The sequence below is a fragment of the Zingiber officinale genome, chromosome 11B (genome assembly GCF_018446385.1).
Source record: "Zingiber officinale cultivar Zhangliang chromosome 11B, Zo_v1.1, whole genome shotgun sequence".
NCBI lineage: Eukaryota > Viridiplantae > Streptophyta > Magnoliopsida > Zingiberales > Zingiberaceae > Zingiber > Zingiber officinale.
This window is the reverse complement of record NC_056007.1, coordinates 80,303,384-80,447,562: the sequence shown is the minus strand read 5'-3', so window position 1 is coordinate 80,447,562 and position 144,179 is coordinate 80,303,384. Positions and strand designations below refer to the sequence as shown.

The window sequence follows — 144,179 nt, the reverse complement described above, 5'->3', positions numbered from 1 at the left end:
CTTTTTTCTCAATCTCGGATCCCTGCATCATCTCTAAGTCTCAGCTTCCAATCGCCAACATCATCTTTGTCTCAGCCCTAGGTTCAAGCACCATCTCTCAGTCTCAGCTCCTGATCGCCGACATCATCTTTGTCTTGGCCCCAAGTCACAACACCATTTCTCAGTCTTAGGTCTCAATAGTCGATATCATCTCTGACTTAGCCCCAAATTCACTATCTATCAGTCTCAGCTCCCGATTGTCGACATCATCTCTATCTCGGCCCCAAGTCCGAACACCATCTCTCAGTCTCAGCTCCCGATTGCTAACATCATTTCTATCTCGGCCCTAATCATCGATACCTTCTCTCAGCATTGAACCCTGACATCCTCTCAGTCTCGGTTTTAGATCTTGACTTAGTCTATTCTCATAGCCTCCACATCGATATCACCTTTTTCCACCTTCAAGTCAGGCCTATGCCCTACATAGGATCACTGACAATGATTGTGAATACGCAAGGACAAGTGGCATATAAGAATGGGGGTGGCTACGAGATTGTTAGATCTGATCCCCTAGATGTCCCGTATTAACACATGACACTGGATGAGTGAGGAGACGACCAACAACTATTGGTTCCAGTCTCCTCACCGGTCCCCATAATGATGATATTTTGATCGATGTGAAGACGCTCTTTGGATAACTATATAGAGACTCACAAAAGTAACGAGGGGGTTCTGAATTCTCTTCAACTTCACCAGGTTCTACCCTTCTTCTTTATCTTTATTCTTCAGCATACCACCTCAAGAAAATCCTAACTTGAGTGTCAGAATGACCCTAGGATTCATTGCCCGACCAGTCTAACCCTCTCTTAGAGTGCATCTCAGACTAGTCTAACTCTCTCTTTGAGTGCATCTCAGATCTCTTCATTTCCTTCATCGACAATTACTAGAGCACGCCCACGCTAGCTAGTTCATTGACTAGTAGCTTGATTGATGTGGTAATTGAGGTGGGGTCTCGGAGTTGGGTCAAAGTCACGAGGATCAGATGACATAGTGGTCAAAGTTAAGGAAGGGTCAACCTTTGAAGCTAGCATAGATAATGACTTCGACTGAGAGATAGTCGACAGGGTCGTCAAGACGACTGGACAGAGGGGCAATCGGATGCTTATCTACGTGACATGTGTTAAGCTCTGAGCCTAGTTAGTAATCCGCAGAGCTAGCCTCATCCTGGGTTTAGAAATAGTACAGTGAATCAGCCCGGCAGAGTGATCTAGCCGATCGGACCATGCGTCGATTGGACTAGCTAGATACTTGTTTGTCTACTCTTTGTGACCCAATGAAGAGGCCTAGCAAAGGCCAACTCTTTGCCCGTCAAAGTGATCTAGCTGATCGGACCACACGTTCGATCGGAATAGTTGACACTCAGTTTGTCCGAACTTTTTGACTCGATAAGGAGGACGAGCGAAGGTTGACTCTCTACCTACAGTTCTCTCATCTGAGCGGGTAGCATCTTCGAGTGATAGTCGGTTGGAACACCCAAAGGGCTCGGTTTGGTTATCATCTAAATATGTTGTGGGCCCTTTAACCCAACGACCTTATGTTCTCTTTTGACATTTTGTGCCATGAAGGACAGAGAATATTTTACAAGCAAGCTGTATATTCAAAGTTTTCTCTTTGACAAACGCAAAGATTGAGAGTCCATTTTCGGAAAGGTGTCAGAGCAACTCTATGATCGATCATTTTCTAGAAATGCTTCGAGATTCGTGTATAAACAATAACATTATAAAAAGGGGTCTCCTTCTACGGGCGGACATACACGACGCTACATAATTTTACATGCCCTTGCTACTGTTCATTGGAGAGGTTACGACTTGATCATTGACTTGAGCGCCAGAGGGTCAAAGCCGAGGACCCCTTCTCTGGCATGACAATTAACGCTCTTTTTTGAGATGTAGGTGTTGGACCTCGTGGTTGTTTTGATGTGATCAACCAAGTTTAGGTTAGGTCCTATTTGTCTGATCCCTGTGTCTAAGTGTGCAGGAACTTAGGAGCGCAGGAAGTCGAGCGGAAGACGCAGCTAGCGAGAAGGACGGCACGGGAAGGGAGCCGACGGGCTCGGTGCGTCCGAAGGACGAGAGAGCTGCGGAAGAGTACACCGGTGGGCGTGAAGAATGTGCACGACGTTCGAGGGACGTAAAGCCGGGACGGAAGACTGCTCGAGGAGAAGGTTGGGAACTGGGTTCGGGTGAGCCCTATTCTGGATGACCGAAATCACCCAAGCAAGCTGAACCAGAGCAAGTCAACTGGGAAGTTGACTTGACAAGTGTTCGGTCGACCGAACCCCCTTTCATCAGCAGCCAGCCGTTAGAGACACATCAGCAGCCACGTCAGCAACCAATGGCTGATCGGTCGACCGAACCCTTTGATCGGTCGACCGAACTGGAGATAAACCAGAAGACTTAGTCGAGCGTATTGATCGGGCTAGCTCAGAGAGACCGTTGGCTGATCGATCGACCGAACACAAGGATCGGTCGACCGAACCCAAGCTCGATCCAGAGAGACTGCACCTGGACGGAAGGCTGGGCAGGTACAGCAGGTTCGGTCGACCGAACCTGGGATTGGTCGACCGATCTCTCTCGAGTCAAAACCTGATCCCGAAATTTAGGTTATCTGATAAGTCTTGGAACCCCTATATAAAGGGGTCTCGAATAGCTGTTCAAGTACAACGAAAAAAGGAATCAACTCTCTGTGTTTTATTTTCCAAGCAATAGTTATGTGCTCTCAAAGTGTAAAAGGCTTCTCCGCCTTCAGAGAAGGAGACGCTTCTAGTGCGCTTTCAAACTGCCTTGGATTAACAACCATCTTGGTTGTAGCCAAGTAAAAACATTGAGTCTGGTTTTCTCTGTTCATTCTTTTTAATTCTGTTTAATTTCATAACTATTGTTTTATTTGAGTTGAAAGTTTGAGGAGAGTATAATTTTGATTGCAGGCAATTCACCCCCCTCTTGCCAGTCCCCACTGCACCAACAAGTGGTATCAGACCCTAATAGCCTCAGAAGGACTAACCGCGGTCTGAAGCACAAAGATCTGAACAATGACCGGCGTGAACATTCATCCCCTAAAGTTCGACGGAGATTTCACCACATGGAAGCGAAAAATGGAGGTATTTTTTAAAACTAAATTTGATATATTATTAATAATGAAATATTGATATGAAGAGCCAAAAGACAAAGAAGAGTACAACTGGACGAAGAGGGAGCATGCCGATTTTGTGGCTAACAGAAAGGCGGAATTCCACCTGCTCAACGTTCTGCCGCCCCAGGAGGTAAGCTGGATCGGAAGCTATGACTCCGCAAAAGATTTCTGGGAGAAATTCCTAGAGCTCCACGAAGGTACATCGGAAGCAAAGCTAGCGAGGCGCAACATCCTTCGAACTCAACTGACAAATCTCTGGATGAACACTGGCGAGAAGGTAGCGCAACTCCAAGCGAGAATCAAGGACCTGATTATTCAACTGACGAATCTCGGCGAATCGGTAACAACCCGAGATTCCATTCGATACGCTCTCAATGCCTTCCCTAGAACCCCTGAATGGGCGTCCTTAGTAGATGCATACTGCATCTCTTAGGACTTTGAGGTAAGTAGTTTAGAAAACTTATTTTCTACTTTCGAACTTCACGAATCTCGACTTGCAGAGAAACCAGTAAAGAAGTCAAACCTCAACATTGCCCTACAAGTTGAAAAGGACGATCTTGACTCCGAAGCATCGATCGACGAAACCGAAGCAGCACTATTGGTAAGACGTTTCAGTAAATTTCTTAAAACTAATAAATTTAAATCGCAGTCGAGGAAGCATCAATACAACAGAAGGGCAGTCTGATGCTATAATTGCAATGAGGAAGGGCACATCAAGGATAACTCCCTCAAACTGAAGAAAAAGAACAAGGAGAAGTCTCAAAAATCGACGTCCTCTACACGCAAGAGCCTGAAGGCAACATGAGACGATTCTTCATCCTCCGAGTCAGAAGCCGAAGCCTTCTCAGGACTAGCACTGGTGGCCAACCATCTCTTTAAAGATGACTCGGACTCAGAGATGAGCATAGATGAAGGGGGAGGATCATCAGAAGAGGAAAGCTACGATGAAGGGGGGGCCTCACCAAGTAAGGTAAGTGAGGTACGTGCACTAAAACCTAAACAGTCATTTTAATTTATTATAGCTCTTTCTAAAGACTTAGCTAAATTAGAAAAAGAAAATACTGAATTGAAATTGAACTTAGCAAAAGCATGTCCACTAGAAATGTATGATAATTTAAAATTAGAAAATGAAAAATTAAAAGTTGAAATTGAGAAACTGAAAAATTATGATGCATGCTTAAATAAATTTCCAAAATCAAAATTAAGAATTTATGAAAAATTAAACTAGAATATTAGAAAACATTAGGGACAACTTAGGAAAGTTCCCAGAAATTATGTTCCCCCTAAATTTTTGAGTAACCCAGTAGGAAGGAATCTATACTGGATTCCAAAATCTTTACTAAATTAGAACTATATAAGTTAGAGCTTAACAGCGAGTAAATTAAACAATGAATTTCTTTATGAAGCTTTGTCTAAGGAAGTGGCTATTGCTCCAATAACCAAGAAGGCCTAGTGCCTCGCCACGACCTGGAAGCCGAAATATCGAAATAAAATGTTTAATTAACTTTCTGGTAAAAGCATTAAAATTAGAATAAAACAATGCTTTAAAAAGTTACTTAAATATTTTTTTTAATACTGCACATGAATTTTGAAAAATATTTCTGAACTTAAAAAAAAAATTCTTACAATTTTTTTAAAATTTTTTCCCCTTACTTAGTAGTGCTTTCAACTTAGAAAACATTTTGAAATTACTTTTAAAAATGAACTTAGCATTTTATTCAAAATGACTTAAAAAATTATTTTTACCCCACTTTTTGCTGTGATCAAAGGGGGAGAGTTTAGTAATAAGTTTAGGGGGAGTTAGGAAAAATTAAATTTTTAATATTTCTTTCCCTTCTAACTTATGTTGCAAATTTTATTATTGTACTTAAAATGTTAGTTTAATAATTTTCTTAAAATTACTATTTGTTTGTTTTTACCCTAACTTAAACTTGGGTTGATGCACATCAAAAAGGGGGAGATTGTTGGACCCCGTGGTTGTTTTGATGTGATCAACCAAGTTTAGGTTAGGTCCTGTTTGTCTGATCCTTGTGTCTAAGTGTGCAAGAACTTAGGAGCGCAGGAAGTCGAGCGGAAGACGCAGCTAGCGAGAAGGACGGCACGGGAAGGGAGCCGACGGGCTCGGTGTGTCCGAAGGACGAGAGAGCTGCGGAAGAGTACACCGGTGGGCGTGAAGAATGTGTGCGGCGTTCGAGGGACGTAAAGACGGGACGGAAGACTGCTCGAGAAGAAGGCCGAGAACTGGGTTCGGGTGAGCCCTATTCCGGATGGCCGAAATCACCCAAGCAAGCCGAACCAGAGCAAGTCAACCAGGAAGTTGACTTGACAAGTGTTCGGTCGACCAAACCCTCTGATCGGTCGACCTAACCTCCTTTCATCAGCAGCCAGCTGTTGGAGACACATCAGCAGCCACGCCAGCAACCAATGGCTGATCGGTCGACCGAACCCTCTGATCGGTCGACCGAACCGGAGATAAACCAGAAGACTTAGTCGAGCGTACTGATCCCGCCAGCTCAGAGAGACCGTTGGCTGATCGGTCGACCGAACACAAGGATCGGTCGATCGAACCCAAGCTCGATCCAGAGAGACTGCACCTGGATGGAAGGCTGGGCAGGTACAGCAGGTTCGGTCGACCGAACTTGGGGATCGGTCGACCGATCCCTCTCGAGTCAAAACCTAATCCCGAAAATCAGGTTATCTGATAAGTCTTGGAACCCCTATATAAACGGGTCTCGAATAGCTGTTCAAGTACAATGATAAAAGGAATCAACTCTCTGTGTTTTATTTTCCAAGCAATAGTTCTGTGCTCTCAAAGTGTAAAAGACTTCTCCGCCTTCAGAGAAGGAGACGTTTCTAGTGCGCTTTCAAACTGCCTTGGATTAGCAATTATCTTGGTTGTAACCAAGTAAAAACACTGAGTCTGGTTTTCTCTGTTCATTCATTTTAATTCTGTTTAATTTCATAACTATTGTTTTATTTGAGTTGAAAGTTTGAGGAGGGTATAATTTTGATTACAGGCAATTTACCCCCCTCTTGTCGGTCCCCGCTGCACCAACAGTAGGGACGCTTCGAAGGTAGCTAAAAAGAGCAAGGAGTCTTCATTTGGTCAACATCAGAGCCAGCTTTCCCAGTCAACCACCTTCATTACTTTTAGACAGGATCATTGACCGTTCACAATATTTGACGGGCCAACCCTAATGAAGTATTCTCTTTTATTCTACAAAATCATGTGAATGTAATATATATACACTCATGCATCAATGCCAATTTTTTACAAACATGTACAACAACCAACTCACAGTACTCCATAATCATATGAATGTAATGTGCTATCAAACTTTTTCTTTTCTTTTCGAATTGTAGTTTTTTGTTTTCAATAAGAACAAACAACTCTTATTTAAACACTACTTCATTCAACACTTGTATGATGTTACTTCCGTGTGACTTTGAATCTTACGTGAATTATTGTGATCAAGAAGTTTTTTTCTTCATTTCGCTAATAAAGAGATGAAATAGTGAAGCTGCCTTGATCATGATAGTAGGGTACACAGTTTCCTGGTAATAATAATTGACTAGCGTTTACATCGGACTCATTCTTTACTCTTCTTGCATGACTAAACTGGACGAAGCAATATTGATGAGAAGTAGAACCACAAGGAAAACTGGAAGTTGGAAGCTGAGATTGTTGGTGACTACAGGTGCAGAGTGGTGTCAACGTCTTGTTCGGTGCAAGTAGCTGAGTGCTGTGAAGTGCTCTGATTGGGCCACAAGTTCAAGTTCATTGGCAGTGAGCTCTTCAGGGCCTGCTGCAAGTCCGCCGTGTGATCACCACGATTACCAGGCCAACAAGGAGGTCCGGATCCACGGCGAGGCCTCGATGGAGGAGGCAATTCAGGATGGTTAAACCAAATGGGCTGGACACACTGAGCATCTGCGTTCGACCTCCCGCCCTGAGACCATGCTCTCTCCTGTTCTCTTTCTTCTCGCATCTCTTTAACTGTCTGCAGCTGTCTGAACCTCTCCTGCAACAGAGCGATGGACGATTGTGACACAGTCTGGTGGTTGTTTTCCCTCCTCATGAGCTCAACACTCAATGTCCAAGACAGGTTTATGGGATTGTAAAACTAAGTGGAGTTTATATAGCAGAAGTATGTTGTCCTTTTGCACTTATTCCATCTGATCTTGTGCCCTCTGATTGATCATGAATGGTACAGAGGGGGGAGCAGAGAATCCATCGGCGGGATGCAAAATCCAAGAAGGAAAGGACCTAAATGCTGTTGGAGGAGTTAGTGTGGCGTGGCGGAGGGGAGGGGAGCAGCAGCAAAGCCACTTTTCCAAGGGAGTAAAAGGCGCATGTAAGTTAGCATTTGGAAGAGAGTTTGCAGAGAATATGAGGTTAAGTGATGGATTGTCCTTTCATCCTGCTTTTGGTGAGCCTGAAAGAGAGATCTTCCACTTCGCATATGTTTTTTTTTTTTTTGCATCATCCTATCAATTCGGAACAAGCACAGCGATCTGGTCAGTAGATGCACTGAGTAAAGGACTGGCCCCTGTTGAAAAGGCAGCAAAACCTTTCTGTTGTGCATCAGTTTGTTTTTTGTTCTACATGCTTAGCTCTGGGAATCTGAAATCATCATAGCAGAATCAATGATAAAAGTTGCAGTTGATGCCATGAAAGATTGATCACTCACTGGAAGACGAACTGGGCCACCGTCGGGCGTCGACGACTACATGCGAATGGTTGCTAGTCTGTTTAATTCTGATTCGTGCCAATGCAGGGTTCTGAGTGTTCGAGCTGATGGGGCTACAAAGTGCAGAAGCAAATTCTGATGAGCTCAGCAACTTAGTTTTTAGGCGGAAGAGCTGTTGGAACGCAATGAATGCAATCGCACCGGTCGTTGTTTTTAATTCTTGGGCGTTGCTGGATCATGTACCACAGTCAATCATTAAGGGGGGACAAAATTAGAGTTTGGAATGTAATAATCATTGAGGTTGATGAGTTCTTTTTTGGGTGGGTCAGAAGGCATGCTGTGATAATAGTGTTTACTCTCTTGGGCATACCCTGCTCTCTTTTGTCCTAGAGTTGCTTGGAAGGTGGTCCGCTAGCAAATGGTCGTTGTTAGTCACTTGGTTTTTTTTTTTAAAAAAAAAAAATCTAGTTGTCTGGTTCATCCGACTAATATTAAAGTTAGTTTTAAAGAATGATTTAACACATTCAAAAGTTAACTTTCAAAATATTCATCCCATTTAAAATTCACCTTCCTCTTTGATGTGGTGATGAAGAAAAATATCATCCTGCGAATGATAGCAGCCACGGTGGAGATCAAAATTAAGACGATTAATGCTCAAATAATATCGACCGATCGGGTGAACATGCCTTGACCGGGGGGAGAAGGTCCCGATCCGGTGCCGCCATCGACACGGGGAGGTGTCAAACGACCAACACACAATATGCAAAAACCGGACTGAGCGGCTACCCCGCTCGGCCTGACAGCAGGACTTGGCACCAGTTGAGTGGAACTTCGGTCGAGCGGCTACCTCGCTCGACCTGACAGCAGGACGTGGCACAAGCAGAGCAGAACTTCAGCCGAGCGGACGTGACACAAACAAAGTAGACTACGGTTGAGCGGGCGTGGCAAAAGCACGGTCGAGTTCCGGCCGAGCGGACGAGATACAAGAGCAATGAAGTTCTGGCCGAGCGGCCAGCCCGCTTGGCCTAGCAGCATACTCTCTCTGGTATTTATCGACATCTCTTTGGGAATTAGTGCCACCAACACCAGGCATGGGCAGCCAGAAGATCGTACGGCGGAACCTTCCACTGTCACTTCAGAGATATGCTCGACCTGTTAAGGTACTGTGTCAGAGACACTTTACTGACAAGTCTTTCCAAGGAAAACTTGGGGAAGCGTGCTCGCCTTAGGAAGCGAGCATGCGCGCTACAGGAGCTCTATATAAAGGGGTGTCCAAGCATTGGAGGAGGTACGCAATACACAATAAACATTGTGCTCGCTACTGTTCATTTTGCTCTGCCTTCTACTTCATTATCGTCGATGACTGACATGACCATCGGAGGGCCAACGCCAAGGACCCCTTCCCTGGCTTGACACTGATGTAATCTGTGTTGTAGGTCGGAGCGGAGACTACAGGCGGTCAGTGGGAGTGTCACTTCCCCAGCTTTTCATCTCATTGACTTTCAGACATGATCAAATTTAGCGTCGTCTGTGGGAACTTAACCTACATCCGAGTTGAGAAGATGGAGGACGTTAGATGACTCACAACCGTAACGCTCACCAAAGAGGAGCTTGACATGCTCGGCCAAACCCGAGCGACGAAGATGTTCAAGCAGCAGCAACAACAAGCACTAGCCGATCAGCTAGTACAATAGTCGGCGACGTCGGCAGCAGGAGGACGAGCGGGACTAGAAGATCGATCGGAACTCGTTTCCATATGGGATAGAATAGAGGCCCGACTGGCACGCAAGAGGTGTTAGGATGTATACTAAAAGCCTAGCTTTTGGTATAAACATTTATCTAGAAATAAGAATCACATTGGTCAAATGTCTACATTTATGATAAATGTAGTTGTTCAATTAATTTATATTGTAGATAACATGGTGTGTGGTGTCACACACAAAGGATCATGTTATCAATACCTTATAAATTATAAACAGTAGCTCACGATCAAAATGGAATGGAACAAACCATTGGAAGATCGTAGTGTAATTAGGTATTAGTTTGTCTTAACTATATAATTACACTAGTACACTTAGAGTGTATTGAGTAGGACCATTAGAGGTCGTCTCTTTTATACTGACTTTATAAAGGGACAAATACCTCAGTTATTATAGAAGTGTGTGCTCTTAATCCTAATATAATAACAAGCACATATATTTGACATTTATTTATTTAATTTATCAATGGGTGAGATTTAGTTCGATAAATCAATAAGCCCGATAAGTTGGGAAATGATATCACTTATAGTGTGTGTTGTTGATTATAGAAGGAAACTGTGTCCTAGTAATCTAGGTTGATAATGTCCCCAAGAGGAGCTCATAAGGATTGTTATGTTAAACCCTGCAGGTGGACTTAGTCCGACATGACGATGAGGTTGGGTGGTACTACTCTTGGACTAAGATATTAATTAAGTGAGTTGTCAGTAACTCATTTAATTAGTGGACATTCGACATCTTAAACACAGGGAGACTGACACACTCATAATAAGAAGGAGCCCAAAATGTAATTTGGGATTGACGCGGTAGTTCAATAATAGTTCTTTAGTTGAATGAATTATTATTGATGAAATTAAGTTGTGTGTTCAGGGCGAACACGGGAAGCTTAATTTCATCGGGAGACCAAAACCAATTCCTCCTCTCGGTCCCTATCGTAGCCTCTTGTATATAGAGATTTATATCCACCACATACCCACCTTCTTACCTATCCAATGGGGCCGGCCAAGCTAGGGCCGGCCAAGACCAAGTGGATGAGCCAAGTTGGTGGTCAGCCAAAGCTTGGGTCCCAAGTTTAGGTGGCCGGCCACTAGAATATTAAAAAGAATTTTTATTAAAATTATTTCTTATGTGGATATCATGATTCTAAAAGAGAGTTTAAAAAATTAAAAATTTCGTTTTATAGCTTTCTACAAAAGATTAAGAGAAGAGATTAATCTCTTTCCTTATTTGTAGATTAAAAGAATGGTTTTAATTTTTGGTAAAAACTTTCCTTATTTGTAAATCATCCACATGTTTAAAAGAGAGTTTAAAATTTGAAATCTTTCCTTATTTGTTGATTAAAAGGTGGATTTTAAATTTTAAGAAAACTTTCCTTTTTAACCATGTTCATGATTTAAAAGAGAGTTTAAAAATTAAATATTCTCTTTTATAAGTTTCTACAAAAGATTAAAAAAAGATTTGATATCTTTCCTTATTTGTACATTAAAAGAGATTTTAATTTTTAGAGATAACTTTTTTTTTATCCACATGTTTAAAAGAAAGATTTTAATTTATAAAATTTCCTTTTTACTAACCATGAAGAGATTAAAATTATTGGAGAAATTTTTATAAATTTTTGGAGACAAATTAGGAAGTTTTAATTAATTAAAACTCTCCTTGTTTATAGCTTGTGGTGGCCGACCATATGAATTGAGAAAAGAAAATTGATTTTTAATTAATTAAATTTTCCTTTTCATGACAAAAGAATTAAGAAAGTTTTTATTAAAATTTCCTTATTTGCCAAGACCAAGAATTATAAAAGAGGGGGTAGAGGTGCCTTCATGGGTGAACAACTCTATTCTATTTTTCCTCTCTTTTCTCCTTGGGTGTGGCCGGCCCTTCCTTTTCCTCTCCTCTCCTTTGTGTGGTCGAAACCTTCTCTTAGTGGAGATAGCTTTGGTGGCCGGATCTAAGAAGGAGAAGAAGGAGAGAAAAGAAGTCTCTTTTCTAGCATCCCTTGGAGCATTGGTGGTGGTTGAATCTCTTCATCCTTGGAGGTGCTCTTCTTGTGGCCGATCCTTGCAAGGAGGAGAAGAATGTGCTTTGGTGGTTTCTCATCTCAGAAGATCGTTGCCCACACAACGTCCGAGGTTAGAAGAGGAATACGGTAGAAGACCTAGAGGTTTTTGCTTGCAAAAGAAAAGGTATACTAGTATTTAATTTCCGCATCATACTAGTTTTATTTCTTTGTAAAAATACCAAATATAAGAGGCATGCGATTCTAGTATTTCGAATTAGTTTTCGATGTTGTATTATTTTGTTTTTCTTTTCCTTATGATTTGATTGTTCCTTTTGGTTGACCTAAAGTTATTTAAGGAAATTAAATATTAGCTTTCCTTAAAAGGCTTTGTCTAGGCGGTGGTGGTTGTTCCCATATCCAAGAAGGTCATGTGCCTCGCCATGCAGTCCTGGAAGCCAATTTTAGAAATTAATTTTTAATGGAATTAATAACCTAGGTGATTTGGATCGAACGTGTTAAGTTCCGCAGGAGATCCAAGTCTAAACCTAAAAGAACAAATAAATTAAACTTAGGATCAAACGTGTTAAGTTCCGTAGGCGATCCGAGTTTAATTTAAAAGAACACATGGTAGCTAGGATAAGGTTCAGACCTTTGTACAAAATTTTTATACAGTGAAACCATTAGGTTTTCCGAGTAGCAACCAACAATTGGTATCAGAGCTAGGGTTTTGCCTCTGTGTATTTGGTATTAGTTTAATTATGCACATGTCATACATAATTTAGGCAGGATAATAGTAGGATATGCTAACTTTGTGGATGCAGGATCCAACTATTATGGCTTATAGATATTGTGTGTGTGATTGGACCCTTGGACATGTAAAGGGCATTTTATTGTGTGCGCATGATTGTATTATAAAATACAGCAGGAGTTGTATTTAGTTTTATTAGGATTTTATTTTTTGATCTAGATACATGTACATTCCTTCGAGGAATATAGGATCGAAAAATGTAAAATTCTATTTATGTCGCGGATCGAATCTTGCAAGGCGTGGAACCTTTTGAGGATCAGAGGCACAGCGGAACAAGGAGCAAGATGGATGCGACAACTAGACCCGATGACAGTGGCCAAAGATGGTAGCAGCTAGGGTTGGTGACACACGAAGGACAACAATAGATAAAAGCCATAATAGTTGAAAATTAGTTTTTCTATTTATTGCTTTTTATGCTGTGCTGTGTGTGCTTGTTAGTATGCATGTTAAGTAGGCTAGCATAGTCAAAATTCCTCACTTTAAATAACTAAGTGGGAGAGGGATTTATTTTTAAATAAATTCCACGGTCTCCATTGTTGGTGCAACCTTAGGTCAAGGTTGACCTGGTTGACCCGACTCGAGTTGACCTAACTCGAGTTGTATTTTGATGTTTGACGAGAACATGATGGGAGATTGTTGGTGCAACCTTAGGTCAAGGTTGACCTGGTTGACCAGACTCGAGTTGACTTGACTCAAGTTGTATTTTGATGTTTGACGAGAACAAGCTTGGGAGATTGTGGGTGCAACCCGTGGTCAAGGTTGACCTGGTTGACCCGAGGTGAGTTGACCTGACTCGGAAAAGTCCAAGCAGGGAGCTTGGCACGGGAAAAGCCCAAGCAAGGAATTTGGCATGGTGAAAAGTCCAAGCAGGGAACTTGGCACGGGAAAAGTCCAAGTATGGAGACTTGGCACGGAGAAGTCCAAGTATGGAAGCTTGGCACATGGGAAGTCGGAGAGGGCTCCGTAGCTCGTTCTCCGGACTGTGATCAGAGAGGGCTCGGGAGCTCGTTCTTTGGACCGGATGGAAGTCGGAGAGGGCTCGGTAGCTCGTTCTCCGAACTGTGGTCAGAGAGGGCTCGGTAGCTCGTTCTCTGGACCGGATGTGGAAAGTCCTGGTGAGTGAAGCCAGGCAGATGGATAAGTCCTGGTGAGTGAAGCCAGGCAGTTGGAAAGTCCTGGTGAGTGAAGCCAGGCAGTTGGAAAGTCCTGGTGAGTGAAGCCGGGCAGATTGGAAATCCTGGTGAGTGAAGCCAGGTGAAAACCCTAGTGAGTAAAGCTAGGTGAAAGTCCTGGTGAGTGAAGCCGTGCAAGGGAAAATCCAGATGAATCAAGGGTGATCGGACATCTGGTGTTGAGAAGGTCAAGTAGGTCAAGGGAGTGACCGGATACTTGACACGAAGAGAAAAGTCCAAGTGGGTCAAAGGGATTGACCGGACACTTGGTGGGGAGTCTTAGCAGGTCAAGGGAGTGACCGGATGCTAAGCATGATGTACCAACAGGTCAAGGTTGACCGGATGTTGGTGTGGGAGACTTGGGAAAAACCAAGCTCTGGATCGATTTGGGGACCGATCCAGTGATACGGCTGATCGGTCTGGTGACCGATCAGTAATCAAACAGAATGCTTCTGTGGATTATCTGATCGGTCTGAAGACCGATCAGGAAGCAAACAGAAAAGAAGAAGGAGAAAGGCTGATCGGTCCAAGGGACCGATCAGACTCCTCCTGGACCGATCAGGACATAGCCTGATCGGTCCAGGCTTAGCCTGATCGGTCACCAAGACCGATCAGGGACAGTATGGACCGATCAGGTCGGAGCCTGATCAGTCCAGGCCTAGCCGTTGTGACTCAACGGTTAGGTTATTCCGGGCTTCTGTGTTCTGGCCTTTTTGCTTGCAGGTTCGCAGGTTGGCTCAGGAGATCAGAGGTTATAAGAGGAGATCGAGGGTTGCTACGAAAAACTTCTTTCTTCTTCTTCCTCCTCGAGCTGCTGTTCTTCTGAAAGCTGTGCTTGAGCTTTGCTGAGCTCCGAAGCTTCGGGGGAGCTTCTTTGACTGAGTTGCTTGTTGGCATTCGTCCGTGAAGTTGGTGCTTCATCCGGGACTTCAGTCGACGAGAAGGCAAGCGAGTATTTGTACATTCATTGTATATTTTGTTCTTGCTCTTCTTTGTATTTCCTTCTTGCTGTTGTAAGTTTTTGTGGCGAGGTTTCTCCACCCATAAGGAGTTTACATTAGCCGGTTTTCCGGGGACTCATCCACCGACGGATTGATAGGCTTCGTCCACCTTACGGACACACCGAGAAGTAGGAGTTTCATCTCCGAACCTCGTTACATCGACGAGTTTGAGGTTTGCTATTCTCCGCTTTCGTTTCTATTTAGTTATTTCTGCTGCGCTAACCCTAATCGTAGGAAGAAACGAAGATTTGGGGTCGGCTATTCACACCCCCCCTCTCTAGCCGCGATCATCGATCCTAACAAGTGGTATCAGAGCGAGGTCGCTCTTCGCCGGATTAACACCCGAGGGAGCATAAGCTAGAGATGGATCAACTCGGAGAAGACATCACCATTCCACCCTTCTACGATCGCGACGACTTCGCGTATTGGAAGGTAAGAATGAGGTATTTTCTTATGACTAACCTTGAAAATTGGAGTTGTGTTCAATTAGGTTTCAAGACTCCAATGGATAAGAAAGGAGAAACCCTAGAGAAGAAGAAGTGGACGAAAGAGCAAATCCACCAATCAACCATCAATGATGAGGTAACGAAAATCATTGAATTTTCTTTACCTAATGATGTTTTGTGTAGGATAGGTGGATATAACGATGCCAAGGAGTTGTGGAACAACTTGGCAAAGTTCCATGAGGGGAACTTCACTTCAAGCCATGAAGAGGAGTCAAGTGAGCCAAGTAGCTCACATCATGAAGGAGAGGAATTAGAAATTGAGGGCTACTCAACATCTAAGGAAGAAGAGGAGGAGAGTTCTTCTTCAAGAATGGAGCAAGAGGAAGAAGCTTCTACCTCCGGAAGGGATGAAGAAGAAAGTCTTCATCCATCCTCAACCCTAGGTTACTCAAGCATTTCAATTTCAAATAAATTACACATAATGTGCTTTGAGTGTAGGGAGTATGGACATTACAAGAGTAAGTGTCCAAAGAGGATTAGAAAGTCTCCACCGGCGCCAAAGGTCAAGAAAGCCGGAGTCCCAATACGCAAAGGCAAAGAGCACGTGGTGTGCTTTCAATGCAAGCGAAGGGGACATTATCGGAGCCAATGTCCGAGGGGGAGGCAACCTCACAAGGACAAGAAGACGAGCACATCGATAGGGGGAGCTAAGGCAAACCCTAAGGTAATCTCTAAGGCTCATTTTTGCAATTCAAATAGAACACATGCTAGTAGCCTTATTGCTATTGTTAATAATGGTAAGCATGATAACATTAGAAATCGATACACATGCTTATGTGCCAAACATGTGAGCCTAGATAAGGATAACACTAGGAAAGCCAACCCTAGAATTAACCCATCTAAGGCTAAGGAAAACCTAGGTAGGAATCCCAAATCATCTAGACATATGCCTAGGAATACCTCAAAGAAAAATGATAAATTAAAGCATGAGGTATTAGAGAAAGAAAATCAAGTCTCGAGGTCAAGACTTGATTCTCTAGAAAAGGCTCTTGAGGATTTGACTCTAGGGTCTAGGGGTCAAAAACCCAAGTCCAAGGACAAGAAAGGTTTGGGTCACAAACCTAAGTCCCAAGTGGTCAAGCCCACTTATCACAATGTTCCATTCGATTATGGAACAAAATCTAGGGCTAGGAAGACCATCACCAAGGTCACAAGGGGAGTCACCCCTAGAGTTGATCTTGATGAGTCCCAAATGACCAAGGCTTCAAAGCCTAGAAGGGTCATTAGAAGGGTTGCTAGGGAAGTCATCCCTAGTGAATACTTAGTGAACCCAATGAGCTCCAATAGGTATTGGGTTCCTAAGAGCATGATTCCATCACGCTAGATGGATTAGAGTGTGCCAACCTTACTTGAATAGGTAGTTAACCTAATCATGGCAAAAGGTGGCACTTTAGGAATTTTCAAGGTGTAATCAAGCCTTGAAAATGAAATGGAAAATTATTCCTAAGGTGATTAGGATGTGCCAATCTCATTTGAGGAGTTTTCTAGAGTCAATCTAGTTGGCACATAGTGATCTAAAAGTCTTGAGGATATGATTTTAGGTCTATTGCACTTAGGAATATAGAATTTATGGCAAAATGATCAAAATTATCAAAAATGACAACTAAGGCTAGAATTAGGTATTTTCTATACCTTTATATGCTATTTGTCATGTATTGTTTGCCATATGCCATGTCATGACATCATATTTAATTTATGATCATTTGAAATGTCATGATAATGTTTAGGTTAGTTAAATGTCATGGTTTATTTAAGTTTCTTACTTTATGCCATGACATCATGACATTGGCACATGTTATTATGTATGATATCATTTTATGCCATGTCATCATTTCTTGCATTTATAATCAATGAAATTGATTTAAGGTTAAAAACACAATTTGATATGGAGATCAAATTGATGTTTAGAAAATGCATGAGACCTTAGCCTAAGATAACCTAAACCCATATCTCACATCAAAATTGACTTGGATGTGTTTGATACACCATAGATGTGTGTGAGATATTAGGATAATGAGTTAGGATCAAGGTGCATAGTTCTTGTGCCTAGATGAGCCTAATTCAAAATTGGGGATCATAGGGAAAGCTTATGTACAAGTCATGTACATTTAGCCCAAAGATTGTGGTCCTAAATTAAAGGGTTTAAAATCATTTCAAAATTGATTTGAAAAACCTTGATGAAGTTTTTCTAGTGATAGCATTCATCATTGAACAAGTTGATATAAAGATGAGTTAAACTTAAACTATTTCAAAGTTTTTCGAACTTTGTATCAAGTTTTGAAAATGGAACTTATTTTCATAGAAAACTATTTTTCCATGATAGTATATGTTATGAGGAATGTATCATCAAAGTTTTACAATTTTTGAAATTTTCTGGAATTTTCTAGGAGTTTCTGAATTTCGGGAGGAAAATCAGAAATTCTGATATCAGACTTGTGGACCGATCAGAGAGGATTCTGATCGGTCCAGGAAAGAGTGGATCGGTCACTAGGACCGATCCAGGGGATGCTGGATCGGTCACTGGACCGATCCAGTGAAGGCTGATCGGTCTGGTGACCGATCAGAGCGTGCCAAATGCTGAATTTTGACTGTTTGTCTGAAATTGCAGCTATGGAAGTGGTGTTTTAGAATTCTAAAGGTTTGAAACTCTCCAAGACATTGTTGGTGCAATGGTCAAGGGGGAGTTGATCTTTAGGGGGAGTTTTACCTATTAGTCAAGGGGAGTTGACTTTTAGGGGGAGTTTTTACTCCTAAAAGACTTAAGTGATATGGGATTATCACTAAGTTAATTGTTGACTCTAGTGTCAAGGGGGAAATTAAGGGTTTCAATGAAAGGTATGAGACTTTCATTAGGAAGAAACTCTTGACCTTGATTCACTCTTTTTGATGTATGTCAAAAAGGGGGAGAGTGTAGGTTTGAGGAGAATAGAGAATGTTCAGGGAAGAACATTAGAAAACCTAAGTTAGGTTATCGGGTTAACCTAACTTGATTCTGGGTTTGATTATGGGTTTTGTCAAACATCAAAAAGGGGGAGATTGTTGGTGCAACCTTAGGTCAAGGTTGACCTGGTTGACCCGACTCGAGTTGACCTGACTCGAGTTATATTTTGATGTTTGACGAGAACATGATGGGAGATTGTTGGTGCAACCTTAGGTCAAGGTTGACCTGGTTGACCAGACTCGAGTTGACTTGACTCGAGTTATATTTTGATGTTTGACGAGAACAAGCTTGGGAGATTGTGGGTGCAACCCGTGGTCAAGGTTGACCTGGTTGACCCGAGGTGAGTTGACCTGACTCGGAAAAGTCCAAGCAGGGAGCTTGGCACGGGAAAAGCCCAAGCAGGGAATTTGGCATGGTGAAAAGTCCAAGCAGGGAACTTGGCACGGGAAAAGTCCAAGTATGGAGACTTGGCACGGAGAAGTCCAAGTATGGAAGCTTGGCACATGGGAAGTCGGAGAGGGCTCCGTAGCTCGTTCTCCGGACTGTGGTCAGAGAGGGCTCGGGAGCTCGTTCTCTGGACCGGATGGAAGTCGGAGAGGGCTCGGTAGCTCGTTCTCCGAACTGTGGTCAGAGAGGGCTCGGTAGCTCATTCTCTGGACCGGATGTGGAAAGTCCTGGTGAGTGAAGCCAGGCAGACGGAAAGTCCTGGTGAGTGAAGCCAGGCAGTGGGAAAGTTCTGGTGAGTGAAGCCAGGCAGTGGGAAAGTCCTGGTGAGTGAAGCCAGGCAGTGGGAAAGTCCTGGTGAGTGAAGCCAGGAAAGTCCTGGTGAGTGAAGCTAGGCAGTTGGAAAGTCTTGGTGATTGAAGCCGGGCAGATTGGAAATCCTGGTGAGTGAAGCCAGGTGAAAACCCTAGTGAGTGAAGCTAGGTGAAAGTCCTGGTGAGTGAAGCCGGGCAAGGGAAAATCCAGATGGATCAAGGGTGATCGGACATCTGGTGTTGAGAAGGTCAAGTAGGTCAAGGGAGTGACCGGATACTTGACACGAAGAGAAAAGTCCAAGTGGGTCAAAGGGATTGACCGGACACTTGGTGGGGAGTCTTAGCAGGTCAAGGGAGTGACCGGATGCTAAGCATGATGTACCAACAGGTCAAGGTTGACCGGATGTTGGTGTGGGAGACTTGGGAAAAACCAAGCTCTGGATCGATCTGGGGACCGATCCAGTGATACGGCTGATCGGTCTGGTGACCGATCAGTAATCAAACAGAATGCTTCTGCCAAGACCGATCAGGAAGCAAACAGAAGAGAAGAAGGAGAAAGGTTGATCGGTCCAAGGGACCGATCAGACTCCTCCTGGACCGATCAGGACATAGCCTGATCGGTCCAGGCTTAGCCTGATCGGTCACCAAGACCGATCAGGGACAGTATGGACCGATCAGGTAGGAGCCTGATCGATCCAGGCCTAGCCGTTGTGACTCAACAGCTAGGTTATTCCGGGCTTCTGTGTTCTGGCCTTTTTGCTTGCAGGTTCGCAGGTTGGCTCAGGAGATCAGAGGTTATAAGAGGAGATCGAGGGTTGCTACGAAAAACTTCTTTCTTCTTCTTCCTCCTCGAGCTGCTATTCTTCTGAAAGCTGTGCTTGAGCTTTACTGAGCTCCGAAGCTTCGGAGGAGCTTCTTTGACTGAGTTACTTGTTGGCATTCGTCCGTGAAGTTGGTGCTTCATCCGGGACTTCAGTCGACGAGAAGGCAAGCGAGTATTTGTACATTCATTGTATATTTTGTTCTTGCTCTTCTTTGTATTTCCTTCTTGCTGTTGTAAGTTTTTGTGGCGAGGTTTCTCCACCCATAAGGAGTTTACATTAGCCGGTTTTCCGGGGACTCATCCACCGACGGATTGATAGGCTTCGTCCACCTTACGGACACGCCGAGGAGTAGGAGTTTCATCTCCGAACCTCGTTACATCGACGAGTTTGAGGTTTGCTATTCTCCGCTTTCGTTTCTATTTAGTTATTTCTGCTGCGCTAACCCTAATCGTAGGAAGAAACGAAGATTTGGGGTCGGCTATTCACACCCCCCCTCTCTAGCCATGATCATCGATCCTAACATCCATTACTGGTTTATAAGTGATGCAACAAGCTTGCGCGTTGGCTCTGAGTGTCTTCCTCCATATCGGATGAGCTTGTTTGCGGATCACTAGATTAAACTTCCATTTTGGATGACTATAGGAAGTTAATTAAGAGCGTGTGATCTTCCCCATCGGAAGGGGCACAATTTTATTAATGGACTTAGTGTCAAGTAATGGTATACACTTAGGCACGTCTAATAGTATCCTCCCCATCGGAGTCACTGCTATTATTTGTGTGACCGAAGAAAACCAACTATTAATTTGTCAAATAAATAGGTTGACAAGATAATAAAATTAAAAACCCCTCTTACAAATGTTTGATTTTGTATATGTCCACACTATCGTGGCATACAAAATTCACGGTGTTTGAGGTAATTTTATTTGTCATAAAGATTTATTGACAAGATAATTAATGGGTAAACCCCTACTCTTACAAATGTTTAATTTTGCATACGTCCACACTATAGTGGCATGCAAAATTCACGGTGTTTGAGGTGTTGGTGAATTTAAATAATATTGTTTGAAGAATCAATGTTATTTTAAATTCAAAAGCTTTGACCAAATATTTGATCAAAGAAAGATTAACTATTAATTTTATTCGTCATAAAGTAAAGTTGACGAGATAATAAAATTAATGGATAAAATCTCTTCTTTGATTTTGTATACGTCCACACTATCATGGCATACAAAATTCATGAGGATTTTAAGGAATTGATCTTGATCAAATATTTTTGTGATTCTTAGGATTTAAAATGTTTGTCAATTCCCTAGTTGTTATACTATAGAAAAGACTTAGTAGTCCCAATTGTACTGATTAGAAATAGGACTTGGACATTAAGGTAGTCTATCTTCTTAGAATTAAGAACAATATAGGTGTATTTAATTCATTAGTTGAAACATGTTTAGTGGTGTTATCTACCAGAACCTGGAGTGTAGATACAGATGCCATTAATCATGTCCGCAATTCATTGCAGGGTTCCAGGAAACCCGACAACTAAATGAAAATAAAAACACCGTCCACATGGACACTACTATAAAAATGGCAGTTGTTGCAGTGGGAGATGTTTATCCTTTGATAAGAATAAAATATGGATTTTAAGTAATTGTCTTTACATACCAAGTTTAGAAAGAACTAGTTTTCAGTTTCTAAACTATTCAAAGAACTTGATATTCTGCCTCTTTTAATAACAAAGTTGTTATTAAGAAAAAGAGGGAAGTTATCTGTTCTGCTACGTTGGTTGGCAATTTATAAATCCAATAACTCCCATGATGCAACAAATGGAAATTAGTAACACATCTTCTAACTTAAGAGAAAGCAACCTTCAGAAATAAACCAATTATATCTTTGGCATCTAAGGCTAGGTTATATTAACTTGAGTAGGATTCATTGGTAGCTGATGAACTTTTGGGTTCATTGGTAGTGGAAATCTTTCCAACCTCCAAGTCTTACTTGGAAGGAAAAATAACCGAGAAGCTTTTAAGTATAAGGGGTATGGAGCCAAAGATACATTGGAATAGGTTCATTCTGATTTGTGTGATCCTATGACAAGAGTTAGTATCGAATATATCGTCTATTTTATAGACAACTATTCAAGATACAAATACATTTACTTGATGTGCCGCAAGACTAAGTGTTTTGATTAGTTCAAAGAGTACAAGGCTAATGCAGAGAAATGTTAAAGTAAAAGTATCAAGTCACTATGGTAAGATCGTAGTGGCAAGTACCTCTTGGGATAATTTAGGAGTCACTTATCAGAAGTCAGGACTCAATCCCAACTAACTGCACCTAGTACACCCCAACAGAATGGTGTAGTAGAAAGAAGGTATAAGACTCTTATGAAAATAAGTAGATTGATGATGAATTAATTACCAAATTCGTTTTAAGGATATACACTAGAAACAGAAGTGAACATAATACCTTCTAAAGTCAGAACTCTCTACTCCCATAGAATTGCAGAATGGGCGTAAGCCTAGTCTGATGCATATTCGGATTTTTAAGTTGGGCACTGATAAGTTGGGCAGGAGTTCACTTGTTTGTGAGTTATCCTAAAGAAACAAAAGTATGTTTATTGTCTTAAAAAATCAGAAGGTCATTGTTAGAATCAATGACTGATTTTTAGAAAAAGACTATATAATAAACCACAAGCCCATAAGTAAATTTGTTCTTAAAGAAATTATAAAGGACATGTCTAATCTAGTACCAACTGTACAAGATGAGATACCACAAGAAAACTGCAACATATATCACAATTAATACATAATAACAGACAATGCCTCGTCGTAGTGGGAGGGTTGTGAGGCAACCTGAGAGATTCACGCTTTTGGGAGAGTTTTCGGACTTGATCCAAAGTAAACATGAACCTGATCCCCAGACATATGACGAAGCACTCCAAGATAAAGATGCAACATCTTGGCAAAAAACAATGAAGAATTAGAATATATGTATTCTAATAAAGTCTGGAAGCTTGAAAAATCACCAAATGGTGTAAAAGCCATAGAAAAGGAAGGACAGACAGGAAGGTGTATACTTTCAAAGCAAGGCTTGTTGAAAAAGGGAAACCTTTTACCGGTAGCCATGCTTAAAGTCTATCTAGATTCCTTTATCTATTGTTGCTCATATGGATTATGAGATTTGACAAGTGGATGTCAAGACAGTTTTTCTTAACGGAAGTCTTGAAGAAAACATCCATATAAAGCAACCAGAAAGGTTCATTGCAAAGAGCAAAGAGCATCTTGTGTGAAAGCTTAATCAGTCTATGGACTGAAGTAAAGCTTCAAGATCTTGGTACATCTGGTTTAATAAAGTAATCCAGACCTATGGGTTTATTTTATAACCGAATGAGTTTTGTGAAGTGTGATGGAAACGTGGTGGTATTTCTTGTACTATACGTTGATAACTTTTTTGGTAGTTGGAAACAATATCAAAATGTTGTCAGAAGTAAGGGTATGGTTGCCCAAACAATTCGATATGAAGGACTTGGGAGAATGTATATATTCTTGGGATCAAAGTAATAAGGGATCGCAAGAAAAGAATATTTTACTTATCCCAAGCTTCATATATCGAAAAAAAATCCTTGCTCGTTTTAAGCATGCAAAACTCCAAGAAAGGTTTCTTACCTTTTTAGCATGGAGTAACTTTATCTAAAGAAATGTCTCCGTAGACATCAAAAGGAGATAGAGGAAATGAAGGCAGTTCTTTATGCTTCGGCTGTCGGAAGTCTAATGTATGCTATGCACGAGATTAGAAATCTATTTTGCCAAGGGCATAGTTAGCAGATATCAAAGTAACCCTAGACAAGGACATTGGACTGCAGTAAAGCATATATTGAAGTACCTTAAAGGCACTAGAGATTATATGCTAGCTTACAAGGCATTTAATCTGGTCCCTGTGGGTTGCACGGATTTTGACTTCCAATCGGATAGGGACAATAGTAAGTCAACATCGGGGTTTTGTGTTTACTTTAGGAGGTAAAGTCATAACTATGGAAGAGTGATAAGCATAGGTGTTTTTCTGGACTCCACCATAGAAGCTGAGTATATGGCAATCCTCTGAGGTAGTCATAAAAGCTGAATGACTTAATAACCTCAAGATAGACTTAGATATGATTTCTGGTTTGTCTAAAGATTATTACAATTTATTGTAATAATAGTGGTGCAGTAGCAAACTCGAAGAAACCATAAGTCTATAAGGCAAGTAAACGCAATAGAGCGCAAGTACCACCCAATACGAGAAATCGTATAAACGAGGAGAAGTTGTTGCTGCCTATATTGCATCAAGTAATAACCTAGAAGATCCTTTCACTAAAGCCCTTAAGGCAAGAGCTTTTGATGGGTATGTTGAAGGTTTGGGAATCAGATGTATGGTAGCAGTTATGGCAGCTTAGTCTTTTAGTATAAGTGGGAGATTGTTAGGATGTATACTAAAAGCCTAGCTTTTGGTATAAACATTTATCTAGAAATAAGAATCACATTGGTCAAATGTCTACATTTATGATAAATGTAGTTGTTCAATTAATTTATATTGTAGATAACATGGTGTGTGGTGTCACACACAGAGGATCATGTTATCAGTACCTTATAGATTATAAACAGTAGCTCACGATCAAAATGGAAAGGAACAAACCATTGGAAGATCGTAGTGTAATTAGGTATTAGTTTATCTTAACTATATAATTACACTAGTACACTTAGAGTGTATTGAGTAGGACCATTAAAGGTCGTCTCTTTTATACTGACTTTATAAAGGGACAAAGACTTTAGTTATTATGGAAGTGTGTGCTCTTAATCCTAATATAATAACAAGCACATATATTTGATATTTATTTCTTTAATTTATCAATGGGTGAAATTTAGTTCGATAAATCAATAAGACCGATAAGTTGGGAAATGATATCACTTATAGTGTGTGTTATTGATTATAGAAGGAAATTGTGTCCTAGTAATCTAGGTTGATAATGCCCCCAAGAGGAGCTCATAAGGATTGTTATGTTAAACCCTGCAGGTGCACTTAGTCTGACATGACGATGAGGTTGAGTGGTACTACTCTTGGACTAAGATATTAATTAAGTGAGTTGTCGGTAACTCATTTAATTAGTGGACATTCGACATCTTAAACACAGGGAGACTGACACACTCATAATAAGAAGGAGCCCAAAATGTAATTTGGGATTGGTGTGGTAGTTCAATAATAGTTCTTTAGTGGAATGAATTATTATTGATGAAATTAAGTTGTGTGTTCGGGGCGAACACGGGAAGCTTAATTTCATCGGGAGACCAAAACCAATTCCTCCTCTCGGTCCCTATCGTAGCCTCTTGTATATAGAGATTTATACCCACCACATACCCACCTTCTTACCCATCCAATGGGGCCGGTCAAGCTAGCTTGGAACCCAAGCTAGGGCCGGCCAAGACCAAGTGGATGAGCCAAGTTGGTGGTCGGCCAAAGCTTGGGTCCCAAGCTTAGGTGGCCGGCCACTAGAATATTAAAAAGGATTTTTATTAAAATTATTTCTTATGTGGATATCATGGTTCTAAAAGAGAGTTTAAAAAATTAAAAATTTCCTTTTATTACTTTCTACAAAAGATTAAGAGAAGAGATTAATCTCTTTCCTTATTTGTAGATTAAAAGGATGGTTTTAATTTTTGGTAAAAACTTTCCTTATTTGTAAATCATCCACATGTTTAAAAGAGAGTTTAAAATTTGAAATCTTTCCTTATTTGTTGATTAAAAGGTGGATTTTAAATTTTAAGAAAACTTTTCTTTTTAACCATGTTCATGATTTAAAAGAGAGTTTAAAAATTAAATATTCTCTTTTATAAGTTTCTACAAAAGATTAAAAAAAGATTTGATATCTTTCCTTATTTGTAGATTAAAAGAGATTTTAATTTTTAGAGATAACTTTCTTTTTATCCACATGTTTAAAAGAAAGATTTTAATTTATAAAATTTCCTTTTTACTAACCATGAAGGGATTAAAATTATTGGAGAAATTTTTATAAATTTCTGGAGACAAATTAGGAAGTTTTAATTAATTAAAACTCTCCTTATTTATAGCTTGTGGTGACCGGCCATATGAATTGAGAAAAGAAAATTGATTTTTAATTAATTAAATTTTCCTTTTCATGGCAAAAGAATTAATGAAGTTTTTATTAAAATTTCCTTATTTGCCAAGACCAAGGATTATAAAAGATGGGGTAGAGGTGCCTTCATGGGTGAACGACTCTATTTTATTTTTCCTCTCTTTTCTCCTTGGGTGTGGCCGGCCCTTCCTTTTCCTCTCCTCTCCTTTGTGTGGCCGAAACCTTCTCTTGGTGGAGATAGCTTTGGTGGCCGGATCTAAGAAGGAGAAGAAGGAGAGAAAAGAAGTCTCTTTTCTAGCATCCCTTGGAGCATTGGTGGTGGTTGAATCTCTTCATCCTTGGAGGTGCTCTTCTTGTGGCCGAACCTTGCAAGGAGGAGAAGAAGGTGCTTTGGTGGTTTCTCATCTCGGAAGATCGTTGCCCACACAACGTCCGATGTTAGAAGAGGAATACGGTAGAAGACCTAGAGGTTTTTGCTTGCAAAAGGAAAGGTATACTAGTATTTAATTTCTGCATCATACTATTTTTATTTCTTTGTAAAAATACCAAATACAAGAGACATGCGATTCTAGTATTTCGAATTAGTTTTCGATATTGTATTCTTTTGTTTTTCTTTTCCTTGTGATTTGATTGTTCCTTTTGGTTGACCTAAAGTTTTTTAAGGAAATTAAATATTAACTTTCCTTAAAAGGCTTTGTCTAGGCGGTGGTGGTTGTTCCCATATCCAAGAAGGTCATGTGCCTCGCCATGTAGTCCTGGAAGCCAATTTTGGAAATTAATATTTAATGGAATTAATAACCTAAGTGATTTGGATCGAACGTGTTAAGTTCTGCAGGAGATCCAAGTCTAAACCTAAAAGAACAAATAAATTAAACTTAGGATCAAACGTGTTAAGTTCCGCAGGCGATCCGAGTTTAATTTAAAAGAACACCTAGTAGCTAGGATAAGGTTCAGACCTTTGTACAAAATTTTTGTACAGTGAAACCATTAGGTTTTCCGAGTAGCAACCAACAAGAGGAAGCGTCGCCAGAGCCCATCCCCTTTCATCGGACCCTATTACAAACCCATCAGAAATAGATCAGGCAAACCAAGAGAGGGGGTCATCCTCGGAGGACGCTCCTGTTTGGGATGCGCAAAAAGGAAAGAGGCCCAGAAGTCACGCCTCGCCCGAACGGATCAATCTGCAATTCTCTCAAGTGACCTTGAGTGACCCTCTACCCAGGCACTATACCCCACTGGCGATCAGGGAATACAACGGAACGACCGATCCAAATGATCATCTGGATAAGTTTGATAATGCGGCCACACTGCACCAGTACACGGATGGGGTGAAGGGCCAAGTCTTTCTCACAACTCTCTCCGGTTCGGCGCAACACTAGTTCTGAAGACTGTAGGACGGTTCAATACGCAACTTTAAGGACTTCCAAGCTGCGTTCCAGCACCATTTCGCCAACAACCGACGCTATCAGAAGATGAGTATCAGTCTCTTTGCCCTGAAGCAGGGGCCCAAGGAAGTGCTCCGAGCGTACATCAGGCGTTTCAATCAAGCAGCCATGGATATCCCTTCGATCTCATCCGAGACGATGATGAACGTCTTCACTCAAGGGCAGGTTGAAGGAGAGTTCTTCCGATTGCTCATCCGGAAGCCACCTAGGGACTTCGGCCACCTGCTTAGGAAAGCCAATGAATACATAAATGTGGAAGAAGCCTAGGCAGTCAAGAAGAAGGAAACGCCGGCCGAACCCGCTCCGGCTCCCGAATGGCGACTGTCGAGCAGCCATCAACCACCCAAAGGGCCAAGGGCAGAGGGAGCACAGCCACACCAGGAGGCTAGGACATATGCCGTGCAACATGTGGCCTCCAGTTGTCAGAAGACGACGAGAGGCAAGGTATGAACGCCCATGTTCTGCTCCTTTCACCAGTCGCCGATGCACAACACTCGTGATTGCTACGATCTTATATCGATCGATAGCCGACCAGCGCCGAGAGGATACCATCACCGGTCTCCAACTCCCGATCGACGATATAGACAATGATCGGCCGGGCGACGAGAGGACGAAAGAGGAGCGCCCGAAGGACACAATTGGCACCGGGGGAGGGATAACGCGAATCCTGCCCGAGCCCCGACCGAGCGAAATAGATTCTCCGCTCGGGAAGAAGAAAATAGAAGCAACGTCGCTCGAGGAGAAATAAGTATGATCGTCAGTGGGCTGACCAGTGGAGACTCCAACAGAGCCAGGAAGTCGTACGCTCGGCGACTGGAGATCCACGTCGTGGGATGTAGTAGGGAGAAAGTCGAAGGGCCAGATATCAGTTTTGTCCCCAGCGATTTGGAGGGAGTGGAGATCCCTCATAACGACGCGCTGATCATCCAGGCTGTAATTGCTAATTATACTATTCACCGAACTTTCTTTGATACAGGGAGTTCGGTGAACATCATCTTTAAGAAGGCGTTCGATCAAGAAGCTTCATGGGTTGGTCTACGAAGAAAAGAACGAAGTCCAAATTCACCTAAGCCAGACGGAGGCCACCATATTAATCACGACCGATCGGGAACCTAAGAAGAAGGCAGAGTAGTCGTGGAGCGTGAAGCATCTCCAACTCTATATGGCCGGATGAGAGGTGCGCAAGTGAATTTATGTATTTTTGTATATTTTCTGAACGCAGGGCAAAATATGAATAAAAGCGAAGAATGCCTCTTGAGATATGTTTATATCTACGGTCGAGTGATGCCCTTAAACCCTTGTAGTCATCAACGGTCGAGCGACGACCTTAAACCTTTGTCTTCATCAACGGTTGAGCGGCGACCTTAAACCCTAGTCGTCATCAACAGTCGAGCGACGACCTTAAACCTTGGTCTACATCAACGGTCAAGCGGCGACCTTAAACTCTTGTCATCATTAACGATCGAGCGACGACCTTAAACCCTTGTCTTCACCAACGGTTGAACGGCGACCTTAAACCCTAGTCGTCATCAACGGTCGAGCGGCAACCTTAAACTCTAGTTGTCATCAACGGTCAAGCAGTGACCTTAAACTCTGGTCTACATCAATGGTCGAGCGGCGACCTTAAACCCTAGTCGTCATCAACGGTCGAGAGGCGACCTTAAACCCTAGTCTACGTCAACGGTCGAGCGACGACCTTAAACCCTTGTCGTCATTACCGGTTGAGCGACGACCTTAAACCCTAGTCGTCATCAACGGTCAAGTGATGACCTTAAACCCTAGTCGACATCAACGGTTGAGCGGCGACCTTAAACCCTTGTCATCATTGTAGGATCGAAAAGAATTTAGATATCTCCACAATGACATGATATTGTCCACTTTGGGCCTAAGCCCTCATGGTTTTGCTCTTGGGCTCTACCCAAAAGGCCTCATGCCAATGGAGATATCTTTCTCTTATAAACCCATGATCTTTTCCATGTGTTTTCAATATGGGACTATGTTTGCAACCTTGCAACCCCAACAATCCCCCCCTCAAACAAAGGACCATGGGCTTCCCACGTCCGATCCTCGACCCACCAGGTCTTCCTGCCCCTCGGTCTACCCGACCTACTAGGACTTCCTGCCCCTCGGTCTACCCGACCTACTAGGACTTCCTGCCCCTCGGTCTACCCGACCTACTAGGACTACCTGCCCCTCGGTCTACCCGACCTACTAGGACTTCCTGCCTGGTGTCTGGTCCTCTTGATCCGAACATAGGAGCCCCTACTTTCTTTGTTCGAGGTCAATATTGTACTCACATGGTTCAATCAGACCATAGCTCTTGTGCACAGTCGGCGGTTAAACCTTCTGGCAGTCCGGGCTCTGATACCAATTGTAGGATCAAAAGAAATTTAGATATCTCCACAATGACATGATATTGTCCACTTTGGGCCTAAACCCTCATGGTTTTGCTTTTGGGCTCTACCCAAAAGGCCTCATGCCAATGGAGATATCTTTCTCTTATAAACCCATGATCTTTTCCATGTGTTTTCAATATGGGACTATGTTTGCAACCTTGCAACCCCAACAATCATCAATGGTTGAGCGACGACCTTAAACCCAAGTCTTCGCCTATTCTACGTCAACGGTCGGGTGGCGACCTTAAACCTAGTCTACATCAACGGTCGAGTGGCAACCTTAAACCTAAGTCTTCGCCTAGTCTACGCCAACGGTCAAGTGACGACCTTAAACCCTGGTCTACATAAACGGTCAAGCGGTGACCTTAAACCCAAGTCTTCGCCTATTCTTCATTAACGATCGAGCGGCAATCTTAAAACCTAGACTTCTCCAACGGTCGAGCGGCGACCTTAAATCCTTGGCTTGATGAGTGAGCAGGTGACAATCGTATAACTCAAGAATAACAAATGGTCGACCAGGAAACACAACGACCATTCGGGGTTATTCTTTAGAATACTTGCATCACCAATCGGATGGTCGCAGAATCATAATGAGCAGCTCGGAAAGAGAAACGACTCAATCGGCTAGACAGAATAGTCACTGCCGATCGGAGGAGTCACGAGGCCACAAGTTTATGTAATGTTTGAAAGACAAGTTTGAAAAAGAAGTACTAGCAGAAGATAAAAGACCGTCAAATGGACAATCATTCATTAATACTTGAAAGGATTACAAATATCGTGCAGGAGGGTTACAAACGCTCAATCGAGGGAGGCTCACTCTAGATAATCCAAGGCATCATCGAGCAGCGATTCGGTCAGCTTGTCCCAATTGATGACCTTACTCGATAAAGAAGTGAAGATGTAGTCGCCCGCATGGAGTTGGCCGAACATCCCTTCGATGGCCGGATCGAACAAGCGAAGGGCCTAGTCAGCGACCTTCTCGTTGAAAGCGTCCGAGCGGATGTAGTTCCTCTTCTTAGCCTCAAACCGGCTAGACTCGGCATCTTGATAGGTCTTCAGAGCCATTCGGGAGGCCTCCAGCTCGTCCTTCACAGTAGCCAGCTCATTATTTTTTGTCGCGAATTGGCCTCAAAGGGCGGTTTCTTCGACCGACCAGCTATTCCGTTCGGTGACCAAAAAATCTTCGACTTCCTTGAGCTTCTTGGCGATATCCCGGACCTCTTTGTTCTTCGAGGCAGGATCTCTTGGACCACTTTTTGTGATCCAGGGGATGTGCCACTCGCATTTACGGTCGGATCACGATCGCGATCCGGCCGCAAATGGTTACGATCCCTTCCTGAGTTCATCGTCCCCACCAGGTTATAATTTTTGTTCGAAACGGACGACCGGAGGCCACCCGGAGGACACCCTCGCTCGGCGCCCAGTAACCTGGCCACTTATATACCACTAGAGGCTTTTGGGCGGCCTCCGACCGTCCGCTCCGAACAAAAATTATAACCTGGTGGGGATGATGAATCCAGAAAGGGATCACAACCATTTACGGCCGAATCGCGACCGTGATCCGACCGCAAATGCGAGTGGCACATCTCCTGGACCACAAAAAAGTGGTCCAGGAGATCTATGCTCTTGTTCTTCAGGTCAAGGTCTTCAATGGCCCGAAGCTTCCTCGCATTGGCTGATTCAATCTTGGCGTCGAAGGTGGTGACCTACTTGTTAAGCCGAGCCAGTAGAGTGGCCTACTCTGCACTTTTTCCCCATTCGGCCTCAAGCAGCGCAGTGCTCTTCGCCAGGTTGGCCTTCAGCTTCGCCACCTCGGCATTTTTCTGCACCTGAGAGGCGGAGGATTGGTCGCTCGACGCCTTCATTTTCTTAACTTCCTCCTCCAAGAATGCGGGCCTCTAGCACATGGCTAGACCCTCTACCTAGTACTGCGAATAAGAAAAATATAAGCGCCGAGCGGAAATAGATTAAGAAGAATACAACACTTACCCTAGTCGACATCTAGGTATGGCTGTCCGCAAGCACCCCAGGTGGCATCACCACCGCACATGCTGGGGCGTTTGCCCATATCTGTGCAAGCGACCCCTGGATAATCATTTGGTGCTCGGGGGCTCGAGATGCAACGCTCGTCGACTCGTGCCATTCTTCAATCGGCAGGTGAAGAACCGTCGTTATATGGCACTGGTCGCTCGGGACTGACTGGGCAGAGGTAGCTCGTCCGGACGCCCGGGATGAAGATGCCGGATGGATGCCCGACTTTTTGACCTTGGATGGTGGTGGCATGAAGGCCACCGGCAGTGCACAAATAGTCCCTTGCGGTAGACCGGACAATGAGGACGTCCGATCAAATGACGTGGGGGTGGCAGTCTCAACGGGAGCGGGGGTTGAAGTCTCAACCCGCTCGACGAACCGTACCACCGAAGATGCAGAGCATGACAAAGGCTCTGCTTGGCGCCTCTTGCGACTGATCAGTGGCTCTCTTGAGGAGGCCGAGCCTGACGCCCCCTCAACCTGAACAACCGGTTGTTGTTCGGAGGGAGGGCGTGATCCACTAGCCGCTCCACCACTCGCCAAGTCTGGAGCCACCTCGCTCTCATCTTTGGGGCCTTCTTGAGAGTCAATCGGCTGCAGACCGTGACTCTCCAACTCTTCCACAGCTGCAACATTGATCACGGCATCCGCAAGCTTAGCCTTGTCGGCTAGACGCGTGCGTAGCATGACTTCGGCTGCAAAAGAGAAAGAAAAATCAGTTAGAATCAAAGGAAGGAGTGAATAAGTTGCATACTTAGGCTGGACGAAAGTCGGGTACAGATCGGACTCACGCCGAAGATGTAGAGGACACCCTACAATAGCAACATATGGAGGTCATATTTCTGACCGGCCAATATCGGTTCTTGTACTGTTTCAAGGGAGGCTGATTCGCCACTCCGAACTGCCAGTGGGTTGGGAAGTCTGGCCGCTCAGGAAGGCGTACAAAAAAGAAGTATTCCTTCCAATGCTTGTTGGAGGTCGGCATTTTGTCAAAGAAAACTAAGCTCACTCGGGCTTCGAAAAGAAAAGTCCCTGGCTCAGATAATTTTGGGTAATAAAAGTAATGAAAGATCTGGGGAGTGAGAGGAATGTCGTGCAGGTGGAACAGAACAACTACCCCGTACAGTAGCCGAAAGGAGTTCGACACTAGTTGATGAAGGGAGATGCGAAAGTATTTACAAACTGCGGGAAAAAAGGGATGAATGGGAAACTGCAAACCGGTGGTAAACTGATCTCTAAAGAAGGTAAGACAGCCGAGCGACGGAGAGTTTGGCCGATCGGAAGGAGAAGGAAGAACAACTTTGTAGCCACAAGGAAACTCAAAGGCGGCTGTCAGACTCTAAGCGTCGTCGGCGTCAAACCTGGACTCAGCAGATGTATACGAAACCCCAGGGACACCGACAGACGGCTGTGAGGAACTCACCATCGTAAAAAGCACAAAGGATGTGCGAGGGGAAAGAAGGCTACTGGAATATCGCCGGAATACAAAGAAACGCCGAAAAACTCAAAGACAAGTGTGATTGGAAGGGAGCTTATTGGAAAAGGGTCGCCAGAGGAGCAAGAAAAGGGAAATGTCGTCTGAGCACAGACCGAGTTATTGCTGAAAAGCTCAAAGACGAAGATGCAAAGGAGACGGTGACGCGCATGGGCTTATAAGCCTCGGGGCTAGCCGACCGGAGCTGTCCGATCTAGGTCGCGGAAACCCAAGCAGAGATTGGGTCGTTGAATTTGAACCACCAAATGTCACATCACCGACGGATATCCGCCTGTCACGTCAAGCGTGCGGCGGCAGTGAGCGTGGCACGTGCGCTTGGCCACGAGTCGACATTTAATGAGGGTATGGGGGTGCGCTCAGCCATAATGCGCAAGGATTTGCATGATTTCCCAGAAATATGAGTGACGTAAACCCAAAATGCGCTCGCCCAAGATAGCTCAAGAAAAGATTTCACAAGTGTAAATGTTCGTTGCGTCGATCGGCTTAAGGGAGTAGACCTACGGCTGAACGACAAGCTTCAACAGGCCGACCGACAGAGAGTGGTCATAGAGCTGACCACTGCGCCACGTTATCTCGATCAAAAACCAAGGAGTGTCAGAGGCCGATCGGGTGGAAAGCTTCATGGACAATTTTTGTTCAGCCAGTCGGACTTGCAGCCTCCTTCGACTAGACTTGAGGGGAAGACATGTGATGTGGTGTGATGAGGGGCCCTACCTCGCGGAGGATAGTAGCCACGGTGGAGGTCAAAGTCAAGGCTGTCAACGCTCAGATAGCACCGATCGGTCGGGCGAACATGCCCCGATCGGGGGGATAAGGTCCTGATCCAATGTCGCCTTCGACACGGGGAGGTGTCAAACGACCGACGCTCAATGGAGGAGGAGATGCTCAATGTGCAGAAGTCGGGCCGAGCGGCTACCTCGCTCGGCTTGGCAGCAAAACTTTGCACAAGCAGAGTGGAACTTCGATCGAGCGGCTACCTTGCTCGGGTTGGCAGCAAGATATGGCACGAGCAGAGCAGAACTTCGGCTGAGCGGATGCGACACAAACAAAGTGGAGTACGACTGAGCGGACGTGGCAAAAGCATGGTCGAGTTCCAGCCGAGCGGACGAGATACAGGAGCAGTGAAGTTCCGACCGAGCGGCCAGCCTGCTTGGCCTAGTAGCATACTCTCTCTAGTATTCATCGACATCCCTTTGGGAGTTAGTGTCGCCGACACCAGGCATGGACAGTCAGAAGATCGTACGGTGGAAGCTTCCACTGTCACTTCAGAGATATGCTCGGCCTATTAAAGTACTGTGTCATGGACACTTTACTGACAAGTCTTTTCTGAGAAAACTTAGGAAAGCGTACTCACCTTGGGAAGCAAGCACGTGCGCTACAGGAACTCTATATAAAGGGGGGTCCAAGCATCGGCGGAGGTACGCAATGCGCAATAAACACTGTGCTCGCTACTGTTCATTTGCTCCGCCTTCTACTTCATCGTCGGTGACTGACTTGAGCGTCGGATGACCAACGCCGGGATCCCTTCTCTGGCTTGGCACTGACGTAGTCTGTGGTGCAGGTCGGAGCGGAGACTACAGGCGGTCAGCGGGAGCACCACATCCCCAGCTTTCCATCTCATCGACTTTTGGACAGGATCACTCTTCTTTTCGAATTGGCTTTAAATGGTCCCAGTGACAATCTAGGTCCACTCTTAAGTGATGTGCTTCGCTTAACTAATAAGCTAGTTGAACAATTTTTTTAAGGGGAAAAGACGCCTAATAATAATAATAATAATAAGTATCAGGATAATGTATCCGCATAATGGAGATGATTGATTGGGTGGATCATGGTTTAACTTAATTTTCTGGTCAAATAACATGGATGGTCAAGTCTGTTAGTTAGAGCCCTAGAGCCAATCATATGATGATTGTTGTATGGACTCATTGATCATATTCCTATGTATATAAAGGCATTTGTTTTGGTTATTATACTTACTTGTATTGGTGTCAGATAACTAAGTATAATAGCGTCCTTGAGTAGAATGTTATTATCTATATCAATCGATTGGTTGAATCGATAGTGAGATGATATAGAGAACACTACTCTTAATCATTCCTAGTCAAGTATTAACATCCAGGGACAATGTTAATGCGACAAGACTAGCATGTAAGTCAACTCGATGACTTGATCTCACAAGTCATGGATATAGAGATATCAAGTTGACACATGAGTATGCATTGGAGAATGTATGCTAAATGATCCGCCATGAGAAAGTATCATGGATCGTTATATGAGTGTCATATACTTTCTCATGTGGCTATTAGTATGACTATTACCTTGGACCTGAAGTCGCCATGGATCCCTACATAAGGAGTTGCATACTTTGGCTTCGTCAAGCATCACCCGTAACTGGGTGGACTATAAAGGCGATTACTGGGTATGTAACAAATTATACGGAGGGATGTGAGTGATGTAGATGGGATCTATCCCTCCTATATAACGGGAGTAACATCATTATTCTTAATAGAGTGAGACCACTAAGTGCATGACCATGCCCAAATGAGTCAATATCAGATATTAAGCTCATTTGATTATAGTGAGTCTACTTGGAGTTCAAGATTTAGATTGATTAGAGGATGACACGGTCTATGCCTCACATTGATCAATCTAGATGTCAAGGATAGAAGGACACTTGTCATATATTGTGAAGAATTACAATTAGTAGTCATAAGGTGATGTTGGATCTCAACATTCTTGTAATTTGGGTAGTAATAATGTGTTGCTAGATACTGCTCATTACTTATGCTTCTAAATGGGTTTAGGAGCATTACTAACGTTACAAGAACCTATAGGGTCACACACAAAGGGCAATTAGATGGAGATTAGGTTCATTTGATGAACCAAGAGGATTAGGTTCATGTGATGAACCAAATTGGATTAAAAGTAATCCAAATTAAAGTAATTGAGTTGGACTCAATTTGGTTCATGTGTTAAATGAGTCTAATTTGGACTTGGATTCATTGAGTCAATTTAATTCAATGAATAAGATTCATTAAATTAAAATTGACTTGAACTAATAGTTAGATTTGATCAACCATGGGAGAGAAGAGGTCAAGTTTGACTTGACTTGAGAAGGGAAGATGAAAGGTCAAGTTTGACTTGACCAATGCCACCTTATTTGTAAGTTGGCATAGTGTTGGCCAATGATGATGTTCCACATCATCAAGGTTAGCACATGTGTATGACACCTCATGAGGGAGATCAAGAGTTGTGACTCTTGATATCTCATGGAGGTATATAACCTCTTTCTAAGGTGGCCGACCACTTAATTCCATGAGTTACAATTGTGTAAACTCATTCAAGTCATCTTCTTCCTCCTTGTTTCTTCTTCTCTCCCTCTCCTCCACCTTGGCCGAAACCTTCAAGGGTGCTAACACACTCTAAGGTTTCTTCTCCACCTTTTGTTCGTGTGGATACACATAGATGGGTGTTCACTTGACACCCTTGAGATCCGGCGAACCTTGGACGAGCGGGATAAGCGAAGGGCTTCGCTACAAAGGTTTATCTTTCTTCCATGTAGATCTAAGGTAGATCTAGGATTAGAGAAACTTGTACACGAAATTACGAAATTTTAATATTCGCACGGATCCGGTGGCATGGGATTTCGGGGTTTCTGCAATGCAAAAGCGATTTTTACGGCTCGAAAATCCCAACAGTGGTATCAGAGCCACGTGCGAAGTGTGTACGAGTTTCATTTTTATTTTTTATGAAAAACATTCAGATCTGTAAGTTTCTATATATTTATAATTTTTATAGATTTTATGGGTATTTTTCTCGTATAGGCGAAGCAACAAGTGTTTGGACACTTGTAGGCTTCGACTACCGAGAAAACCTTTCCGAAATGGCAAGGTTTCGCCCAAATCGTTTTGGGACAGCGGCTTAAGGTGCTGTAAGATCGTCGTAGGACACTCGTGATATTCATTTCACGAGAAGGGGCGCTGCCCCTAACCCCGCAAGGGGTATTGTCCCGCGTTCGCGCCTGAAAATCGCTAAACGAGACCGCCGAAAAATTTTGACTCGTAAAATTATAAAAAATAGTAGTAAAAATTACAAAAATTTATGGAAAATACATAATTTAGTATTATGTATAATTTTATGATGGTCATGGCCCAAAACCCCAATTAGATTGGAAAAATTGTGTTATAATTCATAATATGGCATGCGTGCCATTTTGTGTGTTTGTGCGTGTTGTATATGATCGTGACATGTTCGTCATGCCTTCCTTTATTTTATATTCCTGTTGTAAATAGTTTAGAATCGAATGTAACTCGAGTTTCAAATTTGTAATGTACAAAAATTGAAGCGGTAGAAGGTCCACTCGAGGAGGAGTTACGAGGAGGGTGCGAGCAACACATGGCGGTCAAAGGGAGGAGCTTGGAGAAGCTGTTGACCCTAGGTTGACCGTCCGATCTTCTCATTGGCTTGAGAAGATCGTAGTAGGCCCATGACCTAACAAAATTTAATTAATTGCTTGTGTGTGCGTATGTGATGCATGCTAGAGTAGAGTAATTAATTAGTGCTTTAACGATTAGATTAGATCTAAATTGTGTATATGATGCACCATGATTAGATTAGATCTAAATCGAGTATATGATACACATCAACGATTAGATTAGATCTAAATTGCGTCAACTCGAAATGCCTACCATGCCGTGATACCCATCACTACCTCGATCACATGTTGTTGTTGAATCTGCCAAAGCAGAGCAACGCATATTATCTTGGTAGGGTGCGAAGGGACAATCTTGGTCCCGCCTATCAACGCATGGGTGAGTACAAACTCAATTAGATTGAGTAAAACTAGTTAAACTCAATTAGATCGGGTTTAACTATAGACATTTTCCAATGGTTGGTAGAATAAATAGTTTAACTATATTAATTCTTGGGCGATTTAGCCAAAGCTAACTCAAGTTTTAATATTTATGCGGATCTTGATCCTATAAACAAGAGTTGCATAGAGATGTAATTGGTAATTAGTTACCTACCGATCACACTAAGTCTTGGGTGATTTAGTCAAAGTTAACTCAAGGCTTAGTATGATGTGGATCTTGTCCCACAAGAATTATAGCAAGTTGGTTAGAATCTAGTAGGTGTGGTTTGACCACATCCATGACTTGATTCTACAAAAGTTCTATAATTCAGTGGGAGCATCATTTAGTTAAAGGCCTAATTAAATGATTAGTGGAATATGATTATTTATTTTCTGCATTTTCTGTTGTAGATTGTCATGTCGTCAAACACGAACATCTTCTCCCTGCGTTCTGTCCTTGATAAGGACAAGCTCAATGGAGCAAATTTCTTGGACTGGTACAGGAACCTGAGAATTATTTTCACACAGGAACGAAAACTGTACGTCCTGGAACAGCCCATTCCCGAGGCACCTCCTGCCACTGCCACGCGAGCTGACCGTGATACTTATAAGAAGCATCAAGATGACGCATTAGATGTGTCCTGTCTCATGCTCGCAACCATGAACTCTGAGCTTCAGAAACAACACGAGTTGATGGGTGCTTATGATATGGTTGAACATCTTCGTCAACTATATCAAGGACAAGCTAGGCACGAGAAATTCGAGATCTCTAAGGCACTGTTTCAGTGCAAGATGCAAGACGGGACTCCCGTAGGTTCATATGTACTCAAAATGATTGGGTACATAGAAAACCTACAGAGGTTGGGATTTCCCCTTGGCCAAGAGCTGGCCACTGATTTGGTCTTGCAATCCTTACCAGAGAGCTACAGTCAATTCGTCATGAACTACAACATGAATGAAATTGACAAGTCACTGCCTGAGCTTCTGAGTATGTTGAGAACTGCTGAGATCAACCTTAAGAAGGTTAAGCCCAATTCCATTTTGATGGTGCAAAAGGGCAAAGGCAAGGGCAAGCCTAAAGGTAAGGGAAAGTCTCAAGCCAAGGGCAAAGGCAAGGCACTGAAACTCAAAGGAGGGGTCGCCAAGGATGCTACCTGCTTCCACTGCGGTCAGACCGAGTACTGGAAGAAGAACTGCAAAGTCTACCTGGAAGATCTTAAGAAGAAGAGAAGTGACACTTCTACTTCAGGTATATATGTTATAGAAGTTAATCTCTCTATTTCTTCATTATGGGTATTAGATATCGGATGTGCTTCTCACATTTGTACTAATGTGCAGGCGTTGAGAAATAGCAGGGCAATTACGAAGGGCGAGGTGGACCTACGAGTAGGCAATGGAGCACGGGTTGCTGCTGTTGCTGTAGGGACTTACTATCTATCTCTACCCTCTAGGCTTGTACTAGAACTAGATGAATGTTGTTATGTGTCTGCTCTTACTAAGAACATAATTTCAGTTTCTTGTTTGGACAAGAAAGGTTTTTCATTTATAATAAAGAACAAATGTTGTTCAGTTTATTTAAATGATATGTTCTATTGTAGTGCACCTCTGATTAACGGACTCTATATTCTAGACTTAGAGAACCTCATCTATAACATAAATACCAAAAGGTTCAAATCAAATGAACCAAACCTATCTCTGGCACTGTCACTTAGGTCATATAAATGACAAACGCTTATCCCAGCTCCATAAAGATGGTTTGCTAGACTCATTTGATTTTGAATCATATGAGACATGTGAGTCATGCCTACTGGGCAAGATGACCAAGACTCCCTTTAGTGGACACAACGAGAGAGCGACTGACTTGTTAGGACTTATACATAGTGATATATGTGGACCTTTCAATGTCGCTGCTAAAGGTGGTTATAGGTACTTCATTACATTTACTGATGACTTCAGTAGATATGGTTATGTGTATTTGATGACACATAAGTCAGAATCCTTTGAAAAGTTCAAAGAATTCAAGAATAAAGTACAAAACCAGCTTTGCAAGAGTATTAAGATACTTCGATCAGATCGAGGTGGAGAATACCTTAGCCATGAGTTTCGTGACTATCTAGCTGAGTGTGGGATTCTATCCCAGCTCACTTCTCCTGGAACACCACAGTGGAATGGTGTATCCGAAAGGAGGAATCGTACCCTATTAGATATGGTACGGTCTATGATGAGTCACACAGATCTTCCTATATCTCTTTGGGGCTATGCTCTGGACATAGCAGCCTTCATACTCAACCGTGTTCCATCCAAGGCTGTGATAAAGACACCATATAGGATATGGACTGGGAGAGATGTCCAGCTGTCTTTTATAAGGATTTGGGGTTGTGAGGTCTACGTTCGACGTCAAGTCTCAGACAAATTGGGACCCAAATCCAATAAGTGCTATTTTATAGGATATCCCAAGGAAACGAAGGGATATTACTTCTACATTCCCAGTCAACACAAAGTAGTTGTCGCTAAGACTGGGATTTTTCTAGAAAGAGACTTTGTTTCTAGAAAAACTAATGGGAGTACGTTCAATCTTGAAGAAATTCAAGATATGAACTATAGCACTGAAGCCTTGATGGAAGTTGAATTGGAACCACAAAGTGTTGTGGATGATGAGATTGTTCCACAAGGACTTGAGGAACAACAACCAGTTCAAGTAGACATACCTCTTCGCAGGTCTGATAGGGTACGTCGTCAGCCTAAGAGATACTCATTTCTCTTGTCCTACCATGATGACGCTATGCTCATTGAGAATGAGTCTACCTCTTATCAGGAAGCTGTGATGAGACCAAATTTTGAGAAATGGCTAGAGGCCATGAGATCCGAAATGGAATCCATGTACACCAACCAAGTATGGACTTTGGTTGATCCACCTGAAGGGGTAAAACCCATTGGGTGCAAGTGGGTCTTTAAGAGAAAGACTGACATGGATGGACTTATATATAAGGGTCGTCTGGTAGCTAAAGGTTTCAAGCAAATTCATGGTATTGACTATGATGAAACATTTTCTCCAGTAGCGATGTTTAAGTCCATTCGGATCATGCTTGCTATTGCAGCATACCACGATTATGAGATCTGGCAGATGGATGTCAAAACTGCGTTTCTGAATAGAAACCTGCTCGAGGATGTCTACATGACACAACTTGAGGGTTTTGTAGATCCACAGCATACTGGCAGAGTATACAAGCTGCATAAGTCCATTTATGGACTAAAGCAAGCTTCTCGGAGCTGGAATCTTTGATTCGATGATGCAATCAAATAGTTTGGTTTCATCAAGAATGAAGATGAACCTTGTGTCTACAAGAAAGTTGTAGGGAGCATAGTTATCTTCCTTGTATTGTATGTGGATGACATACTACTCATTGGGAATGACATCCCTTTGCTGTAGTCTGTAAAGACTTGGCTAGGGAATTGTTTCTCAATGAAGGACTTAGGTGAAGCAGCCCGTATTCTAAGCATACAGATCTATAGAGATAGATCTAAGAGATTGCTTGGCCTAAGTCAAAGTACATATGTTGACAAGGTATTACTACAGTTTGCCATGCAGAATTCCAAGAAAGGATTTCTGCCGATGTCACATGGTGTGAGTCTTTCGAAGACTCAAAGTCCCTCTTCTAGAGAGGAGAGAGACCGCATGGATACGATCCCTTATATCTCAGCCATAGGATCTATCATGTACGTCATGCTATGTTCTCGTCCTGACGTTTCGTATGCTTTGAGTATGACGAGCAGATACCAGTCAGATCCAGGTGAAAGTCACTGGACAGCAGTCAAGAATATTCTTAAGTACTTAAGAAGGACTAAAGAATATTTCTTGATATATGGAGGCGATGACGTGCTTGCTGTAAAGAGTTACAGTGATGTCAGCTTCCAAACTGACCAGGGTGATTATAGATTACAGTCTAGGTTCGTGTTTTGCTTGAATGATGGTGTTGTGAGCTGGAAGAGTTCGAAGCAGGACACAGTAGCTGATTCTACAACAGAGGCCGAGTATATTGCTGCATCAGAGGAAGCAAATGAGACAGTTTGGATCTGCAAGTTCATTACTGAGCTTGGGGTGGTTCCTAGCATAGCTGATCCGATAGAGCTCTATTGTGACAACAATGGAGCAATTGCGTAGGCTAATGAACCTCGCTCACACCAGCGGAGCAAACACATACTACGACGCTTCCATCTCATTCGAGAGATCATCGATAAAGGAGATGTGAAGATTTGCAGAGTATCCACAAAGGCTAACATAGCAGATCCCTTGACCAAGGCTTTGGCACAGAGAAAGCATGATGGTCACACTAGGTCATTGGGCCTTAGAGCCTACACTGATTGGCACTAGTGCTAGTGGGAGATTGTTAGTTAGAGCCCTAGAGCCAATCATATGATGATTGTTGTATGGACTTATTGTATCATATTCCTATGTATATAAAGACATTTGTTTTAGTTATTATACTTACTTGTATTGGTGTCAGATAACTAAGTATAATAGCGTCCTTGAGTAGAAGATTCTTATCTATATCAATCGATTGGTTGAATCGATAGTGAGATGATATAGAGAACACTACTCTTAATCATTCCTAGTCAAGTATTAGCATTCAGGGACAATGTTAATGCGACGAGACTAGCATGTAGGTCAACTCGATGACTTGATCTCACAAGTCATGGATATAGAGATATCAAGTTGACACATGGGTATGTATTGGAGAATGTATACTGAATGACCAGCCATGAGAAAGTATCATGGATCGTTATATGAGTGTCATATACTTTCTCATATGGCTATTAGTATGACTATTAGTCCTTGGACCTAAAGTCACCATGGATCCCTACATAAGGAGTTGCATACTTTGGCTTCGTCAAACGTCACCCTTAACTGGGTGGACTATAAAGACGATTACTGGGTATGTAACAATACTGGGTATGTAACAAATTATACGGAGGGATGTGAGTGATGTAGATGGAATCTATCCCTCCTATATAATGGGAGTAACATCGTTATTCTTGATAGAGTGAGACCACTAAGTACATGACCATGCCCAAATGAGTCAATATCAGATATTGAGCTCATTTGATTATAGTGAGTCTACTTGGAGTTCAAGATTTAGATTGATTAGAGGATGACACGGTCTATGCCTCACGTTGATCAATCTAGATGTCAAGGATAGAAGGACACTTGTCATATATTGTGAAGAATCACAATTAGTAGTCATAAGGTGATGTTGGATCTCAACATTCTTGTAACTTGGGTAATAATGATGTGTTGCTAGATACCGCTCATTACTTATGCTTCTAAATGGGTTTAGGAGCATTGCCGACGTTACAAGAACCTATAGGATCACACACAAAGGGCAATTAGATGGAAATTAAGTTCATTTGATGAACCAAGAGAATTAGGTTCATGTGATGAACCAAATTGGATTAAGAGTAATCCAAATTAAAGTAATTGAGTTGGACTCAATTTGGTTCATGTGTTAAATGAGTCTAATTTGGACTTGGATTCATTGAGTCAATTTAATTCAATGAATAAGATTCATTAAATTAAAATTGACTTGAACCAGTAGTTAGATTTGATCAACCATGGGAGAAAAGAGATCAAGTTTGACTTGACTTGAGAAGGGAAGATGAAAGGTCAAGTTTGACTTGACCAATGCCACCTTATTTGTGAGTTGGCATAGTGTTGGCCAATGATGATGTTCCACATCATCAAGGTTAGCACATGTGTATGCCACCTCATGAGAGAGATCAAGAGTTGTGACTCTTGATATCCCATGGAGGTATATAACCTCTTTCTAAGATGGTCGGCCACTTAATTCCATGAGTTACAATTGTGTAAACTCATTCAAGTCATCTTCTTCCTCCTTGCTTCTTCTTCTCTCCCTCTCCTCCACCTTGGCCGAAACCTTCAAGGGTGCTAGTACACTCTAAGGTTTCTTCTCCACCTTTTGTTCGTGTGGATACACATAGAGGGGTGTTCACTTGACACCCCTGAGATCCGGCGAACCTTGGACGAGCGAGATAAGCGAAGGGCTTCGCTACAAAGGTATATCTTTCTTCCATGTAGATCTAAGGTAAATCTAGGATTAGAGAAACTTGTACACGAAATTACGAAATTTTAATATTCGCACGGATCTGGTGGCATGGGATTTCGGGGTTTCCGCAACGTAAAAGCGATTTTTGCGACTCGAAAATCCTAACAAAGTCATCAGTCAACGAACAATCTGACTTACACACTCCACGAAAGTTATTGACAAGGATGATGAAGAGCACCTGAAATACACTCTACAAGAGGGTTAGACTAGCCGGGGATGGATCCCGGAGTCATTCTGATGCTCAAGTTAAGATTTTCTTAAGAGAAAATGCAAAATCGAGAAAAAGGAGAAGAACTTGATCTAAGGTTTCAAAAATTGGAATCCCTTGTTATTACCTTCGCCAGTATTTATATAGTTATAAGGAGAACATCTTCATGTAGAACAAAATATCGTCATAATAGGAGCGAGTGAGAGGACAAGATTTGACAGTCGTTGGTGACTTTCCCATGCATTCAGCTCCATATGTCAGTAGGGGAGGTCAGATCCTCTGGTTCGCATATTTTGCGAACCAGAGGATGATCCGCTTACATGCATTGGTGGGATTGATGGTCCCCACCTATTTTACAAGTGAGGGCCATCAATTCCCACCAATCTAGGCAAAGGGATCATCCTCTGGTCCGTAAAATACGGACCAGAGGATCTCCTTTGGTCAATAGGAGACATATAGGGGATCAGATCCGACAACCTCATAACTTCTTTTCCACTATTAAGATGCCAAATATCCTTGATTATTCATAATACTAGTTAGCGAGCACGTACAAATTATAGGTCTTGAAGGAGATAACAAGGAGGGTCAATGAGTAGTGACCTTGAGAATAGATAAAGTCAAGATCAGAAGTTATGACTAATAGTGTTGAGATTTGAGGCTAAGAGAGAATGTTGGCAACTGGAGTTGAGACAGAGATGATGTCAAGACCTGAAGCTAAACCAGGGATGATGCTGAGACCTTAGGCTAAGAGATGATGTTAACGACTGGGCGAGATAGAGATGGTGCTGAGACATGAAGCTAAACCAGAAATGATGCTGAGACCTACGACTATAAGAGAATGTTGGCGATTGGGGCCAAGACAGAGATGGTGCAAGACCTGAAGCTAAACTAGAGATGATGCTGAAACCTTAGGCTGAGAAAGGATGTTTGCGATTAGAGCCAAGCTGATCAAACATGAGTTTCCTTTGGGCTACATCTTGTTATTTTTGAGACGACTTATCTTGATTTTGACTGACAACTCGACATGACTATTGATTTACGGGACATGTGGAGGCCGAAGAAAATCATCGTAACACTATCTATTGATTTACCATGATTACACTTGTGTTTGAGATAAAAAAAAAAGGTCGTCCATTGGACTTTGATGGTGAATGAATCAAGTTGGCTTTAATATTACTAAAGTCAACCAGATCATTATCCGAGTAGGAAGGCCTAACTACTATCCTCCATCTCTATGATCTCAGGAAAAAGCTGGCCCACCGACTTTCTTTGTGACAAAAGGCGAATATGCTCATCTCCAATACCCCCGTCAACCCGTCCCAAGGTCAATACGGATGCCCACAGACTTTCTTGATGCTCAAAGTTGTTTCATTTTGCTTGAATCAGATCATATGTGCTCGAAAATCATCAAATCAACCAAAACTTGGTTGAAAATTTAATATGATTATGTTTGACACATACAATACAATGAGTACTAAATCATATTTTTTCAACAAACCTTATTAGACTACAGAGTTAGTGTATTTTTAGACTGACCAAAGATTCAGAATATCAAAAGCTAAAGGTACCACGTCATTGACCAATTAAGGTACTGTACAAGAAGATGCACATTCCAATCCATAATTTGCTATAGAACAATTCTTTTCATATACAGCATGATTGTATAAATGTACCCAAGGATAAAATCAGAAAATAAATACATCAAGTCAACTTGGAGAGTTACCGATGGATAACATCAAATATGGTTCATTTCATTAAAAACTGATCGTAACACCACTAATGGTACTAAGAATTCTAAGCTGCCAAAATCGTGCAAAAGTTGTACTTTATATTTGTGGATCTAGTCAATGAAACCAGCATATCAAAAATAGATATTCAACTATATTTATCAAGACGAGTTCAGTTTTATCTCGTGGGAAGATTATTTCACCAATACACAGGACAAAATGTGCATATCACAGACTTATATGAAACAAGGTCACAACTCACGAAGATAAGCATGCACAACTTTATAACTAAAATTCACAGGTACCCATTTTCCAGGTGCGAGGAGGGAAGCAAAACAAAGAGAAGATGAGCAGTACTCCATCTTACGACTTATGTAATGAGCAGTACTCCATCTCAAGACTTATGTTTCCAACTTCAAGGATACAACACGAGACTGTCTATTCCGCTGAGCCATGCTAACAAACACCACTGATAGACATGATCGTGCCCACCATGGCTTGCGGACTTCTTGTTCCCCTTTCAGGCAAGCCACTGCATGAGATAAGCAGTTAAGCATAGAATTAAACAAGTTTGGTAGGAACACAACTAGACAATTATTTAAGTGGGTCAAAAGCTAAAATGGTGAAATCTTAGGCATATGGATAGATATTTTTTCAAAGAAAAGTGAGTTTTATTCATTAATTATATTTTTGTTTAAACTACACATGGCATACAGGATCACTTGGATTATGCATATTGTTTCTGCTGCCAAAGGTGTAGTTTTGGCCAACGACCACGAAGCTGGATCACTTGGATTATACATATCTATTCATCCTGGTAACAGACACAGGTTGCAAACAAAAAGCCAAATGTAATGTCAGGTTAGTCAGATGTCAATTTTCAAATATTACAGTTCACAGATGACACTATTATTATTCTAAAACTCAAAAGAGATATGTTAGATTGTTAAGAATCTAGCTAGCAGTGTCTACTCACTGAAGTAGGTTAAACATTAACCGTAACAAGTCTTCTCTATCTTATCTTGGGGGATCAGGGGCAGAGGAGAACAACTTGCATAACTGTTTGGTTGCCAACAAGTAGACCTGACATTTAAGTATCTGGGGCTTTCAGCTTGGCACAAAAAGCTGAAAAGATAATATTAGGATTCACTAGTAGCAAGTGTTGAAAAAGGGGAGTCTTTGCACAACAATAAGATTGTTGTCGTGTGACCTAGAGGTCACAGGTTCAAGTCTCGAAAACAGCCTCTTGCTTTAAACTAAGGTTGCGTACAATATATCTTTCCCCGAGACCTTGTATTGATTGGAACTTTGTGCACCGGACAGCTAGCAAAGGGTCGATAAAAGATTGACACCTTCACATAAAGCTTCTTTTTCACTCGGTAGTAGAACATTAATCAAAAAAAGTAATTTGACCACATTGTCTTTCCACCTGGTGTCGGTGTATGTACTTCCAACTTGGGTTTTGGAACAGCTAGAAAAGTTAATAAGAAACTTCTTTTGAGAACATAGCACATAGAAAGCTCAAGAGTTAGACACTTGATATCTTGGAACATCATCATCTGTAGACCAGAAAGGCAAGGAGGACTTGGGTTGTTAAATCTAAAAACATTTATCCATGCCTTGCTACGCATCCAATATGGTAGTTGATATTTTTAATTGTAGCAAAAGATGATTACGCTCATCCCAGGCGCCCCTCACAATCCCTAGGTTATGTGAAAGGAGATAAATCACAGGGTCAGTTTATAGCTGACCGCTAAGTAGCTAGGGGACGGGAGGAGTTTTTTCCCGAGGGCATGTGCCCGTCAGGAATTGATCTTGCCCCATTGTAGCAAATTTGCCACCCTCTAGCCAACTGGACATCCGGTGGGGACAAGCAGTTGACATTTTCTAAGCCAGTAGTAGAAGAGGATCTGCTGGAGCTATCAAGGAGGCTGTCAGGCTGAGACAACTAACCAGGTTTTACTAGGATTTAGTATCTTGGCTATCTTGGCGTTGGAACTCTGACAGTGTGTTTTCAGTAGCATCTGCCTATTCTATTCTTGTTAACACAGAGATCTCAAGCTACTATCACAGCCTGGTGTGGCAACTCTTTGCTCCATTAAAAAATTAGGTACTAACGTAGCTGATACTGCATTAGAGGGTTGATACAAATGCCAAATTGGTTAAGAAGAGGGTTATGCTCGAGAACCTCCATTGTGTTCTTATCAAGAGGTTCAAACAGCTAGACATTTATTTAGCTGCTGCACAACAGCAAACTTGGGTTAGCCTATCATTTTGATGAGGCTGAGGTGGAGAACTAACCAATTCTCAGTCCAAATTTGGCAGCCTTGGTTCACACTGGATAACAGGAGGGTGGCTAGGGTTAGGAACACTCTAAAAGGACGGATTCACACTGTATGGCTAGCAAGATAGGAGGTGATCTTTAAGAACTGTTCGACCCAGAGTGAAGAGGACTTGCTGAGGCGCTGGGATGAACTCATCAGACTTTGGAGCTACTGAACTTTTCAGGAGAGTCTCCTAAAATTTTTTGACAGATAACTGTAACGGAGTAGTATTCCTGACGGTTGGTTCTGTTGGAGGACTTCTAGAGGAGGGTATACATATATTTTTTCTCAAAACTTTACTTTGTATCTGTTTTAACAACTTTCTATTTACTAGTGCAGTTAGAAGAATGGTCTATATTTTTGTGAACCACAACTCAGTGAACTGATCTCTTTTTGGGCTACTGTAACTGAATTACTGTAACTGAATTTTGAAAGTCTCACTGGTACTTCAATGGAATCTCAAGTGAATTCCATGTTCACTCTCATCATTTTCAAAAAAATAAAATAAATGCATCTGCATTCATCAATCATGAAAAACACATACTATAGCTAGCTCGTATAATTACGAATACAATCATTTTGAGTTTGTTAACATATCTTACACTACTGCTAAAACTTGAACACAAATTTACAATATTGATAGATTTTCTGACACCATAGAAAGTTAATTAATAATAGAGTTCTCTGCTTGTTTGTTTTGGTAAAAGGTTGCAGTACAAGACACTTTGGTGCAAACTTTTACAAAGTTAGAGACCACATTGAAAATGATCCCATTTGAAGATAAAAAACAATCATTTTTCTAAGATAAAATATCACTTTAAAATTAAACAACTTATCAAGACAAGCAAAACTTAATGCTTTTCTAATGTCTTCTCTTGCTTTACATATATTTCAAGGGAAAACTAATACTAATTCATACTTTCCATCACAAATGTTTGGTTAGAAAAAGTGATAGACTTATCAGTTTTAGCCCAACTGAAAGCCAATAGGCATACAAAATAAGTTGAATTAGTTTTGCAAACCATTTAAGCAAGAGTTTTATTTCTATCTGACGCAGAAAGTAATTTGATAATTGAAAATTTAGACCAAGATAATTAAAGTAAGAAATTTCTTAGTTAGAACTCACCAAATATGTTTCAGCCAAATCAACTTCACAACAATCAAACAATCAATTATGTTCCAAGAAATAAGAGAGAATAATAGAAACCTTTTATGCGTCTTAATTCCTTGCAAAGGGTAATGAAGTCGCCCCATTTCATGTGGCACCGCCTTATGAAGTGCAGTATTTGTTCAGTGGTGAACATTGAAAGACTTTCTAGATATTCACCATTGACACCATTTTCCTCAAAAGCCTGGCGGTAACTCCCAAGATTTATCTCTTCAAGCCATAAACAGACATCCTGAGATCATGAAATAAAATATATTTAAATAACAGTTCACTATCTCTTTGTAAAATATTTCTAACTGTCTTTGTGGTTATTATAAATGTTCAGCAAATGGCGTGTGTGAATGCTAAAGATACAAAATTGCAGGATTTTACACAGGGTTTAAAGGCACTTTCTCGATAATGCAAATCCAGGATGTTAATTTGAAGGGAGAATTTGGCAGCAGAAAAATAAGATAATTAAATGAAAGCAAATCTTGGTGCATAATAACTTAAAAGACAAAAGAAAAAATAGCACGGTATCAGCTTTTTAAATGTGTTTAATTCTTCAATAAGCCTTAATGAGGTGAGATAGATGTATATTACAGGGTATCAGTCACCAAGAGGAAATTGTGTGTGTGTGTGTGTGTGTCAGTGTTTTAATTAGGCTGGCACAGTCAGTTCAGGTTTACTGAACAAAACCAAAGTCTTCAAATAGATGATTGTATCCATCCTGTATTGCTAATTAAGTCTCTGTCAGTTTTATATCAGTCACAACCTAGCCAATTGGAGCTTCTTGTGGCAAGGGCAAGAAAAGTACCAGTTGAATAGCTAGTCCAAATGTAGGCAACTAAGCTCTCAAGGGAAAATGCAATCGCAATTATATGCAAAAGACAACATTTTCACTTTGTCTAATATATTTTTTCATGCTAGTTTTTGCAAATAGATTCAGGCAGATCACTGGTGCATGATTAGCAAAAAATTTCCATGACACTTGTTGCTAATAATCATTGCAAATGATTCTACACCCATCATTTTGCCATGGTTAATTTGCAGTGAGAGACCAAACATCAACAGAGGAAAACAAGAGCCCACGGCCTCCTTGACATGGACAGTTAATGTGTTTAAAGTTTAGATACCGAGTGGATAGAAGTTACCATGTAGAAATTCCAAATCCAGGCCATTGCATATGATTCTGTAATATTTATTTCACCTTTTTGTATTTTTTTAAGTCAAAGAGTACCGCCTCCCAGCGATGGAGGCCGCCCCACCCCACTCGTTCAATGTTTTGGTGTAAGAGGTGCATGAAGATGCCTGCGGCATAACTATACAACTTCCTTCTCAATCCACATAGCTGCATAATAGGCAGAGTGGCAATAGATGGAAAAAAAAAAGTCTATATGAACTATTTTAATTCTCACTAGGCAATTCAAACTGGGGGTGCTGAACTCAATCTAGGCATGGGTAAATTTAAACTCCATCTGAGAGTACTTTTTCTGCTGGAAGAAGAACTTGTAAAGCAAAGAAAAGCTAAATGTCTATAATCAGTGCTGGATGCATTCCGTGCTTGAAACTTCGAGTTGACCAGAGTCAACATGATTTAGCAAGAAAGTGTATAACTCAAACAGATACTAACGAGTTAAGATTCATGATTCATAATCCTCCATACCACGAGGGGAAAAAGAAAAAACAACATTTAATTGACTAAGTCAAACATTTCACATTCAAGGAAACAAATCGAGGCAAAAGATACCTCGACCGTCCAGATGAAAAAATCCAGGGGTTCGGGAGCCCGCCCCTTGCTCATCTCCCTCTTTCGAGCGAAGAAACCTTGCAATTCCGAATCAAACACACTCGTCGAGGTCAAACGACTTCGAATCCCAAATTTGGAAACAAAGTAGTCAAAATGATTTACCGTCTCTAACAATTAGGATCGCACCAAACGACTTCGATTCGCAGGATGTCAGGGCTGAATTTCTTCGATGGACGGAGAAGAAAGAGAGGAGAGGTCAGAGGTAGAGAATTGAGAAGACACCCCACTTTACTTTCCGTCCCTGGCTTCGGTTAGTAGTGTTAGTACACGAGTTACGACTAAATATTAGATAAATAAATCATAATACTCGATTCATGAACATTCATGAATATATTCGCTAATTCTGTCGTGATGACCTTAGGTCGGGTACGATGGAACGTTGGGGGTGAATAATTTCGTCTTTTTTTTACCACATGAATATATTCGTTAATAAATTAATCAATTTTTAAATAAAAATAATAATAATTTTAATATTAAATTTATAAATTTTACATCCTATTCTTATTTATGAAAAATAATAAATTTATTAAATTTATTTATTAGAATAAAATTATAAATTTTAATAAGAATATGATAATCTTCTCTAAATATATAATTTATTTTTTAATGAATATTTAAATTTATAATTTATATTTATTAAATTCATTTAGACTCGATAAAAGTTTGAATAAGCTCATGACCCATGAATATGTTTGTTAAATAAAGTTTGAGCTCGTCTAGATTAAACACGAGCGAAACTCAACTGTTTAGAAATTCGACTCAGCTCGACTCAATTACACCCCTACTAAAATTATAATGTAAAAATCAAAGGCACTCATCATTTACATTTTGTCAAATAAGAATTTCATATCTGATTAAAATCATATAGGAACGCCATTTAAAATGATCTATCCAAAATATCATTTGATCATATAGAAACTAGCAACTAACTTCTATAATTATAGAACCTAACATCTAGCTTCTACAATATATAGAAAATAACAACTACCTTCTATAATGCATTATATGATCATTTAGCCGTGTAGAAGCTAACAACTAGTTTCTACAATGATAGAAGCTAGTTGTTAACTTCTATCAAAGTTAGCTTATATTATTTTGATTTTACTTATTTAAGTGATAATTTGATTAAAATAATATTTCAACTAGTAAAATAAATAATTGAAATCCATGACATTTATTATATTTCAATAAACATTATCTGATTACAATCGACAGTGTAGAAACTAGCATATAATTTCTATAACTTGCAGAAAATAATTGCTAGCTTCTACGACGTATAAAAGCTAACTGCTACCTTTTGTTGGATAGATACGCACATGAGAGGGGGGGATTATGTGGTTTTTAAAAACTTGTTTTATCGTTTGAAAAAACATGAGTATGCGCAGCGAAAAACTAAAAAAGAATGACACCAGAAAACACCAGCGGTTTTACTTGGTTCGGAGCCTTTGTCGACTCCTACTCCAAGACCCAGGTCTCGCGGATCTATCGATGAGTAATTCATTAAAAATCTCTTCTGGTACCTCCGGAAGAGGGAAATGAGTACAAATAAGATCGGAGAAGTGCAACAGACTGCACTTCCCGTTTACAAAATTTAAGTGCAAAAAAAATGTTATCGGCACTTAGGATCAAAGTGCTTGTTCGTGTATCAATGTCGGTTTGCCGGTCACGATCAGAAGTCCTCGAAACAATCATCAGACGTAGCAGCTTCGCAGCCGAGTTGTAGCAAAAGACCGGAGCAGTCAGAACCTCAAAAGAATGCGTAGTAGCTCGTATAGTAGTTGTTGATGAAGCTTTGGGCGAGCAGGCTTATAAAGAGCATGGAAGGCGTCTTCCATAGGCGTTGAAGGTGCATCTAATGAGATAAATTTTATCCCACAAATTCTGTGCGTTATCTGCTCCGAACGCCAAACTTTATTCCTTGGAAGACGCCTTATGGAAGACGCCTTCAATGAACAGTACAAAGACGCTTTTACTGTTTCAAGGCACATTCGGACACTGTTCATTCGAAGGCTTTTACTCCTTTTTATCTTGCAAAATGTATTAGTCTAGTAACTAAAACATCTACCCTGTAAAACAAAGTTAGTACAATAATAAGTGGTAGTAATTAGTTTCTATCCTCCCAGAACATGAAACTAGTCAAGGTCTCATATTAGGAATCTGAATGGACCTAAACTGGACTGACGCCTACTGTCCCCTAAATCGGGACACGTTCTCATTTAGTCACTCTCCTCGTGACTTACCTTTATTTATCATTTTACCAGTTGTTCGATCTGCAGACCCAACTGGACTTCCTGCCAAATATCCACTCAGTCCATCGACTTATCTGGACTTCGCACCAATTATCTGGTCGGCCCGTTGACCTAGCTAGACTTTGCACCAGCTATCCGGTTGGCGCGTTGACCTAGTTGGACTTTGTGCCAACTATCCGGTCGACCCATTGACCTAGTTGGACTTCTTGCCAGATATCCAGTCGGCTCGTTGACTTATCTAGACTTCGTGTCAGATATCCGGTCGACTCGTTGACCTATCTAGACTTCGTGCTAGATATCCGGTCGTCCCATTGACCTATCTGGTTAATTTCCTACACACTTAGTAAGGTGGTTAGATCACACCAACACCTAACTTAATTTACTTGTCATTAATCAAAACCTGAGTTAGACTGTTAGTGCAAACTACACTAACATAATTTATATCATTTTGATATTGTGAATGATAACTTGATTAAAATAACATTTCAATGAACAAAACAAATGATGAATGACACTCATTACATTTCAAATGAACATAATTTAATTATGATCAAGAACATAAAAATTAACATGTAACTTCATAATGTATAGCAGCTATCTGATATTTTCTATATGTTGTAGAAGCTAGCAGATAATTTTTACAATAGTACTAAATTTAAAGATATTTTTGAAATAAAATCATGTGAATGTTGCTCGTTTATTTTTTTTTTTTCAGAAAACAAAGATATTAATATGCTGTTTCTATTAATTTGGGATATCCTTTAGTGTTTTTTACAAATAACTAATGATTAAATTTGCTATAATATAGAGCAATTGATTAAAATTGTTTAAAGTAGGTTTGATTAAATTTGCTTTATGTCGAAATATTCTAGCTCAAATTACAATAATAATATTAAAATAAAAAAATCTTATAATTTAATTGAGCATATCTTTACAATGAAACATTTATGTGCAGATCCTCAACCTTTCATTTAGTGCCGAAGGGTAAACAAACACATACGTAACGATTGCAAGATGAGCTCTATCGATGTATGATTGAATGATAAAACTCCAATGATATGGAAGAAAATGAATGTAGCTAGATCCAAATACTAAACGATATAAGTTTACTGCCTTGCAATCTAACAAATGGAAAGAGACATGCACAAGTGTGCATGAGACTCTCAGCAGCATCTTAAGATTCTGAGGATATTTCTTTAAAATTTGCAATATAAATACATTTAAAAAAATTTAGCACTATTAAAAAATTAAAAAAAATCCCTTTCTAGACCATCGGATGATTTTCTTAGAGCTGTGGCTGAGTTCTTTACGAAGAGCACCCCACAAGAATGGGATGCGAAAGAAAACTAAAAAAACAAAATACTCGAGGTTGTCAATAAATTGCGTGATTACGTTCACTCAAGTGTTTTTCACTGTTCATCTCCAGTTTACAGGAAGAGAGGTAAATCATGGATTAATTTATAGTCGATCATATTTTTTTCTGAGAACGTGCGTCCGTTAAAATTTACTCTCTATTGTATTGTAACAAATTTGTCACCATCTATCCAGGCACCCAATTATGATCTTATTAAAGAACACAAGAGAATAGATTTAGAAACATAATGCTGAAATTATTATGCGTCGTCGTCGTCAATTTAGACACATAACTATTGTGTTTATATTTGTTGTCCATCGAGTTCCATTAATAAATTCTCAAGTGTTTTAAAACGCCGGCCAGCCCATAGATTGGAAAGGATTTGATAGTGCAGCGGTTAGATATTTTAACGGTTAATTCAACATTAAAGTTGAATCTCAGTTACGGTACACTCTTAATATATTTTTTTTCCAATGGAAGGACAAATCTGTGATCGTCGACCATTCTAGATGGACAACCACGAGCATTTCTTAGCAGATAGTTTAACTTCCATATGACTGAATTGATCGCCTTCACAATTAGTCAAATTGAAAAGTAGTCAAATCTGTTCGATCCCTCAGTTCTCTCAAATCAATTCGTTCTATAAACAAGCACAGCAAAATCAAAACTGCTGAAACGCACTATTTTAATAAATGCAATTACGCATGTCTTTATGGTCTTGTTCCAAGCAATGAAGTCAGTGTGAACGAAATGGATAGGGAATTGGAAGATGAAGCAGCTACAGGAATCAAAAGCCGAAAGGGACTTTGGTTGAAATGGAATCCTCCACTGCTGTCAATGCAATCCACCACCACCTAAAGCAGACAACGACCCTAATCTAACAATCGTTACTGCACGGCCATCCTTGTTTACTTTAGCTAAATGTGATCCAGTAAGGAGTGATGGCCCCAAGAAGCTACGATCTCCATGGGCCAGCAATGGCGGCAAGGCTTAAACCTCAATAGACCAGATAGCTAATATAACACAGTGGCTAGAGTGATGGCACCTAGCAAGACGATCGCCATGGGGCTAGCAATCGTGACAGGGCTTACAACTCAAGGAGCAAGCTTGAGGAATGGCTGGCCCTACAAGACATCTAAGATCAAAGTCGATATCAAATCTATCCCAGGTCACAATCTAAGGGTTTCTGTTTTCAGGATAAACAGGACCAAATCCAACTAGATTCTCCCGGTGCAATAATGTCATAGGAGGGAAGCCATGAGAATCGAGAGGATCACATGTGAGTGGTCCCAGGCTTTTCCCAAGCTTCATGTGCAATTGCCATTGACTTTTCGCCTGGTGCTTCGTTGACAATCTTAAAGCCAAAAGGAATTGGACATGACTAGACGGCAAAAGTATCCAACATCCACACAACAAAGTAGGATGGCTAGACCAGTTTGAAAAGAAAATTATAGCTCTAATGCATAAACATCTTTGCAAAAAGTAAAATATTTATGTCTTTTGTTCTATTAGTATGGAAATCAACATTGTATAACAAAACACAAGCTCAATCTGTCTAACGTCACTAACTTGTTCAGTGCTAAACATTGCAAGGTATCGTTCCTATTTTCATGTAGCTTTTCTATGATATGTATGGCCTTATAGACGAAGGTATCATCAGATGATGGTTTCTTTTGTATTGGGTTCCTCTGAATGATTGTGAAGATCAGTATAACTTCAAATCACCTGTATCAGTATTGAATGCTCACTCTAATTCTATCGAATTCTATATGACTGTGGAAATGCTACATCCAGTCTCAGGTGAATAGAAAGGACTATCCGGAAGTTGTATGTGATCACTGCAAAAGGATAACACAAACTAATTAGGATCGAAAACAACAATAACATTACATTTCAGATTAATTTAGGTTGTCTGAAAATAGGCAGTGCATGGATTGCATATTTGCTGACCTCTTTCTATCATTGCTCAAATTGTTCATTTCCTGATTAGCCATGCAGTCACTTCTGAGGCCACTCATTGAATAAGTGGAATGGTTGTTGACATCAACTGCAACTGAATGCATGTAAAATAAGTGGCCGTTTTGGATGATATGAATAGCAGGACAAATTCAACTTTACCTTCAATAGACTTAAGCTCATCAATTTTGTTGCTGAAATATGGTTGAGATGTCAGGTGATTACGGTTTAGCTGCAGCTCAAACAACCGTCTTCTATCAAGTTCAATAGCGAGCTCATGACCTTCAGAGAGCTGTCTCTGGATATATCCACCATCAAATGTATTGAGCACTAGAATAAAATATCATTAGGTCAAAACATGTCCATGTTAAATGAGGGATCACAGTATGCAAACAATTGAAACTGCACCAACTTGTATCCGTGTTGTGGTCCATTGCAAAACATTGAGAAGGGAAACATATAGGAGGCTCCTTTTCCGAGTACTTTCTGCAAATACTCAACTATTTTGGTGACTAATAGTTTATACAATCATCAAAGCAAGAAATATATATTAAAACATGAGATCCACAAAATATGATAGATCATTTTTAACGGTTCAAATCAATTGAAAATCTCAGAGACAATAAGAAGTTAAATCAATTTACTTGTCTGTAAGCTTTGATTTCTCCTTGTATGGCTTAACCAGAACTCGAGAACCACAAATGTAATGTGGATGTCCCATTGCCAAAATAACTTTGACAGTCTCCGAGTAGAGGAAACTCACAAACCCGAACATTCGCTTCTCTTGGCGTGGAATTCTCACATCATGTACAGGGCCATACTGACTGTTAACATGGAATATGACTCCTGAGCATATTATATATATAGTGAATAAACTTGTTGTCAGACAAGAAATTGGAATATGTATATTACTTGAAATAATTGAAGACATCTTGCTCCGAAAACATGCTTTCAGCAGGGAAAGTAAGATATATCTGATGAGAACTTAAAAGTACTCCAAACCGATCCACCCTCTCACCCTTGCACTCTGTATACTTGGGAGCATCTTCTGCAAGTATAACTGAATGCTGACCATGAGGCCTGCATATGAATCATAGTCAGTAATTTTCTTACCAAGCAATTATAGAAGCTCTCTATCTAATGCCAAACATCCTTCATAGCAAATAAGTACCTGTCTATTAGTTGAATGTTATGATTCAACTGATTAAGCAGCTTTGTCAAACTGAAACCGCCCTTACCATGACGCTGGCTCTCTGTCAGATATCCATCAGCTTGAAGCATTTTACCATATTTTTCATGGTACAAGTTTGGCAAGGAGGCTATAGAAATAGGAGCCCCTCGCTTTGATTTCAGTAATTCTGCGATCTCCATTTCCAATTTGGCAAACGATCCTGGTGGAATCAAATGATCCTGATTACCAAACTCATACAATTCCGGATCATGCATATCTTTAAACTGTTCAGGAGTTATCTGACCATGGTAAAAGCGACAGTTGATGCCATTCTTACAGTATCCCTTGTGAAAATAATGGCATGCTTTGGGCGATGATTCGAGCCATGCTTGGCGCAACCTTTCATTGCTATTCGAACAGAAACCACCAGCAAGTGCAGCATCAGGCACGCAGTAATTTTTTGATTGGTCAGTACCAAAGTGATTCAAATCATTTGGCTGGTCCTTCAAGCCCAAAAGAGCAGTTTGTTTACATATCAAATCAGTATTCAAAGAAGGTAAGATTTCTATATTCTGAGGAAGTGGCATCTCTTGAGGAGATAGCCAACGAGCAAAACGGGGAACTCCAATGCGAATATCAGAAGGTGAAGGGCTAGTTCTTGAAAAAGTTTGGGAATAAGGCATGTAGTGAAACTGCGGATCTTGGTTGAATTGCATAGGAAAAGCCATGTTCACCTTTCTTGATGATACAATGTATGCTTTGGCTTCATTGATCAGAGAAAGGATCTGATCATCTGGTCCTAGTGCAAACTCCAAGAACTCCTTTTGTGAGTACTTCAAAAGAAGATAACCAATGAGCTTCATAGCATTTTCTGGTTCGATCCTTTGAATTCTGCTGAACACACAATCAGCGACTTCCAACTTCTCCATCCTGTGCAGTAGAGAATGAGTAAGTTCCTGAGTATCATTCTCAAGATAAACACAAATGGGAAGCAGGAGAGTTTTCTAGCGAAAACTTTATACCAAAACATCTGTTGAATTACATAAATTACCACTCAATAATACAGATTAACAATGTAGACATGTAGTGTCTCTGGAAACCAGCAGAATGGATAAGGAGATAAAACAAAGGAGAAAGAGAGAAATAAGGAGTAAAAGTAAATGTAAAGGGAGAAAAAAACAAAGAGGGATGGAGGAAAAAGAAATGCTTCCGTGAAAACTACACCTTTCCTTTCTCCTTTTTCGGAAGAAAATACAGACAGAGTTTAAAGCCAAAGTTTGCAGTTTGCAATAAACAAAACTGCAACTAAAAGAGAACAGTTGTTGAACCATATAAACGGAGGGCGAAGAAACGAAGAACCCTTCTACAACAGTGGAATCAATGCGTAAAGGAGACAGAGCAACGCAATCAATAGACGATGCCTTTTGGTTTCACAAATAAAGGTCACCAAACTCCAGTCAAAAGCAACAACGAACAAGAACAAGCATCGGTAGGGAGAGTGGCGGAAGATTACGTACATGAGATAGCAGGCTCAACAATGCATCAAAAAGCCCCTTCTCGGAGGAAAACCAACACAAATCAAACAAAACCTACTGCACAAACTTCACTTCCTGACCAACCGAAGAAACAAAAGAAACAAAAACTCTTCCGATTGCAAAACTTACAGTGTCGCATGCAAAGCCAGCCTAGTGTTCCTTCAAAAATTCTCGGAACTGGTGTAGAGGGCGAAGACGAAACAGAGAGGAATTAATAGATAAATAAATCCTCGAGTTCGAAACGAGGGAAGGTAAATAAAAAATCGCCTCCTTTTTATAGACTCGTTGCATGCGGATGATTATCCCAAATAAAAAATATGTTAGTATTAATCGTGAGAATATTACAGCAAGAAATCAACCATTAAAGAAGGCAATAAAACGTACCTTGTTCAAACGATAATTTAACAAAAAAAACTTTTCACGGCCATAATCTGAAGAGATTGTGGCATTCGAACTGTCCAATCGACCATTATCACGGCAACTGAATGGGCTCTCCATCGGCCCAACGCTCTTTGCTTCGCCCATGTCCCTTAAATTCCCACTATATTTCGTAAACCATATAAGGCAATGTACTAACCTCTCACAGTTGTCCAATTAAAGCATTAGCTGGTGTTGAAAAGAACAGCCGTTAATTATGGTAAAATCCGCAGGGAAATCTAGGCTTTAATTCATGCTTCTTCAATTGTTAAAAAAGGAATAGTTAATTTTTTTTTTTTTTCATTCTGCAAAATTGGATTGAGGGTTGAGTTACCATGGCAATGACCTCGCTCTTCTGTCTTCTCCAACTTCATAACATCGCAAGTGGTGCAGACATGGGAGAAGAGGACGGTGCGGTTGCGTGTCCCCAACGTCGCTTTAAATGTTTGTCGGGGTCCGGCGAGTGAGCCGCGAGGTCACGAGACAAAAAAGGACTTTGGGAAACTCAATTAGGGAGTGGCTTAATGTCACAGTGCTCGCGGTACATCTATTATCATAATGAAGCAACTCAAAGCCATGCAAACGTGCTGACCAGAGTGGGTGAACAAGATGATTCAAGTAGAGTAGGCATGTTGTGACACCTTGGAACGGATAGTAAAGGCCATACTGAAGAGGAAACTTGAACTTTGGAGACGTTGATACGATAGCTTGGGAGGGATAACAAAACAGAAGTGAAAATGAAATTGCTTGCTAATGAGATCAAAGAACTAGGCGATAGGATTGGCTAAGATCAGAACAACAATCTAGCATGGATGATCATTATTTAGTTTATTTATATTGTATTTCAAAATTGATAAAATAAAAAAAATAAACTAGATGATACAATGCGTGATTGTGGGATCCGATAAGATAGGACACTCAGAAATCAAGGGGATGTGACAGTCAAAAGTTAAGAGGACATGGTAGACAAAAGTCAAGGGGACGTGACAGTCAAAATTCAAGAAGACGTGACAATCAACATGTATAGAAAGATGAAGTAAGACTAGGTGACGATGTCAACCATCTGACTCCCAGTCGGATTCTCATAGACTGGAACCCAGGTCTGAGACATCTGAGTAGATAGTCGAGTTGACACCTGACTTGGCTTTGACGGGTTGGGCTCTCACGGTCTGGTTGTACTTAGTCCTAGTGCTCTCGGTAAACTAAGCTCCTTGTCGGCTCTTGGATGATTTCTCCTCAGTTCTCGACCCCCGCGATTTGGGTCAGGTAGTACACTAGGCTGAGTATCCCGAGCTTCCCTATTCATACCCGGTCGGGACAGAAGACATTACATGCCAACAAGATCAAGGAATCGTAACAATCTGTCAAAGAATAACTACTGCGAGTCAGGAAATATTCCAGCGGTCTGCGATCATCTACGAATGGAACCTTCCTTCAGCCTACAGGAGGATACCACATGTCCTCCATCACTCGACAAGTCCTGATACTCGACATTCCCTGACAACAGTTAGGCTTCAAAAAGATACGCATTGTCATATAAAAAGGGACGTCCTCTCCCTTACGTAGGTACGCTCTCTCGTACATTCGCACTTGTCTTCTACTTTCTTTTTCCTTCGTACACTGTTCTTCTGGGTAAAAAGTACCTGACTTGAGCATTGGAGGGTCTGTTCCGGGAATTTTTTCCTGATTTTTTAGCCTCTAACGTCCGTGTGCTTATCTGAGTGTGCTCAGATCATCGTCACCCCCCAGTACCATGTGAGAGTCCATTTTTGGAAGCCCATACAAAAAAGGTGTCCCAATTGTCCGTCCGTCAACACCAGCAATAGTTCACCCGATTTTTATCCGATTCAGATCACTAGACAAATAGGAGGAGGAGAAAAATGTGAGCGAGTGGATTTAACATGTGAACGAGATAATGAAATGATGGGTTGGATGAATTATCTAGATTAAATTGGTTTGGTTTGAGAAAATAATATAAATCAATTAGATAGATGGGATGGGATGGATAAAAGGGTTAAATAGAGACTCAATTGATCATACCAGCCTAATCGAGCAAATAGTTTTGAATGAGATGGTTCAAATAAACTGATTAAGTTAAATCATCTTTCTCATTCTTTTCCTATATTCTACTAAAAAAAAAAGATGTTTAATTGTTAAAATGTCAGGAAAGGGGTTAATTTTATCATTATGGTACTGAAAGTAACAATATATTTTATAATATTATAGTGAATGGAATAGAAGGGAAAAAGAACATTTGCATAAAAACTAAAATACACACAAGTACTGAAAAATAAAAAGTGCAAAACTGAAAATCTGACAAGGTAAACTGAACATTTACAAGTTCGAGTCCAATCTTTTTGAAGAGAGCCAAGGAAATTATATATACTAATTCAACTCGTCCAAAATGAAAATCACTTCATGAAGTGGATAATCTTTAGAACGTAGTCTATCTGATACCAACAAGTTGGCTATGATCATAGGCGTTACGACGCAAGTGGAAATACTGATAACAACAAATTTCATATACAAACACAGACAGTTAGCAAGTTCTGTGTTTGGTACTTAGCATTGAGCTCAGAAGAAGGCCCGGCTCCCATAGAACACACGAGAACCGATTCCCTTCGCTGCCACCGTTGCCTGCCTTTCGTCAGAATTCACAGCCGCACCCTGCAAAGTCGAAGAGGAGTTACCGTCCACATCCATTGGAAGTTTCATGTTGGCCAATGACTCTGTAAACTGCTGCATGCTCTTCATGTACATGTCCACTATCTCCTGTTGCACCACTGTTTGCTCTGGCTCAATGTTGATGCGTATGATTTGATTCATTGTTGAATTGTTGTTGTTCGAATCGGCCTCGCTCTCTGCGACTCTCGGATTCTTCTCTGTCGGGCTCGGAGTTGCGGTGGCTAAGAAACCGCGAGAGGTGGACGGAGAGGTGGGGGCAAGCAGGGGAGAAGAGTCACTCGTTGAGGCACTGGTAACAGGAGTGTCGTTCCTTGGAGCACCAGTTGAGTACGATCTGTCCTTGACGCCGGAGAAGCTCTCTACGAGGCGCACCCCTGCTTCCTCATCCTCACGATTGCAGCTCTCCGGATCGATCGCGCACTGTGTCTCCACGTCCGAGCAATCGAGACCGAAGTACTCCGAAATCATCATGTGATTCTCCTTGGCAACTTTCAAGTCCGGGAACTCGATCTTCTGGTACTCATGGGGGTTTTCTGTTTCCGGCAAGGTGGCCTCGGGGAGCAGGGAGTTTACCCGTGGGATCGCCATCACATCCGGGGAAGCGCCGGCGTAAGAGAGCGAGAGTTGAATGAAACCGGCAGGGGAATGGAAGAGGTCGGTGGAGGAGAGGGAGAACTCCTGCGCCAGTAGCTTGCCGTCGGCCACGAGGACGTCGGCTAGGGGCACCAGGGCGAACCCCAGCAGCTGATCTTCCAGGTAGTTCTTCACCTTGCTCAGCATCCAAATCTCGCACTTGAGGGACGACTCGACCGTCCGCACGCAGAGACGGAGCTGCTCGTCGAAGACCGGGTTCTGGCCGCCGCCATTGATGGTTCGGGTGGAGACAGTGACGTCCGGATCGCTGGTGAGGCAGAGCTTGGCGTAAACGTCCTGCTTGTGGTAGATGCAGATGTTGTGGAGGTCGCGAGCTTGGTGGACGAAAACATCGAGGAAGCCGGCGAATCCTCGGTGGCTAAGTTCGCTGGCGAATGTGTTGCTGTTGTTGACGATTTCCATACCTTCAAGAAGCTAACTAGTAACGTAGCTTGAAGACTGCAGAAGAAACATTGGAGCTTTAAAGTAGTGAAAAACCGATTTTGGCAGAGGAAATTGCTGGCTAAAGCCTCAACAAACCCTAGAAACTTTACCTGAGGAACTCAATTCAAAGAAGCTGCAGTTTCATGGTAAAAAAAAAGGTGCAAAAATCCTCGAATCGATGTCAAAAACCTATTTTGATAAGTTCCTTGATCAAATTACTTTCAAAGATCGAATCTTTATGCAAAAACATACCAAGTTGACAATTCTCCTTTTACTGCAGGGGAGGATAAAGAACAATTCAGGGAAAGTGGACGCGAAAGCTTCTAGAATTCCTCAACAAAGGTGCAGAAGAACACAAACAAGTTGAACAAAGGGGGAAAAAAAGGTAGTGGAGACTCAAAGGCAGTGGATTGCACTGTAGTTGCCTGATTGAAAAGTCAAAGCATATCTGTGGAATTCAACTCGTGATAGCTGAATCTTTTGTTCTGGGACACTGTCCGCCATGAATAACAACAACAAAATTAATTCGCAATGCTGAAAGATAAGAAGAGAAGTGCTTGATCCTGCACCTAAATAAAAAAATTTTGGGCTCTATAACATGATGATTCGTCGTCCATTCTGCTTAATAATTGCCGCCAGCAAAATGAATAATAAAAAACTAAGTGTGGAAGGTAGCGACAAGATAATTTTCAGGGATTGCATTCAGACGGATGTTTGTTTCTTTGAGTTGTAAAGAGACTCGAGAGTGTATCCAAAGGAATAAGTGGAGTGGGGTATTAATTTAGGTTGGAGTCAGCTGTCAATTTGAGCATTTCGCCATTGATGACGGGCTAACTTATTCATATTGTGGGACAACGCTTCCCTTTCTCGCATCCGAGGCAAGTTTGTTGGCATTTGATTGCATTTCATAGCACTAGTTTTCCTAACTTGTTGAAAATTAGCACCTAGCAGAATTAGCAGCGGGGAAGAATGATATTGCATCGTACGGTATTGTGAGGCTTTTGATGACCTCTGATGCTTCAAAAGCATGATTATTTTAGGATTTCTTGGTCGATAGGTTTATTGTTTGTAACGAGGTCGCAGCTCTTAAGACCTTTCAAAGGGAGGATAGAGTTAATTGTTTCTCCTAATCATATAATTTCTAAGAATAAATAAAGAAATTTTGTTGGTCGATAGGGTTTCTTGATTGTGACGAGGTCGCAGCTCTTGAGACCTTTCAAAGGGAGGATAGAGTTAATTGTTTTCCTTGATCTATTTTTAAGAATAAATAAAGAAATTTAAAAAGATAAATAATAAATTTAATTGAGATCTAATTAGGTTGTAAACATAAGAATACATAACGAAATATAATAGACAATAAATCTATTTGAAAAGTCATATCCTTATCTTTAGAGTCGTCGATGGAAGAAGATACAATGGGAAGAAAGACCTTTCAAGGGGCTTAGAGGTAATGGCGTCGAAAAGTTTTTTGTCAATGAAAACAAGAAATTAGGTCAAAATTACCCTAAACCCTTAGAGATCTCTCCTTTATGTAGGAATCCAATCCATTATCAACTCATAGATAATAATGGATTAGGCTAAAGGATTCTACACATTGAACTCACATTCAATAACCCGAAACTCAATAATTTTAAGTTAGATCACTTAACGGGTTTCAGTTTTGCAAGTCTCTTAAATTACATGTGAACCCACCTTAAGGGATATTAAATCCAACAATCTCCTACTTGGGTTATATATGATTACATACAATATGCGAATGTAACTTTAGTTGATATCATACTTTATGAATATAGAATACTCCTATAAATAATCTGGTCCATTAACTTCATTGGTATATGACTAAAGAGGTCATAGCTATTATATATTGTTGGATCGATTACGCGCGTGAGAGTTGAATCACGTGGTTTTCAAAAAATTAATTTTTTTTTTTTGAAATCACGAGTATTCGTAGCGAAAATTAAAAAGATGAACAACACAGGAAAACAAGAGTAGTTTTACTTGGTTCAGAGCCTTCAACAACTCCTACTCCAAGACCCATGTCCCGTGGACCTATCGATGAGTAATCCACTAAAAATTTCTTCCGGTACCTCCGGAAGAGGGAATCTAGTACAGAGAAAGTTCGGAGAAGTGTAACAGAATACACTTTCTGTTTGCCAAATTTAATTACAACTAGAAATATTGTTACCAACACTTTAGGAATTGATGTGAAAGCGCTCGTGTGTCGAAATCGGTCTGCCTATCACGATCGGAAGTCCTCGAAGCAATCGTCGAATGCAGCAGCTTCGTAGCAGAATCGTAGCAGGAGCCCGGAGCAGTCTGAGTCTCAAATGGGCGCGTAGTAGTTCGTATATTAATTGTTCTTTAATGCCTTCTCGAGACAGCCTTATAAAAGGCATGGAAGGCGCCTTCTATAGCTATGGAAGGTGCCTCCAATGAGGCAAAATCGATCCTGAACTATCCGACACTTATCCACAACTTTGGTCAAAATTTATCCTGCGGAAGATGTCTTCCATAGCTATGGAAGGCGCCTTCTATGAATAGTACGAAGAGGCCTTCACTGCTTAAAAGCTCCTTCGACACTGTTCATCCGAAGGCAAATCAGCTCCTTTTGTCATGCAAAACCACGTTAGTCCAAATAGTGTACAAAACAAGTATTAGGACAAATAATAAATGATAATAAAGGATAGTAATTAGTTCCTGTCCTCCCAGGACCAGGAACTAGTCAAAATCTCAGCTTAGAGATCCCAAATGGACCTAAATTGGATCGACGTCTACTGTCCCTACAACCAGGACGCGTCCTCACTTGGTCACTCTCTTCTAGTGACTTACCTTAACTTACCAATTTGCTAAATATTCAGTCAGCCCGTCAACCTGTCTTGACTTCATACCAGCTATCTGGTTGGCCTGTTGACCTAGCTGGACTCCCTTAGACCTGTCAACTCCTACACACTAGGTTAGTAAAATAGTAAAGTAAAACAATGTCAATATATTTCAGGATTCACTGGTCCGAGCGACTGCCTGTGGTGACCGGAAAACAGTCAGTCACACATTACCTAGGATTACCTCCCTAGGGTTGCCTAGCTTCACTCACTAAGACTTCCATTGTCTGGCTTCACTCACTAGGACTTCCTCCACCTAGCTTCACTCACTAGGGCCCGACTTCACTCACCAGGACTTCCACCACCTAACTTCACTACTAGGGCCAGCTTCATTCACTAGACTTCCACTACCTAGCTTCACTCACTAGGGTCCGACTTCACTCACTAGGACTTCCACTACCTAGCTTCACTCACTAGGGCCCAACTTCACTCACCAGGACTTCCACCACCTAGCTTCACTCACTAGGGCCCAGTTTTACTCACCAGGACTTCTACTTGCCTAACCTTTAGTTAGGACTTCTCACTTGCTAATCATTTAATCCTGACTAGACTACTCTCTTCCAAATATCAAGTCTTATTTAGATTAACCCTTGGTCAAACTGACCAGACTTAGGTGCATTGTCAAACATCGAAATCCTAGAGGTCAATTGCACCAACATATATAACCATAACAAGCTCCAACAATAATCAAATATCAATGTCATTAATGACATAGATGTGGATATATAGAGTGGAAATTACATGAAATATGATCAATACATGTTAATTTCTAACTGGTCCTAAGATGATCTCAAAAGAGGTCAAATCATATTTGCAAAATACTTTATGTTAAACTGCAATAGCAAATCATGATTCAAACTTTATGATTCCAAAAGGAATTTGTATCATATTTATAAACATCAAATAATAAACAACAGTAGTAAATGATGATATCATAGTCAAAGTGTCAAACAAACACATAAATTTCCATTAATATTTTAAAATTTAAGTACGTACAATAATCAAAACAAATGCTTATCTTTATTAATCAATACAGAATAATAAAATAAATATAGATTCCTACTAGATGAGTTCTTTTTCCATAAGAATGACTCTCATATCCACAACATGTGCATAAAACACCTTAGGCAAAAATCCTTTGGTGAGTGGATCGGCCAACAGGGAATAAGTGCTCATGTGCTTTATCATGACCTGACGACTCTAAACTCTTTCTTTAACCGCTAGAAACTGTTGGAGCAATTGGTGTGACCATAGATTTTAATGTTTGGGCAAAGGTTTAAGTTAGGTTTATTATTGTATTTAATATGCGTTTGTGATTGTGCAGGATGTAAGTACAACAAGGAAAGTCCAAATGTGATTTTGGCAAAGGAAAAGTCCAAGTGTAATATTAGCAATAGTGAAAGTCCAAGTGGAGTTTTGGCAGTGTCAGTCTAAGTATGTAGTCTTGGCAATGTAAGTCCAAATGTGACTTACCAATGTTGAAGTCTTAGAGCGAAAAGCTCTTAGCAATAGAAGACTCAACAATAAGAACAAGGCCGAAGGAAACTTTTGAAGGCAAAGCGTGAAGGATGAGGAAGCCTTTGAGGATGCAAGGCTGATGGAGGAGGCTATAAGATAAAGTCAAAGTTGTGTGGGTAAGGATGAGTGTATGAGAGAATGTACTCAGGTAAACCCTAGGTTTAGGATTGACCAGTCGACTGGTACATACGTGGTTGGACTGGAAGATAACAGAATACTTCTGTTCTAACAACCAAAGTGGACCAATCGACTGGTCCTACTCCAAGGCCCGTGATCGTAAAAAATCACGAGTTAAAATGAGTTACACAATGGAATAATGACAATGATAACAAGCCAAGTTTTACTTGGTTCCGAGCCTGTGACGACTCCTACTCCAAGGCCCACGATCATCGATCGCTTTCGTTAAGCAATCACTATTTGTTCAAATAATGTCTTACAAGTATTGAGTATAAGAACTGAAATAATTGTTACTGACAAATAGAAAGGGATGTGAAAGCTTTCATTCTTTGAACTTTGGAGCAGTTATTCGATGTTGTCGGAGTCTTTTCATAGTAGTACGTAAGAATGAAACTTGTAGTGATGATCAGAGGGGTTCCAGGCGCCTGGACCATTATTGACGTGACGATCTCTCGTCGAAACTTCATCTGCAAAGTTTATCCACCTTCGGGTGTCCGGACCCCCTATGGGTGCCTAGATCAGCTTTGGGCGCTCGGACCACCCAGGTGTCGGGCAGCCGCCCGGGTAAAGCTGGTCCAGGTGCTCGGATCTCTTCCAAGCGCCCGGAAATCCTTTTTCAGTATTTTCTTTTCTGTAAAAAAGAGTTAGTCCAGGTAACAAAAAATAAGTTTATCCTGCAAAATAAAGTTAACACGATACAACAGGATAGTAGTAGTAATTAGATTCTGTCTCTCTGGGACTAGGATCTAGTCAAGGTCTCAGCTTAGGTTTTCAAATGGACCTAAGCTAGACTGACGCTTATAGTTCCCTCAATCGAGAATGCGCTCTCACTGGATCTTTCCTCCAGTTGCTTATCTCCACTTACCAACTGCAGACTTCAAGTCCCTTGATCTACCAGGACTTCCTTCCCGATTTAACCAATCTGGACTTCCTTCTTCCATATCTCAACCGATCTAGACTTCTTGCCAGCTATCAATCTAGCTGGACTTCCTCCTACTAGATCTCAATCAATTTGGACTTCGTATCAGCTATCAACCTAGCTGGACTTCCGTTGGTGTTCTAGTCTTTTAGACTCATCATGTCTTGCACACTTAGTAAAGAGTTTAAACATACACATTTAACTTTACCTATTTGTCATACATCAAAACCTAATTATTAGTACAACCTGTACCAATACTATTGAGTAGAGAAATTGTAGTCTTAAGTATTTCACCGCACAAAGACTCTAGTAGAGAAGTGAAAATCATCATACTTCTTATTATGTCTTTTAGGGTATGATTTAATGTTCAACTACACTATTCTAACTAAGAGTACTAGACATGGTATACTAAGGCATAATCCCACACTCAGCAAGGTAATTCATAAAAGGTCCTGGACGTTATTCACCTACTCCATCATATCGATCGTAATATTCACCTCCATGATTGGATCAGAAGGCTTTAATTTTCTTACCTAGTTGAAGTTCAACTTCGACTTTAAAAATTTTGAACATGTCCACAGATTATGGCTTTTCATGAATAAGGTACAGATAGCTAAATCTAGAATAGTCTTCTATGAAGCTAATAAAATATGTGTATCCATTCCAAGATGCCTTAGGGAATGGTCCATATATGCCCGTATGTATTAGCTCCAAAACATTACTACAATGGCTAGCCTCTTATTCCTTTTATTAGTGATCTTCCCCTTAACACACTATATGCAAACATCAAAGTGTGACATGTCAAGGAAATCAAGAATTTTATGCACATTAACCTTTCTAGCCATTGTTTGGATATATGTCTTAAATGCTTATGCAACAACATGAAAGAATTCTCATCAGTCAATTTATGTTTCGTACTTATACTATGCATTATTACATTATCAATCATAATAGTAAAGATGTTCAATTTATAAAACTTATTGATCTGGCGGTAAGCATAGGGGGACCCGCATGGGTAAGGATCAACGACACGTGGAGGTTAAGGTCAGAGGGGTCAACCTACGGGTTCGGCCGATCAGATAGGTCTTATGGTCGCCCGGCCTGGAGAAGTCTTATGGCCGCTCGGCCAGGATCGTGCCAAGGCTGGCGCGAAGATAGCTCGACCACGAGTCGGGTTTCCGACGCTCACAAGCTGCCAAGTACAGAGAAATTGCTGAGCCGAGCGGCATGTCCGCTCGGCTGAACTGCAGCTCAACTAAGGAAGCATTCTCGCTCGGTCCGGCACGCCTTCAGGTCCGAGCCCTACGGGGCCGAGCGGCTCTTCCGCTCGGCCCAAAACGGACAAGGCGCGGAAGGGGACAAAGGGAGCAGCTTAGGATATCCTTCTCGAGACGTGTGTCGCCGACAGATAGCATGGTTGGCGGTTGGACCAGACAGAGAATCATACGGTGGAAGTTTCCACTGTCACGTCAGAGATATGCCCGGACGATTGTGGCATGGCACCAGACATGCTTTTCTGACACGGACATTCCAGGTATGTTTTAAGGAGCGTGCACGCTTTGGGATGCATGCACGCATCCCCCTGGGAGCCCTATATAAGGACCCCCAGGCTTCGACGGAGGTATGCATTCTGCATCATTGTAGCTACAGTTTTCATTCCCGTCATTCTGTCTTGATCTCTTCCCGCCGAAGTTGACTTGAGCGTCGGAGGGTCGTCATGGGGAACCCCTTCCTGGCCCGATTTTGTGCTTGCAGGTTTCCACCGGAGGCTCACACCAGTCGGAGGATCGTACGCCGTCAACGATAGCGCCACACCCCCAGTGTCTGTCGACTTAGCACTCGGACATGATCAAATTGGCGCCGTCTGTGGGAACGCACCGTACCATCTGCCATGATGAAGCTAACATTTTCTTGATCTTCTCGCGCCAACGGGATCTGGTGGTATCCTTTATAATCATTCAACATACAAATCCTTTCACAGCCTGAGGTCGAATCCACCATCTGATTGATTCTTGGCAGCGGGTAGCAATCCTCAGAGCTAGCGCGGTTGAGGTCCCGGAAGTCGATGCAGACTCTCCACTTGTTGTTGGGTTTAGCTACGAGGATCACATTAAAGAGCCAGGACAGGAATTGTACCTCCCTAATGTGACCTGCTTTCCTGAGTTGATCTACCTCAGCTCAAATGATCTTATTTTGCCAGGCTTAGAAATTCCTCTTCTTCTACTTGACCGGTTGAGAGTCAGGCAGAAGGTGCAATCTGTGCTCAGCCACCTTGGGCTTGACCCCAAGCAGCTCCTCAGGGGACTAAGCGAAAATATCCCTGTTACGAGTCAAGCATTGGGCTCATTGGATATGCAGGTGACACTCTCCGGGCGCTCAGGATAGAGTTGTACCTCCTCCCAGAGGATGGGCTCCTCTTCTATAGGCAAAGGCTCCTCCTGAATGACATGGATCCCGCTATCTTGAGTTCGTTGAGTCTTGCGAGCCTCCACCTTCACCATATCAATGTAGCACCTACGAGAGACCAGCTGCTCACCTCTAACTTCCCCGACCTGGTCCCCCATAGGGAATTTGATTTTCTGATGAAAAGTGGAAACTGCCGCCCAGAACTCGTGCAATGTTGCTCTCCCTAAGATGGCATTGTATGAGGACGACGAATCCACCACTATGAAGGTGCTCCTCCGCATCCTCACTAGGGGCTCACTACCTAAAGATATTGCTAACTTGATCTGACCCATGGGTCGTACCTCATTGCCTGTGAAGCCATATAGTGAGGTGACCATGGGTTGGAGTTCGCTGGCGTCGATTTGCATGCTCTCGAATACACTTTTGAATAACACGTTGACAGAGCTTTCGGTATCCACGAAAACTCTAGCCATGCGACTGTTAGTGATGACTTGTTAGTGATGACTACCTTGATTATCAAGGCATCGTCATGTGGGAGCTCCAGTCCTTCCAGGTCTTGAGGCCCAAAGCTGATGATGGGCCTTGCGGCTTACTCCCGGTTGCATCCGACAGCATGTATCTCCAGGCGTCTCTCGTGAGATTTCCAAGCCCGGGCAAAGTCTCCATCTATAGGTCATTCTGAGATCATGCTTATTGATAAGCATATAATTTACTGTCACGAATGGGCTTATCAAATTAATAAATATATATTTCACTGAACCCCTTAATTTCACAATAACGTTGTAGTAACGAGCCCAGGATCGCTCTCGAGGAATCAACATATGATGTAATCTAGGATTGTCTTTTTATTCCTATTTTTGGGGTTTTCGATATAAAAATGGAATTGGGGGAATTTAAGCTTTAAATCTAAATCTAACAGAGGAAAAACACAGCAATTAAGAAATTAATCTAAAGCATAACTAAAACCTACCTATGTGCCAACAATCAAACCTTAACGCATTGTCACTCCTACATTGAGATTAAATCATTGACACACTCTTAAACTAAGGAATGAAATACAAGATGCAAATAAATCTGATCTACAACACCAATTAAAACCCTAGCTTAAATTTAAACTCTAAACACTTAACCAAGCAATAAATTAAACTCAAATTAAACTACAACAAGGTAATGAAATACTAAATTACTTGCATAAAAACATAACAATCATTAAAAGAAACAAGTTCTAAACTATAAAACAGTAGCAAAAAGAACTAGAATGAAATAAAAACCAATCCTCTCACAATCAACTCACAAACTTCATACTCTTGCCGTCACACAAGAGTACCAAAATCGAAACCACCCAATTTCGGACCTCAGTGGAGATTCTAAGCTGCAAATCAGTTCGAGGAATGCTCACAAGTGCCGACGGACCACCCCCGACACGCTGAAAACAACCCGAACCCAAGAAAATGCCGAAAATGCTGGAAATCTGCTACCGGAGCTCTCTGAATCTGGATGGAAGTCGTGGATTGCAGATGGGCATCGGATGAAGCTCAATAACGCCGGCGGACCACCTCCAAGCGTCACTGATGGGAATCGGAGCGCAGATTTGGAAGACCACCTCCAAATCTGGCGAAAACAGAGAAGTCGCCGTGAGCAGATTTTTCGCCGGAGAGAACACTCGCCGGTGCTCCAGATGATCGGGATGAGCTTCTAGGAAGTCTTCCACCAAGGTAGAAGCTCGGGAAATTGATCGGAGAAGGAAAGGGGTCGGAATCCGAAGAAACGCCGCGGAGACGAAGCTGCTGCACGCTGTGGAGTCGACGAAACAGAAAGCACACTGTAGCTTCTGTTTTGAATCTGTTCCAGATCTGAATGGACGGCTGGGATTAATTTGGAGCTAAATCAACGGTGAAAGTTTGCCCAAAATCCGATCTGAAGGTACTGATGTTGATCTAGGGTCTGGATCTACCCTCCCGTAGGTCGGATCGATCAGATCATCACTGGATGGCCCAGATCGGCCCAGTCTTCATTGAACGGCCCAGATTAATTCGGCTGGATCAATGGCTAGATGAACTCAGGTCTGGATCAAAACTTTTGGATCTTCATCAATGGCTCATATCTACTCTCCATTAGGTTGGATCGGCTAGATCTTCAACGGATGGTCCAGATCTGTCCTATTCTTGATAAACGGCCAAAATCGATCCAAAGCTTGATCTTCTTGTTTAAACTCCGATTCGAGCCCAATTTCGGTCCAAATAGATCCAAATCTAAGATCCTTTGATGCCTACAAAATAAGAATCAAATATTAGCATCAAATAACACCAAAAATAATATAATTTGCAATTAAGTCCAAAATCTATGCAATGCACAAAAAATGTAATGTAACCATGATTTAAACTATGAAACCAACATCAAAACCATGCATAAATGAATCAAAATAATGCAGTAAAATCATGGTTATCACTTATCTCGTGGATGGCCGTGTTTCTCCGATTTTCATCTTCCTGGGCTTCCCTAGGTTCTAGGTTACGACCAGGCTGCTGATTTCCTTGTCCCACATTTTCAGGCTGGGGTCTGCCAGGCTGACCTGCACCTGCCCCGGCCTGTTGGTTGGCCAGTATCCTCTACTGAGTCTTGGGCGCGATCTCAAGCGGAGGTAAGCCCAGCTCAGCGGCGAGCCAAGAGTCTCAAGTGAACTGGAAGCAATCACTAGTGGCATGGGTGTGGGAGCGATGGTAAGTGCAATACCGCGACCTCCAGGGTTCAGGTCTCGGGGCTTGAACCGCTGCCACATGATGGGCCAACCTAAGATCCTGACCAGGAGGAAAAGGTGGTCGAGCGTCTCGGGCGCGCGGAAGAGGCTGAGCTGGCGGTTGAGGTGGCCTTTTCTCTGGCTTGTTGGTAGGAGTAGGAGCCTTGTCTGCTTTGCGTCAAGCGGCCTGAGCCTATTCCATGTTGATATAGCTAGTCGCTTTCCTGAGCATCTCATCGAAGTTCTTCACGGGGTCTCGAATGAGATCCCGGAAGAACTCCCCCTCTACTAGTCCATGAGAAAAAACGTTCATCAGTATTTCTTGTTAGTGCAATCGACCTCTAAGGTTTTAATGTCAGACAAATATGTTTAAGTATGTTTAAGTATGGAGCTTGATCTAGGGAAGTCCTAGTTGGAGGCTAGGCAAGGAGAGAAATCTCTGTATATCGTGGAAGCCAGGTGGATAGGTCTGGAGGACTTGATCCCTGGGTAGCCGAATACTGAGTCCTAGTTGTAGGCTAGGTAAGGGAAATCTCAGTATATCGTGGAAGCCAGGTGGATAGGTCTAGAGGACTTGATCCCTGTGTAGCTGAATACTGAGTCTTGATAAGTGAAGCCAAGTGGAGAAAATCCTAAGGGGTGGTAACCTTAGGTAACGAGAAGTCTTGGAAGAGTGAACTCCAAGCAAGGTTGATCGGATGGTTTCCGGTCGACCACGCACGGTCGATCGGACCAGCGGATCTCGGTAAATCTAAGTTTAAGTTTACCATTGTATTCTATATTACTATTATTGCTGTTGGCTAATGTAGTATTGTAGGAAAAGTCTTAGTGGATCGGGCGATCAGATACTGAGCAAGAAAAAGTCCAAACAGGTCTGGAGGACCAATGTTTGGCAGGTAAGTTGAGGTATGAAACTGGAGGAGCGATAGTGAGGTCGGGTTCCTAAAGGAAACAACCTTAGGTAGCTAATACAACTAAAGAAACCGGGAAGGTTTCCAAGTTGAGATTAAGACAGTTCTACTGTCTATATTACTCATGCATTATATTACTGTGCTAACCTTTGTTTTGTAGAAATATTGTTTAACTCTGTTTTGCAGATTCAGCCTGATTGATCGACCGAACAGGAGGATCGGTCAACCGAACCAGCTTGACTCAGACCAGAGATCAGTTCAGACCAAAGCGAAGCACAGTCCGATCGAAGCTTGATCGGTCGACCGGACCAGGGATCGGTCGACCGGACCAGGGATCGGTCGACCGATCTAATCAGCATTAAATAGCATTAAAAGAAGATCTCTTGCAGATTTCGACGAACAAGGAAAAGGCTTGTTCGGTCGATCGAAAAGATGGTTCGGTCGACCGAACCATTAAAGACCAGTAAATGCAAAAGATCGAGCCAGCTTCGGACTTCAGCCAGGAAGGAATGGAGCGGGTTCGGTCGACCGAATAGTGGGATCGATCGACCGAACCTTCAGCACACCTATAAAAAGTGCTCGAAGTCAGAAGCTCACTAGAACTTTCTGATCAACTCTTGTGCTCTTCTGCAAGCTGCTCACGCTACACGTCATCATCAAGTTTGCAAGCGACTTCATCCAACAGTGCCGGTCGAGCTACGATTTACTACTATTGTCGGTATATATTTATTTTAGTACTACACTTAATTTCTGTAAGATAGTAGGAGTGTTACTATCTTACATATTTGTACTTGTACGATTCACTTCTTTCCGAGGATTTCGGAAAGAAGGATTATAGTGCTTTGCCCATCGGTGCGGTCAAGGACCGCGGGCCTTCGAGTAGGAGTCGAGCTAGGCTCCGAACGAAGTAAACGCTTTTGTCTCTCTTTATTTTGCGCTGCTTAATTCTGACTTTTAAAGATAAAGAATAGTTTTAAAAAGACGCGATATTCACCCCCCCCCCTATCGTACTACTCGATCTATCATTTCTAGGGTGGTAGACGGGACATCCTGAGCCACCTGGTTGAAGCTCTTGATATAACTTCGTAAAGGTTCGACCGACCCCTGCTTAAGAGCGAAGAGACAATGGTCCGTTTTCTGGTATTTTCAGCTACTGGCGAAGTGGCGCAGGAAGACAGCTTTAAAATCATATAAACAAGTGATAGACCCGCTCGGTAATCCATCAAACCATTTCTATGTCGAGCTAGAAAGAGTATTCAGAAACTCCTGGCACTTAATAGTTTCGCTGTACTAATGTAACAACATCGCGTTCCAGAACTTGCAGAGATGGTCTTCCGGATCCTTACTGCCATCATATTCTCCGATGGCTAGTGGCTTGTATCCCTTGGGTAGTTTCTCTTCTAGCACCCTTAAAGAGAAAGACACTTGCTCATCAAGTTCTCCTCGGGGTTCCTCCCGGAGAGCTATAGTCTTTTCCTTCTTTGAATCCCTGGGCGGGGAACTTTCTGCCATAGAGGCTTGTGGTTGCTCTTTTTTATTATAACAGTCCGGACCCTTATGGTAGTAGTCCGGGACTGGCTCCCGGTAGAAAGCCGGGGGGAATTCCTCGGGTTGCTTCCTCTTAGACCCTGTGCCTAAAACATGAGTTGGGTCCTTGGAAACAACAGACATTTTGTATGGTCGCGAGGCAGTGGTCTGTTTTTCGGAAGTCGCTCTTCTCTTAGATTCCTTGAACATATCGTACTCCCCTACCGTCATGGTCACGTTGATTCGTCCCGTATCCTCCATCATCACATTCCAGAACAGGCGAAGAAGTTCCCACAGACGACGCCAAATTGATCATGTCCGGAATCTGAGTCAGATGAAGGCCAAGTGAGCTAGCGCAGACGTTGACGGAGAGACGACTGAGACACCTTTCTCGTATCTTCTTCCGCAAAGGAGCTCCCACGTGGTGCTGATGGGCAATGAGGTTGGAACTGACGGTACCTGAGCTCTGCGCACATTCAGACGAGCCCACTAGCATTAGAGGCAAAAAATCAGGGAAAATGTCCCCGGAGCAGGTCCTCTGACGCTCAAGTCAAGTACTTTTCCCCCAGAAGAACAGTGTACGAAGTGGAAAGAAAGTAGAAAACAAGTGCGAATGTACGATAGAGCGTACCTGCGAAAGGGAGAGGACCTCCCCTTTTATATGACAGTGCGTACCTTCTGGAACCTGACCGATATCAGAGAATGTCAGGTGTTAGGACTTGTCGGATGTTAGAGGACACATGACATCCTCTTATAGGTTGCAGGAGAGTTCCATTTGCAGGTGATTGCGGACCGTTGGAATATTCCTTGACACGTTGCAGTTATTCTCTGACAGGCGGTTACGATTCTCTGACCTGGTTGTCCTGTAGCGCCTCTTGTCCTGACCGGGTATGTTCCTAATTCGGTATGAATAGAACAGCTTGGGATGATCGGTAGGGTGTACCATCTGACTCAGACTGTGGAGGTCGGGAGTTGTGGAGAGATCATCCAGGAGTCGATCAGGAGTTGACAACCCAGGAGTTAGCTTGCTAAGTGCACCCGATTCCGGTACGATTGTGTCGCAAAAGCCCGGCAGTCAAATCCCGGTCAGGTATTCCCTCGACTACCTACCCAGGTGTCCCTGACTTAGAGATTCGATCTGTGAGAACCCGACCTCGTTGTCCCCAACCTGGAGCTTCGATCTGTGAGAACCTGACCGAGAATCAGGTGGTTGACGTCGCCACCAAGTCTTGCTTCCTCTTTTCACCTGCTGACTACCATTTGTCATTGACTTCTGAGTGTCGCGTCCCCTTGGTACTTCTGACTGTCGCGTCCCATTGATTTCTGACTGTCGCGTCCTCTTGACTTCTGACTGTCACGTCTCCTTGACTTCTGATTATCATGTCTTATCAGATCCCATCATTACGTACCGTATCATATGGATTTCATAAATAAACCAAATCCAATTATATTGGATCCAGGGATTAAAAAGAAAATCAGACACAACTGTAGCCATAATATATGCAACCAAATCTCCGCTTTAGCAAAAATTGATTCTGAATGAAAGGACTGATAACAATTTCTAAGTTCTTTATTATCAGCAAGCGGAGCTGAGACACTTCAATTGCAGTAGAGAGGCGTTGCCATTCACAAACGTCACACACCCTAAACACATCGTGCAAAATAATTCTAACAAAAAGTAAACATTATGACATATATCGTCACCACAGTCCACAGGTACATTATTGATGCCCTTATTTGTCACACGCAGGAGCCTGATCTACTCGACTGGTGATTCGACGCCGAGAAATTACTTCGTTAGGTCTTGGAAAGTCGGACGAAGGAGGTGAGCTGGCGGAAGTTCTGCCAGGGCTTCTCCCAGACCACGGCCTGGTACGAGGCCGCGGCGCCGTTCGCATCCTTCACGCTCAGATCCAGTCGGTAGTTGGTCCCGGCCACCACCTGCCGCTCCGCTTTCAACACTCGGACCAGCGTCAGCCGGGACCCGTCGTTCTGCGTCTTGTTGTGCTCCGACACCGCGAACGCCGCCAGCTCCTGGACGTGCACGTCGTTCACGTTCGCGATCGGCGTCCACCCGCCGACCAGAGGCCCACGAGAACTTGCCGGAGCCCTCGCCGCGGCGACGCCGCCGGCGAAGAAGGCGAGGAGGAGAGGGAGAAGGCAGATGGTGCGGAGGAGGACGGATGGTCTCATGGTGCTGAACCGCTGATGGCTCTGGGATTGGAATGGTTGGTTTGGGTGTGGATTTAAAGGAAAGGCGAGGAAATGGGTGCGTGGCTTGTACGCGCTGATTGATTGGAAGGTCGTTCCGCGCCTGAGGTCACGGGTGGGGACGCGAACGTGGGTGACGCCGTGCGGGATGGAACCGACGAATGTTTTTGCCCGAGGAAAACTGTGGACGTTCCGCGTCGAAATTTGGCTCCGTAAGCCACTTGGAAGATTTCCCCCTTTCCCATGTCCCATGTCCCATGTCAGACTCACCACCACGCTCTTCTTCTTATCTTGTTTATCAATTTATGGTATGATTTCCTCATATAAACTAGATTTAACTTCGTAAATTAAGTGCTTCTAGAGTCATTTTAAGTGCAAACAACCACCAGATTGAGATTAATAAGCTATTAAATTTTAGATTAGTCTTTGTTCTAGCTTGCAAGGCATGAAGGGAGGTCATGATCATCTTTTCGGATATGATTTCTCTCGTGAAGATCCCTTCGTGAGAGAAGTCATGGATTGCTTCGCGGGGAAGTATCTGAAATATTGAATAGTTTGGTGGGTCGAAGTGACAGCTTGCTTGACTCTAACGACCACAAATCACGTAACAGCACTGTAAGTGTCTGCACTTCAGTGGGCTATCGCTGCACAGAGAGGAGATGCTGTCTGCCTGATTGAATACAAGATTATCGAAATCTGCCTGGGTACAAAACTGGTTGATAGAAGTTAAAAAAATATATGCTGTTTGGAGGGTGACTTCTCGGTTATTGACTGAATTCATTTTGTTTTTATCCCAATTCAATTTTTTTAAAAAAAATCAAATGAATTTTTATTAACAAGTTATGTTAATAGTGTTGGAAGGGGTAGAATTATGGAATAATGACTTTTATATTAAAAAAAATATTTATCTTACATCTTTATTTTATACTATTCAATAAAAAATTTTAGACCATACATCATCATTAAGTAGATACATGAATTTATTCTATCTAGATATATAAATTATAAGATTTAAGTTTTACTTAATTTATATACATAAAACATTTATAGTTAATATATTTTAAGTTTAATTCAACTTCTAACACTCCCCTTTAAACTTGAATCTCCTTATTCCAAGCATGAATTTCAATCTTTGAAAATCATCAAGTGGTTGTAAAAATATCAACAATTTGATCCATAGTCTTCACATACTCAAGTTCAACTTTTTTTCTTTGTAATGTATTCCCAAATAAAATGATATCTTGTATCAATATGCTTACTATGCTATGCAACACCATATTCTTTACTATACTTTGAGCTGACTTATTATCAATTATGATCCTGGTAGCATCTTCTTGCTCCAAATGAAGTTCCATTAACAATCTTCTCAACCATATAGCATGACAAGTGCAAGAAGTAGCTATAACATACTCAGCTTCACAACTAAAAAGTGTCACAATGACTTGGTTTTTTGAACTCCACGAAATTACATTATTTCCCCAAAATAATATAAAACCAGTTGTGATTTTTTATCGTCAATGTCTTCCGTAAAATCGCTGTCACAATAATCCATCAACTTGTATTTGTTAGAGGATGAATAAAGAATACAATAATTAAAAGTACCTTTAATATAACAAAGTATCTTCTTTGCTGCCAACATGTGAGACTCAGTTGGATTTTCCAAAAATCAACTCACAACTCCAACTACAAATAAAATGTTGAGTCTTATACAAGTTAAGTATCTCAAGCTTCTAATAAGATTTCTAAAAGCAATTGGATCAATCATCTCTTCTCCTTTCTTCACTTTGGATAATTGTGATCCAAATTGCATAGGAGTATTAACTGGTTTACAATTAAATATATTGAACTTTCTAAGAATCTCTTTCGCATAACTTTCTTATGAAATAAAAGTGTCATCTGTTGGTGCAATTAAACACCAATAATCAAGTTTAGATTTTGATAAATGAAAAATAGTTTAAATTTAAATGTTATATTTTCTAACATATTTACCAAGTGTACAGGACTGAAAGAATTGATGGGACCTAATACCAGGCTGAAGTCTAGTTATGTTGGTAACTAGCACTTGAAAACCAGATAAGTTGATATCTAGTAGGAAATTTAGTTGGGTCAGCGAAACCTAACAACCGGCTGAAGTCCAGATGGGGTATCTGACATAAAGTCTTAGTGGGTCAAGGTCGAGTAAGTCGGCAAATAGTAAGTGAGGTAAGCACTGGAGGAAAGTGATCCAGTAAAGACGAGCCTAGTGGGGTTGTAGACGCTAGTCTAATTTAGATCCATTTTAGAAGTCTAAGTTTAAATAATAACTAGATTCTAGTCTTGGTAAAACAGAATCTAAGTCATAAATTTATTTATTTTATTCATGTGCTCACTCTATTTTGCAAAGTATTTTTTTATTTATACTAACATATTTTGTAAGAGCTAAAATGTAAAAGTTAACCTCAGATGAATGGTGCTCGAGGTCCTCGGAGCTATGGGGAGATGCCTCAGAGCTGAATGGAGGCGCCCTGGATAGGACGGAGGTGCCCTCATGCGGATAAAATTTGATGATAGAGTTTTGTTGTGGGTAAGCGCCTCAGAGTGCATTGGAGGCACCTCAGAGTGCATTGGAGAGGCCTTAGAGCACATTGGAGGGGCCTCGAAGCGTATTGGAGGTGCCTCGGAGCTAATAGAGGCTCCCTTACGCGGATAAAGACTAGAGGTTGTGGATTGGATAAGCACTATTGGAGGCGTCTCCAACACTATTAAAAAGGGCTTCGAGCATAGGCTTAACTACAATTAACTATTAATTGGTTTACAATTGAACATATTGAACTTCTTAAGAACCTCTTTTGCATAACTTTCTTGTGAAATAAAAGTTCCATCTGTTGGTACAGTTAAGTACCAATGGTCAAACTCGGATTTTGATGAATGACAAATGGTTTAAAGTTAGATGTTGTATTTTCTAACATATTTACCAAGTGTACAAAACTAAGAGACTTGATGGAGCCTGACACCAGGCTAAAGTCTAGTTATGTTGATAACAGCACGGGAAGACTAGATAGGTTGATATCTAGTAGGAAGTCTAGTTGGATCCATGAGATCTAACAACCGGCTGAAGTCCAGATGGAGTATCTGGCATAAAGTCCTGGTGGGTCAAGGTCAAGTAAGTCAACAAATGGTAAGTAAGGTAAGTACTAGAGAAAAATTATCCAGTGAGGACGAGCCCAGTGGGGCTGTAGACACTAGACTAACTTAGATCCATTTTAGAAATCTAAGTTTAGACAATGACTATATCATAGTCTTGGTAAGACAAGATTTAAGTCATAAATTTATTTATTTTATTCATATGCTAACTCTGTTTTGCAGTATATTTGTTATTTGGACTAACATATTTTGTAGAAGCTAAAATGTAAAAGTTAGCCTTAGATAAATAGTGCTTGAGGCACCTCTGAGCTATGGGGAGGCGCTTCAGAGTTGAATGGAGGTGCCTTGGATAAGACGGAGGTGCCTTCACGCGGATAAAATTTGAGGATAGAGTTTTGTTGTAGGTAGGCACCTTAGAGCGCATTGGAGGCACCTCAAAGTGCATTGGAGAAGCCTCAGAGCACATTGGAGGGGCCTCAAAGCGTATTGGAGGTGCCTCGGAGCTAATAGAGGCTCCCTCACACGAATAAAGACCAAAGGTTGCAGATCAAATAAGCGCTATTGGAGGCGTCTCCAACACTATTTAAAAGGGCTTCGAGAATAGGCTTAACTACAAATTTACTATGCAATTCCTCAACCATCTAGATGGTTTGACTTCATACTGCTACGCGCATTGCTACCTTACTTCTAGATGACTACATTCGACCTCTGCTAGTAGACCGACACCAACACATAAGCACATCCATTTCGGCATCTTCGTGTTGGTAATGAATCTATTATTGTGCATGCTTATTATTATATTTGCATAGGAAATGTAAGGTGTTACACTTGTCCTCATATTTTATATTCAAGATTCAAATTTAATGGATTACCATTAGAAAGATCCAAAGAGCATGGGTCTTGGAGTAGGAGTTGTTGAAGGCTTCGAACTAAGTAAATCATATGTCTTGTCTCACTCTTTTGTGTTTAACTATTTTTTTGTTGCGCACTCGGTTTAAAAATTAGAAAAAAAAATATTTTTAAAATCACGTGATTCACCTCTCCCCTCTCATGTGTCTATGATCCTACACCATCCTCCATTTGCTTTACTTGGATTCCCAAGAAATAAGTCATGAGTCTCATGTCAGTCATCTCAAATTCATGACTCATGGCTTTCTTGAATTCTCCAATTATTTTTTGATTATTTCCTGTAAATATAAAATCATCCACATAAATGCAAACAAGTAAGAAACTTTGACCTTCTTCTTTCATACTAGTGCATACTCATGAGTTCTTCTTTCATATAAAGTGCATCTCAAGAAATCATTTTCTTGTAAATATTTGTCAAATTAATTGTTCTGTTTAAGACCATAAAATTCCTTCTTTAGCTTCAAGACCTTGTCTTCATGCCCTTAACCATATATCTAATAGATTGTTTAATGTAAACATCTTCATTAAGATAACAATTGAGAAAGGCAGATTTAACATCTAATTGATAAATCTTCTAATGATTTTGAACGACAAGAGGTATCAGCAAACAGATTGTCTCCAATCGAGTTACCGGAGCAAATATCTCATCATAATCAATACCTTATTTTTACTTATAGTCTTTAGCAACAAGTCGTGATTTATACCTTTCTACTTCTCCATTGAAATTAATCTTTGTCTTGTACACCCATTTAACTCTAATAGTCTTATTATCTTTTGAAAGAGATACTAATTCCCAAATATCATTCTTTACACTGACTTGCATTTCTTCATCCATGGCTCCTCTCTATTTTTCATCCACTTTTGCTTCTTCAAAGCTCAAAGTTTCAACATCCGTAAATAAACAAAACAAACTCATTTCATCAATAGTATGAGTTTCATTGTAGATGTCATCAAGACTTCAATATTTTGGAGTTCTTTTCTCCTGAAGATGATTCTAGTGTGATTGATAACCCAGGTGCATGTGGAATTGCTAGTGGAGTAGATTCCTCTTGGACTTCTTGCTCCACATCAAAGTAAGGAAGAAAATCATAAGACCCTTGTTCTTCCTTAGAGCTCCAATCCCATGTTTCATCTTCATTAAATTCTACATCTCGGCTAATCATAATTCTTCCTTTGTATGGATTATACAATCTATACCCCTTGGAAATTTCATCATATCCAATGAAAATAAGTTTCTAACTCCGATCATTTAACTTGGATCTTTTTTGTTCAGGAACATGTGCAAATGCAATAGATCCAAATATTCGTAGATGTGATATAGTTAGCTTCCACCTATTTCATGCTTCTTGAGGTGTTACATTCTTCAAGTTCTTTGTTGGTGATCGATTTAAAATATATACAGCACATACCACAGCTTCAACCAAAACTCCTTAAACATTTCTTTAGACTTTAACATACTCCTTGCTATATTAAGTATTATCCTATTCTTTCTTTCAGCAACTCCATTTTGTTGGAGTGATCTTGGAATTGTTAAAAGACGACGAATTTCATGCAACTCACAAAAATTGTTAAATTCATTAGATGTAAATTCACCACCCCTATTAGTTCTTAATGCTTAAATTTGATATCTATTTTCTTTTTCAACAAGAGCTTTGAACTTTACGAATGTACCACATATCTTAGATTTTTTATTCAAAAAAATAAACTCATATCTTTCTACTGAAATCATCAATAAAGAGCACAAAGTAATAGCTTTTATTGAGAGATTCAAGCTTGATAGGACTACAAACATTAGCATGGACAAGTTGAAGTCATTTGGTTGCTCTTGAAACAAATTGCTTTGGAAAGCTCTTTCTTGGATGTTGCCTAGTAAGCATGCTTCACATAATTAATCAGGATGATCAATTTTTGGAATCCCTTTTATCATCTTATGATCTGCCAAAGCTTTGAGCCGATCAAAATTCAAATGGTCAAGCCTCATATGTCAAATCCACAATGGATCCTAGATACAAGTTTTCAAACACATAGGTCCGCAGTTCTTCAAGTCCAATAAGAACATCCTGTTCTTAGTTATAGATACCTTAGCAACAAGGTCAGAATATTAATCTCATAGCCAACGTATACAATCATTTATATGAATCTTGTAATTTCTTTCCAAAAGTTGACCAATACTTAATATATTGTTAGTCAATTTTAGAACATAATAAACATCACAAAGTATTTTATGACCATCATTCTTTGTTCCAAGAAAATTGTACATTTTCCTTCAATCTTCACCTTTGTGTTATCTCCAAAGCTTACAAAACCTTTCTTGCTTGTATCAAGCTCCACCAATTTACTTTTATTACTCGTCATATGATTGCTAGCTCCATTATCAAGGTACCATGTGTTTGCTTTTTCACTATAATCCTCCTTGAGTGCAAGAAACAAGGATTGATCTACATCATCTTCCTTGTTCTCTATTAGATTTGTCTCTTCATCTTCCATGTTTGATTAACACTCCCAAGCATAATGTCTAAATTTGTGACAAGAATAACATTCAATTTGAGATTTGTTTCTTCTATCATCATACCTCACATAGTTACCTCTTCCTCTTGCTCTTCCACGACCTCTTGTAAATATTTTATTTCTTTTATCAAATTGAGAAGGTTGCTTATCACTCCTTTGACCATGGCCATATATTTAACCTCTGCCTTTACCTCATCCTTAGCCTTGACCTCTACTAGAACCACCTCTTTTGGTCTTGAAATTAGTCGTCTTGTAATACATGTTCTGATTGTTCTTGTTTTACACAGTTCATTTTTTCTTCATGAGCTCGTAATGATCTGTTTAATTCATCAACGATCATGATCTCCAAATCTTTAAACTCTTCAATTACAACAACATGATTAAATTTTGTTCTAAGAGAGTGTAGTACCTTCTCAATTACTCGAATGTTAGGCACGGTTTCTCCAAGTCTCTTCATTTGATTAACAATAGTAAAAACTCTTGTAAAATAGTTAGAGATATGTTCACTCTCCTTTATAAAGAGTGATTCAAACTCAGCCCTTAGAGTTTGAAGTCGCACTTTCTTCACCTTGTCTACTCCCATAATAGAGTTGCGAAGTGTCTCCCACGCTTTCTTTGATATTGTCTCATTGGCTATTTTCTCAAACATGTCTTCATCCAAACCTTGATGGATGATGGTAAGAGCACCTTGATTTCTCTTTGTTTCTTTCTTTCTTTCTCCAAAGCATCCTTTTGGTTTTGAGATAGAGTTGCCACATCTAAGGGTTCTTCAAAACCATTTTCAACGATAATTCATACTCCTTGGGATCCAAGAATAGTCTTCATTTTAAGTGGCAAATTCTCATAGTTGAGTTTGGTAAGTTGAGGGTATTGGAAAGAAAAGGATTTTGATGTCATTGGCCCTGATACCACTTAGTTGAAAGGTAGTGGGCTCCCAAAAAGTTTCCAGGAAGAGAAAAGAATTATGGTATAATGACTTTTGTATTGAAAAAAAAATATTTACCTTGCAACTTTATATTACATGAAAATTTATATTATTCAATAATAACTCCTAGACTATATATCATTAATTAGATACATAAATTATAAGATTTATATTTCAATTGATCCATGAACATAAAATATTTATCATTCAACTTTAATTCAATTTCTAACAAATAGTACCTGAAAACTGATTTCCTGTTAACCATTTCTGCTAAAATAAATAATTAGAATAGCATCATATCAGCCATATGCTCAATAAATCTTTTTCCCATAACAAAATCAAGTACAGATATTAATTTCTGAATTTTAAAATTAGTATAAAAGCAACTAAAGGAGAAGTAAAATATCAAGTCTGAATAACAAAGCAACACGTATATAAATACAAATTTAACATAAAATTCAATAAATCAAAGAATGGACTGTTAGTGATTATAATCGATTTTCTAGTTAAACTTCTAAGCTTTAGTTACGTTGTCAGTAGAGAGAAGAGAAGAGGCAAAGGATTCACTGAAACTCACCTGATTTTGCTGAGACTTTTAGTTCAGGAGGATGGATTTAAAAAAATGGAAAAAAAAATCATGGACATATTTTAGTCAATTGATGAATAAAATCTGCCCAGAAGGAATATTATTGACCTAAAAATTAAGGTGCCTCATTCAATACAATTGATTGAACTAACTCTAATTCTTCTGGCCAGGAATTCAAACTGGGGAGTCTGATTTGTTCAAAAAATTAAGGTTCCTCGTTTGTTCTAAACGCTGCAGAAATTACTAAACGAGCAAAACCGTCCCTCGATCTACATTTAGGAAACCGGGAAAACACCCAAACTAGCTAACGGCGCGCGCGGGCGGCGACGGCCATGATGCGGCCGACGCCAAGCCGGATCCGCGGGTAAGCCCGCATCGAGAACACGGCCACCTCCCTGAAGAGCGCCTCCACCGCCTCCACGAACGGGTTCAGGCTCCGGATCGGCGGCACGTAAAGCGTCAGCGGCACCGCCGAGAAGGCCACCGCGAACAGAAGCTGCAGCATCTCCGCCACCTTCCCGTCTCTATCACCCGACGATCCGACGATCTGACGACCACCACCCGGCGAATTAGCGAGGGAGGACATATAATAATATAGCCAGGCAGAAAGCAAACGTGAGAAGAGACGTGGAAGGATGATCTCGCAGCGCAACTTCGCGAGAGAAACGGTTGCTTGTTATTAGTTTTCGTTGTCTGACCAAATCGAAAAAACACAACAACAACCACAACAGGACACGTCCAGAGGAAGCGTAGACCAGTTCGACGTTGACGGCCCGATAAATTTGCGCCACCAGAATTAAACATCAAGCTCCTTCCTCCGACAAACCTCGGTCAAGTCTTAAAGGAAGGCCCATGGACCCTTCGCTGTCCCTATTCTGCATATATTTTACATGGGAATTAAAAGCTTGTGTTTGTGTGTAATTGCAAAGATTTATGATGAAGGTTTACCTCCAGAATCCAGCAAACATCCTCAGACTCATGTAAATGGTTAGAGATATCCAGATTCCAGTGAATCCGTAAAGAGAGGATAATACGATCAAGCATGTAATACTAACAATGGCCACCAGGATCTGAAGCATCATGTATGATGATAAGATGGTCACTGAGCATTAACATCAAGCAAAGCCACTTAATTACCATGGAATATGCGGAGTAGGCGAAATCTGATGCGCCATAGTTGATACCGTCGAAGACGAAAGCCAACGCATTTATTGGTTGAGTCAGGGCAACAAACTGAAAGGAAATGAACTTGTTAACCAGTTGATATTGATATTCCAGCAAAATTATGCTGCTCGGCAATCAGCTCAAGTATTGGTCGAGTACCGGGATGCCGATGCGAATGAGTCGCCGGACTTCAGTATCCTTGGTGAATAATGTTGATACAAATTGCAAACCAATTCCGAGCGTGATGCATAGGAGCAGCCCCAGAGCCATACCCCACTGCCGTCATGATCTAACATTTAGTTCCAAGGCAAGAAATGGTAACTCATATTCACAAAGAAGGAGATAGAAAAGTATACTTGAAGAACGCGTGATGCAGCAAAGGTTGCTGTAGTGTGATCTCTTCGGGCAAATGCACTAGCAAGTATGGCCTGAAAAGGATCTGATGGATTAACCACACTGTAGGTTAAATAGGTAAAGAATGAAACTTGTTCCTCATAGTATTTTGCTTTGTAGTTTTGCTTAGTGAATGAAGCTTCTTGATCGATTTCTGCTGTCTATTTTGAGAATGTACAGAGACTAGTAGTCATAGTTTCAATTTCTTCCCTTTTCCTGTCTGACATATAAAATAGTTTGCCAGGAAATTGGTAAAAGTTCCTAACCTGTCCTGCAACAGCCAAACCATCAGCTAGAAGAGAAGTAGCCAACCAAATCTGCAAGCATATCTGAAATGCGGCCATGGGTACTGGCCCTTGTCGTGCGGCCATTGATGCAGCTAATGTCACACAGAATGTTACAGCAATCACCCGTGCGAGCAGTAGAAAACCTGGAACCCAGAAATTAAAACAAACAAACAAACAAAAATGTTTCGTGCATTGTGAATTACTACAGAAATAATGGGTCTAGCAGATGCATGAACAATCACCCACATTTTCATAATACTTAGTAAATTGACAATAATTACTTAATTAGTGTGGCATATTCATTGAAGTTAGTTACCGTTTTTTAAGAACCGACTGAACTGCAGATCCTTGATACTAGGAGGCAACACATCAACTTGTCTCAGCAATCTCCACAGGAGTATTAGAGCAATTAGGTATCTGCAATTAGGCAACCCATCAATTAGCTAAAGTGCACAGAAATAAGGAATTAATTAGTGTTCCAAGCAAAAGTACTATTTTTTTGGTAGAAGTTATATATACTTACTGAGAAATAACATGAGCAACTGCGGCACCACTAACACCTAAGTGGAAGGAGAATATAAATAGTGGATCCAAGATTATATTGGTTGTATCTCCAGCAACTGAGTTGATCAGAAAGAAATAATTTTAGTTGATTTAATGCCCACGTATAATAGGATTAGAAAAAGGAAGGAGAATTGCGGAAAACTGTGATGCTAAGCATGCTGCTTCACCATTTTATTGACATTGTGGTTTATTGCATACAAAGAGTTTGCTAACGTATGTATGAGTAAAATAAATAGATAGATCATTGAGTAAGCCTCAAAATTTTTGCAGGATTTTTCAGGAACAAAATCAACAAATGGATCCAATTCGTCCAATTTGAAAAAGTTGACAATTTTGTTGAATCTTCAGAACTTCTATAGCTAAGCTCATCATAAAGGTAAAAAGTAACAGAAACTTGTCCTGATATTAGGCTGCTGCTTAGATGTTAACTATTTATCTTCAGGATTTTGAGGGGAAGTTTAGTTGATAAGATTATGATGCCAAAGGATATTAGTTCACAACTCTACATGTGAGACTGACAAAACATAGTATGAATGGTCAAGTTTCAAGAAATTCTTTACCCATACGGAAGTGATTGACAAGTTAATAATGGAAGTTTCTTGAGACAGATGAACTAGAAAACTACTGTTTGGACCCATGTGGTTTCTCTCTCATTTTGTTGTATAGATTCTCCAACTGTTAACGGCAATGTAAACAGAAAAGAGCTGCAATGATAGGAAAATAATGATAATGGGTTTGCCTATTGTAGGTTCCAATTTCTGATAAGATGATTAAAAGAAACACAACATAACCTTTCATTGCAATCCTTAGAAGTTCTATTTTATAAATGGCAAAGAAAGCAATCGACAGAAAGAGTAAAGCCATGCACCGACATTGACATAGAGAAGATCTTTTGGCAGTTTGGGTGAGGGAAGAATTCTCCAAGTCTAACATGATGTTTAAATGTAATCCTACCAGTAGCATAAAGAGGAGTTGTTGTGTCCTTGAATCCTCTAAAAACACCTTGCGTTGCCAAAGATAAGAGAACAGCCGGAGCACCAAGAGACCGCAGTATCAAGTACTGAGATGCCGGTGCCATCATAGGGGAATCCTAGTGAAAAAACATGCCCTGTTATAGTAATGGCAAAGCTCATCTCAAATAAACTGGAAGTATCAACAGACAAATAAAGATACTACATTATGCATGTAAACAGATATTATATGAGTTTGGAGGTTATCCATGTACCCTCTTCTAAATAGGGATATCGAAAGGGCTAAATCGCACCCTCCTCCAACTAAGGGTGTGACATGCCTAACACAGGTCGGGCAGGCCTCAGCCAATGCCAACCTTGTCTTGACCGAGTAGCACCTCGCTAGCCCACATAGTGAGCTCATCTTGGACCTTGGCTGTGATAGAAATATCCTATTGAGGATTGACTAGTGCACTGGGCATAGTGCAAGTTCTACACTAAACAAGCTTTATAAGCATAGATGAATTAGTTACTACTAATTTGAGCTTAAGAATTATGGACCCATGATTAGGCCTAATAAGTCAATAGATCAATTTTCTCATCTAAGCACAAATGGGTGCAAAGTGGATCTAATCTAAGACTTGCTGAGGTATTGAAAAGAGTTTCTTTTGCAAACAAATAGTTATCACAATCCAAATAATTGGCATCAAAACTATACTAGGGAACAATTCATAGCAACAGTTTAGTGTGGAAAGTTTTTGTGCAATGCTGAAACTTGTCAACAAAGATGATGATGGCATAGTCAAGTAGTCAAAATAATGACAAAATATGAATCTTTGTGAAATGAAAAGGAAAATATTGTTTACTCACATATTTGACACCCATATAATTCAAGATAGGTCTTGCTGCAAAAGCAAGTAATAAAGTTTGAAGAAGACCAAGCGTGCCACCGACTACTAATGCTGAAGATGCTGATGGAATATGTTTACGATGCCCGAATTCAGTTGTCGTGGAGGATTTATCGGAAGACGAAGAGAATGTGCATGCAAGTTTATCACTATCTGATAAACCAGCAGAAAATTTTAATGCTTCAAATACTGATGAATATTTTTAATGCAGAAAATAGCTGAACAAAATTTTGATATATTGCCTAGTATTTCTGCTAAAGATTAGATCATAATTACCGAGATAGCAATAATCAAAATCGTTGCCTACCAGTTACGGGTACTAATTCTTCCATTTCACCCTCCTCTAGGAAGGACCCTTGGTTTTCCCTATTTTCTCCATGTACATTTTCATCTTTGCTTGCAGCATCTTCCTCAGCAACAAAGGATGTTGTAACACTAACAAGGGGAAAGATCGCAATTCGTGATACTTGATTGAACACTGCAATTGACACACCCACTGCTGCAAGCTCAACTGGACCTGTGATAGATGGATAAAATTTGAAAGATGAAAAATAAAACCGCAACAAACAGTCTGATATCAATGAGCCAATTTAATTTGTTGGTCAACTAATTAATCAGTCTCAGCGGATGTATCAGATGAAAACGCAAAACCACAGGAAAAGAAAGAATGTGGAGTATAATAAGTGCAATATTACATTCACAGAATTTGCTGTTACAGGGTAAAAGGAATCGACATTCGATAAGGGAAGATGAAAACAAAAATATATGAATTTCCAGCTCTTCAGTTGCATGTAAAAGATGGAAAACTGGGGGTACAACTTTCAATTTCAAAATTTGAATGAACAAAACAAACCTCCTATTTTGCAGACAGTGTACAGACAGAAAAAGATTAAGTCAAATGAATTCTTTCTTCCTCCAAATTCACATGTTTATTTGATCAAAGAGCAGTTATAAGTGGTCATTAAATGAAATCAAGTTTATAAACATTTCACAAATCAAAAGTACAAATATCTCCTAGATTGGTTTTTTTTTTTTTTTGAATCTTTTGCCTACAACATCTAGCAGCAATTCAAGCCTACATAATGAGCATAAAGAACAAAGAACATCTAAAATTTCAATACGCAAGGTACTTCAAAAACAGGGGGCCATGACAGATAGAGATGGAACAACCAAACTAACCTATGTGACCAACGAAACCAGTGTCAATCAACGAGGCAATGGGATCGGCTAGAAGCGCTAGTGCAGCCGGGAAAGCAATCCTCATAATCTCTAGTCCAAGTTCGTCCAACTTGAAGGAATTCCTATTCCACACGTTAGTAAACAAAACAAAGCTTTTAAAACCACCCAAGAAACTAAACAACTCAGGATTGTAAATCCAGCTTATCAGGAGATGCGCACCGTGGATTTGGGAATAATACTCGAAGAGGAGAAGACATCAACAACAAGGTAGACGAATCTAGCAGCCTGAAACCTATCCAAAAAATCTATCTTTTAGTAAGATAATATCGTTCAAAGCCAGGAAAAATTTCGCTCCTCGACATTCTTGTCCATCAAGTTCTAATTCTCACGACGAAGAAAATATTTTGTTATTCTTTATTATAGTTATTTTCTAGAAAAGTTCATTAATCGAAACATGAAAAGCAGTGCCACCGGCTCTTCGGAAAAGACAAAAGAAGAAGAAAACGTTCCGAAACAGATGGCGCACTGCCGTGCCAACCAAGTTCGTCACTCACCTGTGGAGAAGGGTGAAGAATGGCTCTGCACACGCAGCTTTACCTTCTTACCACAAGAGGGAGGATTTAATTAGACAGTTGCAAGAAGTGGAAATGGCGAAGAGGAATGGAAGAGAAAAAAAAAGGGGTCTTTTTTGGTGGTGGATTATATTGGGAGTGGATGAGACCGACTGATAACTTTCACCATGCTTTCTTTCCCCTTGAACCTCTGCAATCATGTAACAGTAGCCTTTCGTAGCCACCTGGTCGCTGTACTACTATTAGAGATGCCGCTGCCTTTGTGGTGGTGATGCCAACGGCCAAGCTGCTGTAGTGGCGACCTGGGACTTGCGACTGAGGCATGCAAATGGCAACGGGGGGATTCCAATTCGATGAGCAAAAGGCAAAGCAGTGGATGGCGTTGAAGCCTTTCCGAATCTAGTATTGCTGCCAGTGGTAGTCGGCCATCCACTGACACCATCAACCAGTGGAATTTGATGGTGCAATGGTAGAACTTCCCTACTTACAAATCCTTGAGAAGGGAAACAATTAAGAACACTTTCTTTGCTTTCCTAAAAGCGTAATCTCTCTAAAAAGACATTTTACCTAAAAATAAAATTATTTGCTTTTTATACTAAAATACTTCCGTAATTAAGTTTTAATAAAACTAGAATTGTGTTAAAAAAAAGATAAATAAATAAATAAATATGCTGACGTGATGATTTTTATTCAGTGTTTTAAAATTTTAATTGGACTAATCCAATCCGCTTGGTTGGTTTGATCTTCAGTTTGATTTTAAAATATTAATCTTTTGGCATGTTATTTGATTTTAAAATTTAATAATATATTTTCACATTAAATTAAGATTTGATTTAAAAAAACTATTAAAGTGGTAAAATAAAAATACTGCTGTGCGATTTAAATAATTATAAGATTATTTTATTTTATAATCATGAAAGCTTGAGACTGCATAATTGACTAGTCGAGGGGCATAGTCAATGATTTTAGTTTAGGGATAAGAGTAGGTGGGTACGGATAGAGAAAAACGAGAGAATCGAATGAGAAAAAAAAACTGGTTTAAGGATAGAAAATTATTAAAACATTTGCACACATCAAAAACCCTAAATTAAATAACTTTTTTCTTTATTTTAATCAAAAGTTATCTAGATTGGAGTTTTATTTTTATTTTATTTATTTATTTATTTTACTTGGACAGGAATGTTACGAGCTAGACCGTGCCCGGCCATTGCGAGCTCCTCTGCCCGCTTCTGCTTGGCAGTGTTTTTATGGTGGACGGTGAACGTCCACGACGCGATGGAAAAGGAGGACGGCGACGTCGTATAACAGCGATTGATTCGGCCGCTGGATTCATGGCTTTGCATCAAATGAATTGACTCGTCACCTTAAGCTCCTCCATCAGTAGCAATCATATATTGCGTATGGTGTGCTGAATTTATAAGAATAATTATTATTTCAGTTTGTATAAATCATTGTTCGTTAAATTGTAATTTGTTACTTATAAAAATTGTTCTTTGGATGAATATTTTTATATTATATTTACTTTTGCAACAAATATATGCTGTAAGACAGTGAAGTAGGATTACCTAGAACGGTGGGTTGGGTGGTTAATTGAATGAGATAGGTGCGACAGGTTTATAGTGTTGAATGAAGGACTTTAGGCAGTTGAATTGTACAGCTTGGACAAATACCGATTTATAAAATCAACCGGGTAGGTAGGGGGCGATTAGTTGAGTTAAATTATCTGAACAAGTCAATTTGGATGGTGTGACAAGTTAATAGATCAGTGATTTTACAAACTAGTGAAGTAGAAGGTTCCTAGAAGAGTCGATTGGATGGTTAGTTGAGCATGACTGAAATCTATGCATACTTCTTCCACAGCATACAAGCTATAAAATCAAATATAAATTATCAAAGCTTATCTATGTTGCAAAAGGCGGGTCCCGCCGCCCAGCGGCCCCCTCACCCCTGCCCCACGAGTATGAGAGGGAGTAAATCACGGTGAATACGGGCCCGGCGATGACATGGCGGTCGAAGGTGTTTAGCACGGACAGATATTGATGTTATCGCAATTGCTGCCGCAGACCTTCGACCTCCCGACCCATGTTGCAAGAATACCATGTCATAACCGGTTGATCCCGCCCGTGGGGGCTTTATCAAAGCTTATCTATGCTACTAAACAAGATTGATTAAGAAGGCAATCAAGATTGAATTCATTCCTTGCAATGAAGTACAAAAAGAAAGAACTTGAGAATCTTAGGTGAAGGGCAAAATCAATGTCATCTGAATTCAAAGAGAAACAAAAGTAAGCAGTCCAATTAATGGTCGAACCATGCTCAATAGCATTTACCTTATCCAAAATTCTGCATGAATAATTCTGTTGAAGCCTAGAGAAAGGAAACAAGTTTCTTATGACTCTCTAAGGACTTGAGAAAGGATATTACATGCCTTTTAGTATAAAAAAAAATGATAGTAAAAAATTTCGAGTGAGTTTCTTCACCACAAACCAATGGTTTTCCACCAGAAGCCCCCAACACCAAGCCAGATAATGATGTTGACGACAGAGACAAGGAATCCGTAGCCCCACCAATGCGAGAGCGGCACATAGTTTGCACCATAGAAAACTGGGGCAGACCCAATGCCGTAGTGAGTGAGTCCACCCATGAGATTGGAGAGGAAAGAGAGAACCATTGCTCCAAATAGGGGAGGGGTGCCCAGTGCACTGGCTACTGACAAAAAGGCCGTGAACATGGCTCCAATGTGCGCAGCCCCGCTTGCGAAGAAATAATGTGAATAGAAGTAGAGCAATACCAATATGCCAAAAGATAGTTGCCAAGAGAGACCCAATCCACCTACAAACTGCATCGAAAATGATTTCACATGTTAAAAGAGCAGCTGCGCTGAATAATGTTTGGATATTCGAGAATTCTTAGAGAGATTTAAAAAAATGAATAGAAAATTATAAGAAAGCCTGATAGTACTAATACTAGAACAAGTTTTATCTTCATAATTACAAGTTGGTGGAATATGGATCTACAGGATAGGTCGATAAGGAGACAAATATTTCCTTCCCTGATAAGAAAAATACTATTGTCCCATGTGGTGGCTCGCAATGACGTTGATTAATCTGAATACTTTGCTGCTGGAATTAAGTGGTGTATTGTGTCTAGCAATCAAGAAAATTCACTGGATGATACATCTAATAACTCTGATGAGCACTCAGGTCAGTAAATTTTAAAACTAAAACCCTTGGTTTCACATTGGCTAGCCTTCTACTAAATCAGGATAAGAGGCAAGTAATTATAGCCTACAGTTTACATTATTATACAACTTAGATCTGAGTGGAATTAATCATATATTTGTCTAATTATTCATTATAAAAGATTAACCATATCTTAACTCAGAGCTAGTGAGAGTGTAATCAACACTGATATAACGAGGTCATACTTGTATGTATATTGGCTAATATATGAAAAGAAATGTGTAAGTTCATACCTTGACTACTGTTTGACTAAACCAGGAGATGAAGCCATATTTGTTGAGATATCCAGCCATTGCAATTAAAGCAGCAAACCAGGTGAGGGTGTCCCATGCCACTGACTCTGCCAAGCATTCCTTCCATGTAACAACTCCTGTTACAAGAAGAACGGATAAACCAAGAATTGCAGCAGTTACAGCATCCACATTTAGTGCTCCTCCAAATATCCAAAGTCCCACCTGTGCAGAGCAAAGCAGATGGCAATTTCTTGTTAGATTTTAATGTCAGTGCACTTACAAAGCATCTTGACTTTACATGAATCTACATGTATATGTAGACAAACACATTTTGCTTGGAACATCACTTCTATGTATCTACATTAAGTAGGGCGACAGTCAAAAACAAATCAGGTAAATATTTGTTAGAAAACAAAAGAATTAACCTTGTAGGTGATATCATGAAGCATAATCAAGATAACCTTTTATTAATCTATAAACAGTCTGTTGACTGGTTAGCAAGTATAAAAAACAAAGGTCAGAACTAGATATGGATCTTAGTTTTAACTGGATAATATCCACAGAAATTACAAGCCACAAATACATACAAGTACCATTAGCATTTCTCCTGAATAGTTATTGGGTCAGAAACCAATAGGCCCAGGATGACCCTGGTCATAAAGGGCAAAAGAAATTTGTTCACATTGTAAAATCCACCATAGGGTAATTCAAAGGATAATTAAGTTCCCCTACAAACCTCAAGTAAATTAACGAGAGCAAAGTGTTATACTGCTTCAGATCCTAGCATAAGAAATCTGAGATGGTGAAGTTTCACTAAATTATGAGATAATTCATTTGAAAGCTACATTTAGATGTTAAAATAAGAAGACACAAAATAGAATGTAGGAAACCCACAAGAATTAGTCGCATTGAGATACATGATCGATGGTTTCAATTGAACTAGAAATGGCATTAAAGCATGCAAGGAACAAGTGTATAGACTGTTTTTTTTTTTTTTTACTTTACGAAATAGACCTTTGGTGCACTGCAAAAGTTTAGTGTAACAGATAAACTATAGCAAATTAACACTCGATGAAAGTGGCTAGCACTGAAGGACAGTGAAAGGACAAAAAATAAACAAAGCAACTATTACCGTCAAAAGCAGCGTCCCTGCCATGATAATCTCGTTCTTCGTCATCGGCCCCATTTTCTCCAGCTTCTCCTTGGCAAGCTTAGGAGCATCGGGACTACTCTTTACCTTTGGCGGATAGATCACGTAGAGTAGCAAGGGAACGACGATCAAGGAAATCAGACCAGGCACAATGGCAGCCACAGCCCAGTCAGTCCACCCGATCGTCTGCTTGATGGTATTGTAAGTGAGATTGGCACTCAGAGGATTTGCTGCCATAGCGGTGAGGAACATGGACGACGAGATCACAGAGGTCTGGAAGCAAGTAAGCATCAACCACGAGCCCAACCGGTTCTCTGTTCCATCCCCCACGTTGCTACCGCATGCTTGGCACAGGGCTTTCACCAGAGGGAGAAAGATTCCCCCAGCGCGAGCTGAGACAGAAGGAATGGCCGGGGCAAGGAAGGCCTCGCTGAATACGAGGCTGTACCCAAGGCCAAGGGTGGAGCTCCCAAAGAGAGACGAATTGGTAGGCGACGCGATTCCCCAGGCCCGTCTTGATAAAACCGCGGGCGAAGAAAAACGCCAGCGCAATGAGCCAGGGAATGGGGTCGCCGAAGGCGGAAAAGGCTGCAGCGAAGGGAAGGGTCTTAGTAAGGACGGACGCGCCAAGGCCCATCAGAGCGACGGCGCCGAGGGGGAGTGGCTGTGTGATGATGCCGACGATCGTGGCGAGAAAGATGGCAAGGAGCTGCCAGGCGTTGCGGGTGACGCCAGCGGGAGCGGGAACGAACCAAAGGATGACGCCGGTGGCAATCGAGGCGGCGAGGGGCTTCAGAGCGGCGCCCTGCCAGGGGGTAGGAGCCGGGGAGGGTGCAGGGACCGCTGCAGGAGTGACAGCGGAGGCGCGAACGGGGAGAAGAAGCGATCGTCGGCCATGGACGGAGGTCAATCCGGAATGAAAAGACCTGGGGGATGCGGATCGGAGAGCGTGGGGAATGCAGCCGAACCGAGAACCGGAGGCGGGAGTGTGTGAGAGGATGGACCGAGGAAAGGAGCGCCGCTGACGCAAGGAAGTGAGGGAGTGGAGGCCGGAATTACAGACGAGAACGGAGGACGCCATCGACGGCGTGGAGAGCGAGCTCGCAGACGACGGTGACACCCTCTCTCTCTCTCCCCCTCCCTCTCTCTTCTTGGTGAATCGGTGGCCAGAGGAGATCGATCGGATGCGAAGCCTTCGGATATATCGAGGGCTCATCTAACAAACTGTGTGTGATCGGACGGCGTAGACGATAGGGTGGATTAAGATGGGCCGCTCGTTTGGATGCCCGCATAGCCACGCCGTTTGTGGTGGGCGGAGTGTCCGATCCGATGATACGAAGAAATTCCTTTCGCACGCACGGCCTCTACCGACTCCTGATTGATTGGCTTGTTTCATTATTTTATTTGAAATGCCTCTTTATTGCGGCAGGCATTCTTGTATTGGAAATTGAAAACACAATTAAAAGAGGACCAAAACCCAAATCACAGAATGCAAATATGGAAGATTAAAACTCTAGCTAAGCCCAATAAAGACTGGGGGTGTATTCAGATATTAACAATTTTCAGAAATTATTTGACTCTATCCATTACTTAACAATCTAATCCACCAAAAGTTAACTGTAAATTTGCAGGAAATCAAAGACAACTAATAACAATATAACACCACAAAAAACATGCTTCCATTATTAAAACAGGCGTGAAGAACTTATGCAAGTCAACACATCTAAGCAACAGCCACAATTCGTAGCATCAAAGCTTTCAAGAGAAATTACAATGTATTTGGGACTACATCAGACGAATAGAACAACAAACGACTGAGCATTGGTAAAGAAAAAAAAAGATCTCAGAGCATGAATGACATACTGAAGTAATGGTATTGAAATAACCGACAGTTTGAAGCACTTATACACCCACAATTTCATTTCCTACAACATGCAACAAGATATTTTCCATGCCAAAAGAAAAAATTAGCCAACTCCATGATAATGGACTAAAATTAAAAATTTCAGTAAATAGCATTACAATAATTAACCATATGACACAAAGGATATCTTTGTTTCCTTCAAAAACCTACTGTAGTTTAGAAACCAAGATAGATCCCAAATCTGGAACAGGATGGGCTTTAAGTAATAACAAATCTGTTTTTATGAAATGAATCTGTCAATAACTTCCAGCTTCTTTCCCTTCACCACCCTACTAGCCAAAAAACACAATACCTACCGCCTAATATTGAAGCTGAAAACTGGCTCTTACAGCCTTAAGTTAAGGCCTGATCAAGTTGCATTTGTTCAAGCCATGCACCAAGTACTGCAGCTTGATCACATCCCTCTATCAGACTATTAATGGAATTGGAATTGTCACCGCAGATTGTAGGCAAGCCAGACGTGCTAGGAGACATTGCTACAGAAACTAATTTCTCAGGTGGTGATTCTTTTACTAGTGAATGAACCCATGACAAATCAGGCTCATCTACATTTCCGCGCATCTCAAAAGAGGACGACCGCCTAAGCCGGCCTAGCTCTTCTCCATTCACTCCCCAATCAGCTGCACCAGAGGGTGGTGCCCACTTGGACCAAGCTGAACTAACTGAAGAACAAATGGTTGGCGATAAAATGGGAGAAAGATCACGTGAACTCAGGCTACGGAGTGTCTGTTGCTGCCTCTCCCGCTGAGAAAGCATAGCAAGGCGAGGGCTCAACGGAGAGACAGGCTCCACACTTCTTGGAGACATGAGGCTAGGAGAAGTTATAGTGCGTGATGATTGCAACAAAGAATGAGCAGAGAGATGTTGGGCATCATCAGCTGTGGGAGAGAAGACACTTGTTTTAATGGGTGACAGCAGAGTAAGCTGCTGCTGTTGCTGCAGCTGATTGAGTATAGCACTCCTGTGAGAGGGCTGAAAAAAAGCCCCCTGATCAGAATTATACCTTGGAGATGAGGCAATCTCAGCAGAAAAAATTTCATCTAGGTTTGAGGGAGTCAAGGTTTTGTTCCGGGCAGAGTGGTTTCCCGCAAATGAACCTAACCCAGAGTAGTTCATATCATTTAATAGCTGCTGGGTATCAAACTCTGAGAGGTCCTCCAAAGGCATATCTCTTGCACTGAGAGAGGAGCGTAGCCTGCTTGACTGGTTATTGTTCGCTGGAAGATTCAACGTAGGCACACTTGACTGCTGCCAACCGAGAGTTGAGTGACCAGCACCATTGCTCAGTGGTGACATGGGTGGTGTGAAGGGGGCCATAATAGCAGAAACTGAAGATGGTGATCCGGGCATAAGACCCAAAGCTGCAGCCATCTCCAATGCAGCAGAAGATGACCGGGGAGAGGGCACAGCAGAGCCAGTAGACATATAAAGTGGACGCAGCTCCTCATTCGAGTGTGCAAAGAAACAAACACGACGGGAGCAGCTAGATCCATCCTTACAGAGCCTTGTGCGATACTGGGCTGGGTGAAGCCAGCACTCAAACACCCCATGAGCATACTCGCACATGTCCGCCCTTCGACATGTCCCTTTCCGAAAATCAGGGCATGGGACACAGCTATAGTGATACTTTCTTGGGTCACGCCGCCTAGCGTTCTCGCCTGGATGGACAAAGGGACACTCAGTCCAGTCATGAGAATAAGCTCGGGAACACGGACGGATTTTGAATGAAAACATGCGGAACTCATCACTAGCATATACACTGTTCTTGATGTCTGGGAGTGATGGATCAACAGGATACTCTTTCTTCTCAGACACAGCAACCCTAGGAAGATCAGAGAACTTAGCTATGGGTGGAGAAGAAGTAGAGTTGGACAAAGGAGACCCTTCCTCATCAGGTGACAAAGACAGAGGTGGTGAATCGGAGATAGAAGAGGTGGTCATCACGCAAAGAGGAAGACCGCGATATTCTACCGCCACTGTACTGTTGATGCTGCCTCCTAGAAGTTCCTCGAGAGCAAGCTTTACACCAGGCAACTTGGGAGGCGCCACGACCACATCGGCCGCGCGGTTTCCATTGGCATCAATCAAATCGGGATCGGCACCAGCGTCAAGAAGCAACTTCACAGCATCAACAGCATAATAGGATCCACCAGAGGCAGCACAGTGGAGCGCTGTAGTTCTATCAGGGCCAGAGGCTCGATTGATATCTACGGAAGGTAAGGAGACGATGAACTTGAGCGCATCGAGACTTCCGTATGTTGAGGCCACCATCAACGGAGTCCGATGCTCGAGCACCATGCGGTTGGAACCCTTCTTGCGGCCATACCAGAGGCCAACCTCATCAATGGCTAAGGGATCACGTTCGATGGACCTCCGGAAGGCTTCGACGTCATTGTTCGCGGCGTGCTCGAGGAGGTTTGACTCCTCCTCCTCGTCTATTTCCACTGTAAGGCAGTTCATTTGGATGCCATTGCTGTTCTTCCTGCAAAATCGAGGCTTGTAACTAAGAGAGCTGTAAGCACTACGAATCACGCAAATAGACCTGGAAAAAAATATATATCGATGACACAAAGATTCAAAGGAAATCACTTTAGCAAGTTCAGATAGTCTAAACAGAACAAAAATGTAAGAACTAGTTTACCAAAAAAGGCCTCCGATCTAAAGAAAGAGCACGCACCAAAGATCCCAAGCAAAAGCAACAAGAATAACACAGTTCGAACAAAAAAAATCAAACAATTTTTTTAAAAAAAAATAACAAACACTTTCGTATACCAGCTTGCCCAAAAACCCGTAAGGACTTAAAGTAGACTTTTTTCTTAACTTGATAATCGCTGAAAGTAAACGCAAGTTGACTAGATCGCAACTGATAACAGATATATGATAGTAGATCTTTTTTTTTCTACAATAAAACATTGAAGAAGAATAAATCAGCTTAGGAACATGATCGGAAGAAAGTGTAAAATTCAAATAAGAAAGGACCAGGTATTCCCTCACCTGAAGAACAAAGACGAGCTGAAAAAGCGCAGAATCAGCCTCAACAAAGAACGAGGATGATGTTCGATGAGTCCAGGCCTTTCAACTGTCCAAGTATGACCTACAGATGCCGGAGAACACCGCAAGCCCGATTCCGACGTTCAAAACGGGAAAAAAAACGTCGCATCTTGCAAAACTCCATCACCGAACCAGAGAGCCTGCCGAAGAAGAAGGAGAAGAAGCAGAAGAAAGAAAGGGAAAGAGGCCTCCTCCCGGTCCCAGATGCACCCCCAGATGAAAACCAAATGAAACGCTTCCCCAAATGAGAGCCAAATGTACTCGTTATATAGCAAATTTTGTTTCAAGAGCTCTCAAGGGTGAGAAAGTTTAGATCAGGCAACTACTCCATCCCTACCATAACGCAAACCCTAAACCCAATCCATACCCTTTTCCTTATTTTGCAGAAAAGTGCGGGCCCCAACTTCGACGCAGAGGCAATAACCGAAATCACTTTTTTTTACGGTGATTGGGTAAATGTGGTCAAGTAAAAGAAAAAGGCCATTTCTCCGACAAATTGTATGCGCTGCGATCTCCGACGGTTCAATTTGCTTCGCGATTCGGAAATTACCGTCGTAAATCCATGAGAACAGGAGCTGATGTTCAGATGTTAAATTACTTAATTATTTATTAAAAGACCACCATTATTTCACGGCACGAGTCGACGAACCTTTGCCGCATACACAAATTGCATGCGGCCGAACGTACAGGCCGATGGAACGTGGAACCCGAGACGCCCCTCTCGTGCACGTCGAGGGCGATGTGACAAATTTTTGATATTCCCGCATAATGATATTCTCAGTTCGAGAGTTTTCTTTTCTCGAAGATTCCGTCCATGATTTATTTATTGTCCCCCGTGCTCGTTCACTCCACTCCTTACCGTGATTCGGTTCGACAGGTCAAGATCTAGACGGGGCATCCTTCAAAGGGGCTCAGATTCAGATGTTTTAATTAAGAGGCCGATCTGGGTCTAAATCTGGAGCATATCTAGGCGCGTAATCTTACATCTTGCCACAATAATAAAATTGTGAATGCAATGATAAAATTACGATCCGGAGATTCGTGGATGGCTTGTTATGCCCGAGGACGGGGTGCCATAGATAGCTTTAAGAATATCTATATATATCAGATATTTTATTTTAAAATTTTATTTTAAATTTTAAATAAGATAATTAATATAAAAAATTGTAAATTTTTTTATCTATTTTTTTAATTATATATTTTTATAAATAATATTTTTTAAATTTAGAAAATAAATTTTCTCTCCTAAATATTATAGAAAAGAGAGAAGAATTAAAGAAATTGATATATTGTATTAAAAATGAATATTTAAATTTAATTAAATAATAAGGAAGTTGATATTATAAGAATTATTTTTTAATAAATAGTGGGTATGAGAATATTAATTATATTAATTATGTTTTTTTAATTTATTTAGGTAACTGATAAAAAAAATTTAATAAAATCTAGTTATTATCTTAGAAATAATCTAGCCAAAGACTTAGGAGAAAAGTGAGTGAATTGTATGATTGTAAGAGATATTGAATTCGTTAGAAAGCTGATGGAATGGATGTTGAGGACGTGGCGTTTCTGATGATCTCTTATGGACTTTGTTCCCACATGTAACATAAATAGCGTCAGTACTAAGCCAAGGAAGAGGACTCTGGTGATTGTCCTCCGACGCTCAAGTTAATTTTCGGCGAAGCAAGAAGAAGCAAGAACTGTAGCGCAATAGTAGAAATCGCGTGTAAAGTATATTTCCACCGATGTCTGGACTCCCTTTATATAGGGCTCCAAAATGAGCACGCTTCCCCAAGTCTTCTCTGAAAAGACATGTCAGTAAAGTGTTTATGACACAGTACCTTAACAGGCCGAGCATATCTCTAAAGTGACAATGGAAGCTTCCGTCGTACGATCTCCTGTCTAACCATGTCGTCTGTCAACGACACTAGCTCTGAAAAGGATATCGAAAGATAGCGCGCTTTGTTTGTTGTTGGGCCGAGCGGGATGACCGCTTGGTTGGGATTCCGATGTCCCATGATGCACCTAGGCCGAGCAAGATAGCTGCTGGGTCGAGCTCCAATGTCTCGCGTTATCTGTTATTGAGCCGAGCGAGATAGTCGCTTGACCTCCGTTCCACTGTCCGCTCGGCTGATGTCAAGGATTGCTGTCAGGCCAAGCGGAGGAGCCGCTCAGTCCTTCTTCTGTGCACCGCCTCTTTTGATACTCCCTTTTGAGCGGCGGGTGCTCGGCGTGTTGTCGAGTCGTAGGTGATGTCAAGTCGGCCACCCTTCCTCCCGATCGGGAGACCCACTAGCCCGATCGACTGGTGATATTTGAACATTAACCATCTTGACTTTGCCCTTCATCGTGACGATGACCTTTTTCACAGGATGGACCCCTTCTCATCACCGCATCAATAAGGAATTAAGAACTTCTTGAGAAAGAATTTCTTTTATTTTTAGTCATTGATGGACAATTATCTTCTTTCAAATAACCTAACGATGAACTGTATCGTATTCGGATTATGATGTAGTGATAGGATATTTAAATTACCATCTAGGTACTTATGATTCAATCACTAGTTACACCAAATTTATAGAAATTTTCCTCCAATGGTTGCCTCCAGGAGTACTTTTTGATTTATCCTACAAAGATATACTATGATACAGCGACAAGATATTATCATCCTATTTGAATTTTCCTCTAATGACTATTTGTTACGAATATTTTTTGATTTATCCTGATAATCGATGAAAAAATTTTATAAGATTGAACTGGACATCTTGGACTAACTTGGTTTATTTTATTTTATTTTTTATTAAAGAGACTAATAGTAAGAAATAACTAAAATAAATCTTTTATTGTAATAGTGAATGGCTCGCTATGGGTGATTAGAAGTTAGATTATTAAATCAAATTAATAGTTCAGCTATTTCAAAAAAATAAATTTTTAAAAAAATAAATACCGATTAATTTGATCAAATTAATAGATTGGTTTAATTTTTATTAAAAATTAATATTAATTAAAAAAATTGATCATTTTGAACGGATTATTCAGCACTTGTGCGCGCTCCACCGCCTCTTCTTTTCATTATTCTGGAGTTCATATTCCGCGCAGACGCAGTGCGCCACTCCATCAGATTTCACTTTAAACTTGTGCTCTCTAACCTTTTGCAAAAGCCATGCATCTGCTTTCGTATATATCCACTGCCTTTTTCCTCCTGTTGGCTCGCTGTTGCTATTCCTCGTAGAAAGAAAAAAATAAAATAAATAAAAGAAGAAAGACCGAAGTAGGTGTTTTGTTCCTCAGCGTCGGGCCCCACTCGAGAGAGACATCTCCATCTCCCCCCAGCAGACTCAACCACCATCGGCATGTCATGCCATGCTGATGCTTCTCCTCCGATCCAACTCCGAACTGGCTGTTTGTTAAGTCTTGCTTAATTCCAAAGGCACCTCAAACCGATTTCTCCTTTTCTGATTCATTCAGATGCGGACGTCCACTGAGGAGCCACCACACCCTGCAGAAGATAGCGATAGACTGACTTTAGTAATCCTACCGTGATCCCAATGGTTATAAATTGTCCATGTTCAAATTTGATGCCCATTCCATTTTGTTTATTAGCTCCGTCCATTTGTAAGGACGCTGGCCTGACAGTTGCCTTACCATACGAATATATATATTTGTTAGAGCTCACTGCACCTTTTGTTTATTTTTTCTTTAATTTGCATCACCCTCTTGCTGTCCACCTCCTCTTAGTCCACAGCCCCATTAGATTAATCTACAGCCTCTGTCGTTTCACCGAAGCTAAAAGAGTTTTCAGGGAACGAAAAGTAAACGAGATGCCCTGCCAGAAACTCCCTAAACACTTAACATTTCGTGAGAAAGTTGTGGCCATTGTTAAGGTCAAGCTTTGTTCTTCTCATCCTTACGTATGGGAAAGCAACCCCTAGCCATTTGTTTATACACCCGATTCAGTAGTGTTTTATAAAAAGCAGTTTAGGTTGGGAGGCAGCACGGAATCACCGGCGGGCAGTGTGCATGTGATGCAGAGTAAGCAGTCAATGGAAGATGAGCTAAACTACAGTCACTGTTGTCCTAAATTTGATAATCCATCATTTTAAAATTATTGCTTTTAGATATTAAAATATATATATCTTTTTTAATTCTTTATATATTAATTTAAAAAAACAGATAGGATTTGAGGAGGACAGAAATATTTTTTTGGGTTTCCAAATATTTTTATCTATTATTAATGAAAACAGTATTGCATAGGGAGGAAGTCATTGCTTACCTCACATGTACTGGTTAATTTATCAATAAGAATAGTAGTGCAGTGCTTTAAGTCAGGAGTCGTAACTGTTGGACAATCTTAGTTGTCGGAAATATAAAGAGTGGGGTCCGAATGAAAATTACAAATTTTATCAATTCAGCCGCTTCAGCTAATAATCTTAAGTTGTTGAATTGAACTTATTTGGAAGATAGGTGTCTCGTATCGTCAAATTTGAGTCCATGTTGAGTTCGAGTTTCAGCCGAGTCCAAGTACAGAGTCGAGTCGGCCGAATGCTCCTAGTATTGTGTTGGGAGAAATCGTAATATCACCCGAGTGCCAAGTACTTGGTGATAGAGAATCAAGGATTAGAAAGTAATTCCGAGTGTAGTAAATTGTCCGAGTGGATCCCTAGTGAAGTCGAATCTGGAATAGGAGGTGCAAAGTACTCGGAAGTAATTCCGAGATGATATCAATCACAGTCGAGACGAGAATGAGATCGCTCGACTACATAAATGGGGAAGAAATGATGCCAAAATTTGCATATAACGTAGTGTTCTTAAAATAAATTTACCCCATCTCTGATTGTACTTTGAGGTTGTTGTGGATCGTTTGTTTCTCAAAATATAATGATAAATGATGCACAATATAGGAAAAATAATGAAAGAATGTAGATGGACAAAGATCACTTTTCTTGTACACTTCGCTCAATCATCACCTCTTTTTAGGAGTTTTTACGTAGATAAGTTATACTTACATATGAGTCAATTTGATTTAGTGTAAATCCAAATCTTAAATTAGAATCTATCCCCATATATTTATTCACAACATACAAACAATCTAGCCATAAAATTAATTGCTAATGTAAAACTAAAACCCCATGTATTCTCTTCCTTCCCTCCATCTTTGTTTTTTTTCCCATTCACTTTCCAACATTAACTCCACCTGCTCCCATCTTTGCCCTCTCTCTTCCTGCCGCCAATTATGACGATTGGACTCGCCCCGAGTTTGTGAAAACTCGAATTAGACTTAAATTTACATATTTCCGAATAAATCAAATTTTCTGACACCTCCAAAAGATCCATCCTTTGTTTGCTGAGTGGCCCAGGATGATGAATGCGCATTCATGGAGATGTTGATTTTGTTTTTATGGGTGATGAAGAGTGCAATTGATATGTGCCTTGTTTTTTAGGGTACTTTATTGCCCAGTGACTTGATCTATTAAATGCTTACTTAAATGGTATAAGAACTGCACTACTGTGATCTAAAAAAACATTCAAACATGGATTTCTAAAAGTCAAAAGATATCAGTTCACGTCTAGAAAATGAGTGGAAATTACACATCCTTGTCGAGAAAGTCACCCATATGAATTAACCACGGCAAAGAGAATGCCGTTCAGAGCAGGAAGATCTCCAGTTTCAACTTCTGAATCAATTAATCGTTGGAAAATAAGGTAGATGACGACGTTGGATGGTTACAATCAAAGATACACTCTAAATATGCATTTGATCAACTCTGATATGATTGATAATGGAGGGGCCCATAAGGAAATGGTTAGAAAAGTCAAGATCATATGACGGTCAAAAGTCAAGAGGATGTGACAGTTAATAGTCAAGGCAACTTGGCGGTCAAAAGTCAAGAGGATGTGACAGTTAATAGTCAAGGCAACTTGGCGGTCAAAAGTCAAGAGGATGTGACAGTCAATAGTCAAGGCAACTTGGCGGTCAAATAGTCAAGCTGACGAGGTAGTCAGAGTTGAGCATAGGGGATAGCCAGAGGCCTGACAGACTTACTGATCGAAGGGGCGAAGCAGTAGGAGAATGAAGAGAGACGACAGGCCTGCGGTGGAGGGCCAGGAAATACAAAACGCAGAGGCAGATCGGGATCGGCAGAGCTAAGCAGAGGCAACTCGAGCTACAGGCCTGCGGTGGAGGGCCAGGAAATACAAAGCGCAGAGGCAGGTCGGGATCAGCAGAGCTAAGCAGAGGCAACTCGAGCTACAGGCCTGCGGTGGAGGGCCAGGAAATACAAAGCGCAGAGGCAGGTCGGGATCGGCAGAGCTAAGCAGAGGCAACTCGAGCTACAGGCCTGCGGTGGAGGGCCAGGAAATACAAAGCGCAGGATGCAGGTCGGGATCGACATAGCTGTGTATAGATAGCTCGGGCGGCAGGTCTGCTATTTGGAGGTCCGGAAATGCAAACCACGGGTGCAGGACGGTGCAGGTCACAGTGGAGCGGAGGAGCTAAGTAGTACGGGTGCGGAGAATCTCAACGGTCCGTCAAGGATAATCATTACATATCAACAGTGCGGGCGAAGGCGGATGTTCCTAAAACGAAAAGATGCCCTCGTAACCAGTAGTAGCCTGCCAGCTGTCCCTCACTACAAGACAAAACTCATGTGCGAAGGCGGAGGTTCCTAAACAGAAAGATGCTTTCACGACAAATAGCAGCACGACAGGTGTCCGGAACTAGGCGACAAAGCTCAGTGTCTAACGTTTTCTGACAGGATGACAGGTTCTAAGAGGAGGACGCATAAAAGGGGAGAGATCCCTCGTACGCAGGTACGCGCACACACTCCCTCGTCACTTTTTTCCATAACTGTTCTTTCTTCTTCTTTTCTCTGCTTTTTTCTGGGGAAAAAGGACCTGACTTGAGCGTCGGAGAGCCTGATCCGGGGACTTTTTTCCCTGGGTTTTTGGTCTCTAACGTGAGGGGGGGGGATTGTCTGAGTGTGCGCAGGGTCCTGCAGCAGCGTCAGCCGCCCGTGGGAGCCGAATCACCTACGACTTTCCGTGAACAACCAAGCCGCCGCGACCAGCCTCCGTCCGACTCAGCCTCCGGACGGGATCAAATTTGGCGCCGTCTGTGGGAAACACAACAGCCTGATCCAAAGCGTGAAGATGGAGGACTCTGGTCGAAGTTCCAGCAGGAGGATTAACGTCACCATGACCGCGGGGGAGTACGAGCTCTTCAAGGAGGTCAGGAAGCAAGCCGCCTCTGAAAAACAAGGAACGGTTTCACGACCTCGCTTGGCGCCCGAAGCATCTAGAGAGCCAGCTCCTGCCTCCGACAGGGGCTCAAAGAGGAAGCAGCAGGAAGAACTCCCTCGTACTTCATTTCGGGAGCCTCGCCGCAACTATCATCGAGACGAACCCCGTGAGCACAGTCCAAAGAAAGAGGAGCCGCCGGCGTCGGTGGCAGAGAGCTCTCTACATCCGCCTCGGGATTCAGGAAAGGGAAAAGCTATAGTCCCTGCCAGAGATCTGCCTGAAGATCCGGATGACAAGGTACCCTTCTCGGCTCAGATATTGAGGGAAAGCCTGCCCAAGGGGTATCGAGCCCCAAACATTGGAGAATACGATGGGAGCAAGGACCCGGAAGAACACCTGAGGAAGTTCAAAAACGCGGCTATCTTGTACCAATACAGCGATGCTGTCAAATGCCGAGTATTCCTACGCACCCTGTCCGGGTCGGCGTAGAAGTGGTTCGACGGATTGCCCCCAGAGTCCATCAATCGCTTCATGGATTTCAAAACGGCCTTCCTACGCCGTTTCGCCAGTAGTCGTAAGTATCAAAAAACCGACCACTATCTTTTTGCTCTCAAGTAGGATTCGACCGAGCCCTTGCGGAGCTACATCAACCGGTTCAGTCAGGTGGCCAATGACGTCCCCTCCGCCACCTCAGAAATATTGATGAGCGCCTTCTCCCACGGACTGCGAGAAGGAGAATTCTTCAGGGACCTCATCAAAAACCCCGCCCGAAGCTTTGACGATATGGTGGAGAAAGCTTCGTGCTACATCAAGGTGGAAGAAGCGCAGGCCGCTAGGCGGAAAGCCGAAAAGACGGTGGCCCCAGGCAACCGACCTGAAAGGAGAGCACCGCAGCCAGCTCAGCCCTTCCAGTGCGGTCAACCCAGGCCTGCCCCTCAGCCCGCTCAGGGAGTCAGACCAGCTCTGCGAGTCGCCGCCGTACACGCGCCCAGGCCTGGACCAAGGGGAGCGCCATATTGCACATATCATCGGTCCAGGACGTACGATCTCAGTAACTGCTTCCAATTCGCCCGTGACTCCAGGCGAGCTGCAGAGCAGGGCTTGCCTCCCCCCGCGCTGGCGCCCCAAATACAGAGGATGGATGAAGAACGGGCTGCAGCTGGGCGCGCTCGGCAGACCCGGCCCGACCCAGCCGGCCCATCTAACCAAACTAGCCTCGGGGAAGACCGAAGAGATGCCGGAGAACTGGAGAACCGGGGCAACGCTGCTGTGCGAGAGATCAGTATGATCTCAGGAGGACCCACTGACGGAGACTCAGGCCGAGCCCGTAAGTCACACGTTCGGCGGCTGTATGTGGGAGCCGTGGGATGCAGACACGAGCAGGCCTCCGACTCTGTTATTAGCTTTGGGCCTCAAGACCTGGAGGGTCTGGAATTGCCCCCACGATGATGCCCTCATAATCAAGGCCGTTATTGCTAACAGCCGAGTGGCTCGGGTCTTTGTGGATACCGGGAGCTCGGTCAACATTTTATTCAGAGCTGCGTTCGAGGAGATGCAGATCGACGCCGCTGAGCTCCAACCTATAGCCACTTCCTTGTATGGGTTCACAGGTAACGAAGTCAAACCCATGAGTCAGATCAAGCTGGCCATCTCCATGGGCACTGAGCCATTGGTGCGCACCCGGAGGAGCACCTTCATTGTGGTGGATTCGCCTTCCTCCTATAACGTCATCCTGGGAAGACCGGCTCTGCACGAGTTCCGGGCTGCCGTCTCCACTTTTCACCAGAAGATCAAGTTCCCGGTCGGCGAGCAGGTCGGGGAGGTCAAGGGAGAGCAGAAGGTGTCTCGCAGCTGCTACATAGATATGGTCCGGGTAGAGGCGCGCAAGAGCCGGAGGACGTAGGATGGGGGAGTACACGCTATCCAAGAGGAGCCTCTGCCTGTTGCAGAGGAGCCCATCCCTTGGGAAGAAATTCGGCTGCATGCCGACCGAGCAGAGAGCATCACTCGCATTGCCAGTGACTTACCATCGGAGCTTAAGGCAGAGCTGATACAGTGCCTGATTCGCAATAGGGACGTTTTTGCTTGGTCACCAGAAGAGTTGCCCGGGGTCGAACCAGGGGTAGCTGAGCACAAGCTACATATTATACCCGAGGCCAAGCCGGTTAAGCAGAAGAAGAGAAACTTTTCTGCCGACCAGAACAAGATTATCCGAGCTGAAGTGGATCAGCTCAGGAGGGCAGGACATGTTCGAGAGGTGCAATTCCCATCCTGGCTTTCCAACGTCGTATTGGTGAAGAAGCCTAACAACAAGTGGAGGGTGTGCATAGACTTTCGCGACCTCAACAGAGTCACTCCCAAAGATTGCTACCCACTCCCGAGGATCGATCAGGTGGTGGATTCAACTGTTGGCTGTGAGAGGATATGCATGATGGACGCTTATCAAGGATATCATCAGATACCCTTGGCTAGGGAGGATCAAGGGAAAGTCAGCTTCATAACGGCCGACGGTACTTTTTGCTATACGGTCATGCCATTTGGACTCAGAAATGCTGGGGCTACCTACCAAAGGATGATGGACAAAGTCTTTCGGAGTCAGATCGGGCGGAACGTAGAGGTCTATGTTGATGACATCCTGATCAAGTCCCCCCTGGAGTCTAACCTAATAAAAGATGTAGAAGAAACCTGTGGGACTCTGAGGCAATATGGGGTAAAGCTGAATCCCCTGAAATGTCTGTTCGGGGCCAAAGGAGGGAAGTTTCTGGGCTACCTGGTGACTGAACGAGGGATAGAAGCCAACCCTGAAAGGTTCAAGCACTTCGGAACATGCAGATCCTTCAGAATCTGAAGGAAACACAGAAGCTGGTCGGCCGGATAACAGCACTATCCCGATTTATCTCCAGATCTGCAAATCGAGCGGCGCCCTTCTTCAAAGTGCTCAGGAAGGCAGCCAAGTTTCAGTGGACGGAGGAGTGCACACAGGCCTTGGAGGAGCTAAAGCAATACCTGGAGACCTTACCCTCGCTGTTCAAGCCTGTTGTGGGAGAGCCTCTTTGGGTCTACTTGTCAGCTACCCCCGAGGCCGTGGGGGCCGTGCTGGTTAAGGAGCAGGACAATGTACAATGGCCAGTGTATTTTTCAGTCATCTATTGAAGGGGGCGGAGTCTCGGTATACGACCCTGGAAAAGTTGGTTTACGGACTTGTTCTCATGGCTCGGCGCCTCCGACCCTATTTCTTGGCGCATCCTATTACCGTCCTGACAAACAGTACAATGGGTCAAGCTCTTACCAAGGTGGAGGTAGCGGGTCGGCTTATCAAATGGGCAACCGAGCTAGGGGAATATGATATACAGTATCAGCCCCGAACCGCTATCAAAGCACAGGCTCTGGCGGATTTCTTGACAGAAGTTTATCAAGCAGACTCGGAGGAGGTCTGGAAGATTTATGTAGATGGATCAGCTACCCATCGGAGAAGTGGTGTAGGTGCACTTCTAATATCTCCGCAGGGAGATATTATGCAGCTGGCTGTACGGCTAAATTTTAGAGCTACTAACAATGAGGCAGAGCATGAAGCCCTATTAGCAGGTTTGCAAGCAGCTCGGCATGTGGGGGCAAGCAAAGTCGTAATATACTCGGATTCACAGCTAGTAACTCAGCAGGTGATCGGACATTTTGAAGCAAACAACGAAAAGATGCAAGTTTACAAGGAAGCCTATGAGAAGATGAGAAAAGATTTTAAAGAGGTCACAGTCACCAAGATTCCCAGGGCTGAAAATGAAAGAGCGGATGAGCTAGCTAAGATGGCCAGCTCCCTGACTACTTGGGTGCTTGACAGATCTATAGCGCAGACCTTCCTTATAGCTCAGATCGATCTGCAAAATAATCTGGGAGGAGTAATTGATTGGAGGGCGCCCATAATGAGTTTCCTCCAGCAGGGAATTGTACCCGCCGACCTAGAAGAGGCACGTATGCTCAGGAGACAGGCTCATTCTTATGTTATGATTGGAGAACAACTGTACAAAAGGTCTTTCTCTAGACCTTTGCTCAAGTGCCTGAATATGGAAGAAGCAGACCAGGCCTTGCGGGAGATACACTTGGGGTGCTGTGGCAATCATGCAGGTGAAAGAACGCTGACTCGGAAAGTACTATTGGCCGGGTATTTCTGGCCTACCTTGCAGAGGGACTCACAGAAGCTGGTGAATACTTGTTTGTCGTGCCAAAGGTACCAGAACCTGACACACCGACCTACAGAGTTGCTGAGAACTTCTACAGTGTCTTGCCCGTTTGACCAGTGGGGTATGGACATCGTAGGACCGTTCCCGATGGCTACGGGACAAAGACGTTTCTTGCTGGTGGCAGTAGATTACTTCTCTAAATGGGTGGAAGCGGAAGCTCTGGCCAGAATCACCGAAGATGCGGTGATCCAGTTCTTATGGAAAAATATCTTTTGCAGATTCGGCTTGCCTCACAAATTGGTGTCGGACAATGGCAGACAATTTCAAGGACGCAAAATACAAAAGTGGTGCAAGAGGTTCGGAATAACTCAGGCCTTCACATCGGTGGCTCATCCGCAAATCAATGGTCAGACGGAGGTAGTCAATCGAGAAATAGTGCGGGGGCTCAAAGTCAAGCTGGATCACACGGGAGGTAGTTGGGTGGATGAGCTGCCGAGCATTTTGTGGGCCTATCGTACGACACCCCGAGAAAGTACAGGTCTGACACCTTTCCATTTAGTATATGGCAATGAAGCAGTGGTGCCTCTGGAGGTCGGGATACCGTCCGTAAGAAGAATGATGTATGACGAAGGGAACGCAGAGCAACGGCTGGCTGAGCTAGATTTCATCAGCGAAATTCGTGAACACACAGCGGCCAGGTTGGAGGCCTATAGACAGAGAATGAGGCAAAACTATAATAGAAGGGTGATCCCTCGATTCTTCGGAGAAGGAGATCTCGTCTGGAAGCAGATGAAACCCTTAAGGGAAGTAACGAAGTTGGCGCCACAGTGGGACGGACCATACAAAGTCATCAAGAAGCTGGCATCATGGGCCTATTATTTGCAGGATGCTCAAGGAAGGAGGCTAGACTGACCTTGGAGTGCTAACTACCTACGATCCTATCGAGTTTGAAGGGTGCCAACTCTACGAGTATAAGCCAGGTCGGCCCAGAGTTCCAGAAATGGTAGGATAGTCAAGCAAAAATTCAAAGAGGCACGTGTACATGTAAAAATTTCTCAATTTAATTGGCTAGTACAGATCACTTGAAAGGAGCAAAAATCCCATCCGGAAAGCCCTGAATGATTTGGCCGTGATCCAGAAAGTCTGCGGCAGGGACGGACCTTAAGAAGTCCTGTGCATGCAGTTGCCTGATAACTCCAGCCGCCGTATATGGCACGGTTGCAGCAAAGCGTGCCCCAGCCTGGGATAAAAATTCGAGAGAGGTCAGATACGACATTCGACTTCGCAGGCAACGATCCTCCTCTCCTTCTTGATAGACGGCTAAGGCGGTGGATACTCCCGTCAATGCCGCTCGAGACTGGGATAGCAGAGGCCTTCAGCGCCCTCAACTCTGCTGCCTGAGTTTCCAGTTGAGCTGCCTGAACTTCCAATTTCTCGCTCCTCTCCTGCAGAAGGGTATCTTTGGACTGTACCACCTGAGCTTGGTGAGCTAGTTGCTGCTGATACCCTGCCTCGGATGCGGCTCTCTCCTCCCTCACAGCTCGGAGTTCATCTTTCACCTGTATCAGGGACCGTTTCTGATGGTCGGTCTGATTGGTTAGGGCCTGAATCTTTGCTCGCAAAGCATAATTGGCTTGGGCAGGGTCGTTCAGTTGCAGCTCTAATTCGGAGACTCTCTCCCGGAGTTCTTTGCTTTCATGATGGAGGGTGTGGAAAGATTGGTTCAGCACCAAAGATTCTGCATGAGTCTGGATGGAAGATATAACCCTCAGCTAAGGCAAACCAATACCCAGTATAAGGCGAAGAATACTTACTTTGGCCCAGGACTTCGAAAACCTGTCCATCTGGACTAATGGAGGCACACCACCCATTTGATCCATGCTCTCTGCCCACAAATTGCCGAGGCAGCCTTTCATCATCAGAAGGCTCGTGGGGGCGTCAGGCCGCCGAGCTAGAGCAGCTTCAGAGGGGATGGTGGTCCTGTAACGATGGCGGGTGGAGGAGGAAGATTGAGAAGGGCCGGCGTCAGCACAGGAGGAGCAGGAGGTTGTTCGGGAACGGGCTCAGTTGGCGCGGGGTTCGGATGATCGCCCGGGTTGTCTTCCTCTGCAGGAGTAGGGGCAGAGCGGAACGCAGCTGGTCTTCCCCTATAAGGGTTGGGAGAGGCTGCCAGGTAAAGGAAATAAAAATGAAGAGGGAAGTGATGTCATAGCCAGTCACGACGGCCGCAAGGGGCAACGTGGTAGTATAAGGAACAGAATCAAGCGTTAATGAAGTCAGACCTGGTCTTCGGCACCGCCTGTGAATCAGGGGCTGGTTATCAGAGTCAGAGTCATCAGAGCGAGGCCGACCCGGTGAAGAGGCTGCCACAGCCCTGTCTGTGGCGCCTCGGCCGAAGGAACTTAGACCTGCGCGATGAAGAGCTGCACGACCACGTCTGGAGGCCCGGGGGGCTCCCCGGAAGACGCGTCTGGCCAGATGGCCGGCTGGATCAAGACCCCGACCTCAGCTCGGGGCGGCAGATGAAGGAGAAGCGGCGTGTGAGGCAGGGCTGGGAGCAGGCTGAGCCGCTACCCCGAATGAAGCGGATCCATGATGGGGGAGTAGCCTCCTATCCAAGATTGCCCGACCGCGCCGCAGTATTTCTAGGTCATCAAGAGGCAGAGGCAGAACCTCTGACGCACGATGCAAAACCTCAGCTGAAGACGCCAATACGAAAAGTCATTCTCACAGGGAAAGTGATGGGAAAGGAGGCACTCAACACGAACTTACCCAAGGAGCGCGGTGTATCAGAGGTAGAATGGCTCAACCTAAAGAAAGAAAGTAGGTCTTCAAATAGTAGCCTTGTCAGATTCAAGCGCCACTCCTCCATTCGAGTAGCAGCCGTAGCATAGTGAAGATCCATGTGGAATTCATCCAGCGCCGGAGTCAGAGGTAGCTCAAGTTGCCAATACATGGGCCAGTCTGTTTCCTCCGGAAATCGGAGAAAAAAGAACTTTTTCTTCTAGTTAGCACTGGGAGGAGGAAGAAGAGAAAAGAAAGCAGTTTGGCTGCGGGCTTGGAAATCAAAAAGACCATCGGCGCGTCGAGCGAGAGTGAAGAAGCAATGAAAAAGGGGGGCTGACCAGGAAACCTCACAAACTTCGCAGAGTATCACGAAGCCACATAGAATCTTTATGGAATTGGGAGTTAGCTGACCTAGGGGAATCCTAAAGTAGCGACACACTCCGGACAAAAAAGGATGAGGGGGCAGACGAAGGCCAGATACAAATTGTTCAGTAAAGAAAGTACATGAACCCGGCGGAGGGTCGAAGTACAAGTTCACACCAGTAGGAATGATGGGGCGAAAGCTAGTAGGGATTTCGTAAGTGTACCGTAGGTCATCCCAATCCAACTCAGCGAAAGTTGAAGTGCCTGGGAAATGTTCCGCCAACAAGGAAACCCAAGAAGGAGAGGCTATCGCAGGGGAGCTTATCTCAAGGGGCAGAAAGAACAGACGAAAAGAGGAGGCTTGGAGAAAAGGAAGAAGCGCGGCGCAATCTCGGAAAAGATCAGTCGGCGGCGACGACGTTTGGGTACTCCGTGGTGATGGCGAATCACAACAGATGGGAGAGAGGAAGAAGATACTTATAGGTATGGTGGAGGAAGGATATTTTCGTAAGTTAACAACGGACGGTTGATGCAGGGGCGGAAATAGGCAGGGAGCGCTCTGTGATGAGCCTCGAAAATATAACCAGAGGGCATTATGGGCAAGGCAAGGGCTCGAGATACGAAGCGTCTCCTAGGGGGGTCGCTACAACCAAGACAAAAGTGTACGGAAGAGGCAGCAGGAAGACGGGTAGTGCAGGTCAGCAGGCTTCAAGGACATGCGAGGCAAGAGTTGGCCCGGGCCGGGCTAGGTACAAAGGCAGCTATCGGAGGAAGAGCTACTTGGCCGAACAAAGTGAGCAAAATAAGCAGAGATCTACCAGAGCCACGGGCAACCTACTAAGGAAAGAAACAAGCTAAGGATGCATGAAGGGGAAGCGAGACAATTATCCGGAGTTCAATACGACCATACAAATAAGTACAATCACGGAAGGTTCAGCATCAACGCACAGAAGGTGAACATTACAACACATCGCTTGTCATACGACATCCGGGGGAGAAGGCGCAGAGTCAACGGAGGCCAGCGGGAGGAGCCCGGGGTCGGCTGGCACTGTGTCGGAAGACACAGGATCAGCGGACGCATCAGATGCAGCAACAGGAGGGGCCTGGGCAGAAATATCCCCGGGAGCTGGATCGGCCGTAGGGGGAGGAGCCTCCAGGAGGAAAAGTCCCTCATCCGCTTCGAAGGAAGGGAAGGTTTCCTGCGGCAATTCCCTGGTTAGGTGAGCTGTGTCCAAGAAGGTGGCAGGAGGTGCCGAGCGTAGGAAACCTTGCTCAAAGGCCTGTCTGACCCCCCCAGCGGCCCCATGACAGAGCAACAAGACCATCCAGCGTCCCAGCTTATGGAGGAAGAAGGAAGAGCGGACGTAGGCCAGTCTGTACGCCTTCAGCCGCTCTGATTCGCCAGCCCGGTACACCTCCAAACTGTTCTGGTTCTCCGCAGCCTCAGCACGCGCCACAGACAAGTCGCTCTGGCCCTGAGTTGCCGTTTCCTGGGCCTTCAAGAGATCCGCTTGCAAGGATTGGAGAGTGGCTTGACACGCTTCCCATTGAGTTCGCATGGTTGTTTCTCGGGCAACGACAGCACTAGCCAATGCCTGGGCATCGGCCAACCTCATTTGCAAGAGCTCCTGACCTTGCCGTAGAAGCGTCAACTCCTCCGATTGGGAGAGTAGCTCTGCCTCTTTGGCTTTCAGCTTAGAAACTGTCGCTTGATGATGATCCGCTTCAGAAGCCAAGGAAGACTCACTTGTCTTCAAAGCTGCCTCCAGCTGTTAAAGTTTATTGAAGGCAGTGTGGGAGATGGCCCGAGCAGAGGCCGCCGACTCCCCAGCGGCACGCAGGTAAGCATCCAAGCTCCCATGAGAAGACTCAGGCGGAGCTGAGGAAGCCGCAAGGTGCTCTAGTTCCTGAAGACGTGCCTTGAGCGCCGCGTTCTCTCGCTGAAGCTCGGTCGCTCATTGCACGGCGCTCAGACTCGCGGAGCAGGTCTGCAAGTGGCCAGAAGAATAGAAAGGGGGTTACAAAAATACACGGATACCAGGGAGAGAAGAGAAAGAGCTTACCGCCACCAGGGAGCGAGCGATTTGATCAAATTCCCCGAAAGGGGAACTGCTCTCCCAGAACTGCTGACTGGCCGATTGCCAGGAGATGGCCAGGTCCCCATAGAAGTTGACCCTACAGAAGAGAGGCGATGAATCGGCAGCGGGCGCGTAGGCCGGATCGGTCTCCGAAGGGAGCCTCCATAATGCTTCAAAGGCTGGGTCTGTAGAGGGCAGGTTCGGGAGCGGCAGGGCCGAGCTCGGAGGCACGAGGAGAGGAGACGCAGAGGGCATCGGTAAGTCCGGGGGCTGATCGCCAGAGGACGAAGGCAGGGCAGGTAGTATATTCTGGATTGTCACTGGAACGGTCAGGTCCAATGGCGGGTCTGCCACCTCCAGATCAGAGGCCTTCTCCCGGGCCAAGTTTGTCTCCTCGGTCGAGCTCGTGTCCGAGGGCCTGGTGGGGGAGGAGATGCTCACTACACGTTGACGGCGAGGAGGTGGAGGAGAAGTTGCAGTGGCTGGGGCTGTTCTTTTGCCCTTGCGTGTCAGGCGCAACTTCATAGTTGGAGGGAGAGAAGACACTTGTCCTGCAGGCGATGACTCAGCCACAGGTTGATCAGAAATGCGGGGTAGGGCTGAGTCTGCAGGGCTGAGAGCAGGTGGCTCGATAAGCATCGGGGCGTCCTCCGCATCAAAAGTCCGGGGTTCCGAGAGCTGTGGACCGGCGGCGACGACGGGATCAGAAGGCGAACCTTGAGTTAGCTCTTCGTTCAGAGCTTGCAGAACGGCTACCGAGGGTTTCTCCTGACTGGCGAAGGAACGGAGGATGGCCGCTACTACAAAAAGAAGAGGAAAAAACACCTCAGTTAGCGAAGAGCGGCATATGAAAAACATCAACTTACCAAAAGGAGCTCCGATTTCTATCGGGACAGGGCTGAGACCAAAAGCGTGCAGAATGCCTTCTAGCATCAGCACGGGCAAGCGAACGACAACACCATTCAGCTTGCCTGAGGCTGTGGAGCAGGCAGAATCGTGAGCGTGTGAAGGAAAGTCAGAAGCAAGGATAGGACGCCATTGGGAGGGCCTAGCCAAGGGGGCAGGGGGCTTAAGGAAGAAAAAGCGAGACCTGCAGCCTTTATTGGAAGAAGGTAGGTCACCAAAAAGCTTATGGCCCGGCTTGGCCTGAACGTTGAATATTCCTGCCTCAGCTCGCCGGAAAGAATAGAAGTGATGGAACAGTCTAGCGGTCAAGTGAATTTGATAAATGCGGCACAAGATGATGGTTCCACAGACCGCTCGGAATACATTGGGGGCAAACTGAGAGATACCAATACCGCAATACTGACTCAACTCAGAGAGAAAAGGATGTAAAGGAAAGCGAAGACCGCCTAAGACTTGATCCTTAAAGACAGTGATAAACCCTTCGGGAGGAGAAGAAGGATGTTCATTTGACGAGGGAAGGCGGAACTCATATGCGGCGCCTAACCCCAGATTGGATTGCAGTGAAGACAGGTCGTGATGGTCTAAATCAGAGATGTAACGCGAGTACCAGAAGAGTTCCTTACCATCCATGATTGCGAGGAGTGAGCAGGCGAGGGGAAGAAAGACTAGAGGGGTCACAGGTCGGGCGCAAACCGGGGAACGAGGAGGTGCATTGCCAGAAACGGCCGCGAACGAGAGAAGGAGGATAGCGAGGCGTCGAAGTAAGGAAAGCGGACTGCCTTTAGGGTTTATAAAGCCCATTCACTCCTAGGAAACATCGAGAGTCGAGCCGAGTATCTTTTTGGGTAGCGCGCCTCAACGCCGTCGAATGGAAAATACGCGCCGAAGGGTGCAAAAGGGGGTCAGATGCTGGCGTCAGGGGGCGTGCGCAGTAAAGGCACCAGACAGGTGTCGTAGCGAGAAGAAATGCATTAAAGATCGACAAGGCAAGGTAATCATGAAGGGGCGTGGCCTCAAAAAAGAAGCATTCTTCGTAAAAGGCTCAAGCCTAGGCGGGAAGTTTCATGAAGCTACAGAAGCCAGGCAGTTCAAAAGGGTCGCAAATAGGACAGGGCAGCGGGAGCGATTGCCAGATCAGAAAAGTAGCAAGCAGGTCTGCGGGGGTATTATCCGTTCGGAGTGGCCGAGCAAGCAGCTCTGCGCAGGTAGCCCCCGATCTGAGCAGCTAATCGGGCGCGTCGCGAGAACTGCGGGGTCATCATAAGATGCGAGGGCATTGTGGCCCAAGGGTGGAGTAAGGTTTTTACTCTCCCTCTCTTATTCTTAATTCTATACCATACGTGATGCAATTGCAGGAAGAAACGCGACGCAAATGAGTAATCCCAAAGCTAGCAATAGCGACCAGATTAACTAAAGCAAGGAGGTCGGCGTAGGCGGGACGGATGAAGGCAGTGCATCTAGGCCTTTGCCGTCTGGAGTCATTACTGGTCTCGGACCAGCGCCATCGCCACCGGTCTCGGACCGGAGTATCATTACTGGTCTCGGACCAGCGCCATCGCCACCGGTCTCGGACCAGAGTATCATTACTGGTCTCAAACCAGCGCCATCGCCACCGGTCTCGGACCGGAGTGTCCCAGACTCTCGCCTCAGTGCGAGTTATAAGTGAGCTCCGCTCTCACGCCCAACGACCTTTCAGGTAGGCTCCCATGCGAGAATTATAAGTGAGCCCTGTGCTCACGCCCAACGACCTTTTAGGTCGGTAGTCCCAGACTCTCGCCTCAGTGCGAGTTATAAGTGAGCTCCGCTCTCACGCCCAACGACCTTTCAGGTCGGCTCCCATGCGAGAATTATAAGTGAGCCCTGTGCTCACGTCCAACGACCTTTTAGGTCAGTAGTCCTCACTCGCCTCGGTCGAGTTATAAGTGAGCTCGCCTCACGCCCAACGACCTTTGTCGGCCCCATGCGAGAATTATAAGTGAGCCCTGCTCACGCCCAACGACCTTTTAGGTCGGTAGTCCCAGACTCTCGCCTCAGTACAAGTTATAAGTGAGCTCCGCTCTCACGCCCAACGACCTTTCTCGGCTCCCATGCGAGAATTATAAGTGAGCCCGTGCTCACGCCCAACGACCTTTAGGTCGGTAGTCCCAGACTCGCGCGCAAGTTATAAGTGAGCTCCGCTCTCATGCCCAACGACCTTTAGGTCGGTAGTCCCAGACTCGCCTCGGTCGAGTTATAAGTGAGCTCCTCTCACGCCCAACGACCTTCAGTCGGCTCCCAGAATCTAGAACTAGCCTGTGCTCATGCCCAACGACCTTTTAGGTCGGTAGTCCCAGACTCTCGCCTCAGTGCGAGTTATAAGTGAGCTCCGCTCTCACGCCCAACGACCTTTCAGGTCGGCTCCCATGCGAGAATCGAAAGTGAGCTCTGTCCTCACGCCCAACGACCTTTCAGGTCGGCCCCCACGCGGGGATCAAAAATCAACTCCCCTGCGAAGATCATAAACGAGCTTGATGCCCACACCTGACTACCTTTCTGAGGGATGTGCCTCACATTGAGCGGAGCGTTTTCAGTAATCAGGTCAGCTACATCTGGCTTTACTTTACGTAAATTACAAATAAGCAGCAAATACGCAGGGCAAAGGATGCGGGAGGCCATCTACCCTACTCCCAGAGCGTCAGTATTAACTACGAAATCAGGTTTGCGCGTTCATTATAGTTTTAAGTCTTAAGCACTATGTCGGTTTTATTATCCAAAATTCATACATGAAAAGGAATCATGAAGCGATTCTTGGCTCTTACATACGGGCCAGTTTCTAAAAAATACTTGCTAGATGAAGATTGAACAGGAAAGACCATGTCGAAAGGAGACAGATGTACAAGCACCACAGTATAGTCCAACAAGAAGGTGATACAGCCAAGGCCACAAGCAGGAACGCCGTATGACAAAGGAGCCACTGAGACAACTATCCCCCAGACCAGCTTTAACTCGTGGAAGGGATTGGCCATGGAGAATGAGCACTTCCACGTGAAGACCTGTCGGGAGACTCAGGGGCGTTCTGAGCCCGAGCCAGCTCCGCATGTAAGGAGTCGATGACCGCCTGTTGTTGGGCGATCGTGTCTTGCTTGACGTCAAGGCACGTGCGAAGAAGGGATAACTCCGCCTCATGCTCTTGCGTCAAGCGTTCTTGGAGGCTAAGTTGGCGCTGCAGGCTAGCCTGGCATTCCTCCTTCCTCGCCTTCTCCGCATGTACGCAGTGCTTCGCCAGACGGTACTGATCTTCCATGGAACGCAGGGCAGACTTCTGGCGATCCCGATCCTGGGACACGCGCTCCAATTCGCATTCTCTCGCGACAAGTAGCGAGGTGAGCTGATTTATCTGCATTTGGGAGGGCGGTTGATCAACTTCGTCAGAGGAAGGAGAATGCATCTTGAGGGGAGAAAGAAAGCAAGTAGGAGAGCAAGAATGGAGAAGGATAGGGTAAAAGAGTGACCATGAGGTTCTTTATAAAGAAGGTGGGTGCCCGAGTCAAAGCAATTGCGTGGGGACGGCGCCCCAAGCGACTGGCGATGCAATTAAGGAGGCATGGTATCCCAGGCGACGCGACACAAAAGTTGACGCGTGACTCAGGAAGCAGAGCGCGCAGAGATGTGCTGAGGTCACAGAGATGTGCTGAGGTAGAAGCACAGAGATAGGCTGAGGTCCCAGAGATATGCTGAGGTCATAGAGATGTGCGGAGGTCTAGTCAGTCAGACTGTCGTCCTCCTTCGACTAGACTTGTGGGGGAGGCTTGTGATACGGTTGGTAATGGAGGGGCCCATGAGGAAAGGGTTAGAAAAGTCAAGGCTATATGGCGGTCAAAAGTCAAGAGGATGTGACAGTCAATAGTCAAGGCAACTTGGCTGTCAAAAGTCAAGAGGATGTGGCAGTCAATAGTCAAGGCAACTTGGCGGTCAAATAGTCAAGCTGACGAGGTAGTCAGAGTTGAGCATAGGGATAGCCAGAGGCCTGACAGGCTTGCTGATCGAAGGGGCGAAGCAGTAGGAGAATGAAGAGAGATGACAGGTCTGCGGTGGAGGGCCAGGAAATACAAAGCGCAGAGGCAGGTCGGGATCGGCAGAGCTAAGCAGAGGCAACTCGAGCTACAGGCCTGCGGTGGAGGGCCAGGAAATACAAAGCGCAGAGGCAGGTCGGGATCAGCAGAGCTAAGCAGAGGCAACTCGAGCTACAGGCCTGCGGTGGAGGGCCAGGAAATACAAAGCGCAGAGGCAGGTCGGGATCGACAGAGCTAAGCAGAGGCAACTCGAGCTACAGGCCTGCGGTGGAGGGCCAGGAAATACAAAGCGCAGGATGCAGGTCGGGATCGGCGTAGCTGTGTATAGACAGCTCAGGCTGCAGGTCTGCTATTTGGAGGCCCGGAAATGCAAACCACGGGTGCAGGATGGTGCAGGTCACAGTGGAGCGGAGGAGCTAAGTAGTACGGGTGCGGAGAATCTCAACGGTCCGTCAAGGATAATCATTACATATCAACAGTGCGGGCGAAGGCGGAGGTTCCTAAAACGAAAAGATGCCCTCGTAACCAGTAGTAGCCTGCCAGCTGTCCCTCACTACAAGACAAAACCCATGTGCGAAGGCAGAGGTTCCTAAACAGAAAGATGATTTCACGACAAATAGCAGCACGACAGGTGTCCGGAACTAGGCGACAAAGCTCAGTGTCTAATGTTTTCTGACAGGATGGCAGGTTCTAAGAGGAGGACGCATAAAAGGGGAGAGATCCCTCGTACGCAGGTACGCGCACACACTCCCTCGTCACTTTTTTCCATAACTGTTATTTCTTCTTCTTCTCTCTGCTTTTTTCTGGGGAAAAAGGACCTGACTTGAGCGTCGGAGGGCCTGATCCGGGGACTTTTTTCCCTGGGTTTTTGGTCTCTAACGTGAGGGGGGGATTGTCTGAGTGTGCGCAGGGTCCTGCAACAGCGTCAGCCGCCCGTGGGAGCCGAATCACTTACGACTTTCCGTGAACAACTAAGCCGCCGCGACCAGCCTCCGTCCGACTCAGCCTCCGGACGGGATCAAACTCAAAGACAGATCTTTCCAAAGATTTTTTACTTACGCTACTTAACCGCTCTCTTGAATACTGCCTGGATGCTTTCCTCCAATTTGTACCGGCTTTCATCATTGTGGCAAACTCATCGTCGCTTGTTTTTCCATCCTGAGTTGAAGAAAATAGTTGCTTGATAAATTTTGTACAGACAATTCAACTGCGTGTAGAGGAATTTAACTGTATCTTCTTCCATTACTGAGCACATTCTACAGCATGAAAATTTATATATATAAAAAAAATTTAAACTGAACTTGTCTGTCTCCACATCATGAATTGTGGCCTTGATCACTTCCTCATGATTAGGACCCAAGTCATCTGCCAAGCAATTCTTGAGCTCTTCAATTTCTGATTGAAGTATTGGAATGCCTTATGCAAGTGCTCATCGTTGCCGATCTTCTTCAGGTGAATAGATACAGCAACAAACTCTCCATATTCCAAGATGCCGTCTCCATCATCGCCGGCCTGCCATGGAGAGAGGACTTAATTTAAAGAATAAGAATTCAATTCGACGATCTCAAAGATAAGAACAAAAGAAATAACTATGAATATATATATATATATATGATGATCAGTCACATTCCCTAGCTTCTGAGTGATAGTCACAAAGTAATCCAGTATAATTATTCGACAATTATGGGATTATCATGCTGAGGTCAACGATGTTTTGTATACTCTCAGTCTCTCACTGCTTCCATGAGTATCTCAATGTCTACGTCAGGATCTGGTGTCCAAGCCTGGACAAATCATGTTTTAACTACTCAAGGGTTATGTACCCTGGCGGAATCCTGTAACCCCCACATATCCTATGGAGTCCAAAAGTAGTACTGAGCTTCACTCAAAGTTAAGATGGGTCAAGTTTGACCCAAAAAGAATCAGACTCAACTCAAATAAGATAAAGGGTTTGATCGACCATACTCAGTGCACTCATCCTAAGGAATAAAATTTACTTGGAGACAAGGAAGTTCCTAAGACTTAGCCTCGGTGCCCGGTATTATTCATGTCTCGACCTCCGTCATCCGTATTCTCTCTGTCTTAGCCTTAGATCTCGACATTATCTCCGACTCAATTTCATATCCTGGCATTGCACCTCTCTCAGCCTTAGATCTCGACATCCTTCCTGTCTCAACCTCATACCCTGGGCATCGTACCTCTCTCGGATCCTGATATCATCTATGTCTCAACCTCAGTCGTCAACATCCTCTCATGTCTCGACCTCGGATTTTGACATTACTCAAGCTTCAATCTTAATCGCCAACATTATCTCTATCTCAGTCTCAGTCACCGACATCCTCTCTGTCTTAGTCTTATATCCCAACATCATCTATGTCTCAGCCTCAATTGTCGACATTATTCTCACCTCAGTCTCAGACCTCAATATCATACCTCTCTCAGCCTCGATCATCGACACCATATCCACGCCTCAGCTGCAAATCCTGACATTATAGATATCTTGGCCTCAGTTATCGACATCCTCCACCCCTCAGTCTCAGATCTTAGCATCATTTCTAGTTCGGCCTCAGTCACCGACTTCGTCTATTCTTATGGTCACTCCACATCAACGTCATTTCCTCATCCGTCCTCATATCAGACACACACTAAACCTCAGATTGTTTTCCCCAGGAGATGCAGATAACAACGACGAATATTCCAGAACATGTCACCGGATGAATGGAGAAGCAGTTATATGGTTGTCAAATCTAGTCTTCTAGCTCTCCTTCAAACACATGGTGCTTAGTGGATGGAGAGGCAGCTAACAATTGTCAAATCTAGTCCCCTCATTAGCTCTAACATGGAGATGCTCTTCTGATAGCTATATAAACCCAAGGTGAGGTAAATTCAAGGGGGCTCTCTTCCCGGCGTTATTTTAACTCTCTAATGAAGTGTGTTTCATGTCCTCTTCATCCTCTTCATCGACAATCCTCGGAGAGCAAGCATGTCAGCCTGTTAGTTGATCGGTGGCTTTACCATCCGCGGTATTTGGACGAACAAAATTAACACCAACTAGAACTCTGAGCCAAGACATTGAGATTATTAACACTAGAAAAATTACTGATAACCGCATTCCATCTGAGAAAAAATTCACGACATAGCAGCGACCATGACATAAGAAGACATCAATCAACTAGTCTCCACAACTCTACAAGAACTATTGTGACAACACCCACTCTTGCAACCGCCACTAGTGGGAGCTCCTCCTCTGCCAACAGTCACACCCCCTCCTCTGGGCAAGATGTCACCACCCTTTGTAGGGTCTTGCTGATTATTATCTCAATCAACAAAGATGTATCCCTCCTAGGCGAAAGTTTGCCTAAGTCACAAGTAGGGGAGATGCTTTCTCGTGACCACAAAGAAAATGCCTCAACCTCTAATGAGAGAAATGTTTGAGTAACATTCTTCTCTAGAGAAGTCCTTGAAAAGGAATTGGCTCATAATTTTCTGTAGCCACAACTGGGTGAATACATGGGGTCGTTAGACCTAAAAGATCATCTATGTCACTTCGAGAAATCTTCCCTTCTGCATCAATACAAAAATGGTGTCAAGTGTTGAGTCTTCCTAACTACTTTGTCAGGCTCGACCCAATAGTGGTTCAGTCGACTCTCAACCTCTTCCATCAACTTTTTTGACAACTTCAAAGCCACTTTCCTGCATCAATTTACCAACAATAAGAGGTATCAAAAGACACATCTTAAACTATTCACCATGAAGCAAAAACCTCATAAGTCAATCATTTGGAATGTCCCATCAACTCCATCAGACATCTTAACTAGCTCCTTCTCCTAAAGTCTGGTAGAAGGAGATTTCTTTAGGTCCTTGATGAAGAAGCCTCCAATGAACTACGAAAGACTATTGGAATGGGCTTAGAAGTACATATACTTGGAAGAAATCCAACTACCACGCAAGGGGGACACCATTGTTGCCTCTCAACTGGACAAGAAAATCTTGCCCCCCCAACTTCTCAATTACATCCCAACTTGTAGAGAGGAGCAAGCGGTGGAAGTCGTAGACTCAACATCCCTATTTGTAGAAGGGTTGAACCAACAGCTCCAGGAGAAGCTGGTCTATTTCTGTACTTTTCACCAGTCGCATGCTCATGACACCCAAGAGTGTCGGTAGCTTGTTGAAGAAATCAGCTTGGTCATAAATGAATGGTGTCAAGGTGAGAGAACTTCACCCATTTTTCTCAGGTGTACACCCATCAAATACACTCGGCATGACGACTCAAGAAATCAATTGAATTGCACAGAACCAATTCTGTCTCTAGAAGAGAACCAGAACTGCCTCGGAACCACTCCCAAGATCATTATGACTACCACTGAGATCATCGTGCAAGATTGTCAGGACAATGTTGGCCATTGAGGCGACATCAACATGATCTCGAGTGGCACCACTGATAAAGACCCCAATTGAGCCAAGAAGGCTCATGGATGAAGGTTAGAGAATTACAGTGTTGGCATCTGCAGAGGTCGGGAGAGCAACCCTCTCATAAACTTTAGGCCCTAAAATGTAGGAGTTGTCACCCCGCATGACGACACCTTAGTAATCCGCACCACTATAGCTAACTATAATGCAACGAGAGTGTTCATGGACACGGAAAGCTTGGTTAATGTGCTGTACAAGGAAGCCTTCGATCAAATGCAAATCGATTGAGAGGAGCTACGACCCATGTTAATTGTTCTATTTAGATTTATAAGATAGATGTACAACCTATTGGTGTAGTTAGCACTAATAGTCAAACGCAGATTTAAATGAATGATAAATGATTTAAAGTTAGATGTTATATTTGTCTAACCTCTTTATTGAGTGTACAAGAATTGACAGGTCTAGAGGACCTGACACCAAGCTGAAGCTCAGTTAGGTCTGAGGACTTGATAACTAGCACGAAGTCCAGATAGGTCAAGGTGTAACTCGATATCCGTCAGAAAGTTTAGCTGGGTCTGCGGGACCTTACAGATGGCCGAAATCCAGTTAGGTCTATAGACGTGACAACTGACAAGAAAACCTAGTGGGTCTAGAGGCAAGTCAAGAGACAATAAATGGTAAATGAAGTAAGTCAATTGGAGGAGAGTGATCCAATGAGGACGAGTCCCAATGGGACTATAGGTCATGGTTCAGCTTAGATCCATTTTAGAAGTCTAAGATGAGACCATGACTATATCTTGTCTTGGTAAGACAGAATCTAACTCATAAATAAATTGTTTGTGTATATATTTTTCTAACTTTGTGCTGTAGATACTGTTGGACCCCGTGGTGTTTTGATGTGATCAACTAAGTTGGTTAGGTCCTACTTTGTGTTTGATCCCTGTGTCTGAGTGTGCAGGAGCTTAGGAGCGCAGGAAGTTGAGCGGAAGATGCAGCTAGCGAGAAGGACAACACGGGAAGGGAGCCGACGGGCTCGGTGCGTCCGAAGGACGAGAGAGCTAAGGAAGAGTACACCGGTGGGCGAGAAGAATGTGCACGACGTTCGAGGGATGTTAAGCCGGAGAGGAAGCCTGCTCGAGGAGAAGGTCAGAAATTGGGTTCGGGTGAGCCCTATTTCGGTTGGCCGTAATCACCCAAACAAACGGAGCCTCGGAAGTCAAAGCAAGAAGAAACGGAGCTGAGAAGACTGCTCGAGGCGCCTTCAACCAATGTTGAAGGCGCCTCAAGCTGAGGCGCCTCAAGAACTGAGGTGCCTCAGACTTGCTTTGAGGCACCTTCAGCCTGGTCAAATTTGACCGTTCGCAGCGGATAGAGTTCTATTCGCTACACCGAGTTGGAGGCGCCTTGAACCTTGTTGGAGGCGCCTTGGACTCTCGGGATAGACTTTCCAAGAGCTATATAAAGGCCCCTGGAGCTAGGAAATAACCAACAACTCAAGCAATCAACTGTGTAGTCTTTCCTAGCAATAGTTCTAAGCTTCCAAAGTGTAAAAGGCTTCTCTGCCTTTAGAGAAGGAGATTCTTCAATGCGCTTTTTATTACTGCCTTGGATTAACAACCCCCTGGGTTGTAACCAAGTAAATAGCTGAGTTCCTTTTTTGTTTCTGTTAATTTATTTGTTGTTATTTACTATTGCTTTATTTTGAGTTGAAAACTCCGAGGAGGGTATACTTTATTTTTTTTTGAAGCAATTCACCCCCCTCTCGCTGGCCTCCGCTACACCAACACTTGGTATCAGAACCAGACCACCTCAGAAGGACTAACCGCCAACTGAAGCACAACGATCAAGACGATGGCTGGAGCGAATATTCATCCCCCGAAGTTTGACAGAGACTTTGCGACGTGGAAACGTCGGATGGAGGTATTTTTCAAGACAGAATTTGACATTTGCTTAATTATGAAATATGGCTATGCAGTTCCAAAAGATAAAGAAGAAAACACGTGGAGCAAGAAGGAGCAAGCCGATTTTGTCGCCAACGGAAAGACAGAATTCCACCTGCTTAGCGTGCTGCCACCACAAGAGGTAAGTCGAATCGGAATCTACGATCCTGCAAAAGACCTCTGGGAAAAATTCCTGGAGCTTCACGAAGGTACCTCGGAAGCTAAACTAGCGAGGCGTGACATCCTCTGGACCCAGTTAACGAACCTTCGGTTGAACAACGGCGAGAAGGTAGCGCAACTCCAAGCAAGGATTAAGGAGTTAATAACTCAACTAAGCAACCTTGGAGAAGAAGCAACAAACCGGGACTCAATCCGGTACGCGCTCAATGCCTTCCCCAGAACTCCAGAGTGGACCTCCTTAGTAGATGCGTACTACATCTCTAAGGACTTCGAGCTAAGTACTTTAGAAAATTTGTTTTCTACATTTGAACTTCACGAATCTCGGATTGCAGAGTCCATTAAAGTGGAGAAAGCAAGTCAGAACATTGCCTTGAAGGCAAGAACAAATGATTCTGACTCCGAAGCCTTGATCGACGAATCCGAAGCTGCATTAATGGTAAGACGATTTAATAAGTTTTTTAAATCTAACAAATTTAGATCGCAGAAGCATGAGCGAAAAAGAAGAACGGTTCGTTGCTACAACTGCAACGAAGAAGGGCACATCAAGGATGACTGCCCGAAATTAAAGAGCAAGCAGAAAGAAAAGGAAAAGGTCAAGTACAAGAAGCCAGAATCCTCCAAGCACAAGAACCTGAAGGCCACTTGGTCAGATTCGTCGTCTTCCGAATTAGACGTCGAAGCCTTCTCGGAGTTAGCGCTAATGGCTAACCATCAGATAGAAGAAGAGTCAAGCTCAGAGATGAGCATAGATGAAAGGGGAGGAACATCAGAAAAGGAAAGCTGCAATGAAGGAGGAGCCTCACCAAGTTAGGTAAGTAAGGTACGTAATCTAACCCCGACTCAGTCTTTTCGCTTTATTAAGTCTCTTTCTAAAGACTTATTCAAATTAGAAAAAGAAAATGCTGAATTGAAATTGAACCTAGCAAAAGCATGTCCACTAGAAATGTATGATAATCTAAAATTAGAAAATGAAAAATTAAAAGTCGAAATTGAGAAATTGAAAGATAATGATGCACGCTTAAATAAATTTCCAAAATCAAAACTAAGAATTTATGGAAAATTGAACTGGTATATAAGAAAAAATTAGGGCCAACTTAGAAGAATGCCTAAAGGATATGTACCCCCTAAGTTTTTGACCAACCCTGTAGGAAGGAACCTTTATTGGGTTCCAAAATTTTTGCTACTTTAAATTTCTCTTTTAGCTAAAAGCTTACAGTGAGAAAATTAAACATTGAGCTTCTTTATGGAAACTTTGTCTAAGGAAGTGATTGTTGCTCCAATAACCAAGAAGGCCTAATGCCTCGCTACGACCTGGAAGTCGAAATATCGAAATAAAAATGTTTAATTAACTTTCTGATAAAAACATTAAAATTAGAATTAAACAATGTTTTGAAAAGTTTTTAAACATTTCCTTAGAAATTCTTTAATTTTTTTTTAAATTATCTAGAAAAATGTCTCTTGAAAGTTTACTTAGAATTTTTTTTGAAAATTCCAAAAAAAAAAATTAATCTTGACTTAGAAATTATTTTTAAAATTCTAAAAATTCAGTTTACATAGAAATTTTTTTTTGAAAATTCAAAAAAAAAATTCATTTTTGTTTAGATTTTTTTAAATTCATCTTGCTCAGTAACTTTTTCTAACTTATAATTTGCTAAATATTTTTTTTAAAATCATATTCTCTTATTATTACCCCGTTTTTTTTTGCTGTGATCAAAGGGGGAGAGAGAAGTATAAGTTTAGGGGGAGAGAATTTTTTTAAAATTAAAAATATTTTTGAAAAATTCTGGTTAACTCTTAATTAAGTAGTTGCAATTTTATTTATTGCAAACTTATGCTTAACATCTTAGTTTAGTAACTTTATTTACAAATTACTACTTGTCTATTTTACCCTAACTTGAACTCGGGTTGATGCACATAAAAAAGGGGGGAGATTGTTGGACCCCGTGGTGTTTTGATGTGATCAACCAAGTTGGTTAGGTCTTGCTTTGTGTTTGATCGCTGTGTTTGAGTGTGCAGGAGCTTAGGAGTGCAGGAAGTCGAGCAGAAGACGCAGCTAGCGAGAAGGACGACACGGGAAGGGAGCCGACGGGCTCGGTGCATCCGAAGGACGAGAGAGCTGCGGAAGAGTATACCGATGGGCGAGAAGAACGTGCGTGGCATTCGAGGGACGTTAAGCCGGAGAGGAAGGCTGCTCAAGGAGAAGGCCGGAAATTAGGTTCGGGTGAGCCCTATTTCGGTTGGCCGCAATCACCCAAACAAACGGTGCCTCGGAAGTCAAAGCAAGAAGAAACGGAGCTGAGAAGACTGCTCGAGGCGCCTTCAACCAATGATGAAGGCGCCTCAAGCCTCAGTCTGAGGCGCCTCAAGCCTCAGTCTGAGGCGCCTCAGACTTGCTTTGAGGCGCCTTCAGCCTTGTCAAATTTGACCGTTCGCAGCAGATAGAGTTATATTCGCTACACCGAGTTGGAGGTGCCTTAAAACTTGTTGGAGGCGCCTTAGACCCTTGGGATAGACTTTCCAGAAGTTATATAAAGGCCCATGGAGCTAGGAAATAACCAACAACTCAAGCAATCAACTGTGTAGTCTTTCCTAGCAATAGTTCTAAGCTTCCAAAGTGTAAAAGACTTCTCCGCCTTCAGAGAAGGAGATTCTTCAGTGCACTTTTTCTTACTGCCTTGGATTAACAACCCCCTGAGTTGTAACCAAGTAAATAGCTGAGTTCCTTTTTTGTTTCTGTTAATTTATTTGTTGTTATTTACTATTGCTTTTATTTTGAGTTGAAAACTCCAAGGAGGGTATACTTTATTTTTTTGAAGCAATTCACCCCCCTCTCGCCGGCCTCCGCCGCACCAACAGATACATATGCAGATCTTCAAATCCTGCCCGTATGACCATTGACAGAGCCTAATTCTGAGTCTGGAGTCAAAAGATATGACTTTCAAAAAATTGTTGTGTTGATCATGTTAGATTTTGAGGGATGCCCTAAGGCGATAATTGCTTTATGGTTTTTGCTAAATATAGATTAACTATTTGAGTGCATATTATATGTTTGATTGTCTTAAACTCATTTACTAAATATCCATAATATAATTTATAGCATGAAAGAAATTATGATTGGATCACAACTAGTGATTATCTCTATATGTGCAATTATGAATGTATTGAAATTTCCCTAGTTGTCGAATTGATACATTCAAACATCATCAATTCTGTAAGACTAGCACAGGTTATACTCCTTGGTCCGCCAAGTAGTTATGTTCTCACTGGCTGGAGACACTGGAATGCCGAAAGTTAAACATGGATGCTAATTATGATAACTAGTTCATTGGAGTGACTCGCTGTAAGATTTCATTTGGTTATCTACATATATGGATATGTCTATGAATCTCTTACTGTACCTCGAATGCAAGTTTCTTCGACTTGAGGTATACAAGTCATCTTGGTCATGGAGACTTATACTTTGACATCTTAAGCAAACACATCATTGAGGTACGGACCCGAAATGATTGGGAAAAAGTTAAAATACTCGAAGATGTTTGGATAGCCCACAGAGGATTCACCACTCTTTGCGAGGAGACGTATACCCTATGGTCACTCATTAGGAGTATTACTCAAAGTCTTTGGTCAAAGCATCACATGTTAAGAGTGCGAGACTCTTAGACATATGTATGAGTAATTTGAATCCGTAGAACGAGGAAATATTACTTGGGCTAGGTGTGACGTAGTCAATTTAGTGGGGATAAACACATACACCATGTCTTGAACCAAGTGGGTATAAGACGAGTGAAAGAAACAAGGCATGACTTACTGTAGCTGCTGAAGGGTTTAGAATTAGTTCTAAGATCAACTATGATTTTCTAGCTAATTGGGGATCATGATGTACTACTAGGTGTCACTCATAATTATTCTATATTAAGTAGTTAATTATGGATGACCAAGATAAATTAGGAACCTATTGGGTCACACACACTAACGAGTCTCTAAAAGATGTAAAACAAGTTAAAGAATACGGTTCTTAGATCAAGAGATAAATATTTGGTTGGACCATACATAAGATAAATATGAAAATATTTATCATAATGGAAGCGCAGATGAGCTACATCTCTTATGCTAGAGTTGAACTATATTTGATTTAATCATAAATTATTCATGAATCAACTTGGTTTAGTTGTGAACTAAACCAAGGGGTTAATGAGCTAATTTTTAGTTAAGAAATAATGTGTTGGATTTGGACTTTTCTAATCCAACTCATTAAAGAGGATTATATATAGATGTAATTGGGAGAGAATTAGATAGAAGTTTCATTATTTGGTTGATTGGTTTTTGGAAACCCAATCCTCCCCTCCCTCTCATCTTTCTTTCTCGCCGCCAACAAGAGGGTGCTCCCTCTTGTTGTCATAACCACCACAAGGTAGAAAAACTCTCCCTTGTGTGCTTCTCTTCTTCTTCCTCTTGATCTCTCTTTTTCACTCGTGGCTAGTAACTTTCGAAAGAGCTTGTACTCAAAGAGTTGTCTTAAGGAGCTCAGCGTGGATAAGAATAGAGGTGAGGTTCAACAACGTCGCTATGGTTGATGCTCTTCTCGTTATAGGTCATCCATAAGGTATACCTAGGATAAATTTACTTCTCGTAAAATTTTAACTATGTGATTATGTTTGGCATGTTGTATCATTATATGCGTGTGGTGTGTGTGATGTAATAATTAAGAATTATTATTATTTTATTTTTGCTACGCATATTTCCGAAACGTGTTCTAGCACGCACTCACATCGAACATATCCCAACAGCTGTATCAAAAACAGATCGTGCTTTGACATGATCGTAAAATTATTTTATGGTTCGTAATTAGTGTTGTAATTAATTTTAGAAATTTTCTGGAATTATTAAGACTTTTTCTATTTTTGGAAGTTTCCTAAATTGTTATAAAATTCTATTTTTGGAAAGTTTTTGATATGATTTTAGAAAATTAAATTTAGAAATATTCTGTTATTTTAGAAATTATCATTTTTGGAATTTTCTGAAATTTTAAGAAATATTTTATTTTTGAAAAATTTCATAATTTGTTAGGTAGTATCAAATATAGAAAGAATATTAAATTATAAAAAAAAAGCCAGAGATCTGAAATATTCTTAATTAAATTATAGAATTAATTTTTTTGAAAATTTTTAGATTTATTAAAATATTATATTTTTTTGTAAAGTTTCCTAAATTATTAGAAAATACCAAATGTGGTAAGATTTGAAAAATTATTAAAAATTCTAAATTAAATTATTGAATTAATCTTTTCTGAAAATTTTGGATTTATTAAAATATTCTATTTTGGAAAAGTTTCCTAAATTGTTAGGAAATATCAAATTTGGAAAGATTTTGAAAATCATAAAAAAATCAAGATTTGAATTATTCTTTAATAAATTAAAAAAATATTAATTATTTATTTTCTAAATTGTTAGGAAATTAATTATGAAATTTATTTCTAAAATAATAAAAGATTCTTGATTGATAGAAAGATTATAGATGAAATATGTTAATTAAATTTAGAAATAAGTTTTCTAATTTGGTTAGATAAATCTTGATTTATTAAAATAAGATTTATAATATATTTTTATTTACAAAATAGAATTATAACATATGTAAATTTATGTCATGTTCATACCATATTGTATGTCATATAGATGCATTAATTATGACATAATTAGATTTTGTCATACATGTAATGTGATTAGATCTAACTATATGTGTGATGTGTCATATGATGTCATGCATGCGATGTGTCATATCATCATTTATGTCATGCTTACGACGTGTCATGTCATCATTTATGTCATGCATATAATGTCATGTAGATATAATATTTGCATGATGTAGATGAGACTAAATCCCTTATTTAATATTAAAACCTACGCCTTCCGTTAATATGGTAAGAACCAGAGTTTAAGTTCTTGTTTGAGTTGTTGACCAAAGTTAAGCTCAAACTTGAAATTAAATATGTTCAAATCATAGAGATACAATCTCATGATTAACGGATCAATTTTAAACTTGAAGCATTGATTTGTTATGCCAAAGCAAAGATCAATGTGGATAAAGGTGAAGTTGGGTGATATGCATTTGATGTATACTTGTTAATGTGTTAACAACCCGATATTTATGCGAAGATCAACAGTTGCTAGCATAATGTGATAGTTGTATATAAGTGATATACAATCGGTAAAATTATTACCTACCGCTATAGCTAAGAATGACTTGTTGGCCAAAGTTAAGGTTATTCTTATTTGTAGTGGATATCAACCCACTTAGAGAAAAATCTACCATCTCCTAAATTTAAAAATAAGGGCATTTGAATTTGATAAATGAGAGTGATTTTATGCAAATTATTTACATAAATAATATTATGTGTCTCATACATTCTCATTTTTGTATTTCTAGGTTAATCATTTAATTATGACTTCTGTTAATCTGCATTCAATTTTGGACTTGAATAAATTAACTGAGCCGAACTTCTTGGACTGGTTTCAAAATTTGAGAATTGTTCTCAAAGCTGAGAAACTAGTTTATGTCCTTGATCAATCTCTTCTCATAAGTCTTGATGTTGATGTAACTGTGGACCAATTGTTGGCCCTTCAAAAACATAAGGATGATTTTGTACTTGCAAGTTGTATCATGCTAGCTGCTATGACTCCTGAACTTCAAAAACAACATGAGCATTTGGATGCTTATGATATTGTCTATCATCTTCGTGAGCTATTTGATAAGAAAGCTAGATCCGAAAGGTTCAAGGTCTATAAGCTTCTCTTTTGCTCAAAGATGCAGGAGGGTTCATCCACAATACAATATGTACTAAAGATGAACGACTACATAAAGCGTTTAGCATCACTCGGTTTTATAATGAATCATGAGTTAAGTATTGACTTGATTCTACATAGTTTACCAAAAAATCATTCACAATTTGTGATGAACTATCATATGAATAATTTAGAATCAACCATTCTCAAGATAATTAATATGATCAAGACTGTAGAACCTTTTGTTAAAGGTGAACAAAAAATTATGATGTTAGTAGACTCCTCTAAGAAAGGTTCTAAGAGGAAACCAAAACATCAGGCTAAAGGGAAGAGCAAAAAGGCCAAGACAGTATAACCGGTACAAAAGGGCTCATGCCATCATTGTGGCAAGATGAGAGACTAGTGAAGAAACTGCAAGATCTATCTTGAGTCTGTGAAGAAGAATAAAATATCTGATGCCCCATCCTCTTCAGGTATTTTTATTATTGACTATCATGATATTTCTTCAGACACTTGGATATTGGATACTGGGTGTGACTTACATATATGTAATGACATACAGGAGATAAGGAATAACAGAAGACTCATCAAGGGAGAAACAAGTATGCGAGTTGGGAATGAAGTAAAGGTTGATGCAGTCACCATCGGAACATACTTATTACAGCTTCCTAGTGGACTTGTCTTAGAATTAGATAATTGTTATTTTGTTCTCATATTAATAAAGAACATTGTTTCTATTTCTTGCTTAAATAGAAAAGGTTTCCATTTGAATTTTAGTAATAATTATTGTTATATAACGTTGAATGGTGTTCTTTATGGCACTGAAACTTTATGCAATGATATCTACGTGTTAGATACATCTAGTGACACATTCAATATCAATACGAGCAATAAACGCGACCGATTAGATAATCAATTAACCTCTTACTCGTGGCATTGTCGCCTTGGCCATATATGCAAGAAACGCATGTCCGAATTGTAAAAGATTGTAGTTCTTGAATCATTTGAATTAAATACATTTGATACATGTGATTCATGTTCAAAAGGCAAGATGCAAATTTACCTTTTTCTGGAAAGGGTGAACGAGTTGATGAGTTGCTTGGGCTCGTACATACCAATGTATGTGGACCAATGCCAACTCATGCACTAGGAGGTTATAGCTACTTCATTACTTTCATTGATGATCACTCTCATTATGAGTGTGCGTATCTAATAAAACACAAGTCTGAAGCCTTTGAAAGTTTAGAGAATTCAGAAATGAAGTAGAGAAACATCTTGGTAAAAATATCAAGATGCTTCAATCCGATTGAGATGGTGACTATTTAAGCCAAGAGTTTCAAGATTATCTAAGGGACAATGGTATATTGTCTCAATTAACTCCACCATATACACCACAATATAATGGTGTATCGGAAAGGCGTAACAAACCTTGTTGGACATAGTTTGGTCAATGATGGATCGTGCAAATCTTCCCAAAACCTTTTGGGATTATGCACTCATGACAGCTATTTACTTGCTAAATAGAGTCTCGACGAAGGCAATCTCAACTACTCCATATGAGGTATAGACTAGTAAGAAACCCCTCATATCTTATTTGAAGATATGGGGATGTCCTGTTTATGTGAATAGGACTATATTAGACAAGTTGGACGCCAAGTCTAATAAGTGTTTATTTATTGGATACCCTAAGGAAACTAAGAGTCACTAATTCTATCATCCCTTGGAATAAAATATGTTTGTTTCAAGGTATGCTATCTTCCTATAGAAATAATTTCTCTTACAGGAAGCAAATGAGAGTATGGTTGAACTTGATGAAGTTCAAGAGACTTTAATAAACACTAACGAGATGCCTAGTTAAGAACTACAACCAATTATTATACAACCTCCTCGTAGATCATGTAGGACACATAATATTCCTGATAAATATAGATCTCCTGTAAGAGAATCGAATGATGTGTTATCCATTGAGGATGAGAAACCTGTCGATTATAAAGAGGCTTTAAATAGTTCATAAAAGGAAAAGTGACTCATAGCCATGAAGTCGGAAATGAATTCCATGTACACAAACTAAGTTTGGAATTTGGTGAACCAACTTGAGGGCATAACGCCTATAGGGTGCAAGTGAGTTTTTAAGAAGAAAACCGATATAGATGGTAATGTAATTACCTACATGGCAAGGTTGGTGTGAAAGGCTATAGTCAAAGATAAGGCATTGACTATGATAAAACCTTCTCATCTGTAGTCATGCTTAAATCTATTCGAATACTCCTGGCCATATCTGTTCATCATGATTATAAGATATGACAAATGGATGTGAAAACAACTTTCCTTAATAGAAATCTACTCAAGGACGTGTATACGACACAACCTGAAGTTTTCATATTCATTGATAAAAACAAAGTATGCAAGCTTCAACAGTCCATTTATGGACTAAAGCAAGCATCCAGGAGTTGAAATATCCATTTTGATGAGGCAATTAAAGAATTTAATTTCTCACAAAATCTAGATGTTCCTTGTGTGTATCAAAAGGTTAGCGGGAGTGTGATCATATTCCTGATATTATATATTAATGACATATTGCTTATAGAAAATGATGTGACAATTCTACAGTCAGTTAAAGTTTAATTGTGCAAAACGTTCTCCATGAAATATATGGGAGAAGCAACTTATATCCTCAGGATGAAAATCTATAGAGATAGATCGAAAATGTTGCTTGGTCTTTCACAGTCGGCATATATAGACAGAGTACTAAAATGATTTAGCATATCTGAATCCAAGAAAGGTTTCATACCTATGAGGCATGGAATTCACCTTTCGAAGTATATGTGCCCACGCACAGAAAATGAGAGGATTTGCATGGATATGATACCTTATGCGTCCGTAATAGGATTTATCATATATGTCATGTTATGTACAAGACCTAATGTATCATATGCTCTGAGTGTTATGAGCAGATACCAGTCTGATCCAGGAATGGATCACTGGATAGCTGTCAAGATGATCTTTAAGTACTTGAGAAGAAATAAGGATATGCTCTTGGTACATGGAGATGGTGATATGATCATACGCGGATATACAGATGTAAGTTTCTAGACAGACAAAGATGACTCCAAGTCCCAATCTGGATTCATATTCATATTAAATGGAGGTGCAATAAATTAGAAATGTTCCAAGTAAGAAATGATCCAAACATGTGCTTCGTCGCTATCATATGATCAAGAGATCATGAGTAGGAATGAAATACAAATTGAAAAAATTTCCACCGAAAGGAACCTAGTGGATCCTTGCATAAAACCTCTACCTCAAAACGAGTTTGAGAGTCATGTAGAGACCTACGGTGTTGGACACCATGGCGATTGTCATTATGCCAAGTGGGAGTATTAGATTTTGAGAGATGTTCTAAGACAATCACCTTACTATTTTTACTAAATATAGATTTACTATTTGAGTGCATATTATATATTTGATTGTCTTAAACTCATTTATTGAATGCCCATAATACAATTCATAGCATGAGAGAAATTGTGATTGGATCACAACTAGTGATTATCTCTACATGTGCAATTATGAACATATTAGAATTTCCCTAGTCGTCCAAATTGATGCATTCGGGCATCATCAATTCTGTAAGACTAGCATAGGTTATACTCCTTGGTTCGTCAAATAGTTGTTTTCTCACTGGATGGAGACACTAGAATGTCAAAAGTTAAACGTGGATGCTAGTTATAGTAACTAGTTCATTAGAGTGGCTCGCTGTAAGACTTCATATGGTTATCTACATATGTGGATATGTCTATGAATCTCTTACTGTAGTTCGAGTGTAAGTTTCCTTCGACTTGAGGTATATAAGTCATCTTAATCATGGAGACTTATACTTTGACATCTTAAGCAAGCACATCACGGACCCGGGATGATTGGATATAAGTCGAAGTGCCCGAAGATATTTGGATAGCGCATAGAGAATTCACCGCTCCTTGTGAGGAGACGTATACCCTATGACCTCTCGTTAGGAGTATTACTCAAAGTCTTTGGTCAAAACATCACATGTTAAGAGTGCGAGACTCTTAGACACATGTATGAGTAATTTAAATCCGTAGTACGAGGAAATATTACTTAAGCTAGGTGTGACATAGTCAGTCTAGTGGGGACAGACATATAGACCATATCTTGAACCAAGTGGGTATAAGACGAGTGAAAGAAACAAGGCATGACTTACTGTAGCTGTTGAAGGGTTTAGAATTAGTTCTAAGATCAACTATGATTTTTTAATTAATTGGGAATTATGATGTAATACTATGTGACACTCATGATCATTCTATAATTAAGTAGTTAATTATGGATGTCCAAGATAAACCGGGAACCTATTAGGTCATACGTACTAATGAGTTTCTAAAAGACGTAAAACAAGTTAAAGAATAAGATTCTTAGACCAAGAGATAAATGTTTGGTTGGACTATACATAAGATAAATATAAAAATATTTGTTATAATGGAAGTGCGGATGGGCTACATCTCCTATGGTCGAGTTGAACCATATTTTATTTAATCATGAATTAGTTATGAACTAACTTGGTTTAGTTGTGAACCAAACCAAGGGGTTAATGGACTAATTTTTGGTTAAGGGATAATGGATCGGATTTGGACTTTCTAATTCAACTCATTAAAGAGGATTATATATAGATGTAATTGGGAGAGAATTAGATACAAGTTTCATTATTTGGTTGATTAGCTTTTGGAAATCCAATCCTTCTCTCCCTCTCCTCTCTCTCCCGCCACCAACAAGAGGGTGCTCCCTCTTGTTGCCGTGACCACCACAAGAGAGAAAAACTCTCCCTTGTGTGTTTCTCTTCTTCTTCCTCTTGATCCCTCTTCTTCGCTCATGACTAGTAACTTCCAAAGGAGAGACTTGTACTCAATGAGTTATCTTGAGGAGCTCGGTGTGGATAGGAATAGAGGCGAGGTTCGACAATGTTGCTATAGTTGATGCCCTTCTCGTTACAGGTCATCCGTAAGGTATACCTAGTGTAAATTTACTTCCCATAAAATTTTAATTATTCGATTATGTTTGGCATGTTGTATCCTTGTATGCGTGTGGTGTGTGTGATGTAATAATTAGGAATTATTATTAATTTATTTTTTCACTGTGCATCTTTACAAAATGTGTTCTAGCACGCACCCGCATCAGGCATATCCCAATAGATCAGTGATTAGAGGTGCCTCAAGTGGATAAAGTGAATCGAACCAGACTGGAGCGAACCAAAATGGATCGAACCAAATCAGATCGAAATGAAGCAACGAATAAGATATGAATTATTTAATTAGTTTTCTCTACAAAATTATCCGTAAGATCCAAAGTCAGAAAGTTTATCCCGAATTTAATGGATATGATAAAAACAGGTTCATCTATAACAGAAGGCTAGATGTCCAAGAAAACAAATAGAATTTTCTACATGATTCCTGAACCGTCCAGCTACTTTGACTTTGTACTACTGCTGTGTTGCGACGTTGTTACACCCGGCTACTACCGACTGACCAACACCAACGCACGAGCACATTTAGATCTCCATCTAAGTATTGGGCAATGGTTTTGGTTTAAAGTTAATTATTGCTTAAAGAAAGTGTAGGTGTTGTTACACTTTCTTCTTTGTTTTTATATTCAATTATGATTGATTACTGGATTACCCGTCAGAAAGGTTCAAAGGGCCTGAGTCTTGAAGTATGAGTCGTCGAAGGCTTCAAACCAAGTAAAAATAATCATATTCTATTTCTTTCTATTTTTCTTACTTAGTTTATTTTTCCATTGTACACTCATTTTAAAAAAATTGAAAAGAAAGTTTTAAAATACACATGATTCACCCCCCTCCCCTCACGTGCAATCGATCCTACACAAATGTTGCGATAAATTACCCTCCCTCCCTCGCTAGGTGAAGGACCTTTGAGGCAAACCTGGAGCACCATCTTCATAATGGTTGACTGTCTATCATCTTACAATGTCATCCTAGGAAGACCGACTCTCAGCTCATTCTGCGCGATGGTCTGCACCTTTCACAGAAGGTGAAGTCCCGGTCTCAGATTGAGTTGTCTCAATCAATGGAGATCAGAGAGCTACTCACAAATGTTACGTGGAGATGGTTAAAACTGACCTCAAGAAAGCACGAAGGACTTAGAAAGACTCAATGAATGAAAATACACTCCTCACCGGAAGAGCCAATCCCTGAAAAGGAAAATAACCCAAGTGGCCTTAGAGTGCAACACATGTAAGGTTTTATCTTTAAGTACACCATGGTAGTTTTGATGTGGTCAAGCAAGTTAAGTTAGGTCTTGTGCAGTTGATTCTTGTGTTTAAGTGTGCAGGAGCTTAGAAACACAAGAAGTCAAGTAGAAGACATAGCTAGCGAGAATGATAGTACGAAAAAAGGAGTCGATAGGCTTGGTGCATTCGAGGGATGAGATATTGCAAAAGAGTACACTAGTGGACGGGAAAGATATGCATGACGTTCGAAGGATGAGAAGTTAGGGAGGAAGCCTGTTCGAGAAGAAGGTTAAAGTTGAACTTGGGTGAGCTCAAC

General features: G+C 42.1%; 8 protein-coding genes and 1 pseudogene across 14 annotated transcripts; 1 reads left to right on the top strand and 8 right to left on the bottom strand.

Annotated features, from left to right (window-relative positions):
* Positions 1–6,821: 6,821 nt before the first annotated feature.
* On the top strand, positions 6,822–8,229 carry LOC122033492. Its single transcript, XM_042592530.1, has 2 exons — positions 6,822–7,277; positions 7,386–8,229. The coding sequence occupies exons 1-2, from the start codon at positions 7,265–7,267 to the stop codon at positions 7,808–7,810; spliced, it is 438 nt and encodes a 145-aa protein (XP_042448464.1). The 5' UTR covers positions 6,822–7,264; the 3' UTR covers positions 7,811–8,229.
* A 37,930-nt stretch (positions 8,230–46,159) lies between these two features.
* On the bottom strand, positions 46,160–51,573 carry LOC122034448. Its single transcript, XM_042593704.1, has 4 exons — positions 51,409–51,573; positions 51,247–51,323; positions 49,557–49,749; positions 46,160–46,557 (listed from the first exon to the last, which is right to left on the bottom strand). Exons 2-4 carry the CDS (start codon positions 51,298–51,300, stop codon positions 46,427–46,429), a joined length of 378 nt encoding a protein of 125 aa, XP_042449638.1. The 5' UTR covers positions 51,301–51,323; positions 51,409–51,573; the 3' UTR covers positions 46,160–46,426.
* Positions 51,574–56,369: 4,796 nt separating this feature from the next.
* LOC122034446 (zinc finger CCCH domain-containing protein 18-like) lies at positions 56,370–60,469 on the bottom strand. Of its 4 annotated transcripts, none has more exons than XM_042593700.1 (9): positions 60,323–60,469; positions 59,701–60,247; positions 58,037–58,966; positions 57,778–57,945; positions 57,510–57,689; positions 57,278–57,351; positions 57,028–57,195; positions 56,860–56,962; positions 56,370–56,747 (listed from the first exon to the last, which is right to left on the bottom strand). In XM_042593700.1, the coding sequence occupies exons 3-9, from the start codon at positions 58,963–58,965 to the stop codon at positions 56,675–56,677; spliced, it is 1,695 nt and encodes a 564-aa protein (XP_042449634.1). In that variant the 5' UTR covers position 58,966; positions 59,701–60,247; positions 60,323–60,469; the 3' UTR covers positions 56,370–56,674. The 4 variants fall into 4 exon arrangements, with proteins under 4 accessions (XP_042449634.1, XP_042449637.1, XP_042449636.1 ...); XM_042593703.1 differs by having other exon boundaries at positions 56,860–56,956; XM_042593702.1 differs by having other exon boundaries at positions 59,956–60,247.
* A 1,756-nt stretch (positions 60,470–62,225) lies between these two features.
* LOC122034662 lies at positions 62,226–63,729 on the bottom strand. Its single transcript, XM_042593981.1, has one exon. The coding sequence runs from the start codon at positions 63,727–63,729 to the stop codon at positions 62,563–62,565; it is 1,167 nt and encodes a 388-aa protein (XP_042449915.1). The 3' UTR covers positions 62,226–62,562.
* Positions 63,730–78,373: 14,644 nt separating this feature from the next.
* LOC122035116 (cysteine proteinase inhibitor 8-like) lies at positions 78,374–79,310 on the bottom strand. The gene has a single exon (XM_042594507.1). The coding sequence runs from the start codon at positions 79,285–79,287 to the stop codon at positions 78,622–78,624; it is 666 nt and encodes a 221-aa protein (XP_042450441.1). The 5' UTR covers positions 79,288–79,310; the 3' UTR covers positions 78,374–78,621.
* A 7,813-nt stretch (positions 79,311–87,123) lies between these two features.
* LOC122034536 lies at positions 87,124–87,672 on the bottom strand. Its single transcript, XM_042593827.1, has one exon. The coding sequence runs from the start codon at positions 87,670–87,672 to the stop codon at positions 87,391–87,393; it is 282 nt and encodes a 93-aa protein (XP_042449761.1). The 3' UTR covers positions 87,124–87,390.
* Positions 87,673–87,722: 50 nt separating this feature from the next.
* LOC122034535 (protein DETOXIFICATION 42-like) lies at positions 87,723–93,617 on the bottom strand. Of its 2 annotated transcripts, none has more exons than XM_042593825.1 (14): positions 93,086–93,617; positions 92,751–92,823; positions 92,532–92,653; positions 91,660–91,869; positions 91,315–91,505; positions 90,449–90,584; positions 89,454–89,550; positions 89,247–89,347; positions 88,910–89,073; positions 88,607–88,678; positions 88,410–88,526; positions 88,224–88,319; positions 88,035–88,156; positions 87,723–87,961 (listed from the first exon to the last, which is right to left on the bottom strand). In XM_042593825.1, the coding sequence occupies exons 2-14, from the start codon at positions 92,786–92,788 to the stop codon at positions 87,925–87,927; spliced, it is 1,503 nt and encodes a 500-aa protein (XP_042449759.1). In that variant the 5' UTR covers positions 92,789–92,823; positions 93,086–93,617; the 3' UTR covers positions 87,723–87,924. The 2 variants fall into 2 exon arrangements, with proteins under 2 accessions (XP_042449759.1, XP_042449760.1); XM_042593826.1 differs by having other exon boundaries at positions 92,751–92,816.
* Positions 93,618–95,388: 1,771 nt separating this feature from the next.
* LOC122034996 lies at positions 95,389–98,918 on the bottom strand (annotated as a pseudogene).
* A 776-nt stretch (positions 98,919–99,694) lies between these two features.
* On the bottom strand, positions 99,695–103,055 carry LOC122033714 (zinc finger CCCH domain-containing protein 24-like). 3 transcript variants are annotated; one of them, XM_042592864.1, is made up of 2 exons: positions 102,646–103,055; positions 99,695–102,133 (listed from the first exon to the last, which is right to left on the bottom strand). In XM_042592864.1, exon 2 carries the CDS (start codon positions 102,109–102,111, stop codon positions 99,985–99,987), a length of 2,127 nt encoding a protein of 708 aa, XP_042448798.1. In that variant the 5' UTR covers positions 102,112–102,133; positions 102,646–103,055; the 3' UTR covers positions 99,695–99,984. The 3 variants fall into 3 exon arrangements, with proteins under 3 accessions (XP_042448798.1, XP_042448799.1, XP_042448800.1); XM_042592865.1 differs by having other exon boundaries at positions 99,695–102,193; positions 102,646–103,020; XM_042592866.1 differs by having other exon boundaries at positions 99,695–102,154; positions 102,646–103,020.
* Positions 103,056–144,179: the final 41,124 nt, after the last annotated feature.

What these genes read in the sequence shown, in the direction of transcription:
- LOC122034448 (XM_042593704.1), bottom strand. Translation starts at nt 51,300, where the DNA reads ATGAGCAAGGGGCGGGCTCCCGAACCCCTGGATTTTTTCATCTGGACG. An exon ending in TTTTCATCTGGACGGTCGAG is followed by an intron (nt 49,750 to 51,246) that starts GTATCTTTTGCC and finishes TCATGATCTCAG; the next exon opens with GATGTCTGTTTATGGCTTGA. An exon ending in GGAATTAAGACGCATAAAAG is followed by an intron (nt 46,558 to 49,556) that starts GTTTCTATTATT and finishes TATCTCATGCAG; the next exon opens with TGGCTTGCCTGAAAGGGGAA.
- LOC122034446 (XM_042593700.1), bottom strand. Translation starts at nt 58,965, where the DNA reads ATGGAGAAGTTGGAAGTCGCTGATTGTGTGTTCAGCAGAATTCAAAGG. An exon ending in TGAGCTTAAGTCTATTGAAG is followed by an intron (nt 56,963 to 57,027) that starts GTAAAGTTGAAT and finishes ACATGCATTCAG; the next exon opens with TTGCAGTTGATGTCAACAAC. An exon ending in TTGAGCAATGATAGAAAGAG is followed by an intron (nt 56,748 to 56,859) that starts GTCAGCAAATAT and finishes ATCCTTTTGCAG; the next exon opens with TGATCACATACAACTTCCGG.
- LOC122034662 (XM_042593981.1), bottom strand. Translation starts at nt 63,729, where the DNA reads ATGGAAATCGTCAACAACAGCAACACATTCGCCAGCGAACTTAGCCAC.
- LOC122035116 (XM_042594507.1), bottom strand. Translation starts at nt 79,287, where the DNA reads ATGGGACATGGGAAAGGGGGAAATCTTCCAAGTGGCTTACGGAGCCAA.
- LOC122034536 (XM_042593827.1), bottom strand. Translation starts at nt 87,672, where the DNA reads ATGTCCTCCCTCGCTAATTCGCCGGGTGGTGGTCGTCAGATCGTCGGA.
- LOC122034535 (XM_042593825.1), bottom strand. Translation starts at nt 92,788, where the DNA reads ATGTCTTCTCCTCTTCGAGTATTATTCCCAAATCCACG. An exon ending in AACTCCTCTTTATGCTACTG is followed by an intron (nt 89,551 to 90,448) that starts GTAGGATTACAT and finishes TGATCAACTCAG; the next exon opens with TTGCTGGAGATACAACCAAT. An exon ending in ATGTTTGCTGGATTCTGGAG is followed by an intron (nt 87,962 to 88,034) that starts GTAAACCTTCAT and finishes AAATATATGCAG; the next exon opens with AATAGGGACAGCGAAGGGTC.
- LOC122033714 (XM_042592864.1), bottom strand. Translation starts at nt 102,111, where the DNA reads ATGAACTGCCTTACAGTGGAAATAGACGAGGAGGAGGAGTCAAACCTC.